The sequence below is a fragment of the Scleropages formosus genome, chromosome 20, assembly GCF_900964775.1.
Source record: "Scleropages formosus chromosome 20, fSclFor1.1, whole genome shotgun sequence".
NCBI classification, from domain to species: Eukaryota; Metazoa; Chordata; class Actinopteri; order Osteoglossiformes; family Osteoglossidae; genus Scleropages; species Scleropages formosus.
The window spans coordinates 12326170-12467577 of NC_041825.1; the positions used below are offsets into that span (position 1 = coordinate 12326170).

The window sequence follows — 141408 nt, forward strand, 5'->3', positions numbered from 1 at the left end:
AAAGTCAGTATCTTGTAGTGATATTGCAATGTTTTCCATTCATGACTGTGTGACAATTTTGAACAAATTATTGACCTTTTTTTCCCCTTCAGAACAACTCGTACTGCAATAAAGCAATGGCAGTTATTGATTTATTTCAATGAGTTTATATATCCAGTGGGTTGGACCAGGTCCTGCTCTCTGGTGGGTCTGGGGTTCGAGTCCCGCTTGGGGTGCCTTGCGGCGGACTGGCGTCCCGTCCTGGGTGTGTCCCCTCCCCCTCTGGCCTTACGCCCTGTGTTGCCGGGTAGGCTCCGGTTCCCCCGCGACCCCGTATGGGACAAGCAGTTCAGAAAATGTGTGTGTGAGTTTATATATCCTTTTAAAATAGAGGTCTCACAAGAATTTATGTACTGTTACAGTGACTGAAAGCACAGCAGATTTTAAAAAGTGTTCAGTTCACTGTTGTTAAGGCTAGTCTGATTTAAAAAGATCCAAAAAGTTTTCTGAATTACAGAGTTAGACATCAGCGTCCAGACTTTGAAAAAGCTCAGTCTTACTGTCAAGGGTTAGGTCACAGTGAAAAGCTCCTGGGCTGAAGTTTCACAAAAAGCAGGAGGCTGGCATCCAGGCTAACTTAGAGGTTGTCAATGTGTCAATTCTGTTACTTATACAACTTAATGAGTTTATTGCAAAAAAAAAAAAACTTACTGGTAAATATGTTAGTCTACAAATACGTTTTAACTGCATGAGTTTAAAGTAGACTTGGCCTAGGCCACAGATGGTGATGGAGTATTTGGGTATACCCTGGGATTTTGTAGCCATATGTGATTTAAATTTGTGTGCAATTATTTTGAAATTTAACTGAAAATCATAACATACTGTAGCATTTTAGAAATTTTAAGATTTGTTTATTTAGTTAGTTTGGAACTGGTAATCTTAAGTTGTTTTAAAAGATTATATGATTACTTTGACTCTATCAACATTTTAGAGGCTCAGATTCTTTTCCAGGATTCCTAATTGTATATCCCCAGATGAAGCTCAACTTTTCCCACCAAGTAGATTGAGCCCCAAAATTGTCAATAAGGTTAAGAATTTGACTTAAGGCCTCAGTGGCCTTTAACCTCAGTGGGTTACAGGCACATCAGCTGAGAGTGGATCTTGCCTGATTTAGGTCAGTGTATGTACAACTGGGTAGAGTGTGGTGTGAGGCAAAGTCTGATTCTGCAAGTGTTAGAGAGGAGGTGTGTGTAATACAATTATAGCAGCAGTATGATGAGAGAAGCAGAGAACTGAGTTAGATGTTACTGCCAAGTTCTTGACTGATGACATATATGAGAAAAGTGGGTTGTTCAATGTGATAGAAAACTCTTGAAAGGCCAGGAGGAAGGCTGGGGATTTCAGTCTTAAATAAACTGAGTTGCAGCTGGTGATTAGTCTTCTTTGCAGAGATATCAGAGAGACAGGCTGCAATTGGAGACAATGTATCTGTATTCATTGGGGAAGAGAGAAGGAGCTCTATGTTGACTGTACAGTGCCAATGGAGTAATGATCAAGCCTAAAGAAGCAGCATAGATGGAGGACTGTAAAGGACCCAACTGTAAGCCCTGAGGAACACCTACTGAGAGAATGAAGGACAGAGAGGAAGCCATGCCAAATCACCTGGTAAGATCTACATTAAAGTTGAAATTTAAGGCATTTCAGAGACAATCTTTTGATTTCTAGCCCTTGTTTATCATGAGAAATATAGGATCTGGTGGTTGACTATGCCAAATACCACAGAAAGGTGGATAAGAATGAGAAGTGAGGAAAGAGAGGCGAGGAAAGAGAGGCAAGTCTAACAGACTGAAAAGCTCCTGACAGTGAAGACAGCAATCACAGTGGACTGGCCAATCTTGAATCAAGACTGATGTCCATTGAGGACAACACTAGGGGAGAGCAATGTACATATCTGATCGGAAAATGTGCGCTCAAAAGAAAAGAAGGGAAGGAGGGAGACTGGTGTGTAATTTTGGGCTGAGTTTTGGATCAGGGAAGGTTTCCTTTGTAGTTGTGAAATGTGGGCAGTTTTGAAGGCAGACAAGAAGCAACCAGGGAGTGAGAAGTTAAAGCTATATTAACTAAAAATAATGACCTGAAAAACGGTCTGAGGAAGAGGAATGCGTTTATGAGGATAGGTGGTTGCTGCATGAGAGAGTAGGAGGGCAGAGATGCTGATTTCAGAGAAGGATTAGAAGGCTAGGATCAAGGTTTTTCCTAGAAATCCTGGTTGGATGGAGGTGATGGATGTAGAGAAGCAAAAGAAAGATGAAAATGTACACAAAGCGTGTGAGAATTAATGGAAACTGACTAATATGTTGTGAAAAATGTTTTCCTGAGAAGGTAACAGTGAAAAGAAGTGAGAAACTCACTTCATAATGTCTGTGATAATCAACGGTTGTAGGTGGAACAAACTGGCTTAGGGTTAGGGGCACGAAAAGAGCAAAGAAGAGTGTTAAGGATGATAGCAAGATTGCTGGCAATGTTTGAGGAGATGAGAAGTTTGTCAGAACAGTTTGTGATGGAGTGTGACAGGGACAATGTGTGCACTAGAGAAAGGGAGGAGGTCTGACAGAAGGGTGAAAGGAGATGAAGCTATTGCTACTGGAAGCATAATTCAAAAAGCACATTTGTGTTTTTGAAACACAGTGAACAGTGGTATTTTTCATCTTAAATCTCCAGATTAAATTTTTGGTGTAACTCATATTGTATGAGTGAAGAATAGTCTCCAAATTCTCAAAAGGCACATAATGAAATAGTTAATTAGCTATCAGTTTACCTTTAACACAAGCCTTTGAACTGTGGAAGGAAACCCAGGTAAACAGTGCAAATTCCACACAGGCAGAGCCAGATTAAAACTGAGGTAGGAACCTACAGCCAAGGGGCTTTGAGGTGCCAGCCCTCCCTGCTGCACCACTGTGCATGTTGCTGTGAATAAATGTTAATGCATTTGATGTATGATGGAGTTGCGTCCCATTCAGGGAGTACCCAGCTTCGTGTCCTATACTCTCTGATGCACCGGGAACCTGCATTGTACAAGTAGTTACTTAAAATTAATAGATGGAAATATCTTATGTCACATACATTTAACATCTGGCTGAGACATCACTGTAATTTTAACATGACATTACTTTCTGCAAAATTTTCAGAAATCTTTTTCTATCCTTCTTGCTTTTCATAAAGTTTTTAAAGAACTTCACATTTTCTGAATTCCAAACATATTTAGCTGTTCTGCAGTAACTAATAGCAATTAATTAGAATTAAACATATTTCAGGAAAAATGGACAAGAGAGCAACTGTATACTGAACAATTTATTTGGCAAAAATGTTCAAATCAGAGTGGGGGACAGCTGGTAGCATAGTGGGTAGAGCTACTACATTTGAATCCAAAGGTTGCAGGCTTGATCCCAACCTCTGGCTGTAGTACCCTTGAGCAAGGTATTTATTTTAAATTGCCCCAGTAAAATTACCCAGCTGTGTAAATTATGGGTAAATAATTATAAGCTTGTAATAACTGTAACCTTAACATTATAGCTTGCTTTCAAGAAAAACATCAGCTAAACTAATATGTAAATATTTTTTCCTTAAATTTTCCATGCCACAATGAAACCAACAAAGAATCAAGTCAGAACAAAACAGCTGTGGATTCTGGTTCCCTTAAGGTTAATTATTTTTAAAATCCCTTAAAAGGTACACCAGTGCTGAAGTAAGAGAGGCTTTCTTCTGTTTCTGAAAGTTAGGGGATTTATGGCACAAAGAACCATTTTCAGTCCTCTTCCGGTTCAAAAAGCAACCTGTGAGAGTCCTAAGAAGAGGAAAAAAAATGGAAAACAGAAAAATGCATTTCTAAACAATATTAAATGTCATAAATAAGACAATGGAAAAGCTGCTCATATTGCTTCAACGTACATCTCCATAAAGACCATATAGTCTTTTGTTTAAAGACATCTGTCTCAAAAAATAATTCATAATATACTGACACATATCTAGACATAAATTTCCTTAAACAAAAGCACGTTGCTTTTACTCCACAAAGAAACATTTTAGAAAATAGATCAGTGCCAAAACATAAAATTTAAAAATTTCTTTAAAAATTCTTAATTTAAATGTCTGTAACAGGAGGAACCAATGTATTTTATAATCGTTGGCTAATTCTTTTAGTCATTTTCCTATGTAAGTCAGGATGATGATGACAATACATAATACCACACAGTATTATTTAAAGTCATACATAGTCACATTCCTTACATGACTTACCCAGTTTAAGTTTATCTTTGAAGGCCCAGCAAATGCTGTAGTGTTGCAGAAGCTGCTGGAGAAGTTCCTTTTCATCCAGAAATTCCAGGCGCTCTATCCTGATGAGGCAGAGAGACAAACATTGTACACCTTTTACCCCTGAAAAGTGTCAAATAAAACAGCAAAAAAACATTGTCTCGCTGGGATATCCATAGGCCCTGGTGCATATTCTTTTTGACTGATGCGAGAGACTGTATGGCACACCGGTGCCGCACTGGCGACTAAAGATGACCGTTTGTGCCGTACCTGGCCATATCGTCCTGCGGAAGCACGCTGTACACAGCCGCCATGTCCAGAGCATTAGCACTCTCCCAGCCCGTCTTCAAGAAGCGCTCTTTCTACAACACACGTGTGCACACACATACACGGTGTGATTACAAACAGCAGTTTGCCACAACGTGTCACTGAAGATGAACCATGAAAAAAAGCTGGTAACACTATGCTAACACTGCTTTGCATTTCACTTTACATTTAATTGATAAACTGAAAATCCCAGTTGCCACCCAGGCAAACAATAAAATCATATATGCTTATTGAAGATGACATTCTTGAAAATAACAATAATATGCTCTGAAACTTTAAGAGGCTGGTCCAGCACTGTGAAGGTTCATATACCTGTGATTCCAATGAGCAGCACACTTCAACCCCTGCCAGGTTGCACTGGCGTCTCTGCAGGTTCTCGATCATTACTTGCCCGAACCGGTCCGTCATGTTCACCTACGGCACACATACAAACACCGCTGAGCCTGCGGAGAACATCTTTATTTAAGGACCCTTGATTTAATGTCACTCACAAAATGAGAAGTCGCAATGTGTTCTTGACCTGCAGCTTTTATGCGTTACCTGCTCGTAGTTAACGAACATGGCCGTGTGAAAGGTTTCCGCCGCCCAGTGCACCAGTCTGGACGACTGTTCGGGAGTCATGTACACCAGCACACATTCAGACAGCAATAACGTAGGCAGCCTGGAGGAGAAGAAAACAGGTAAATCCACACATACAGCACACTAGGCACACTGAGCACTGCAGACAAGTGTCAGTGCTGCATCATTGATTGTATGTATGCAAGCCATGATCATGCATGGACTGAGCATCTTCTGGAAAAGGTAATGCTATTGCCTTATATTTAGTGTTGCTATCGAATTACACATGAACTTGATTGTACATTATTTGATCATTTTGCAGTAAATTGAAAAGTTTCCATATAACAAGCAAAAAAATAAATACCAGTAAAATGAAAACACAAAAAAATATTTACATTCTACAAGTATTTTGTTATGCACATAAGTACATGTGTTTTGTTTAAAGTACAAAAAAGTTCACAGCAACCTTGAAAACCTGGTTTATGATGATTATTTCAGGGGTTAAAATGATATGCTTCAATATTAGGAAACAGGAAAAACAACAAACCAGAATGTAACACCTTATTAGGTAATCTTAGCCTGGCTATGGCTGCTTCGCCATTAACCAAACATTGAATGTTCATTTATTTCAGGAGTTCAGCAGTATTTCAGCTTCAATGAGTCCACAAAGTCACAGTCTTGCATGAATAACCTCTAACAGAGAAAATAAAAGTTTTACTATTAATATTCAAAGACTAGACTTTCCATGTTTGGATGAATGATATTATGACAACACAGAATATGATTAAAAGATTTTAGAGAGTTCTATACTCTGGGTTCAACTGGAACTTCTTAAGCTTCTCATCCAGGCTTGGGAGTTCCCGAAGATCTGCCCCAATGATACAGTATCTGTCTGAGTCCAAGCTATGGCCATCTGTAAAAACACACACATTCAATTGAGGAAACAGACAGTCCCTCTCACACACACTTACCCAACAGTAATTCTCAGTATTACAGCAATGCACAAGGAAATCAGCAATATAATAAAAGACATTGATAGTTTAACTATACCCTTTGTTTAACTTACATAGTGAAACTGATCAAGGTATTTTCTTACCAATTAAAAGTGAATCTGAGGAGTGTGTTTCAATAATGGGTTTAGACAAGGGAGGTTTTGTCCTGTCAAATAAAAGGAAGGAAATTAAATAATGCACAGCAGTTCATTCCATTGCATTTAAGCATTTGTTACACTACACATGGGGACAGCTTGTAGCGTAGTGGTTAGAGCTGCTGCTTTTGGACCCAAAGGTCACAGGTCTGAATCTCAACTCCAGCTGTAATACTCTTGAGCAAGGTACTTACAAAAATCACTCCAGTGTAAACATGGGTAAATAACTGTGGGTAAACTGCAAGTCACTTTGGAGAAACACATCAGCTAAATGAATAAACATAAGCACACAGCACAGAAGTGTTCTCCAAAGTGTACCTTAAGCCTCCATCATATTAGTATGATACATAATTATGCCAGACCAGCAAAAAAAAACTATGTGAACTACTCTTGGTTTCAAAATTGAGGATGTATTTTATCAAGAGTTAGTCATAAATGCCTTACTTGATGTTGTGTATCTTCCTTGCTACGACCATGGGAAAGTCAACTTCAAAGTACTTTTTGGGCAACAGATTTTCATCCTATTAATTAAGACACATTAGACTGTAAACATCCACAATACATACTTTATTAAATTGAGTTTACTGAAATGCTCCACACTTTGAGATTAAATGGATTCACTTGAAGGGTTATGGATTGCTTGTTGAGAACCAAGAGATTAACTAAACACTGAACTAAAACATAAAACATTCAATGGCTCCTTCTTTACCTTCAACCTCCAGAAAGTTGTGTCCAGTCCTGCTCCAAAATTGATCACCTGACAGTCACAGGCAGTCTTCCTGAGGAAAGCATCCAGGAGGTGATTCATTCCTTGCACACGAGCATAGTAACCTGAAGGGGTCAATGATGGCGCACAATGGACATTTCAGTGAAATTTAAGCAACACTTCTTCCACATACACTCAATCCCCACATTACAAACCAACAGTTACAAATTTTTTAAGAGAGACATTTTGTATCATTACGTTTAAGCAGCATTTTCTTCACCATTTTCTAAAATTTTTATTATGGGGTAAAATTGACCAGCATTTCCATGCAGTAAAAAAGAAAAAACACAGAAGGAGTAGGAAACCAAATTAATTCAACTCACTTCCATAATGTTTAGTCTGTAACTGGTGGTCCTCAGTATTGGTAATAAATAACATGAAGACGACCAATGAAAGCGCACAGGATGAATCAGTCAACATTCGGCACTAAAATAGCAGTGCATGGACAGAAGATTTCTATTTTCAGTTTTAATGCAGCTCAAAGTTTAATTTCAAAATCCAAATATTAAAAATTCTTTCAAACTATTTTTACAGTTATAATATTGTATTACTAAGCTGTTATGGAGTGTGTAGGTAAAGAAAGTTAAAGATGGCCAAAAGCCAACAAATACTGTACGTGCTACACGATGAACTGGTCAGCAATCAGAATTTAGGAAATTGAGACAGTTTATTTTTGTTTTCGGTAATTTTAAATTAAAGCTTCATTTTAGTACCGTTTAAAGTTAAAGATGATAAAAAATAAGGTGTTCAGGGTGTACCCTAATAAGTTCTGGACCACCACAACACTGCACTGGACAAGAGGTTGATGAAAACTGAATTAAAACAAATCTCTGGAGGACTGTTATTTAAGATTTTGTTTTAAATAAACAACATATGGATGAGTGACCCATTATAAGTAGTGTATCTAGCAGTGTAGGTTACCTTGGTGAATAAGGAGTGTGGGCTCATAACACTACATAGAGCTCATTGGAAGTCACTTTGGAGAAGAGCATTTGCTAAATAAATATAAATCAAGATGCAAATAAAGCTGTAATGTGACTTGTCTGTATATTGTCTATTGTAACAGCTTATAGTGATTGTGATATAAGTAGCATTCGACTTAGAAACAAAATGAGTCATAAACAGACCTCCAATCCTTGGTGTTACAAGTTATAAGTATGTGTTTTGAGAAAAAAAAAAGGAAAAAAAAAAAAAAGTACAGGCAGTCCCCGAGTTACGAACATCCAACTTGCATAAAACCCGTATTTACGAACCACCCCCTCAGTGACCGGAAGACGACTGGTCATCCTTGTGTAACAATCAAATGAAAGCTTCATAGTTAAGCCTATTATATAAAAGTTCGTTACTGTATATACAGTTGTTCATGATAATAAACGGGTGCTACTTTGCAAAACGCATGAAAACATTGCGAGTCCACAGTGGTTTGTCGGCTCACGAGTGGGGCGCGTGAGCCTGAGGTAGGACAGACTTCCTTCTTTTCCCATTAACAATGTCTCATGTTACTGTACTTGGCTTTCATTTTTCTTGTTTTTATCCTCCTAACCATGGCACCAAAGCGTACATATGATGCAAGAGATGCATCCAAAAAAGGGAAACTATCACAACTGAAACTAAAGTGAAAATAATAAAGCGAAAGGTGAAACGCCAGCAAACAGTGGAAAGCAAACATTATATTTCTTCAACGTTTTGCACGCGTGCACACACACACGCACTCTGTCTCTGAGAGCACTACCCAGCTACAGAAGACACTTCTTCCCAGTTGCGGAATCTCACTCCAGACAATCCACCCGTAGTTAATAATATTATAACATTACAGCGTATTATTATTATTATTATTACTATATTGTTACATTAAAGATATTTTAGTGTACCCAAAGTGTTTCTCTAATGTTTTTTATGCATAGAAAGGTACACAGTATACAATATACTAAGACAAACAGCTGACAAACTGACGCTAAATACCCATAATACCTAACTGTTCCGACTTACGTCAAAACCCGACAAAGACAGACTGAGGACACGAACTCGTTCGTAACCTGGGGACCGCCTGTACAGAATCTCTTTGCTCAGGAGTCATCACCTTCTTCTCAACATGGCCACAAGGGGGCAACAAAGTCCATTAAATACATAAAGACCTACCTTGTAAGCGATCAAAACACTCAGCATTAAAAAGACATTTCACAAATTCTGACTTAATGTTTTTCCTTAATTAACTCGAATGGAAACAACTTACTGAAAATTTATAAATGCAAATAAAAATGAGTATCATAGAACTGTTATAGAGAAATGCCACCGCTACCAAACTGAGTTCTAAAAGGAATAGGTTAAAATGGTAACAGAAGACAGAACAGAGAGGCGGCTGATTATTCTGCTGTCTGTTTACCATATATTTACCTTTCCGGTAATATGTGGAAACACAGGCCTTTAGTCTGACCTTAGAGGTGTGAAAGATAATCAAATGGATCCACATTTCATTGCACTGTTTTGACTGCTTTTGTTTTTCATTAAACAACTAATTCAGAACAAACGGGTGTGATGCCACAAACCAATATTTAATTTGTAACTGCAGTTTTACTCTTAAAGTGTATGAATAATTAAAAAGAATTTGAAGTAAGCTTTTAGATTAATGGTAACAACTAAATAATGTATTTTTACAACACTGAAAAAAATTGTGTCTACAGTTAATACAGCAAAATGGTATTTTACATTTTCTATTAAAAATTAGAAAAACAGGACAGAAATTGTCTATATACCACAACATGATTTTAACAGAATATACTTCAGGCTACTTTGTACAGTGACCAGTTAAAAAAATATTTTAGCTTAGTATCTTTTCTTAAAGAAAAGTACAAAGATACAAAATTTAATGCGTTTATTATGTGGATACTTATCTCCATCACAGTTGAGCATTCAAAGCAGGTTTGAAAATTACACTACATAAGATACATCTAACAGAACAGCAAGAACAAAACTCGATCTGGAAGACAAACAACTGGGATTGCACTGAAGTGTTTCTCCAAAAGCATGATCATAAGCACAATTTTAGCCGCGTAAGGATAAAATATCTCATATCGAATGTCACACCAAATTAAAAAGTGCAAAGTTCCAACTTCTTTTTCAAGCTTATAGAGGCAGTCATGTCACTACTAAAAGATTCAAATAGTGTGAATACAACTGGAATCACACACACATATCATGGAAGACTGCAATATATAATAAAATATGCAATGTGTTCTGGAGAGCTAACCCAGCGGAAACTCACCTCTGTTGATTTCCGGAGCCTTTCTTTCACCAACCTGCCTGACAAAATACTGGATATATGGGTCTTTCCAGTAGCCTTTACTGGTTGCAAACCTGTAGTGAAACACATGAATGCATGCTTGATAACATATACTTAATTTAATAATAGGCCTGTACGTTATATATAGTTTAATGTAGTTTTATCTTTGCAATGACGTCCCACGGTGGTATGTAATACATCTTGATCTACAGATGTTAAAATGACTTGTCCTCAAGCGTGACCTACAAGTTGCCCACTGTCATAAAGCGCGATTTTCACTCCATCATGTGCGCTGCTGCTCAGTGACGTCACAAAGCGGCCGGACTGTTCAGATGTGCGCACATGAAGCGGTACAAGTGCTGCTTGTTGTGGCTGGAGCAGGTGAATGGACACAGGTACACGTCACAACAGCACACAAAGCACACAGCTACCTCTTGCACATGGATGCATCGTCGCAGGTCGCCCTCACTGCTTCGTCGGCAGTGTCTGAGTCTGTAAAAGCCTGGCGAGTGGCCATCGTCCCTTACATAAAATGAATGATTTTTTTGTTGTTAAACACGACTCAGTTCTGAATCACAGCTAAGCCAGCAACTCGGGTTCCTATGAGATAAATTAGCAATTCCTAAACGACACTATATACTCGACAAACAAAGCTTTTACACTCATTCGAAACATACTACGTGCTGTCAACTAATATTGCCAAACAATAATTTCTTGTTCTTTAGGTTCTCCGAATAATGCAAAATTCACGCTTGCAACAGATATGAGGGCAAGCTCCACCTTCTTATATCTACTTCCGGTGTGTTTTACAAACGAAATACCCCATTGGCTTTCCACGGTGTTACATTCATTACGTTTTTCGCAATGCGTAGTGCGCATGCGCATCTGGTGCATTGGCCTTTTTTTTAGAACAGGACCGGCAGGTTTACCAATCGAAATCACCGCGAGTCCGTCTGAGCCAATCACAAATACGCTTGTTTGAGTTGTCGTTCTTTTTGGAACTTGAGTTCACAGGACTGGATAGTGGTTGAAAGGAAGTTTGTTTGCGCGAGTATTTGATAAAATCAGCCAAATAAGAATATGTGTTAATGGACTGTTGTGTGGTACAAATTCTTAAGTCAGTATTTTGCAGTCCTGGTGAGCTACCATGTATACGAACTGGTTTGTTTTACCCGTTGAGTGAATTATATTATTAATCGCTGATTCTGAGCGCGCTGGTTTTGTCTACTACTAGTACGTCTACGATGACTGACACAGGCGATGTTAACTACTAGTTAAATGATTTTTTTTTTTTAATTAAGCAAAACTTGATAGAACTAACCGAAAAGTACGTCATTAAATAGAATAAGTATACATAATATAAAAATAGTAGTATGATGATGTAGTATAGTATAATTTAAATTAGTGAAAAGATTTACTAGTCTATTGTCTCAAAATTTTTGAGAAACAATAGGCTATCAGCACGGCAGTATTTCCACTCCTGGTTGGTTAAGCGGATGTCCGTGACTCAGCTTAGTGAGGTGGGAGTCCAGCCAGCAGGCCAGTGTCCACACACTGTCCACCTTTCCAACACTGGAGGGAGAGGAGAAGAGCAGTGCTTTGTGTTTCGCTTCACTGAAAAAGCAAGCAATGATGTGCTGATTTGACAGAAAAAATATTATGTAAACATGAAAATGACAATGAAAGTTCAAGTGCTTTCGTCAGTGCCAAGCCACACACACTGACAGGTCACGTTACCTGACGGAACTGTTATGTTTGCAGCTGGCAAATTTGAAATGTGATAGACTCACTCAATGTACTTCTCTCTATGTGTAATTAATTTACAGCCTATGGTTGTACCTTTATTATATCTGCATCTGTCTACAGCTTCACAGCTCATGGGCACACAGTGTACATTTATTCATTTAGCTGACACTTTTCTCCAAAGCAACTTATGTTAAGGTATTTTGCAATTACTTACCCAGGTGTACAGATATGTAATTTTACTAGAACAATTAGGGTAAGTATCTTACCCTAAGTAAGGTACATACTAACCCTACTACTAACTAACCAACGTACTTACTAACCCTACAACTAACTACCCTACTACTAAGCAAGCAGGGTAAGTAGATTCAAATCTGTGGATTCAACAGCTCTAACCACTATGCTACCAGCTATCCTCCTGTAAGTTCTTTGATTGATTCAGGTGATTTTTTTTTTTGACCCATATGTATCACTGCTTCTGACCGCAGCAGTGGTGAGCTGCTGAACCGCTTCTGTTCTCAAAAAACCTATGTAATCTACATAACTCCTATATAGCCTGCAGTTTACTGTATTATCTTTAAAAGGTGTGTCATGTAAGCTAAATTATCTTTTGCAGGGAAACAAGTAATAGTTTCTGTCCATCTTATGTTTAAAATAGTGTGTAGTTAGAAACCACATAATATTTGCAGTCCCACATGGAAAGAATGAACATGAGTTAATTTGTATATATCTATAGTTATTCCTGCAGTTGTATGTTATATTTCATCAAGGAAAAAAAATTATTAGATAAGTTATAAACTATCTGGAAAGCATCCATACCTGAGTGTTTTGACAGTCTTGTCTTACAATGTATACTGTAATAACATTATATAGTGTTGCATGAAACTATGAACTTGCAGTGCAGTTTTATTTATGTATAATTTTTTTTTGTTGCTTATATATTAGGAGTATTTCAGGCTATCCTTATTCTGGTACTAACTATGGTTTTTTAATTATCTTGATTAATACACTATTTTTAGGTATGACTTTATAATGACAGATAAGCAATTAGAGCTCCATGTAACAAGGGCCCCTGAAGGCTCTCAAATAACAGTATGGTGTTTTACACAAGCCTTCATGGAGAAAAATCAACTGAGCAAGTGCTTTACCTTTATAGATGAGAGGACTTCCCAGACTGTTGTACAAATTTGATATTCAGGTCACTTAGTAGGCAGTTTTTCCACCTCACCTGACTGAAATTATCCTGCTGACCAACTTAATGTACCTCAGGGGTTTCTTTACTTTTGCATATATATGTTAATTGTTATTTACCTATTTTTGTCATACTGCAACACGTCTTCTAAACAACTCTGAGGTTGTAGCTATAAACCGTTCCTTTCAGAAAACTGGTATTAAGTTTTGAGTAATAAGGTGACATTCAAAGACCCACAATATACTTGTATAGTTTGCACTGTAGCTTTTTAAAATAATAGTCATATTCATTCACTGCCATAGTTTAAACAAACAAAGACAGAAAAAATATAGATAGATAGATAGATAGAACAAACAGTTTATTCGATTTCTACAGATCTAAAAGGAGAGATGTCCCACTTCGACACAGCTACAGCATATTTTTAAAACCCGTGTTGGACGTACGTTCTGGTTTTTTTGGGTAACCGGTTACAAACACTTGGCCACTTTGCGTTCACGAAATTCGAACGCCTCTTTGTGATAGTGAGAATTATGATGGTTATTATATAAATGTGGCGTAAGTGTGGATGAGTTGCTTAGTCCATATCCATGCTAGAGGTCGGAGCGCAGTGGCGCGGAGAACTCGCCTCGCGGGAGGGAAGTGCAGAGCGCGCGACTTCCTGCTATTTAACCGCCGCTACTGCTGCTGCCCTGAGCGCTATGTTGACTGGAGAACATCTGTAGCGCCCGCCACGGTGCTCGCACGCTAGTCGGCCGGCGAAACAAAACGCTCACAAAACAGCAATATCAGGAGCCAGCAGCGAACGCCTTGTGGCTTGTGTACGCTGTTTATCGTCGCTAGTATAAACGACGAGGGTGCGTTTTCTTGAACTTAGTTGGCCGAGGTGCTGGTGGTGGCGGGTGGGGTGGTTAGCTACTAGCCGTAGCTCACCTGAGTGCGCACGGACGCCGCCGGGACGGATTTCGCGGCGGTGATGAGCACTCTGTGCCGCCCACGAGGCAGTCAGCGCTCCGTCGTTTGAGAAGTGAAGAGAGGACCCGGGGACGGACGGAGCACCATGAAGAAGCAGTTCAACCGCATGAAACAGCTCGCCAACCAGACCGTTGGCAGGCAAGTAGTAACAAAGTTAAAGTAGTCGTAGTGCGTCGGCTCTCTGCGCGAGTGGGTGCAGCAACAGTTGATTGGAAATACTGTTATCGTGAGGAAAAAACAAGACGAGATTGGGCTTGAAAGTGACTTTTTTTTTTCCACGAAGTTGAACTTGCGCTCGCTGACGCGTCTAGATTTAGTCTTTATTTTTGTGCAGCCGGTCTGTCCGGGAAAGGAGCCACACTGACTGAGCTTATTGACAAACAATTACAATCGGCTCCCCACCATGTCGATCAGCTTCGACAGCATGATAGCACTGTGGATTTAGTTGGTTTTTGTATCTTTCAAGAAGTGCTGATCTGATGCAAGGAAGGAAACGCCACGTTACTAGGAATCGTTTGGTGCTTCTCTCACTTCTCAATGAATGTTTATAATTACGGGACTTCATTCGGCCCCGAAGTACCTATTGTCTCCTGCTCTCTTTCTGTTAGGGTAACAAGTTCCATTTATATCATATCATGAGACTAGTTAGTTAGCTGTTCATATTTCAGCAGTGGAAGGAATTCAAAATTGTTCTGGCAGGAGCACTACAGTCTTGCTGTGTGACCTTAACCTAAGCTGCCTTCTAGAGCAATGTTGTTGTGGGACTAGTCTGGTCTCCATGGACCTGGCAGGGCTTTGTACACTTAATATTACTCATTGTATTGCTTATAGCATCAGTGTCACACTGACAAGTCATCAAAAATGCCAATAAGTGCCATTTGACATGCTGCCCTGCTTCCTGCTAAGTTGTACAAACTGTTCGGGGGGGGGGGGAGGCATCACATTCCCCCCCCCCCCCCCCCCCCCCCTTCATACTTTGGTATGTGTTGATTCTATTTAAAATACAAACTTCTCTGTAGCAGTGTAAATGAAAAAGATTAATAATGTCACTCGTGTATTAACATGAAGAATGGGTTTACACAGGGTCCTCTGGGTAAAAAGTGCACTCCTGATTGTCTGTGTGCTTCTCTTTTCTTGACAGAAAGATGAGATTTGTGTGTGAAGTCCAAAGCTGCTTTTGTCTGAAGAGTTTTGGTTTTGGGGGGGGGTATTTGTATTTTCTTTCTGCAGATAATTTCAACTATGGTATGGTGGAAACTAATTTGTAGTTGGCTGTATCATGGAAATGGTATTTATACTTTGGATTTGAAATTAAATTGATACTTGTGTAATTAAATCAGTGTAACATGCTGCTTTGTAATAAAGAAATGTGGGAGTTATTAGACTGCTCGTTTCAGTTTTACTTTCCTGTTGCTTTTCTTTGTTCTATGTGGTCTGGGAAAGTCCAGTTCTTAGGTGTAATTTTTGTGGTGAAGGGCATGTTGACATGTATAATAAATGGAAGATACTCTTAAAAGTACAGAATACATAACACCTTGGTGTTAAGGGAGCAAGTTATGTACATTAAAATGGTCAGATGCAGCAAAAAGAGTGCCACCTGCATTTCACTATAACAAGGAAATGCAAGATAAGAATCACATGTGCAACTGTCTTCTAATGTAATGCACATATTGTATTTTCTATGAGATGTACGTTGCTTTGGAGAAAAGCGTCTGCCAAATGAATAAATGGACAGTTCCTCCCCCGAGATGCCCAATTTTTGTATTTTTCTCAAGACTTAAAATTGAGTTGAGTGACGTTTCAGATCCTTACAGAAACAGTGTTGGGCTTGTGATGTTAATCTGACAAAAGTCTTAAGGCTGAACTGAAAAAGAGAACAGGGTGGAAGTGTTCACACCATTGCTGTTGATTGGCTGGGATAGTCCAGAGCTGGGAGGCGGGGATCTCAAGGCCTAGTACTGGATGGTACATGCTGTGTAGGAGCACCTCATTCATCACTGTGTAATGAGAGTGGAAACTTAGGGAGAAATCCCAAGTCACCCCCCCATCCCCCCCCATGGACTGCATAGCAGCTGTACTGATTCCATTATGCTTCTGAATCTGTTATTAATGTTGTTTCTTGAGTCTGTAAAGTATATTTATAGTTGTGATTTTAAACGGGCTGAAATTTTAAGTTGTACTTTCAACCCCCGCACCTCTGACAGCGGGGATTAAAATTAATTTGTCCACAAAATTACACAGTGAAGGAATGAGTGCCATTTATGTGTAGAAATGAAGTAAATGGTTTACCTGATAATACAACTCACTTTATGAAGATGCATTATAAAGAGCTTTTCAGTTGTCCAATAGCACAGCTGCTTGGATGTCATTGGGGTGCTAATGAGAATGTTAACTAAATGTTTAGTACAATTCTGGAGAATGATGACCTTTAGGCTGTTCACACTTTTATTTGTAGTACTTGTTCGTTTCTGATAACCATGTTCATTGGGAGGGAAGGAGGTTGTAAGGTTCTCTCAGGCCTTTTTGATGAAGAGACAGATTACTGTAATTGTCACCTTTGTATGGGAGCAAGTCCCTGGGAGGTGGATGGTGTCACAGTTGTCTATTTGCTTTTCAAATCACTTTGTGACTCCAGGCTTCATACTGATTGTGGCATCATGATCCTGCCTCTGTATGAGGGAAGATGTGAAGATGTTGTTACTGAATTCAGATAATTGTCCTGTTTAAAACTGAAGTCTCTCTTTTTTTTTTTTTTTTTTTTTTTTTTTTTTTTTTTTAAATGGAATATACTAGGTCTTGGAATGCTAAATAATACATTAGTTTGGTACTCCTATGTTGAGACTGCAGAAGACCTAGTGTTTGTAAAGTTTGTGTGTAACATTGCATTTGGTTTTTGCTTCTTGATGCACTGGGATTTCTTGTGTTTTATTGAATGCTTATTTTTAATGCAGAGTTTTTGATTATATTCAATATATTGAGTTTAGGATCTAAATTCTGCAAATATTTCCTACTTGCTGTTCAACTGGAACATCAAGTGTGACTGGTTAGTCAAATTCGCTCAGGCTTTAAACATGTTCCTAATGCAACAGAATCTTAAAAATATGCTAGGAAAAAAAATCTAAGAATGCCACAGGTATTAACATCTCATATTTGCAATTACATATGAAATGTCCTCAACACGAGTCCAGCTATGTAACATGACCATGTTGAATATTCAGATAGTTTTGTATCAGACTGCAAATTAATGGAGGCATCTGCTTAGTTAAAACTGATCAAATTCAAAGGGTAACATGTTGAGATATAGCAATTTTATAAATATGTAATGAATTAATTGCAGACTGCAAAAATATAATGCATGCATGCAAGATGCTGAGTCAAACCTGATCCATAGTGACCGCTTGCATGGTTCTCAAGGCAGCTCAAAGGAGGAACAGAGGTGGTAGCCAAGTCCTTTCTCACAATATATAATAGCATTAAACAGAAAATTAGTTACAAGCATGTATGCCATTAATGCATGTGTGTTCTTCACTTATGTATTCAGACTTTCCTGATGGAATTGGCAATACTGCCATTTAGACTGGTGTCCTGTCCAGGGTGTACCCTGCCACATGGTGTATGACTTTTGTGGTAGGTTCCAGACTGCCAGCACCCTCAATGAAGTGATTATAGATGATCAAGAATGAAAGCAACACTGTACTTAAAACTACCTTCTCAGGCCACGATTACCCAGATGTTGTTCCTCTTGTAGGTATTGAAGTGTCATTGACCATCTTAAAATGGGGAACAGTTAGAAATTGTCCATTTAACTTCCATTTGGTATACACTTTTTACATGTATAATTTTTAGTCTGCTTCTACTGTTTAAGTTAGATGGAAAAACTGTCACTTCCCTATGTGTATAGCACCCTTCTCAATGTGTCTGAGAGCTCTTCAGAGGCTGGCTTAACGGGTACAGTGGGGGTATAAGAAGTAACATACAGCAGTGTTGGAGGAGTGTAGTACATTGTTACCATAGCAGCACAATGCATAAAATGTTAATTCACGTTTTGTTTTCCAATGAGTATTTGATCCGTGTAGCAATATGTTTTATCAGCCTTTATTCTACAATAACTACATTAGTGATTGCATTCCTTTATTGTGCAGTATTGTCATGATGGTTGTTGAGATCCTGTTGTCTGCCTCTCCTTTGAAATATTTAGTGAGCAGCAAAGTGTGATATTAAATGCAGATGTGAGACTGCAGCTACATTTGTGTTGTATAGTTGAGTGATGTCATATCAAAATGTACCAGATTTGATTTTTGAGACAGAAATCATACTTTTGAGATTTATGGGCAACTAGAACAATGAACTTGGTGAGACAGTGACTTATCAATTTCTCTTCTAGTCTGGTTTGCAGTTAATCCCCCCCCTTACATACAAGTCTGTGAGTTTGTATATACAAATGATAGTTTCAGGGCATACAAATTATGATATCGCAGATATAAACACACAGACTTTCCGAAACCGGTTGTCCCAAGCGGTCTCGCGGCGAGCCAGAGCCTAACCTAGCAACACAGGGTGCAAGGCTGGAGGAGGAGAGGATATACCCAGGATGGGCTGCCACCTCAAGCAGGACTCGAACCCCATACCCGCTGTGCCACCATGCCCCCATTGCAGATATATCTAGTTTTTATGTATTGGGAAATCAGTCTCCTGAGTTTAAGTATGCTTCCCCTCTTTAAAGGCAGTGTTATATTTAGAATGTACATGTAGACTTTTAGTTGTCTTTTTTTTCTCCTGCCCCACCATTAATGAAAGAGGAACTTTTGCATTTTGTCTAGCTTCATGGCTCTACAGGGAAATGAAACTAGAATTCTATTTTTTTTTTTCTCCTCCTCCCCCACTACTTATGGAGGTTCAGTGCAAAAAAGAATTAAAAATATTTACTTTTTTTGGTACTCAGTGTGAACATGTATCACAAATAGGGGGAAGGTATCATTAATAGCTGTCTGGTTATGTGCATTTTGTAACCTGTTTGAGAACCTTCTGTACTTGACTGTACTTGTGGGACATAGTCCATTTCCTGAACGCAGTTAACGACATGTAAAGCAGATATGCATCTGTGTAAAACTTGGTTTTGGATGGGTGGGGTTGAGGCACAGGCACAGGGTGCTGTGAGCAGGCCACTGGGTTCCTGCAATTGTCTAATCTGCTCAATACAGCCTCGGGCTGCTCAAAGGAAGCCACTGCTCGTTACACACAAAACAGGAAGGGATCTGGGGGGTGAGAGCTCATTTCTTAGGTTAGATTGGCAGTTTCTTTAAAGGACGACTCATGGTTAGAACTCGGCAAAGCAGCTTTATCAGATGCCTCCGTGGGTTTTCTGCACCACTTCTTGTCAGCATTTCCAGAAGGCTTTGAATTAATGTCTGCAGCTTTTTAAAACATAGATAACCATTTAATTCTGAAGGATCCCTTTTTAGGTTTTGCTTTTAAACGGGCATAGAGATGGCCCCTGCCACCTCTAAGTCAGGCTTTAGTTTTTTTTTTTTTTTTTTAAATAATAAACCATCTTTATTTGCTGTCTTTACAAATAATTGCAAATATGCAAGAATGTGTTTAAATCCATTAAGTTGACATCAGGTAGAAAACATGTTCCTTAGTTGAATGAAGATGTACTTATGAATTATAAATTGCCCTACAGCATGTTGTAATACCTAATCCGAAATCCTGGAGATAATACACCTGCATGTCTTAATGCTGCTCTTACCTTGTCTTTACCCCTGGCCTTGCTGCTAAAAATAGAGGCAGATAACAGATAAGGTACAATAGAGAACAGCTGAGAAAGCCTTTTAAAAATCTGAATGCTGTAAATTCATGTATTCTGAAGAGAATTACCAATTTATAGATTTTTATCCTTGTTTCCATATTAATGCTGTCCCCCCATCTTTTGTGTTATTAGGAGTTTATAATTACTGGTGGATGTATTGTAATAACTAAAAGTGCTTTGAGGAAGTCAATAGTCAGCTTCCCAATGCTTTTTTTTTTTTTTTTTTAAAAAAAAAAAATTCTTTACTGCATCACTCACTTGCTGGCATTGTACAATGCTGCCTTTCGGTTTCATAGTGCTGCAGTGCTGCTAACCACTGGTAGTATTAATGGAACCATGTTGAGTGTGTGGCATATGTTTTAATGTGTTCCATGTATAGACTTCTATAGAACAGTGGGAGGGAGTATCTTCTACCTGTTAATGAGGGTGAGGAGTAATGGGAACTACTGATAACTGTTCATCCACAGCTGTATGAAATACTCTATTTGGCAATCTTTGGCTAATGATACACTTTTAATGATGGCCAGAATTAGTTGTGATCTTTTTATTTATTTATTCAGAGCTGCAGGCTGTTCCTTTTAATCTCTATAGGGGAAACATGATAGATGGGCAGCTACCATAATTTCTTTTATATGCTTGTATTCCTTTAGTATAATCACTTCAGCTGTTTTATGGTCAGTCTGAAATATTGTTTTTTTGCATATGTGTAGTATATTACCCTACTTTTTTTTGGGGAGTTGAATGATCATGGGAGAAGTGGATAATGGTACAGTTACTTAAAAATGGTCAATATTCTGTTTTTGGGTTTATCCAGAGTATTTATCCTTTTCTACATTATTAAATATTTGCTTTAGTAGTAGTTTGAACATGTAGGATTTGCATCTGAAATGTCGTAAGTCATTGGGCTCGCTCCACTGGGGCTTCCTCATGCAGCTTCTGATGTTGAATAGCTGCATTCAGATAGTTGCATTGTGTTTTGGGGTGATAGGTGTCATGGTCACTTAAAACCGTTGTCTCGTAGTTGGAAGCCCTTGGGTTGGAATTCCTCTTTGTGCTCTAGTGACCAAGGCACTTGCTCTGTATTCCTACAATAAGAATGTCCTGTTGTATAAATGGGCCTATAATGGACATTTGAATTTATATAACATTGTCATCTTGGACTTAGGAGTCATAAGTGCAGAATAATGATTCACTTTGCTCAATCTGTGAAAGGCACTAGCACTTAACCCTTTTTTGGCATTCTAATTTCCCACAGAGATGATGAAATGAGAACTCTGATTCTTAAGGAGTCAGAACCACAAGTCATAGCACTGGTTTATCAGTGGTTGCTTTCAGTGAAAAGATTGCCAGCTTTTTGTTCTTCTGTTTCAGCTAAAGGAACAACTAGCATTGTTTTACTGAGCTCACTTCTGTTTCTGCAGAACAGCATAGCTTTGAAGTTGAACGAACACTATTGTTGTTTTCTGATGTGGTGGTTTTTTTTTTTTTTTTGGGTACACCAAAATAGGAGCCATTTATAAATCTACTTGTTTAGCTGACAATTCCTGGATCAGTTTTGTTCCTGGGAAAGCTTCAATTTTCCCTGACCATTCTTGTTGGAACTGGATCCATCCATCTATCCATCCATCCATCTATCTATCATCCATCCATCCACGCACCTGCAGCACCACTGCTCTATCCTTTGTGTAATTTATTGTAAAGTCATTTTATTTACTAAAACATTTTTTGCAGATTTATTAAAGAAAACCTTGGTCACTACAAAAAATGTTTCTGTGCATATTCAAACCAGGAGTAATGTCAGTGCAGTAAATTCTAGATTTCATGCATACAAATTTTTTTTGACTTAAAAGTGAAATAAGTATGTATTAGCACAGGAGCTGTGCCACTATGCTGCCTTGTTCCCATATTGGATTGGTGCTTAGGAGGGGACCCCTTTCCATTCGAGTCTAATAGGGTCAGGCCTGCGTAAAAGGACTTCTTGCCAACCTCACTGTTGGCTCATGCCGATGTCTGTTGTTCTTAGGTGAAGCCTGTTCTAAACAGTAGGCTTATGAAGAAGCTGCTGTACTTGTTTGGCAATGTGCATTGAATGTCTGCCCTGTAAACAAAATATTTGTTTTTAATATTGTTTTTCTGTGTCTCTTAATGAATAGGTTAACAATTCTTATTTTGACAGTCATATTGTCAAATTATTGACATCTAAGGCTTCTTTCAGTCCTTGTAAATTGTTATATGCAAAGCTGTGGAAATAGCTGCTAGTTTCCGGTATTGAGTTTTAGCTGTGATCTACATCCTATCCCAGTAAGCATGTGGTGTCAGTATATATTACACCATCAATAGCATGTTGGTCTATTTAAGCATACTGACACATTTATTCAGTCTTTGATTTGGAGTGACGAGTTCACCTGAAAGGGGGCGTGGTGGCGCAGTGGGTTGGACCAGGTCCTGCTCTCTGGTGGGTCTGAGGTTCGAATCCCACCTGGGGTGCCTTGCGACGGACTGGCGTCCTGTCCTGGGTGTGTCCCCTCCCCCTCCAACCTTACTCCCTGTGTTGCCAGGTTAGGCTCCGGTTCCCCGCGACCCCGTATGGGACAAGCGGTTCAGAAAGTGTGTGTGTGTGTGTGTGTGAGAGAGTTCACCTGAAAAGCATGTCTTTGAAAAGAAGGACAAAAAGGGAACCTGTGGGGAAACAGTCAAACCCAGGGAGTAAAGAGGACATTGCATACAGACCCAGGGCCAGGTTGAAATAATCCACTGAGCCACTAGACCTCTCTGTGACACATAAAGGCTACTTAATTACACTAAATCATAAGAGATGACAGATAATTTAGCAGCTTGTGGAAATTGCATGTCTCTCATAGTCTCCTAAAGCCAAGATAATAAAATTGTGCATGTCTGTCTCTTAAACCCCAGCTGGTGTTGGATGAATGTTAAACTCTGCAGTTCAGCACTGTGAATTGACAGATTATAGTTGTAGTGTTTCTGTTTTGGATCATGCAGCTTTAAAATTAAAATGTCTCACAGGTCAAAGTGTGCAATCTTCCATTCTGTTAGTGACTTCATTAGCTGGATTCAGCTTTTTCTACTTTGTTTATAGGAAACTGTCTGCATCTGATTGTTGCTGTGGTCTTTCCTCCCCCACTCTTGTAATTAGAAGCAGATGTTGGCCACTGTCAAGAGTTTACTGTAGTGCATAGGATCTGGTTTTGCGTGAAGAAGGCCTATGTTTTGTCGGTAAGTTGGCAGGCTGCCTAAGAAATGGAGAGGCAGATCGGGCTGGGGGTTGAAGGGAGATTCTACACTGTAGTATTTAGGGGACCTTGAGTTGTGCTTTCATGTAACAGGAAAAATGAAACATCCAGCCCTCTTCTTCACCATGAATGTGGCTGAATAACTTCGGAAACCAGATTTACATGTTGGTACACGGAACATGTTCAGACGTATGTTGCTGGAACGTAAGATTCTCTCCCCCCCCCCCCCTTTTTTTTTTTATTTTTATTAAATGTTTGCTTATGTCTCCTGGCTTTCAAAGTGTCATGTATACCTCCTAAACTACTCTGGAAATGGCTGTCTGAAAAGCACAACAGTAGTGTCCTTCCTGGGATTTGTACCTTTGGTCTTTAACTGCTATGCTGTTACCCAGTATAAGTGTAGGTTTATTTTGTAGCCAATTGGTAAAGCCTATAGATTTGAATTCTAGTTGTATGCACTTTCTTGTGATTATCTTAATGGTAGTACATGGCAGTTGGACAGTGTGGACACATCAGTTTGTCTGTAACTTGTGGTTTCAGATGGTGATCTGTGAGGGTGTTAAGCAGTGCCTTTGAATCTTACCGCAGTCCACCCCCCTCATGTTGCAGGTGTCATGTCATTACATTACATACAGTTTTAACATGTAATTTCCGATACTTTGGATGTGACAACCTGTCAGGAATTGGAGGGACTAAAAATATTAGCAGTAGTGCTCAGGGGGAGTTGTACACATATTTAGGTGGTATTAGGCATGCTTGAATATGCTCCTCCTTTGTATTGTATATTGCCACACTACAAATAAATGGTGCCAAAGGGACTATACTAGAACTGGATTACTTTTATTTTTAGAAAATTTCATTATATTCTAATGCTTACATTACCTTTAGTTCTGCTCTTCTGCCCATTTATACAGCTGGGCATTTACTTTTGCACTTCAAAATAGAAAAATTTTTCAAAGGGTTAACACTACTAAATTATGTATAGCCTGTTTTGCTTTGAAAGCTTTTTGTTGAAAACCGAGTTTTGGTTGCCACTGGGATATATCTTTATCCGTTATGATTTGCAACCCCTTTGTCAAGTGATGCATTGAAACCTGAGCGCAACTGTTACTTCGGTGAACTGCTGCCATGCAAATGCACAGACAGGACGACTTGCTTATGATGTCTTGCATGGTGACAATGAATCATTTATCCCTAACTTTTGATAATTTTGCATTTGGCTGTAAGGGTTCATACCTTTAAGTTATTTTACAGGGTGGTGTACCTATTTTAAGAAAGTGGTAGGATGGTCTTGTAGTAATCACTCTCTCTCTCACACACACATTTTCAGAACCGCTTGTCCCATACGGGGTCGCGGGGAACCGGAGCCTACCCGGCAACACAGGGCGTAAGGCCAGGGGGGAGGGGACACATCCAGGACGGGACGCCAGTCCGTCGCAAGGCACCCCAAGCGGGATCTATTTTAAGAAAGTTTTTTTTTTTTTTTTTATTTATAAAAACCATTGCCTGTCTTTTTAATCTGTTCTCACATCTTGTAGTCATAAGTACTTATGCATGAAAGTTACATTTTTGTAACGAAGTTGTATTCATCAGAAAGTTATGTACTGAAATGCACTTATCCCTTTATTACAAAGGTGACTGGTTTTCTTAAAACCTTGACTTGGTACACAGATGTAGCAGGGAAGAAAAAGGGGGTTTCACTGAGGTTAGCTATTAGTGAATTTTGTTAACTGAAGAGATAATTGCAGTGTGAAGCTACAAAATTCAAAAGGTATAAAAATGGGAAAACCACTGTTGCCATGGGTGCTTCCAAGCTCAGTGGTCTTGGCTCTTCTTGCCCTCACTGAAGGTTCAAAGGCAAATTAGAAACCTGTTTATGGAATAAGGACAGTATATCCTGGTGATTTGACTAGGCTTATTCTTTCCACTCAGCACAGAAAAGGGTGGAACATGCTGCATTGATTCCCCCCCCCTTAACATCAAAGTCAAAAGATGATCTATAGTGACCAGTGCCATAAGATAATATGAAAAGTACTGGTGTGGATGTTCATTCCCAATATGCAGTCATGCTTGGTAGGTGAAAGGTGTAGCTTATCAGAAATGAGAAGAACTTTGCTTCCTGAAAGGGAGGTTTTTGAGTCTTTGTTCTATGGCAAAAGGCAAAGTACTATTGTACATTTGAATTGTGAACATTTTCATTAAACAGCAAGTCAAAGAAGAGGAACAAATTATACTTGCAAATGCAAACTTTTTGAATCAGTCATGTAATATTGTATGACTTTAAAATGCTTTCACAGATTGAGGGAATACAAAATGTGGACACGTTCTTGTCGAACACCAAAAGCTTGTGTAATGCACGGTCATGAAGAACAACAGGGTGAGAGGAATTTGCGAGGGGTTTTGCCTATTGGAAGGCCCAGGTGCAGTAACTAAAGTGGACACAATGGATGGGATTCGGCACAAAGGAAACTGTGTGGGTGATTGTCAATATGAATACATGACAATCAACTTTTATAGCAGCACTTCACTGAAAGGCTTAAAACTGGTAGCTGAAGAAAGTGCAGGATCATCTACCGTGTGATCACTTTGTTTCCTTTTTTCAATCATCTTCATTCATTTGAACTTCAGGCAATGCTTATCTGCAGTCATCTGTTGGTACATCAGAAAATAGTTCGGATTGCAGTTTGATTTGGTATGCCATCCATCTCTTTCTGAAAAACCATGTACTAAATCCTTAAAAGTTTATCAGCTGAAAGTTTAGGTCAGCAAGCAACCACAGTAATATTTCTAGAATTTTCTTTGTTTTGTACTGTGCATTTTTATTCCCTCTGCTGACCTAAGGTTGTCTTCTTTCTGCATGACTCGTTCCATCATCTGAGACATGACACATGAGTGCTTTCTGCAGTCTTTGTCACCAAGTGTCAAATATCAGGCCTTGTTTAAGCAGGTATCATACTCAACCTTAAGTGTAACCTGCTCATACACTCAGTCATGATGGTTATAGCACTGTGACATGATTTACATATTTAACATGCTAGTGATATCTCGGTGGTGCTTCACACACTTTGCATACATTTTAGTATGTTGCATTTAGCCCCATGTGCTATTTGTTGGTTCCATGCAAGTTTTTTAAAAAAAAAAAAAAATTAAATAAAAATCCTTACATAGGTTGTCTTTTGGTTAAACTTGCAGTCTATTCAAAGTCTTTGTTCTGCACAAATTTTGTTCAGTTTGAACCAAATCTAAATATCCACTCATGGTGCTTCTGCAGTTCTGGCAGGAGCACAGCAATTTCAGATTCTTTTTGAGCTGTAAACTACAGAAGTTTCTGAGGTGGTACTTGCACCATATCATAGGACACACTTAGTGGAAGGCTGTGGCTTCTTTTACATCAGTAGATTGAGGTTGAGATATACCATTGCTTTAATGTAGTAAGGATAAAACATACATAAACACTGAAGAACTGGTCACTGCTTCTTTCGTAAAGACACCCATCGCTCAAATTCCCAGTTTCCTCATAACTTGCCAGTGTAACACATCTTAATGGCTATCTGAAATAAAATGGTTTCCAGTATAACAGTTTTACTGTAGACCCTTTTCAACAGCATCATCTTTAAATTATTTCCATTGGTTATCAGATATATTGTGTTTTATCAATATAGTTGAAGAAAATATTTGAAGTAGAACAAATTCACATTTAATATTGCCAGGCTCGGCTCCCCGCGACGACCCCGTATGGGACAAGCAGTTCAGAAAGTGTGTGTGTGTGTATTGCCACACAAAAAGGTCATGAGTAGTAAATTGCCACTGTTAGTGGCCAGTACTATTAAATACAGAATTTGTATTGTATACTGTAAGAGATTTTTCACTGGGGAAGTTGTATGCAGGAAACTGAGTTGCTTGAAATAGTTCATAAATGAAACTGTCGCAGAGGTCAAAGCTGGAAGAATGTTTGACTATAATTTCTGGAGTAAGATTTTGTTTCTGACGAAGTCCTGTGTGTCTAAATGTGAACAGTTGTGCCGAGTTTATATTTTACCTTTCAGTATACAGAACATTTAAGAATTTTTGTCTTACTTTCTCATATATATTATTTATATAAAAAGAGGGTGCGGTGGTGCAGTGGGTTGGACCACTGTCCTGCTCTCCGGTGGGTCTGGGGTTCGAGTCCCGCTTGGGGTGCCTTGCGACGGACTGGCGTCCCGTCCTGGGTGTGTCCCCTCCCCCTCCGGCCTTACGCCCTGTGTTGCCGGGTAGGCTCTGGTTCCCCGCGACCCCGTATGGGACAAGCGGTTCTGAAAGTGTGTGTGTGTGTGTGTGTGTGTGTGTGTGTGTGTGTGTGTGTGTGTTTATTTATAAATAGAATACATAGGCTATATATATATGCAAAATAAGCATTTAACAAAATTGGCTTTAACTTTTGTAGTGTTAATTAAATTTTTTTCCCCCCTTCTTTCTCAGGGCTGAAAAGACAGAAGTCCTCACTGATGACCTTCTGCAGGTGACAATTCTACCTTTTTCCTAAACTTTCATTGTTGCCTGTGCTTCTTCACAAAATCCAGTGACTTCAAGAGGGTGGTGCCTGACAGGTCTCATGTTAATGAGATTAATATTTGGCTATATCTGGTTACTAATCTGACATTTGAAATGCATGAAATTAAATGCATCATCATTAAAGGCTGTACTTAAAAGGTGTTACAGTAACTTGCAAAGGTGACTTTCTTTCATGGTCACATTTTGTAGGCTTTTAGCATGAATTCTTCTTCCAGCAAATTCAACTGTATACTGTAAGTCACTAGTGTGTAAATGTTGTGATGACTGAGTGCATGAAAAGACAGCTGTATTGAGCTGCATTGCTGATCTCTGCAGTGGGCTTTTGGCCAGTCTGTTGGGGTTAAGGACGGTAGGCAATTTTTCTTTACATTCTGTTACAACAAGGAAAATAGTTCATCCCAACAGTTGTCCCATACCTTAATACTAAAACATGGTCAACTCAGACATTCTTCACCCTTTTTATTTGTCACATACCTGAGCTGTTAAGTGGGGAGTGCAATTGCCTTCACAATCAGAATAATCATACCTTTCTCTATTTAAAAAATAAGCGTTCTTATAGAGGGATTTTGAGGAGGGGGGGAAAAAAAAAAAAAAAAAACATTGGGCCTTGTCAGTTAATCTACTGAAGGCTGGTCCTGTAATAAAAAAAAAAAAAAAATTTTTTTTTTTTTTTTATTATAATGAACAAAGTCCAAAGTTGGTTTTGTTTTTCTCCATACTTGTAGGTAAGTTTCTGTTGGTTGCTTTTACAAATGAAGATTAAAATACAATATCCTGTTGTATTTTACTCTCATTGCTGTTGTGCTTTTGTTTTTGAGATGATTGTCTAACAACATGTAATGTTGGTCACACCACCCACCCCCAGGAAGCGTACAGTCCGTGCTTACTTGCCACATGCAGCACTGTGACAATCAATTAGTCTTTTATGTCAGTTTTTAAATGGGCCATCTGAATTCTTGGCACCAAATACAGTATGTTTATGATGGCTACATACCAGCCCATTCCCCAGGCCATTCAGTATTCATTTGTAACACCACCAAGTGTAGTGTTTTTGTGTAGTTCTGAAGCTAGCACATTTTTATCTCATGAACTCCAATTTGAAGTGGAAACTTGGTTTAGCATTTTGTGTGTGTGTGTGTGTGTGTGTGTGTGTGAATAAATAAATAAATGAACGGGGGGCGCGGTGGCACAGTGGGTTGGACTGGGTCCTGCTCTCCGCTGGGTCCGGGGTTCAAGTCACGCTTGGGGTGCCTTGCGACGGACTGGCATCCCGTCCTAGGAGTGTCCCCTCCCCCTTCAGCTTTACGCCCTGTGTTGCCAGGTTCAGCTCCTGCTCCCCGCAACCGCGTATGGGACAAGCGGTTCTGACAGTGTGTGTGTGTGTGTGTGTGTGTGTGTGTGTGTGTGTGTGTGTGTGTGTATATATATCTCCGAGATCTCTGTCCAGAAGAGCGCGGTCCTAGGAACAGCTAAGATACTGCGCAGAACCCTCAAGCTCCCAGGCCTCTGGTAGAGGACCCGAGCTTGAAGGAGTAAAACTGCCCGCAAAAAAAGGGGGGCGAGTGGGGAAATTTTTTTTTTATTTTTTATTTTATAAATAGTATGTACAGCCACACTATATTGGCTGGCTTTATTGCTCATTAGAAACTGTGCAGTAATAAATGTAAGAGCTAAACGCAACTGATGGGTGCACACAATTTATATTTGAACTGTAGCAGGTGTAGCAAGTTGTATAGTGGTTAGAGGTGTTACCTGGCACTTGAAGGACCAAATTCCACTTCTGTTGTAGTACCCTGGAGCGAGGTATAGAAAATGAACTGATAAAATGATTTACCCATATTTATACAGCAGGGTCATTTTTTATTGTAACCAACTTTGGAGAAAACATTAATTACATCTTACCTTGGTAAAGCTTGTTTTTTAAACTGAGAGTATGTTAACTGGTAAGATTCTGCAGAGCCATTTTCTATCAGGCTCCATGGAAAATGAAGTCTCTTAATATTCCAAGTCTGCATATGCCATATACTGTAGTTTATTGCAGGGGGAGACTTCCTTAAATTTGTTTAATGTAAAAATGTTAACCTTGCATTTTGAAACTCTTTATTAAGATGTGCAGGCAAGAAAATGTTTTCAGTCCAAGGAGGGGATTAATGTTTACAAGCTTTCTGAATCCCAGTACATACCCACAATCCTTGTCCAAGTTAAAAACTGCTTGTCCAAGTTAAGGTCCAGAGTGGTCCCAGAAGCATGGTGCAGAAGTAGGATACACTTTGGATGGAATGCTAGCCAATCACAGGGTGCACATGCGCGCGCATACACACGACAAACAATTCAGAGTAACCATTCACCTGAAAAATGCCTTCAGACTAGGAGAGAAACTTGTAGCACCTAGAGGAAACCCATGCAGGTTTCCAAGCTGAATTTGAATTTATACCTGGGCAGCTTGGGAACTGAGAGGTGGCAATGCTACTTGCTGCACTGCCATATTATCAGAGTAGGTGGAATTTGTTGTAGTTTTCACATTAGATTTGTTAGAGAATGGTTAGTGAGGTGTTTTTTAAAATTGGTTGGCTATTCTTTTTTTCATTGTTCTGGTGAACTAGGCGAATAGGTTTTTTTTCTTTTTCTTTCCTGTTACTTGTCTCCTTGTATCTTTTTGTAGTTTTCATATGTACATTTTCACTAGGCGTGGAATTTTGTCAGTAATCCTTGTACATAAAACAAACCCTCTGACCCTCGTTCCATCAGGGGTTTGTTTGTTTTGGAGGAGTTCCCTCGTCTAAAAGGTTCCAAACATTGTCATATCCTCAGCGACTGGGCTTTTGCCTCAGTGTGTCTGCTTCCCATGCTGGTACATTGTGAAGTACTGTTACTCAGTGCACTTGAGAAGTGACACCTGAGGCTGCAGAGATGATAGACTACATGGCTTCAGATACAGTTTCCTTCCTGCAGAGTTAGGGGGGTCAGGGAGTGAGAACGCAACTGGCCCTCTGTTTAGCGCCTGTGTTCCGCACCCGGTGGAAAGGGGAAGCAGACGGTAAACTCAAACTCCAGCACAGTGAGACTGCTCTCGTTTTGGTCTGGATTCCTCTCAACAGAATATGATCCTGTGCCAGGTGTGGCACGGCATTCCCAGGCCAGTGTGCAATGATTGGAGACCCCAACAGGAAGTACGTTTGGGTCGGGTGGGGTGTGCAAACTGTTATCGCCTCTTCCAGCATGTGGAATTTTTGACTCGCGCAGCTGTGTTTTTTAAAAAAAAATTTTCCATCAGTTCTGTTCTCCCCTATCATGGGCTCTGCTTCGGTGAAATCTGTTTTCACTTTTTCCCCCCACCTCAGATGTTTGTTTTTCTGGTAAATAGTTTTTCCAGGGATTGCAGTCTACCAAAACTGTTATGTCCATCTAACAACTAAAAAGCACAAGTAAATGAGAGTTCTGGTTTAAGTTATTTAATCTTATGACAAACATTTGCTAGTCTAGTAGCATGTTAGCATGGTATTTCATCCCTCCCCAACTTCACTTTGGACAATTTACTCTGATACTGGTTTTAAAGGGGGGGGGGAAAAAAAAAAGGACAAAATTATGCATTCTAAAATGGATGATTACTGATTATTTAAAACAGATCTCTGGAAATAGTCTGTACTTTAGAATCACATGTCTATAGCTGTCTTTCTGCTAGTGTAATGCACGCATTATATTTTCATGAGATGTATGTTGCTTTGGAGAAAAGTGTCTGAATAACTGTGAATATGGTTGTACTTACTATGCCAGGATTTAAACCCTGTTTCAACTTAAATTGGTAAAACCTAGAACTCAAGGCTTGCTTGTTCTGTTTTGCAAATGGTCTTTTTCATTAATGAAAACTTTTCTAAAAATTTTTCGGTAGTATTTTTCTCATCAATGGAATTTGCTCTTGCACTGCCACCAAAAGCAATGTATGCAGCCTTGCTACAGAGGGAGAAGCAGCACTTTCCACAGTAACAAATGATAGCCATAGACCTAATCACAGTGGATTCTAGGTATATCTAAGTTTACTGTCAACTAAACTCTGCTTCTTTTTATAAAATTTGTATGCACTTGTTTACCAGTTTATAGCTCATTGGCTTGTGTGACATTGTTTTGGACTTATGACGGATTTCTTGTGGGATGGTCATTTCGTTGCATGGTGTTCTACACATCTGCTAATTCTATCACTTTGGTCCATTTATGCAGATTGAGCGGCGCTTAGAGACCGTGCGAGTTGTTTCCCACAACACGCACAAGAGGATGGTCGCTTGTCTTCAGGGGCAGGTTGGCACAGATGCAGAAAAAAGACATGTAAGCAGTTTTTCCATCTCCCAGTCCTAGTTTTATTAATGTTGTCAAGCAAAAAAAAAAAAGGTCATATGGGTGATTCCTTACTCTGAAACATGCAGTAGATGGTTACTAATGAGTGAGGGTGTAGAGGGTTTAATTCTCCAGTCTGTGTCTCTGCAAAGCAGGGCTAACTGTGTCATAATGCTTATCACCTGTTTGTGACAACAGAAAAAGCTGCCACTGACAGCACTATCACAGACCATGCAGGATGGAGGCGGTCAGCTTGGGGAGGAGTCTCTGATTGGGTGAGTCAATAGGTTCCATCATCAAGACTGTGCTTTTGTACAAGTGACTGCTAAGGACACGTCATCTGACATGCTTTGGTGTGGGTACCACTCATAATACCATTCATACACAGAGAATGGAATCTATAAGAAAAGCAAAATGGTAACTTTTTTTTTTTTTAAAAAAAACTTGATTCTCTGCACATGTTTCACCTTCATATTTTACTGAAATTCTGGTGGTGGTTTTTGTCCAGTTTTATTAAACCACATAAAGTAAAGGTTCCCCTTGAATAATGAATTCATCGTGAGAACTTGCTTCAATGAGAACATGTAAACTTACAGCTTATACAAATTTTAAGGTATAACTTACATCTATGAGAAGTTCCAGCTCAACATACAATCCTTGTGTACATCAAGCACCACCCAAAGAATGCAGTTTCCCCAGTCGTGTATAGTGTGGGCTTGCCTACATTTTTCTTCCCTCATAGCCGTATACGCACTTGCAAGTAAAAATGACGACTTTTTATCATAGTTTGAAATGATTATAATAACAAAACTCTAAAGCAAAAAAAAAACTTGCAATTTGATTTGGTATGCCATCTGTCTTTAAAAAAAAAAAAAAAAAAATTGAAAAGGCAAAAGAGAGCCTTATCAGTTTAAAACTTGAAATTGAATGCTTAGAATTGTCTTGAAAAGTAGTAATGTTACAACAAAATTTTATTTGCCCCAAACTGATAATTATAATCATAGTGGAGTTAGAAGCCATTACAGTAATTCCAAAAATTCCCTTAAGTATTGTTTTAATAACAACAATCTATATATAGCAAATTGAAAAGCAGATTCTTAAAGTACTACCGATAAATGCACAGTATATAGGTTATAACTTCAAAGCAAAGAAATTTATAGTAAATATTACCATTTAAAAGAGTAGAATCCCTCCATTATTAAGCACTTGTGTAATACAAAGTTATGGTGAACCAGAGACTATTCAAGAAATCAGAGTACACCTATCATATGTGTGAGTGTACTAATTTGCTCCGATACATACTTTGACCAGTACAGAGTCACCAGTTTATCTAAAGCATGTCTTTGACTGTGGGAGGGCTTCTGTGCAAACACGAGGGGAACATTTAAACTCTTCAAAGCTTTGAACCTACAGCCCCAAAAAATAGAATAAGTGATGTCTGAGAAAGGAGCATGTAGATCTTTGTGTACAGTTTTGAACACGTTGGTCTTAAGCCTGGATTTAAGGTGTCCAAAGCCGTCCTGATACTTTAGACTGAATTTTAAATTAGATTGTCTTGGTGTTTAAAACATAAGACAGGAATTTCTCATGTTTGAAAAACTGAGAATATTTTGTGAATCAGAAATGTTTTCTGCCATTTTAAAATTAATACTAATGAAGAATTTTTTATGATTCATCTTAACAGATTTTGAGGGAATTATGAGGGAAGGCTGTAGAAAACAAAATTAAACATTGAGAGGTACAATATGAGTAGAACAATTTTTTTTTGGAACAGTAACGCATTGTGGTTAAGCTTCTGCTGCAATACCCTTGGTTAAGGTACATATCCTGCAGTGCTCCAGTAAAACTACCCAGCTGTAGGTAGTTAAGTGTGTGGGGTTTTCTTTTTATTCTTCAAATCCCAAATTTGAGATAAATTAATAAATATGAATACACTGGTGATGTTAAAAGTAAAACAAAATGGGTCACAGAAGTCATAAGTGACAGGCTGATGTAAAAACAAAAGGTATATGGTGATGCAAATTTGAAACTACCTTAAGATGTCAGTCTTTTAGCTGTATAATCCAAGAGAAATACCCTCCCTTTATAACTAGAACTCATAACAAATGCATTAATGGCTGTCTTCTTGAAGCAGTGACAGTTGGGAGGGGGGGAGGTAACCAGTGCTCACCTCTGTTGGCAGTAAGATGATGGAGGTGTGTGGAGAGGCAGAAAGCAGGCTGGCGATGGAATTGACGCAACATGAGGTTCACATTGAGAAAGAAGTACTGGACCCCCTCAACCAGCTGGCAGAGGTCAGGACAGACCTAGACCTTTAACAATTTCCCCCCCATGTGTTTCCTCACTGTTGGTGTGTACTTCTTTAAATTCTATATACTTACACATACATTTGGCCAGCAGAATGAGCACCACTGAAAACATGAGACTGTTAGTTACAACAGTGATGTCGAATCTCATGTCCCTGTGTTATGTCGCTGTATTTCATGCTAACTGACATTGTGCTTTTATGTTGTACAGTTTGTGCTGATCTGAACTACTGCCCTCTGCCTTCTAGGTGGAAATTCCTAACATACTGAAACATAGAAAACAGCTGGCCAAACTTGTGCTGGACTATGATTCAGCTAAAGCTAGGTAAAGTTTGTCATTTACCCAGGAAAATGTCACAGCAAAGGAGGGTTCTAAATCCGAGTTTTCCCCCCATCTCAGATGTTTGAGGTGTGTTCTTTTGTTCATTTCTGATTCAGGGGCTGTTTTATTTTCTAGATGGTTGCAGGCAACCAAGTCAATAATCTCAGGAACAAACACCCAAGCACTGACGGCCAAGGCTGACTCCCTCAAAGAAGAGGTGGATGAAGCCCTGAATAAAGTGGAGCTTTGCAAGGTACTACTTGTTTTATTTTATAACCTTTCTTCACATGTCAAACTAATAAATGTTTCTATTTAACATGATGCTGGGTCAAGTAGCGTTACTGCCTCACTGCGCTTGAACTTCTGGATATGGGTTTGGCTCAGTCTGTTTAGAATTTGCATGTTCTTCCCTGTCTGCATGGATTATCATCCAGTGGCATGCAGTTAAAGTGATTCGGCAACACTAACTTGCCTATAATGTGTGAATGGGTGAGTGAGTGACTGTGTGTGGATAGCCTGTGATGGACTGATGTCCCATCCAGGGTATACCCCTCTCAGCTTTGCACCCAGTGATTGTGGGATAGGCTCTGGACCATCATGACCCTGATCAGGATGAATAGTTACTAAAACTAACTGGATGGATGATGATGGTTGGCAATTTCAGCTTGGAAGAGATGCATAACACTTAGTATTTTTGTTTTGGTGTTTTTTTTTTTTTTTTTTTTTTTTTTTTTTTTTTTTTTTTTTTTTTTGTGTGTGTATGTATGAAAATCAAGGATCTTATCTCTAGTCTTATATTCGGGGGGGGGAGTTTATCTGCATCATGTTAGAATTCCAGATGCTACATACAAGACATGGTGAGCTTTTCTCACCTTGGTGCCAGAGTACAAATTTATCACCATAAAAATGCAAGCCAAGCCTCTGTGATGCACTGGAGCGCTGTGTGCCTGCAGCTGCTGGTCTGCAGAGAAGCTGCTCTAGTGTGTGTTTACTTTGAATGAGGATCTGAGGAGCTGTGTATTTCTTACAAAGCGCTTTCTGTTCCTGCTGCCAGGCTGCAGCAGGATTTAACTAATTTATGAAAGATCAGTTGTTTTCAAGGAAATGTGGCCAATTGCAGAGCAACGTTATTGTTGAAATTTAGACATAAATGTTTACAACTGTGAATATTGTGATGTAACGTTTTCAGTAGCTTTAAAAATTCACATTAACTGAAATTCATATGAACGAATTCTTTTATGATGCTGCATTTATAAAGTTCTTCTATAGCACCACATGGACTGAGCATAAAGGAAAAATAACATTCAGTTCAAATACTGAAATGCTCTTTCATTTGGGGCTTTTTGTAAATAAAGCAGTGTATTATGTTCTAATCATCATGACATTGCATACATGTACATCTGAAGAAAAGTGGTCATGTTTTTGCCCAGTCATACACGTGTGTTATCTTTCCAGGACCAGCTGGCTGCGGACCTGTACAGTTTCTTCTCCAGAGAAGGAGACCATGCGTGTTGTTATGTTACAGTGAGTAAAATGTCCTCCTTTGTGCAGTGCGTTTTAATTTTCTATGTAACTCTTTAGTTCAAAGCCAGAATTCTTACCTGCAATTTTTTTGTTTAATATTGTAGCCACTCTGTTCAAACATTCAGCTTTACAAGTAAACATGAATGTAGTTTTAGTACTTAGTATTTCTGTCCATTTACTCAGGTTTTTTGAAATTACTGTAGCAGATATTTAGTTGGATCCAGCAATGAAGTCACAAGTTATTGAGCTTTTTAATTATTTCAGTCTTGTTCACTTAAGTTCCTTTACCAAATGATATATATAATTTTTTTTTTTTTTTTTTTTTTTTTTCTTTCTTTCTGTGCATAATCTGGTTTCTCTTCAGTTGTTAGAAGCACAAGCTGATTACCATAGAAAATCCCTGTCAGTCCTGGAGAGCGTCTTGCCCACTATCCGAGCACAACAAGGTATGGTTTGTGGGATGGGCTTGCGTTCCTGAGTCACTAGTGTCTTTCATGGCTTCCCTTCTCATCCTTTTCTCCTGTTTTTCTTCCCATTGGTAGAGAATTGTCATCATTGTGTGATATCAATTTAACATGGCTCTTGTTGCATTACATCTGTCTTTATAAAGAATTTAACATTGCTCCTGCTGCTGCTGCTCATTTTGATTAATTTTTCCATTTAAAGGCAAGCTTATTTTTAAAGTATTTTTATTAGGATAGCATTTTAATCCATTTATACTGCTAGAGAGGTATCAAATCAGTTGCTTAGTAATTTTCTTCCTGAGACCGTATGCAGTTAACCATTTCTTCATAACAATCTTAATTTATCTTTAAACTGAAATAAGAGGAAACTGCTGTCAGTATCTTTGCATCACAAGACAAATTCTGAAATGGTTTTTTTCTGCAGCAAGAAGTTACATAATATGCATTTTATTGTGTTGCAAAGATGATATGGACTAGTCCACCATGTTTGCTAAAATTTCCATAATAAATGGTTACTGTAGCATATGCATGTGTGTCCTGGCAGTCCTTTGTCATTTATTTGGCATGAAAAGATATATTGTACACAGTCGTGAGTAAGGGGTACGCGGTGGGTTTGGCCGGGTCCTGCTCTCTGGTGGGTCTGGGGTTCAAGTCCCGCTTGCGGTGCTTTGTGATGGACTGGCATCCTGTCCTGGGTGTGCCTCTCCAGCCTTAGGCACTGTGTTGCCAGATTAGTCTCTGGCTCACCGCGACCCCGCTCGGGACAAGTGGCGTGTGTGTGTGTGTGTGTGTGTGGTCATGAGTACATAGAATGCCTCACTATATTTTAGATGAATGATTGCATAATTAATATTTAACTGCACACTCTTTTTGAAGACTTGCAATGTTCTGTCTATCGATAAGTTCATTAATAGCTGTGGGAGATTATTGTTGTAGGATTCCAACCTTTGTAAGGGTATGTGGCTTTCTGTTAAGTGTGGTACTGTGCAGAAACTATAGTAAATAAGTTTTCCTGCTGCCTTGTGTTTTTATGAAATCATTGAAATTTATGCACCACCACATTTATCTTAGCAAAATGTCATTCTAGACACCACTGTGCATACAAAATTTCTCATTTTGATCCCCATTCTCATTGTATGTGTTCATGCCTGCCTGCAGACTCATGGACTGAAAAGCCTGCTTTTGGGACAGCCCTGGATGAGCACCTGAAACGCAGCGGCCGAGAGATTGCGCTCCCCATTGAGGCCTGTGTAATGATGCTGCTGGAGACAGGCATGAAGGAGGAGGTAGGACTACCCAGTGGAGGCTTTGCCTTTTGGAGCAGATAGCTCCCATAAAGAGCTATCAGACAGGCTGAAATTTGAGGGAGCATATGTACTATTAACATGAATTTCATTATTGAACAAGTAGAGGGACTTCACTCTTACAAGCAACACAAGGCTTGTACACCTTATGAACTGGGTTGTCCAATTCTTGATTATTGTAAGTTGTAATGCAAATATGAATACAGCCAAAAATTAAGGAAGTTCCTGCTTTATAATACGTGTGTGTGTGTGTGTTTGTTTTACCATCCAAAGTGGAATGTTCTCTGCCTGAAACAATTACCCAAAAAGCCTGGTATGATGTGGCTCTTGCCTGAACCCCCCATCCCCCCTGTATCACTTCCCTTATGGTCAATTATAGGCAAGGTGAGAAATGAACACTACCCATATTGTCCTTCTATTAATACCACTGAAACTAGACATGTCTGTCTGTTTCAGCACCAGCATAGACAATCTGTGGTGCTAATGTTTTTTGGGGTCTTTTTCATCCCGTTGATCTTGTTTTTCCCCCTTTTGGCTTTAACGTGGTTGAAATGATGTGATGTTGCTGTGGGTTTTTGTATGAACATTTGAGTTTCCCCTCCCTGGTGTGTCATTCTCATGAGCCAATGTCCTGTTTGGTCAGGGTCTATTTCGGATTGCTGCAGGGGCTTCCAAACTGAAGAAACTGAAGGCAGCCCTAGACTGTTCAACTTCTCAGCTAGAGGAGTTCTACTCTGACCCGCATGCTGTTGCTGGTACAACTTCTTTATTCTCCAACAATTCTACAAATTGCCTAAAAACAGCAAAGTACAACCTGTATAATATTTGCTAGAGTACCTTTTTATTTAGGCACAGTCCAGTGTGTGTTTTTAAAACTTATGAAAGCAAGATAAGTATTTTTGTGGACTGGCTCTTCATGTTACAGATTTTCAAACTTTGGTTTGCATTTGCTCATATAATTTTATTTTGAGGAGAAAATGTGACTTGTTTGTGTATCCAGCCAGTAAGTGTCAGTGAACTATACTGCTTGAGTTTGGGAGTGTAGATCAATTTCATTCAGTGTGATTCCATAGTGTTTACAGCTTGTCTAGTGTTCCCCAGTGTTGGTGATCAATAAAGATTTAGCTACTGCTTATCTCCATAGGCAAGGAACAGTTTATATGCTTTCAGGATGAAGAAGTTAACGAGCATTAGTTTATACTGCTAATTTATTATTTTTAGCAGATGTTTTGAAGTCCCAACATTTATCTTTCTTTTGCTAATGTTCATTTACTCTAAGTGCACTGATGTAAACTTGTGGCACTATGTAGACAGTATGTTCCCAAGGCTTTGCTAGTATTGCCTTATTACTGTTCTTGATGTTTTGAAAGCTTCACAAATATTACTTGGGTTTTATGTCTGAAAATCCACTCTTCTCAGTGGCATCCAGTGGCGATTTGCCAGCTAATATTAGATGTATTATACAACAGATGCAAAACTCCCCCCCCCCCCCCAATAAAGTATGTCAGTATGGGTGTAATACAGGGAATATTTAATTGTTCCATTTTCTGGTCAGGTGCCCTCAAATCCTACCTGAGGGAGCTGCCTGAGCCTCTGATGACCTTCCAGCTGTATGATGAATGGATAATGGCATCCAAGTAAGATGGTTGTCCCATTCTCCAACAGGACTTTAGCTCCATAAAATTATCCAGATTTTGTCACATTTATTGGTGTTTTAGACATTGACACAGGAAAAACTTGTGTGCAATCTGCTAGCTCCTTTAAGTGTTGGGGAATAAGTGCTGTGGCTAAGTGTGTTTGTCTTTTCGTATGTGCAGCATGTCTGACCCTGACAAAAGGCTGCAGCACTTGTGGATGACATGTGACAAATTACCAAAGAATCATAAAGCCAATTTCAGGTGACCATTCTGACCATTTTTGGTGGATGATGAAATATTTTGCTAAGTAAAGACTTCTTTGACAGATACTTTTTGCATTGTCACTGAAATTGTATGTTTTAGGTATCTGGTAAAGTTCTTGGCTAAGCTGGTTCTGGAGAGTGAGGTCAACAAGATGACTCCCAGCAACATAGCAATTGTCTTGGGCCCTAATCTGCTCTGGGCTAAAACAGAGGGGTAAGTTGTTTATCTTTTTATAAACTAAATTTAATATCATATGCAGCTACTCATGTAATATTTGCTGGTTAAACAGTGTCTGTGCTTTGAGAGCCAGGTGTGTGTGTGTGTGTGTGTGTGTGTGTGTGTATATCTATCTATCTATCTCTCTTCTCTCTTCCCTCCCCCCATTTGTTGGTGAAATGCATTATTTACACAAATTTGTATGTCACCTTGGAGAAAAGTGTCTGTCTGCTAAATGAGTAAATGTATTAAAGATTTTATTTATTCTGTTATGAATTTCCTTGTAAATTGCTGCAATTTTTGAATTTCTGTATTGGTTGGTCAATGATTCTTGGATGGTTAACTGGAAAATTTCATCTATAAGCTTCTAGCTCTAACATGCAGTATATATCTGGTCATTTCTATGGTTATATACTGTTGCTTTTATTTCGGTCTTGGTTTTTGTTTTTCGTTGAGGATTACGTTTGGCAAAAAACTTTGGCCAAATTCTGTAAATGTTTAGCAAAATGCAACCTTAGTATTTGCTAATGGGGGGGCGTGGTGCACAGCAGGTTTGGCCAGGTCCTTCTCTCTGGCAAGTCTGGGGTTCGAGGTCCTGCTTGGGGTGTCTTGCAATGGACTGGCATCCTGTTCTCGGTGTGTCCCCTCCCCCTTCGGCCTTGCTCCCTGTGTTACCGGATTCGGCTCTGGTTTGTCGCGACCCTACTTGGGACAAGCGGTTTCAGACAGTGTGTATATGAGTATTTGCCCCTTTGTTGTGCTGATCCATCAGACTGAGGTTCTCTGAGGAAAGAGACCTTGCACCATGGTCCCCAGAGAAATGATATTTTGTTCCACTGTATGCAAGCTATATAGAGGAATGACAAAAAAAAAAAAAAAACCACTTGAAAGTGATTAGTGTGTGAAGCTAATTTGATCAGTCTTGAGTCACTTCTTTGCTTTTTAAAGCTGTCTTGTGGTCCTTTACCTTTCTTGCTTTACCTTGTGAAATGTTTCACATTTTAAGCTTTATTCACTCTTTCCTGTCTTCAGGCAATGTGACTTTTGGGACATTTACCTTTTTTCCTTTAAGGAGCCTGGCAGAGATGGCTGCTGCGACTTCTGTTCATGTGGTGACCATAATTGAACCAATCATCCAGCATGCAGATTGGTTCTTCCCAGACGGTATGGCCTTTTCCTTTACCGCTAACCATAGTTCTTTGGAAATATTGTAGTTTATTTGAAAGCAACAGGTTGTTCTTGTTTACCAAGACAGTGTGGTGATACCCCATGGGGAAAATCCTGGAGATGTTGAAGATTGCCACGAAAGTTTCTTCTTTTAACTGTGGTGGTAGTGATGGCTAGCAGAACTGTAATGGTCTTGTTATGATTATGCTTCATCTGGTAGATGTGGAGTTCAATGTATCAGGCATGTTTGCTATGCCCACGCCTCCCGCGAACAACACAAACCACGTGACCATGCCTGAATCTGACTCTGGGTCGGGCGCTACAGAGCGGAAGCGGCCAGGCAGCACAGGTGGCCCGGAGGCTGACAATACCCGCAGAGACAGGTATCCATCTCACCACAGGGCTCTCAGCAGACAAGATTCCAGATCCACAGTGGTGTCCGCTTTGTATGTTGTAGCTGAGGAGTCCATTGTAGTTCAGCAAACGGTGCTTCAAGGCCCTCCTAGTAACTGAGAGTGCTTTTTGTCTTTTTTTTTTTTCTTGCATATTTGTACAATTATGAAATATACACTTACAATATACTTATTAACTTGTATTAAAGATAAATTAAGCTTACTAACTTGTTCATATTGGTTGGTACTGTACAAACCTGAAATTGTACCACTGGTTTCTGTTGCTAAAGGGATTTTTCTGAATTTTGCCTTTGTGACAAGTGTTCGCTTTCCACCTTTTTTTTTATTTTTTTTTTATTTTTATGTTTATTTCTCTGTAGTGTCATTCTAACAGACTGCACCTGAATGTTGGCATTATTCATTTAAAGCAGTTTTATCTCATTTCCAATGTCCACATTGCCTATTGAATCTAGCCACAATTTAATTAGGATTTTTTTCTGGCATATTCTTTATCAAACAAGACATGAATGCAGCCTTAAAATTGGGCCAGTCTACTAATTATTAAACCAGTACATCTTAATTCTAGATTTTCTTCTCCCCAAAATGTATGAATGTTTGACAGTTAATCTATAAAATGACCTCACTTATTTCAATATCATAATGTTAAGTATTTTTGTTCCTTAGCAACATGAACAATGCCAACATCAGCAGGATAATTTCCTAACTGTTCCTATCAAAAGCTTTTCTAGCCTTTAATTTTTGAACCATTGAAGGATAAAGCAGTTTGGTTTTGCAACCAAGGGTCTTGTGGTTTAAACTTCATATAGGCTTTTGGAGACTAGGAACTGTTTATTCTTGCTTGCTGTTTTTGTGCTTGCTGTAGAGCTGTATGTTTGAATGCTTTAAAATGGCTTTTATAGTGCCTTTTAATAAAAACATTCAAGTATCATGTTTTTGATCATGATAATCAATGTGAGTTCTTCTGTTCAAAGTATAGAAACAAAAGTCAGTACTAGTGTCACTGTTAATTGTCCTTTAAGTAGTAAGTCAGTGTGCCCAAAAACATTTTCAGATTTCTGATTCCTCATACGTGCTGGTGTGTTGTGGGGAACTCCAGCCCTTGAGAAAGTGTGTATGCAGGTGGTCCTTTCACCCCCCATCTTAATTTCAGTCTGTCATGTGATTTCATCTGTTTTAGCTGTAAATAAACTAGTGACTGAAAAGTTGTTCAGAAAATTTGTAGGCAGTCCAACTGGCAGGGGCTGTAGTTCCCCACCCCTGGCATGGAGTAACATTCTTTTTCTTTCTGTTCTGGGGACCTGGGGTGCCTCATGTTTTCATCCCGGCACTGGTGTGTCTTCGTCTCATTTCTCTTTAGCCCCACTAACAAATTATCGGACCACAACCCACGTAGAGTGAGCAGTCTTAATAGAAAACAGCACGTTTCCCCCGCGTTCCAGCCCCCCTTGCCCCCCATTGAGACTGGGGGGGCTGTGCTGATGCAGCCTGCTGTCGAGCTGCAAGTTCAGCCAGTGGGCTCAGAGCCTGGCCAGACGAGCTTGGCGCAGGGTGTGGCCGCAGTGGTCCCAGCCCAGCAGCCATTAGTCCTGAGCACTGATGACAACGGGTAAGGACTGAAGCAGCGAAACCATGTTTCTTGCAGTAATGCGTTCGCAGCATGATACAAATGATGCCAAATTACTTAGCTTTTCCAAAACTAATTTCCATTTACGCTACTAATGATGCCACCAGTTTTTTTTTTTTTTTATTAAGGTAACATTATTGTCCACTGTTTGTGCAAGAGTTTACAACCAACAAGAGCTACTTGTTGCCAAAGCTTTTTATAAAGGCTTCTTGAAATTGGAAATACTACTTTTGTGATCTGCCAAGATCAACTTGAGTAAACAGGCATGGCAGGGAGAATGAGGAAAGCTCATATATGTGATGAGCAGAACTACAGTTGGAGCACACTATAGCTGTGTGGCTTTTTACAGCTTGGTCAGAACACAACCTTCTTATTTTCCCCCTGCACCCTGCCTGAGATGTGGTGCTGGTTCTAAGCAGTTTGACCCGAACAATTCCAGCATGCTCATCCGTTCTCATGTGGCCCTTCTGCAGTCAGTTGGCCAGACTAAGCCACTAGAGAATTGTCAGCCTCCTTGATCTCTGCTGATTTTTATCATTACAAGTGTTGGCGCCAGCCCTGTAGCATGAACCCTCATTGTCTTGCTGGCATCCTGCTTGCATTTCTGTGCCGTTTCATATTTCGTATGTGGGGACTTAAGACGTTGGAAGCACTGCATGTGCATGCAGAGTCTGTGCTGTTTTTGTTGCCTTAAGGATTCGTTTTGTTTCCGATTGCAGCAATATGATTCTTAATGTATAGTTTTACATTTAATGCAAACATCTCTTGTACAGTACAGATGATTTTAACATTTGAAATAATCCTTTGTCTACAAATTGAAGTACTTTCAACCTCTTCTGCAGGAAATATCTCCATCTCTTCTGTTTCAAATTTCCCTTCTAAACTGAGTCTGCTGACATATTAATGATGCCAAATTAAAACAAAACCACTTCAATGAATGCATGTATTTTTCCACATTGTAATGTCTGTACCCAAACTTAATTGACTTAGTTTTACTTGATTCTATATTCTCACTGAAATGTTTTTATGTTCTGTGTCCCCAGCTCCTCCAAACTGAGCCGTGAACCAGCTTTCACGCACGCACCTCAGAAGAATGGCGCATCAGGCGTGCCATCGGCTGCCCTTGCCTCAGCTGGTGGTCACGGACAGCTGAATGTGGGGACCCCACAGGCTGGCTCCACGGGTCCAAGTCCTCACATGATGCGTAGAGGTTGGAAATGCTGACTTTCACTTCCCAAATCACACACAATTGTTTTTTAGAACAATTTGAATAAAGTGACATGCATCTGTGAGTTTTGAAATGTATAAAAGTTTTAAGCTTGTTCATACCTGAATATCTCTTCCACATTGTGTTTGGTTTCATGTAGGTACAAAGAAGCCTGCACCTGCCCCGCCAAAACCAGCTGGTCCTTCTTCAGCTCCCTCAAGTGTCCAAAACCAGTCATCCTCAGGAACATCCCCAGCTCCCATCACAGCACCCAAACCCCTCTCCAGTCCCTCCCCAGCTGCCCCGAATCCCAGTCCAAGCACACCTCAGCCATCAGCAATGCCTCGCAGGCTTTCCAGCAACCAGCCACCATTTCAGGCCCCAAACCACCCACCCCCCCAGCCCCCAACACAAGCCACACCTCCATCCCAGCCCAAAATCCCTATGCGGACAGCAGCAGAGTATGGCACTGAGCACAGTCCCCCCAGCACTCCCACCCCTCCAGACACGCCTCCGCCTTCCACTCCTTTTAGTGACAGCTTCCACACCCCGACTGCCTCTCCCTTCTACTCTGGCTCTCTCCCCCGTCCACGGCCCGTGCCCAGGCCTAGGAACCGCCCCAGTGTGCCCCCTCCACCGCAGCCTCCCTCACCTGGTCTTGATGCTTCCAATGGCAACAGTGGTGCAGCCTCTAAAAACAACTATGGTAAGATGTCTCGCCTGGCTTTTCTAGAGTTAAGAAAAACATCTTTCACATAAGCATCTGTGAGACCCAGTCCTCTTTCAGACACCTACTAAAAAAAAAAAAAAAAAACTTTTTTTTTTTTTTCTTCTCAAACCAAAGGTGTAGAGTATGAAACTTCTTAAATGTTTACTACATACAAGATGGTCAAATGGTCAGTGTGCTTTGTTTAGATTTATGCTCTAATAACAGTTTGACTAAACATCTTTCTTACTGTGCTGTTATCTGACACATTAACATGGTTTCAGTTTTTGTCACTTTTTACTGCACATAACTTCTAATGTGTTTATTAGAATGTGTGAACTAATAGCTTTTGTGTCATAATACCTTCACAGGTTGAGGATCTTGCTAAGTGGAAGGTTTGTAACAAATTGATATTTGCATTTGCAGCAGCTGCTTTTTCCATGTAGCTCTACTGAACTCTAGTTTAGGCTTTTGTTTCCTGCTGTTACATGCTTTAGTTTAAATGGTCCACTGTTAACCTCTCTGTGGTCTGTTGCAAAAACTCATCCTTCAAGCACAACTTGTTCATAAATGTGCAATGTGTGTTTTGGGTTTTTTTTTTTTTTTTTTTTGGCTCTACTACTTTGGCTCACTTGGTCTTTTTGACATTTTCACATATTGTGTTGCATAGTCACTCATGTTGAATCAGCTTATGGTTGCATGTTTGTTTCACTAGTTATGCTTTTATACCACACTATCTTTAACTTACCTCTTAACTAAAATATAAATGTTTTATTCTTTTAATCTGTAATTCTGTCAGCTGTTTTTAGTTTTGAAGTTAGTATTACTCAGTTTTGCAGTGTCTGTATTGGCGAAGGACACTTTGTGAAATGGCCTTTGGCAGGTGGGCATGCATTATTTAGTGCTGAGAATGGGGGGGAAAAAATGGTAAGGAATACAGTCTTCCCTCTACATCAGTGACACTGAGATCATATTGGTCTAAAAGAAAATAATTTTGCATATGAAAAGTTAAAGTCTACATACTAAATTCACCCCATTTTGAACTCTGGTTTATGTTTGCACATTGCAGCACACAGTTCAGGGCCAGACAAGCACCCTGATCAGCCTGAAATTTGCATGACTGAAATCAAATAACCTAATTAAATTGGGTGTTCCTTTAACTGACCATTTCGTGTGTGTGTGTGTGTGTGTGTGTGTGTGTGTGTGTGTGTGTGTGTGTGTGTGTGTGCGCGCGCGCACGCGCCACTTCTTAAACAGATGGCCATAGTTAATGTTTAAAACATCTGTCTGCTTCACTGCTTGTTGCTTTGTGCTTCAGTACAAATTTGTGTGCATGTGTGTGCTATCTATGCTCTTCAGCACTTGTAGATCTTGTCATGCATGGGGAATCTTCAGTTTTGCAATGGACTTGACAGTGGTGGTTTTCTGCTCTTTACTGTCTTTGGGAATTTCTTTGCAGAGCCTATAGCAATGTGGGCTTTTCTAGTTAAATCATATCTTCATACTATCAGGTCAAATATTCTAAAATGTAAAACCCTGAACTTTTATACTGGATAAGATCTTATTCATTTTCTGTGTAATAAATCTAATTACAATACACTGGCTTTTCAAGTTATGAACACAACACTAGGTCTGTGTGTAAATTCAAAGTATTTTCTACCACTAAGTCAATCTGTAAAAATACAGCCATCTCTTGATTTATTGGCTTGTTAGATTTTGTGTGAACCTCAGATATAATAATTGGAGACTTAAAATTCTTTTTTTTTTTTTAAAAAAAAAAAAAATTGCACTTGGTTCTCAGTAATCTCCACAAGCTTTGCTTCATTCCCAGTTGTTAATCTAATAAACATGTTCATCAGTTTACATTTATTTAGCAGACTCTTTTCTCCAAAGCACCTTCCAGTGAGCTCCGTGTAGTGTTATCGGCCCACACACCTTATGTTCATATTAAACTTTAGTCACAAATTAAAGCTTACTAATACTAAGGTCTCAGTACATTTGTAGTTTAGGTGTATTGAAAGCCTTAGATATAGGTTTCATAATACTGAAATGGTACATTAAAACTTTTTTTTTTTTTTTTTTTTTTTTTTTTTTTTTCCCCCCCCTCCAAAAAAAAAGGGGGGGGGGGACACTTTGTCTCCAGGAATGCCAATTCCTCCTCCACTCTTTGTTTGTGCTTTCATGCCAAATAACTTCTGGGAGTGGAAACACAGGTTGCTTTTGAGAAAATATGTATGTAAAGTAAAAGCAATTAAAGGGCAAATGTATGAGAATTTCTAAGTTAAATGTTGGTAATTTGGAAATGATTAGCAGCTGTTCATTGGAGAGCAATTTTAAAAAGGAATTCATACTTTTTTTGTTAAACTTTCTCAGTTTTTAATATTTGGACAGTATAGCACTATGGCAATAAACTGACCTCTCAATCTGTCAGGGACATCTCACTGAGATATTTGTAGCCATATCCAGCTTCCAGCCGATGAGGGGGAGAAATGGAGAGGCTGGCACATGGTTTAAAGAGTAACCTAGTGTTCTTGCTGTCATTTCTGTGCAGATTCTGCTGTGGCTCTTACAACACTGCACCATGTCCTTATACCTGAGCTTGCTGTGGACCAGCATGCCATGTGCCCCTCTGCCAAAGAGCCTGCTGTTGCCACACCTAAGGACCCTGAGCTGGAATGCGAAAGCACTGCCTTCTGATGGGGACAATGTCCCTGACCATCAAATGCCTCTTTCTCTGTGCCTCCTCTTTGCCATGATAGTATCTGTCTGGCTCTGTCTTATAAACACACACTCAAGATTGAATAACTGTCACCTGCCCCCTCCCAACAACCCAACCACTTTAGATGACCAAAATTCTTAAAAAAAAAAAATGCTCCTTGACCACAAGATTATTAAAATGCAATGCTGATTAAATTTTTAATTGGATGAAAAGTGCTGCTGTTAATCAGACCGAGGAACTTAGTGAAGTATTTTATTTTTTTCTGCTAAGCAGGTGTCTATATGGTAGAACATGGACAAAGTATAGCTTTCAGTTCACAACATATTGTGTGATCAACCATATGTTTGAGGAAAGCATGTGCAACACTGATACATTCCTTTTCATCAGTGTGCTCAAGCACAAAAATTTAAACTGTACACACCTGGTTAAGCGCATTGCAGTAGCAAAATGTTCAAACTCCTGGGGGAGCTTTGTGTGGTTCCACTGAGCCGTTTTCGCTCTGCCTACTTTGTAGGTCTTTAAATAGATGCCACCTGAAAACTTAGCCGTTGAACGGTTGCTTGGGCTTTACTGTGGTCCCTTTTCCCTATTACTGTGGAGTTGGAAGCCCTGTTGCCATTTAGGGACACCTAAAATGGTATAAAAGGAAAACTTCACTATTTTTAAATCTCCTCTAAATGATTTGTACACATGTTTGACTCCTCAAAGCAATCATTTATGTCTTGCTAATTTTGTCATTTTTTGCTGCCTGTTTTTTAAATAATTGAGTGCACTTTTCTGGTTTGCCTTTCTGTGCACACAAAGGACCTTTTAGTAAGGGCTTTGAAACTGTGGATGCTACAATTTAAGCAGTGTTTTTGAAATGGTTTATGTAGTACAAATTTTTAACGCTTGGTATTCCTTTTGAAAAGAATAAAAGTTCCACTGGAAAGAAAAACACTGGAGCACTTTGTACCATTTACAAAGTACATGTGGGGAATGTAAGTACATATCTTGATTACAGATGTATGGGTAATGTACAGAACATTGTGCAGCAGTCACCACTTTGTCTAAAGAAATTCAGTGTTTGGGTACATTTGTCTTCCTTTATCCATTAAGTTGCTAATGTAATTGTGCAGCATCTAGAGCGATTCAGTGATCAGTAGAGATCTGCTGTGTGGCTGAACCCCTCTGACATCACTACCAGAAAGTTCTTTGCCTAATTGTTCTCATGCAAGTAACCAGTGAGTTCTTTATTTTTGGTAATGGAGCAATCAAAGTAACACTTGGTGAGAATGATGACATGGGTGTTTGGCTCCACCCACTGTGTTGGGTAAACCTGTTTGCCTACTCTTCACATGGTCAAAATTATTTTCAGTGAAAGGTTCCATTTGTTCTCAATAGAAATTTGAGACACATGTTCAGTCATTAGCTGCTTTATTAAATATAGAAAGTCATTAGGTGAGCATGTATGCTGTTTTCTTGCATAGCACCTGGCTGTCTGCAAAACTCCATTTCCTGAAAAACACTTCAGAAAATAGATGTATTTGTGCAAAGTAATTAATTGCAAAGTATGCCACATCTACACCAAAGCCAATAGGACAGTATGGCTACCTGATCTATCTTCAGTGCTGGCTACCAGTAAAGTCGACGTTGAATGGGCCACACTATTTCTGAAGATAAACACAATCTTTAATGCAACAACTGACTGTTGAGCCACAATCAAGATGCATACAACAATCTGATAATTACCAGAGTCCATGAGTATGTCGACAGGCTTGGCGTAACCCTTCAAGAAATCTGAAGGGGAGAGCAATGTAGTGCTGCGACACAGGTACATTATGGTCTCCTCCTCCACTAGCATAATGCGCTCTGGCTCCTCTGGTTTTGGGCACGTATCCTTCTGTAAGACATGCAGCATAGCTCCTGTTCTCGAAGTGAATAGAAACTGAAATGGGGCAAAGATGCTTTAAGGTCTTCTACCAAGGTCTTCTACCTATTAAGAATTTTGTGGCACAAGGGCCATTAAATCTCAGATATATAGCTATGGAGTTAAAGGATTACAAGATGGTGTCTGTGTGTTCGGTAACTATCCATGCATTCAGCGCGGTGTGCAACGTGGGGATGTGACAGGGAGACCAAACCGTAAGGAAAAGGGTGCGGATGCAGAATGTATGAAGTTTAGTAAAGGTCACCAATTTACTATGTCAGTGAAGTTTGTTTTCTCAAATAGCTTTAAAAAGCTTTTTAAGGAAGGGCAACACTCTCAGGCCTTTAAAAAAGTGGCGTGCCAGATTACGAACATGATTACAAACAGCAATTACAATGAGAATCATATTGACAACCAGGCCCGTCTCTAGTGGCAGTGAAGTATGTTACCATATTAAACTATGCTCCGGGCTCAGCTGCGAGTACTAACCCTGCTCATCAGTTGAGTGCAGAGTTTGTAGAGTATGGAGAGGCAGTCCGTGACCAAGAGCTCGACTGGCTGTGTCTGAGGTGATGCATCCTGCAGGCTGCTTGGGAGGTTGAATGAGCGATACATCCATGTGTGAAACATTCGGCGTGGAAGACAATAAGAAATCACCAAAATCTTCACATCCTTCAGGAACGAGCTGTAGCAAAGAGAAGTGTGTTTCTGGATTTAAAAAAAAAAAAAAAAAAAACATGACTATAATGTTTTGAGTGGCATAAATAAAACATATACTGGACCAAAGTTCTACATAACTCTATACGGCAACAATTTTTTCCTACGTATCTGGTTTAGTGGTGACTTCAGGAAATTATCCGTATGAGATTCTTAGATACAAAGATATCTGCACTGATTCAGGTAAATCTTACTCTGGGCTGCTTTCCATTTCACTGAGATCTTTAAGGATTTCAACAAGAACATCAAAAGAGCACTGCAACAGAAGAGATTATAAACCTTTGGTAAATATGAAAAACATTTATGTTCTTAGAAGGAAATTTTCCAGTCAGTGGAAAAATGTGTAATTGTTTCTTTCCCAAAATTAAGAATAGTGCAATAAAAATACAATTTTAAGATTCATTTGTTAATTCAGGAAACAATAAACCATCAATGAATGCAACCTCAAATCTGATGGAATCCCAACCAAAATTAAGTCTTTGTGTCAAAAAAAATAGTTACTAAATCGTTATGGAAGTTAAAAATTGCACGTTATGGTAGAGAGTAAAAATGATTACCTCCAACGAATGAATGAAGCAGTTAGGGTACAAGAGCAGTGTACCAGTGACTCCTTCTGTCTGTGGGTTCTTCTGGAATTTGCTGATGAACTGCTCATAGTACTCTGGAGTCACACAACATTATCAAGTAAAAACATTTTGCTCCATCAAGTGGTGTACATTTATTAACCAGTTCAAGTCAAACGTACTTAAGGATGATGCAGAAAACATGCAGTATAATGCATTCTTTTTTTTGTATGTAATACAAGGAAGTTGTCTTATACTGTGTACAGGTAAAGGGCAGCATAGAATATGTACTTTATTAATCCCTGCAAGGTAATGCACGCACACTGCAGCTGAACACAGGATTCATAACAGCAAGGTGCTCAGTTCTATCCAAACAAAATAAATAACAAATAACTGACAAAAAAACAAAAGGGGGACAATCATGATTATGCTCAACAATTAATCGAAGTAAGGTAACACCTCTACGGTCACAAAGCAATTACAAGTGTCTGCTCCTTTCGCCACCAAGCCGATGCATCAGTGAGGAAATTGCATCAGTCCATCGGTGCCATTTTACCGACACCCAAGGGGGACATCCTGTGCACCCAGCACAAGATGAGTTACCCTCAAAAAATCTTAAAATCAGACAAAAGGACAAAATGCTGAACAAGGAATAAAACATCAAACCTACCCAAAACAACCATGAACAAGGGTAAATTCCAAACTGCACTACAATCGTGAACAACGGATGGGTGTCGTCTACCGGAGTGAACCCTGTCTATCATCTTGCCTTAATAAATGATTACAGTAAATTCACCCAGGAATACTTGTAATCAGCTTGTCCTATACACTCCTATGGCCTCGCCTTGATTGTCTCATATTTGATAGAGACAAGTTAATGAATGCAAATCAGTTTCACTGGGTTATTTACCTTAATGCCTGTAATGCAGATGTTGCACAGAGGCAGGTAAACTTGGAGATTGAGCACATGACTAAAACCTGGTAACTAACACCTTATTACTAACACCAGAGTATCTCAGCCTTTTCCAGCTCTCTAAAGCCTCTCCACTCAAGGGAGGGTCGCAGCAGTGACTGAAAGATGGACAAATAGATGGAAACTATTACCTGATGGTAATGAACACAACGGTTATTAACACCTCACTCTGAACTAGCACCTGACTGGAAATGAACACCTGGCTGGTTATAATCGTCTGATTTTGAAGGAACACCTGGGTGGCAATGTCCCCGTATCTGTAACTCTACCTGTGATCGAGGTGGTCCTGTCGTCGGTCGTCCGCCGACCCCGTTTCGTGGCCACATACACCATCCTGTGGATGAAACCTCTCTGACAAAGCAAAGGTCAGACAACAAGCTCTATTAACATATCTAGCAACATCATTACCTGTGCTGACAATACCCGGCATTTCCAAGTATTAACACTGTCCTTGTGACATGATATAATCTGACCCATTTACATCGCAGGCTGTTCTAATGTTGTAATTCGAGATAATCGCGTTGATCGGGGGGAACGAGAGCATCACTGGGTTTCGTATTTACCAATAACTGAAGCAAGCCAACCAGCACCCATGGCCCATGGCGCCCCCCCCGAAAAAGTCGTTAATCTTTCTCATTACACTATTATTATGAATAACGCACTAAAATTATTCAAATTATTTAAAAAGAAGCTGCACTTATAGAAACCTTGGAAGTAGCTGCTTTATACGTGATAAAATACAGGCTGCCATCAGTATTCATTGTAGACTGAACGTAACGCGCCGTTCCAACTAAATGCGTTTTGCCGTTACTTAGCAACCAAGAGCTGCGTCGCACACTAATGACGTTAGAAACACGTGATGGGTGTTTCCCCGGAAGGAAGAATAATGGAAACTGGAAACTGTCAGTATAGCGCATGCAGTAGGTGTAGATGGTTGTGTGCGGTTGGTAGGGGGGGAGGAAGGGGACTCGACGTGAAAGCAACGACCACAGACGTGTTTCTTATAGAATGTTTATTTGCCACAGCTAGTTGTCGTTTCCGTGCACAATACAAATAGGCAGTGTCACAAGCAGCAGTCGGTAGCACTCAACCTATTAAAAACAACAAGGAAAATCTTTTAAGCAGCAACGAATATCTTTTCAAACACAGAATAACTGAGAACACTGATTAGTAAATAACCTACCATTATTAATTAAATATTTCTATTTAAATTTTTTCTGTATGTGCAAATACATGTGAATTGAATGTGAAACTCGTTGGTGCTAACACTTAGTGACCCCGTCTGCTTTGTTCTGAAGTGTCCCATTTTATATTTATTATAACAACTAATAAATAGTTTCCAGAAATGTTTCTGCTGTGGATTATCACCACATAACAATAATCCTTTAAAAAAAAATCTGGTCTATGAGGGCACTGTGATTTACCTGAATATAACCACATGAGAGAAGGTGAAGGAGAGCAGTATTAATGGTGTGTGACGTCACAGGTAGGCTGCTATTTGTGGTTCTTCAGTCAAGTGCAGATCCAGATGCGCAGCCAGCTGCAAACTAGTACAGTACTGTGTCAGATCCCAGTGACTGGAGGTGTTGGCACACTCTGCGGCCTCTGTGCTTCCGCCCTGTTAACTAGTCCCAAGTTCCCAGCAACGTGGCACTCGTCCTTTTGGGACTGACGCGCTTGCTTGTAAAACTAAAGCGCAGAAAGCTCCCAAAATAAGTCAGGAAATAGGCGACTACATGCACAGGAAGGATTACGCTTTTATGTAATTGCTTATTGAGTCCAGTGCAATACTCTGCAGATGAGGAACAGACTTAAATTATCTTTTGAAGGACTCCAAACACAGTACAAAAGCAAGTAGTGAGAGCAGTTACATCACAGTAAGAGCCTTCACATTCTCCAGTCCATGCCTGTTTACGCTTTACTTTCTTATTCCCAATTAAATATATAGAAAAAATAAAATGTGAGTTCTGTCTTTCAAGTACTACCATGACCACTTGAATATATTCCTATTATCCAAGAGTTTGCTGTAAAGGTCAGTTTAATATAATACAGTTATAGATGTTCTCCATGATGTAAGTCATTTTATGAGACTACAATTTTTATGAAATATATATGTAAATATACTGTATATCTGAACTGTACATTACTGGCATAAAATTTTGTAATACGTACAAACAGATGTTTAGCTCTTCTCAGCTCTTATGTCTAGACAAATAAAGTGCTGTTTTCGTCTTAAAGTTAAAGCTTGATCGGTAACCACTGTGAAAGAATGTTTTCAAAATCTCATTTGATGTGATTATTGTTCCGATAATCTCTAGGATTTAATACAAATCCAGATTTTGAGTGGATTTGTTGAAACATAAAAATATAACATTACTTTCATGTTCCGTGATGTGTTCTGCTCTAATAGCTACTGATCAGCTAAACCTCTTTTAGGCAGTAGTGTATATATCTTTTTAACAGTTCTATACAGGGATGATGTACATGTTAAGACCATTATGTGTTTCTTATGTTTCCAGCTTTATATATAATAATATACACCTGCAAATTTACTGTTAAATATGAGTATAAAATCTTACATATAAACAAATGCCACCATTATTGTACATGTGAAGTATGTGAACTTCTGCCGCTGTCATTACTCTTCAAACTTGTAGTTAGCTGACAGTCTTCAGGGGAACTGTGCTGTGCAGTGGTGGTCGGGGAGGGGTTGTGTGTCTTCTTGGCACTGCCTTCAGCATCTTCTCACCAAGCCAGTGGAGATGCCATGCTTGGGCTCCTGGCGTATTCCATGAGTTGGGTCTCATGGAAAGCTCTCTGAAAGACAACGCTGTGCTGAAGAGGACTGTGGCACGCAACATCTTTACAGTTGTTTTAACACAGCTTCACTTCATATATTACTGGATCTGATGGGAGGTATGGGGAACACTGCATTGTATGCCCAATTTGCTCTTACCTCAGGTAGTCTGTGTTATGAAATGACACCAGCTGTCATCACCTTTAGGATGTTTGTCTTTCTTTCTATTTACAGATCCTTGAAAATGTCTGTGTTCTTAAACATCTAAACAAAGTTTTACTAAATTACTGAACAAAGGAATGTAATAGTTAATGTTTTACAGTGACTTCTAAGAAAGCAGATGCCAGCTCACCTCAAACTTTGAAATGAATTCGGCAAAAATGCCAAAGAAGGCTTCAGTGGTGGTGGCCTTGCTGTCTTCTCCAAAGTAAGAAGCAACTTTGGCAAACTCATCCATGGCTCGCTGCTGCAGGGACTCTAGAGACTGCACTGTCGGATGGCGGTTTTCCAGAAAGTTCTGTCACACTGATGTCAAAGCGTTGGACAACAGCATAGAAAGGTATTCCTCATAGTTTCAAATGAAAAACTGACAGATCAGCTATAATGCAAGAGATCAATCAGTCTGTTATGAGTTTCACCCGCCTTTACTTGACTCAGGGTAGCAAAGCTTTAGACCTACATTTCTTTTCCAGCAGGGTGATTCTATATGTGCATTCACTTGAAACTATATAGCACATAAAGCTGGGCTTCAGTAAATATTTTGATATTGTGGGTTATATATGAGATTGTAGGCACTGGTACACAGGCCAACTTTACAAAGGTACTAGAAGCAACTAAAATGAGGTTTTATGTTCAACAAATTGAACAATGATATCAAACTTGTTGGCATGTATTTAACCTTCAGTTTTCCTAAACAGGATATGTGTATGTAGTAATTCTGTGCATTTTGTGATATCATGTACTGTATCATTATATGATACATGATATTATGTAATATCATGATGTATGGATGAGTGACCCATTGTAAGTAGTGTACTGTACTAGCAGTGTAAGTTACCGTGGTGAATAAGGTGTGTGGGCTGATAACACTACATAGAGTTCATTGGAAGTCGCTTTTGAGAAAAGCGTCTGCTAAATAAATAAATGTAAATATCACAGCTTTAAGTGAATAATATTTGTCTTGCATCAGATGTTGACACTCTACCAGTGTTTCTTCTCTAACATTTTTGAATAGTTATTGCTTGAATGGCATGGTACTGGAGCAGGCAGTGCTGGTTCCTCACAGTAGCTGGACTGTGTGATTGAACATGGGTTCAACCTCCATTCAGTCTGTGGGAGTTTGCATGTTCTTGTGTTTGCATGGGTTTCCTTCCACAGTCCAATTAGATGTGCTTGAGGTGAATTGGTGACTCTAAATTGCTCATTGTGTGTATGAGTGTGTGTTTTTCCTGTGGTAGACAGATGTCCTGTCCAGGGTGTACCCTGCCTCATACCCTTTGTTTCAGAGATAGGCTCTGGACCACTGCAACTCTGCATTAGACAGATAAGTTATCAATAGAGAGAGCAAGTAGTTAATGCTTGTAGGACAGTTCTAGAGGATACACTCATCACGATTGCAAAGCGATCTTCATCTGTGGGCGGCATTCTTTGGCAGGCAATCCTGATCTCTTGTATGGTTGACTGAAGGTCATGAAGGTCTGCTGTGATGGATTTCTGATTGACTGCATGGTGAAGAAACAGTACCAGTTTAGCATTTTGCATCTTGTTTTTGAAAAAAACAACTTTGTAGCTTTCCAGTATAAAATGAGAACTTACAGATTTCCATAAGTCAGTTCTACGCAAATTGTATAAATCAAAACAGGGACTTTAGACTCTAACCCAAAACTGCTTAGAGCAATATTCTGATTTTATCTGTTACGTATAAGATTTCAGTGGTGTTTTCTATTATTAAACAGTTCAGTGGGGACTTTTTTCTGGCAAAAATCATATTAAACAATTTACACTTTAATAGACAACACATGTGAAGCATTTGTTTACCTTTGGCAGCCAGTGGTACTGTTGTAAGGTCCTTGGCAAAACCCAGAAGTTCTGGAAAGTGTTGGCTTAATGATTTGGCAAGAATGTGTAGGAAAGTTGACTTCCCATCAACGGTTTTGGTAGTACTGAGCTGTAGCGCAATGAAAGAGACGTACCCGGCAATAATTTGTAAAAATTACATGAACATTACTATACAAATGTGAGATAATTTTGAAAGAAACTAGGAAATATATTGTATATTGTAAGGAGTTATGGTCACACACACTGTACACTTCTGCAGTTAAGAAACTTAAAAATTCTTCCAGTCATTGGAATACACTATTTCAAGCTCATAAAACATTTATGCAAAAGGAAAAAAGATGAATATCTGATGGAAATGAGATATAGTTAAAAGATATTTAGGAAAAGTCAGAAAGGTAGTTACAGTTTATTATTATTTTCAACATAAAATTAGGATTATCCAGATTTTAAAAGTATTGATTTAGTACAAGCCTGTCTAGAATGAAGCGGCAATTGCTCTGATGAACATGAAATCACATTTTTAAATTTGACACCATTTATTTCCATAGTCTGTATCTTAGTCAAGTGAGACAACTCGGAGTGCTCTGGAACATAGCTTCCTACTGAAGCGTTACGAAAATATATAATGATAACCTACTTTGCAGCAGTCTTAATGAGCTGCTGTGTTCCCTAGCACTGTACTAAATGTTACAAAAAAGTCCCAGAGGAAAAACTATTTAATGACAAAATTTGGCCAATTTACTGAGGGTTCTTTTAATATGTGCCCTACAAGACATTTTCTAAGGGACCAAATTCACACGAAAGCTAAAACTTCAAGCTCAAGTTTACATGCGCTGGTGACAGTAACAACACTGAGCCCCGAGATCCTGCAAAGCCATCACCAGTTCCTTTAAATCCAATTCTATGCTTGAATGCAGTTCTTAAAAGAACTGCCTGAGTACAGTTACCTCTGTGAGAAAGTTGATTTTAAATCCAGTGGTTTTGTTAGTCTTTGGTTGACCATTGTTCAGATAATTCCCCATCGCCAGCACAAACTGTAGGAGACAAGTAGAGCAAGATAAACATAGCTGAGATGTTACCGTGAACCACCATTTCCTTGTAGAATTTAATGGTTTTCTGTTTGATTGTAATTACAAATTGAGCCAAAATAACACTTATCCTCTCTATAATTTGAGTAGAATGGCTTTAAAGACATACCAGTTTCCTGGTTGAAAGTGTCCTATAAAGGGGTGAAGCGCAAGAGCCTTCCGCACAGTCTATATAAAGCATACCCCCAGATGTGGAGTTTACAGGGAACATAGTGAAACACTGTTCATTTTGCATTTGCTAGCTACTTTTTCTGTGAAAACAACAGAATACTGCTGCAGCTTGATTGCTCTACAGGATGTGACCACATATGGCTGACTACATTTTATTTAGAATTTAAAATTATTCTTTAAAAAAATGTTATGAACACTTTGCTTCATCGACCAGTTTTCCTGAAACCTTTAAGATCAGTATTAGAAATATCTCACACTGTATAAATTCTCCTTATGCAGAGTACAAAGATTCACCGATACTGTACCATTGAACGATATAATTAATGCTGTCCATACATGTACACAGTATACAAGGGTTATGAGTAAGCAGAACAAGTCAATCAAGCAAAGCATTACACCGATAATGTAACTGTACCACTATGTTTGCCCGAATGTTGTCCCTCTAAGTGAGGACGGACGGGTGATGTACCTCCAGGATCTTTGCCAGCCTTTTGCTGTTCTTCAGCTCGAAGGAAGCCTTGTGGATGTACTCGTAGCTAACTTTCAACTCCTCGGTTTTCTCCTGCAGCGTGGTCTTAAAGTGCAGACTTCTCAAGCGCATCTTATAGTCGGGGACTGACAGCATCTGCAACCAAGCGCATGATATACGAGCTCAAACACAGAGGTACATGTTTGTTTTCCTGTAAACGTGGGGTGACTTCATGTTGTGTGCTGTTTTAATTCAATGAATGAACTCCTTACCTCAGCCTAGCAAAACTGAAAGCACACACACACACACACCGTCTGAACCCGCTTGTCCAATACGGGGTCACGGGGAGCCGGAGCCTAACCCGGCAACACAGGGCAAAAGGGTGGAGAGGGAAGGGGCAAACCCAGGACGGGACGCCAGTCTGTCACAAGGCACCCCAAGCGGGACTCGAACCCCAAACCCACTGGAGAGCAGAACCCGCTCCAACCCACTGCACCACCGTGCCCCCAACTGAAGGCATATTAAAGTTAATAATGAACACTACAAACAGGCAGTTATTTGCTTTAAAAAAGCCAGGGTTATTTCACCTTCTGGAGACATCCACAAACTACAGGTTCTTTCAGGTTGTACTGACTTTGTGACTAGGGGAACACGTGCAAATATACATATGCACGCGCCTGCACAAATATTTTATACATTTTTGTGAAAGAGAAACCGGCAAAACACGGTTCAGCAGAGGTGCACTTCCCCAGTGGGAGGGATGCGGTACCTGGAGGACAAACTGGTCAGGCTCACTCAGCTTGCTGGGATCGTGGCTGTACTGCTCGTACTGCTTCACCTCGTCCTCGTCGGGTGCGTAAAGCAGCAGCTGCTTGATGTGTGACGGCTCTAGCCGGTCCGTGCTCATGGTCATCAGCACCTGGCGCAGCTCTGCTGGCGACAGCTTCAGGTGCGCGATCAGGATGGCTGCGAGGAGCCCCACGCAGATCAGAAATCATCTCACAGGACATCGCAGAGTACGTATAGTACAACTCAGAGCTGTAACTCGAATCTGTGAGATTAAATTCCCAGGTGCTACGTTTGGCTGCAGCAGAAAATGAAAAATGGCTCCCAGTGTCGATCAATCGAGTCACCTAGGGTGTAGAAGTGACCTTCCCACTGACAAAGTGACGGACGTACTCACAGGCATTGTAGGCCTTTTTGTGTGAAAGTATTTCAACCACGTCTTTCTTTTTAAAACTCTCCGGGAGGATGGTGGGCTCTGGAAGAGAGACTGACATATTTAATCCCAGCGTTAGGATCCATGCTCTCCACCCCAGCACTGGTTAAAGTGATATGGTCATGAAGAATGATAACAGTGGGGCGTTAACAAGGAGAGCATGGAGGGTGTGTCTCAGAGGCCTTGAACGGATTAATTCAAGGTTCTCCAAGGAAAGAGTGGCCACCTTCAGCTGAAAGGGCAAACACAAGACAGCACAGATGAGACAAGCAGGGGTAAAATGATCTCTGGATTGGTATAACACATTAATTATTTATCCGCAACAAGAGTAATTAAAATTTCCATTAATTGTCTAAAGTTTGGTATTTTATGCTACTGAGCATTTTCTGAACAGGAATTACGCCTTTGGAATTAAAAACATAAATTCACGCGTTAAATGTGAGAAATAAGTAAACCTGGAGGGACAATCAGTACTATCAGCAAAGCGGGATTATTCACGTGACAATATAGTGGTGAAATCAGCAAAACAAACACGAGAACTAATTACATAAAGGTCAAAACAAGTTGCTTAGATTTAAACCCGCAGTTGGAAGTATTCAAATGTATTATTATTGTACCATGTTGGAATGGAAATATGAAGCTAACCAAATATTCATAAGCATATATTTGTAATAAATGTTACGATAGTGACAAATATGGGAAAAAGATTCAGCGTTTGGTCTGGCTAAGCACTGCTGGAGGAAGGCTGCGTTTTCGCAGGGCAAAGACGTTCTGGCGAGCGTCTTTGTTCATGATCTCCCCTTATGTTCGGATGAGATGCTCGGGGAGCCGTTTTCCGTCCGCACGTGGTGTGATACAATGAAGACGAGCGCATCACATTACTCACTGGGTTTCCTCTGTGTTCCGAAATGCAGCTCTAAATCAAGGTACTTCACCATGTCGCTCAGTTTGTCATAGTCAGAGTCCTCCCCAAGCTGCAACACCATCAGATTAAGAGGCCTCAGTCAGGATGAGGTTGCACCGTTTATTTTTCATTACCAGGCAATAAAACTAGGGATTCCACCTCAGTTTACCAAAAGTAAAAGCAGCCTATGGTGTACCTACCTGTCCCCAGATGGTGCCTTCGGAGTTCTCCACCTGCTCCCATCGGAGTCGCTTCACACTCATGTGGTTGGAATCGGGGTTATAGCTGGGGGACCGTGGCAATGGCGGCGGTACACAAGGAGGAGGGGGTGGCGGGGGTGGGGGTGGTGGCTGAAGCATCTTGGATTGACCGAGGTTGTTTGACACGAGCGTGTCAGGGCGGTGGAGTGGCCGGGGGCTCTCGCGAGGCTGGTTAAACCCTGGGGTGTGGGTCTGGTGGGTGTAGTGTGGCTGGGGCTGTGGGCTCGGCTGGGGGCTGGGTTGGGTGCCCGGCTGCGGGCTGGGCTGCGTTGCGGCCCTGTGAGTTTGCTGGCTCTGCTGGAGCTGGTTGAGGCGGTGGGAGCGCTGACTGAGTCGTGTAGGCTGAGGGGATGCCTCGGGTGACGGGCGGCTTTGCAGACTTGGGTAAGGCTGCTTCACCTGTTGCAGACTGGGGTCGCTTTGGTATCTGGGTTGGGGCGATAGGTAAGGCGGGAGGGAGGGATGCACCTGAAAGCTCTGGAGGTCCTCGCTGCTGGAAACCACTTTGTACGAAGAGTGGCGGGCTGGCAGTTGGATGCGGGGTGGAGGCGGTGGGGGAGGGATGGGGTAGCGCTGGAAGGGCACCTGAGGTCTCGGCGAACGCTCGGGGCTGAGATCCACGAGCAGAGGAGGGTCATTGAACTGAATGGGTGGGGGTGGTGGAGGGCTCTGGGGAGGTGGGGGGATGTGGTCTGAACTGGAGGAGTAGGTCAAGGAGACGGCGTCCTCGCTGCTGCTCTGATGCTCGTTGCTGACACTGCTCAGCTCAAGCGGTAAGAAACTTGCTTCTTGCTCATCTTGGAAGCTCATCTGGAAAACAGGCTCGTATGGTTTTCACACCCATTTAGAAAGTAACCAAAGGACAGCACTCATAAATATGGAATTATCTGAAATATATTGCGTTTCAGCACAAAACTTTTCACAGTATACGCTGCTCTCTCGTGTTTTTTCCTTTATTTGACTTCATGTACAGCTTGAATTTTCTTCTGAGTCACTGAGTCAACTGCGTTTAACAGAAAACGGGTTCGCTGGTGGAAGCGCGGCTGTCAGAAACACATGGGAAAGCATCAGGGGTGTGTTTATATAGTCGGCAAAACACTGACCTCTTCATAGTCGGTTTCCATTGACAGGAAGTCATCCACAGTAGTGACAGGGTGGCCGAGCTGCTCGCTCAGGGCGTCCAGGAACTTGTCTGTGTCCTTGCTGCGAGGTGGTCGCGAGAAGGTGAAGAGCTTTTTGTGGCGGGATGGTGGGCTTGGCGGGTAGTCGGAGGCCTGGGGTGAGGGTAGGGGGCTGTCCAGGCTGACGTAAGGATTAGATTCGGCACTACCCGGAACGGCTTGTTGGTAGTACCTGAACTGTGGGCGGTGCTCGCTCCAAGAAAAAGAGGGGGTAATTTTGCCCAGTCCTGTGGAGCAGATTGTAATATGGCACCGCTCAGCACGACACCATACATAGGTATTCGCTGAAAAAGACTCACTTGCCTCCTTGAATAATCCCAGCAAAACCATACCATTATATACAGCATGTAACATAAAGCATGATGTTGGCACCGCATCAGTCTATAATCAATTATATTGTGGCAAAAACTGCCATCATTATATAATTGGTTTCAGTGAGATGCTCTTGCATGACACCATTGCATTAATAAACTGATCACTTCCGTTTTGAAGCGCCAGTGGGGGAAACACACCCGGTGGAGTGGAAAGCTCAGGGTACCTGCATTAGTGTGCATGGAAGGGGAGAGGGAGTGCGCTTGGCCGTCTGGGTCAGCCAGAGTATCAGAGGCAGGCGAGGCCCCCCTTGGATGCGACGTCATGCTCTGTGCCGCACACACACTCTCGACCCCGGCATACTCTCCTGACATCTATGGGTTGGGGGCATGGTTACTCAGTTATTTGAAAAGAACTTTGTTGGAAAAGCAGAGTCAGTTGTGCATCTGTGCACTCCAAGATGTACCCACGCTTTTTTGATTTGGGGTCTCTGGGAGGGATGTCCCGTCACCGGATTGCCTCTCTCCTGGCCCCAGTCTCATCCCCAACTCCACAGAGTCACTAAAAGCCCCTGAGACACAGAAAAGGGAGTCTCCAAGACAATGTACACATGCCAGGCGACTGATCCTCACATGTGTTAAAGCACAAAACATGCCACGCAGAGTAAAGAAGCAACAGAAATTATGCAGAAGCTCATTCGAGAAAGAAATAGTCTTCCCTCGTATAACTCATTCCTGAAGATTTGCTTGTAAAGAGAATTCTCGTGAACAGAAAATTCACAGACTAGTTTCACCCATTCACCACTTTTTTTCACCGAACAAGCAAAACATGAAGAAAATCAAATGACGTAAAACCAAAATCCAGAATAAACGAACCGCTTAGGCCACCAGTAATTCCTGGCTTGTTCAAAACTGATTATGCAGTTTATGCCAAGTTTGCATATTTCTTTTTTCTGTCTCCTTTCCTCCTTCAGTATAATTATTTATCTTTGTTATTTTACCCTTTTATTTTCTTCTGCTATGCTGTTTTTCCTGTATGGCACAATGGTGCAGCAGGTGCCTCACAGCTAATGGGCTGTGGCCTTAAATCTGGACCATGTACCTGGGGCTGTTAAAATTGATGTTTTCTGTTGTTCTTTTATTGTTTTAATGCAAATATTGCAAAAATTTTTGTAGATTGCTTAAGAGTTGTAACCCTTACATCTTCTTATATTGTGAAGCTACTTTTAAATAGGCTGGACAAAAAAAAGATTATTATTATTTTTATTATTAGAACAAGGCAATTGTCAACCACTGTAATCACTCAATGCTTATAACCGCTCTCTGCTGTGCTGTTTCTAAAGTATCATTTTTGATTAGTGAATAATAAAAGTAATTCATCCACAAAGTAATTTGTAGCAGCACTCATTTAAGAGAATTATATGTGTTGTATCAATTCAGCATGCTCTTTCATTTTTTCCACATTAGGGCTCATTATTATTATAGATGATTATAGAGATCTATGTTAATCTATCCTGAAACAGGAAACTCTGTGGACAGGACACACACACACACACACTCTCTCTCTCTCTCTGAACCGCTTGTCCCATACAGGGTCGCGGGGAACTGGAGCCTACCCAGCAACACAGGGCGTAAGGCTAGAGGGGGAGGGGACACACCCAGGACGGGATGCCAGTCCGTCGCAAGGCACCCCAAGCAGGACTCGAACCCCAGACCCACCGGAGAGCAGGACCGTGGTCCAACCCACTGCGCCACCGCACCCCCGGTGGACAGGACACTAGATTATTATTTGTTATTAAAACACACACACACAATGTCCACAACTGCTTGTCCCAAGGTGGGGGGGGGTCATGGCAAGACGGGGCCTAGCCCAGCAAGGGAGAGTACAAGTCCGAGGGGGGAGGGGACACACCCAGGACAGGATGCCAGTCCGCTGCAAGGCACCCAAAGTAGGACTCGGACCCCAGACCCACCACACAGCGGGCACCAGCCGAACCCGCTGCACCACCACGCCCCCCCCCCACTTGTTATTAACTTGAAGCAAAACTAAGGTCTACTTTAAAATGTCTGAAAATAAATAAAAGTCATCACTACAATATCATATTCTAGGTGTTCTGCTTTATACATGCAAGGGACTGTCGCTTTCCTCCTACACAACAGGTGGCACAACGGAATTAAACAGTGGGATAGAGAAAGGAGAGTGAGTTGGAAAAGTTTTAAAAGGTGATTGGCCTTAAATATCAAAGACATGTCTCATTTGAGAATGAGGACACAAGAAAACTGCCCAGAAAAATCAGAAAAATTCATTACATAGACATATTGTCAGCACCTGGGCACTTTCAGTTTGCAATCAAAAAACTAATAATAAACATGCACCTCTGTTTATTCACCTACAGGGTACTTTCTGTAAAAGTCTCAGATATAAGTATAATAAATTCAAAACACGATGAATAAAATTGGTCTGGAAAAGCTTGTATCAAGTAGTTGTATCATATAATTACTTAAGTAATTTACTTAAGTACTGTGTTTGGCTACTCGATCGACCTCTGGTGACAACAGAAACGTACAGGAGAAGCCACACCCCTCCATGGGCTTGATGGTCAACCGTGTTGACCATTCCTAAGGCTCATGCTGTGAAATAAAATGTTTCTTCTCTGAAGGAATAAGGTTTCTCATAAATGTGTTCATAGCTTGCTATGCAAGTTTTATGGTACAATTCACGTATGCTTGTCAATTGGAATTCTCATAAAAGGAGCTTTCATTATAGGAGGGAAGCTTGTATTTGCCATAAATTAACATGCGTCTAATCCTGCAACCATAGTGTTAACACAGCAGAAAATATTAGTCTTCTTCATGGAACTCAGTATCTAAAATATGTTGAACTTTGTTTTCTAATCTATCCTGAAGAAAAGATTTTTTCAGATTTTTTTAAAGCATCATTAACTATGGGGAAGGAAATAGTGTTTTTTTCTTTCTCCATAATGATTAATGATTTCCACAGAAGCGTAGACTTAACTGGAGGAATGGGGGCACAGCATCTTGGCAAAACACCAACAACTGCGAGAATGCAGAGCTTTGGACATTTGGAATGCTGCGATGCTGAACCGACATCTCCAACTTAGATATAATTCAAATTTATATCAATGCTCTAAAGAAAAAAAAAGACATCATCTGGCTATGACATGAGAAAGAGTAACGAAAAATAATTTCCCTCAACAGTTTCTCCACAGTGATCCGTGAGATTTTATACTGCACTAAACACACCATGGAGGCCCATGCTATCTGCCGGAATAATTAGATGACCCCGCTAACATAACTCTAGCATAATATTGAAGTTTTCACCCACACAGCATAAGCAACAGAAATCTCCTTGGAACTTCCCACATACGATCTTAGCTTCCCTCAACCAACTCGAGACGCTGTCATCTAAATTACATCAAAATGATACTTAAAAAGAAAGGAAAACCTGGAAGAATTTGCTTTTTTTAAAAAAATAATCCATGATATTCCGTGGATGCGGCCGTCAACGAGGCTGATCAGAGCCAGACATCACGCTGACTTGCAAGGCCACATCCCCAAGGTATCACGTGTATATACTTTCAGTTAGTATAAAATAGGAGAACAGGGGAGCGCTCAAGTATTGATGTTATGAGTAACTGTGCTGAAGATGGCTCTGTAGCATGCTGACTGTACAGCGTGCTGGCTCAACAATGCGGACGATAAAAAGGAGAGTGAGTACCCATTCCCAGGTGAGTGCCTATGACGGAATCATCGGTGCTCCTTCCACGCACGCTGGTTTTGTACGTGGTTCCAGTTACTTTCACAGAGCTGCTGCGCCGGTGGGCGTCCGGCCCAATCTCCGCCTCCTCTGCTGCTGTCAAAAACACGCAACGGTGCACCAAGTTAGAGCAGACGAAGTACCATCCGACATGCACAGGACCAGACTTCAGTGCAATATCCTAGCGTAGGGCGCTGGAACACACCTGCCATTTTGTACCCCAGGAAGCGAGAGATCTTCTGCTGACAGTGCTCCTGCTCCTCGTAAGTCAACAGCTGGAAGATGAATTTCCAGATCACTTGCTTGGCTGGGGTGTCCAGCACAGGAAACACATCCACGATGAGTGTGTCCACATTCCTGCACACAGGAGAGCAGAGCAATGTCTCCGCGACTACACTTCTGGGGTTGGCCTTTCCGCCGCTGGGTCTGCGTTGTCGGTGGAGCACACTTGAGAGTGCAGTGGCATCAAACCTGTGCTGAAAGAAGGTTTCCAGGGCCTTGCAGATGGTGTAGCGCTCCTGCAGGGTAAGGAGGTGCTCCAGTTGCTGGCTGAAGGTGCGGCCGTGGACACGGATGCTGGACGGCAGGATCTCTGCCACCCACTGCAGGGAACTCAGCACCGGCGAACGGGATCGGGAGCGGGAACGGGGGGGTGGCTCTTCCTGCTCGGGCTCTGACAGCATGAAGGTAGGAGGTCCATCCTCCACCACCAAGGTGGGCATTGCACCGCTGCCCTGCAGCATGGACACTACCTTCTCATGGGAGCAGTTCCTGGTGAGCAGACACAGGACCAACACACGTGGAAACACACACAGACACCACACAATAAAGCACATGTACTGCTGATATCCTTAATATGGACTATGAGACAATTACCGCATTCCAGCAGCCATGTGGTCAGTTGTGTCAAAGGAAGTCAAGTAGCCTAAGTTGGAACAATTTTCAGGCAATCCAGAACAAAGTTGTATATTACTAAATGCATAGACACACACAAACATATTCGCAAACTAATAATAACCATATTTAAAACGTGAAATCAACTTGAAATCTCGTAATTTCTTAGGCATACTTGACATTGTAATAATTTCATTAAATCTTTGTTGAATGAAAGAAATGGTTCTCATAACTGCCAAACTGAAAACTGTCAAGCATTTATATATTATACACACACACACACACACACACACACACACACACACACACACTTTTTAGTAAGTATAGGCCAAATGTACAATAAATAGTGCCATTTTTCAACTGCACTGAATCACTTCTTTAGAATTCTGACTGACATTTAGCATTTTTCCACTGTATCCAGAATAGAATACCCAAAGCAAAACTATCTTGAAATAACCATATTAAGTAACATTTTCTTCCCTTTGGCTAGTTAAACTTAGAAAACATACCACACTCTGTCTCTCCTTCCTAGGATACAACACCTGAGGCTAACAAGCAATCTTTATGACCACACTGCATTCAACCGTAAAAAAAAAAAAAAAATCCTTTCATATATACACCTCATGTCCAGGCCATTGAGAAAGAGGATGCGGTCTCCGGGTTTAAGGCCAGATTTTTCTGCTGGGCCACCTAAAGAACGAAAAAGAATCGCACAAACTAAGCTTCGTTGTCTATGTTTAAATGGATTTCAGCTTATGAGAACATCTGGAACAGCCACCGTCTGTTACCTATGAGCACATGTGGTAAACACCATGCATACACAACCTATTTCATTCCAGTCTGCATTTTCGCATGGTTCCTTCCTTAGCCGTCAATTTTATCCAAAGTGACTTCTTTATCCAGTTATAAAAATTTTGCTTGAGCAGTTCAGGGTATGTACCTTATTTGAGGGAAGTGCAGAATTTGAAATGGCAGTCTTCAGGTAACAAGTCCTTAACCACTACATTATGTGCTGCTCCATGACAGCTTTTCCCTCTCTACACCTGTATATTATTTCACACTAGCAGCTCCTATCCACTTTCCACTGTCCCTGTCATACCATGTCATACCATACCATACCCTTCCATTTCATCCTAAATGTCACAGCACATATTATATTTTTGTCTATGAGCATAACTTTATATTATTAAATCAAATGCGGTGGATGATGCAGGAACTTGACAACTAATATTAGGGGCCTGTTGAAAAATAATGAAAACCACCATAAAAAAGTGAACAATCTACATTTGTGGCTGATTAATCTATCTGTATAAAACGTAATCCATAACAGAGCCGTTGAAAATATTGTAAATAACATGGTATTAATAATGCCAATCTCAATTTGTGAATAAGGATGTCATATAGAAGTGCAACACATAAGATCAGCATTATCATCTTTCATTATAAGATATCATAGATTCTACTGTAATAAAATGCACTTATCAAAAAAGAAAAAAATTGTCCAGCAAAAAAACAAGATGTGAACAGAGCCAGAGGATATAAACAAAATGAAAATACAATCTACTGAATCATACCTGGAATAACTGAGTCAATCCACACAGGTGCATGTCCACGTAGAGTAAATCCAAAACTTGTACCACCTCTATATATACGTACTGTCCTGTAAATAAAATGAAAGAAGAAAAACTGTAGAAAACTGTGAGAAAAACTGTAGCTTCTTATTGTGATAAAGCTTTTTCTATAAATTCTTAGCTTTACTGTGGTCTTACCATAACTATGGGTTCTTGACAAAGGTACCAGGCACTGCTGTGTGTCACTTTGAGTAACATCAAGGTTAAAATCCTCTATGAAGACTGGATGGTACCCCATTGTTTCTGACTGCTTTTACTGTGTCCCTGTCCATTACTTTAAACTCTTTTCCCTTAGACATGTTGCTATAATTATTCCACTATACCCCTGTGTGACAGCACACTGTAAGGCTACTTCTTCTACCCCTGGGTGACTGTCCATCCTCTTCAACTGGCACTTGTTTGGTTGCTATAGCAATGTGTAAGGACAACACCATATGTGTTTGGAAGGTGAATCCTTTCTTTTCACAGAAGGCGATAAACAAAAAAAATACAACAATTTATCCTTTAAGAAAAATGAAGAGAAACAATTTATCCCTTAAGAGATCACTGTCTTGATCGCCCGTGCAATGAACAGTCTGTAATGATGTGTTTGACCTTATATATATAGAACGTCTATAATTTTCATTGAGAAATGAAACCCCAACCCTAATATAGCATCTTTCTGTAAATGAAGGTGATTTTTTTCAATTTAATATTATAAATGGATAAGTATTATTTCAAAGCAAATGTAAATCTATCTTCAGTTAGCAAGTGACTTTGAAAACTAATTGCTATTTACCGTGTTGGGGCATCCTTACGAAAGCTTGAGTTTTCCCACGGCTGGAAAGCCCTTCAGAAAAAACTTCAAGGCGGCTACTGGGAAGAAGTCAGACTACTCACCTGCGGCCAGATCCTGCAGCAGGGTTCCCGGTGATGAGTGACGTAGTCTTCCTCAGGCCTCTGGTCGGGAAGGCGTCCTCCTCCCCACCGGACCGGGGCACAGAGCTGGCCCGCGTGGACACCTGCAGCCGCTCAGGGGGGTCTTCGCTGCGGCTGCGGTGCAGACGGTTCTGGATGGGGTCGCTCACGCTCTTCCTCCGGTACAGGCGACTAGCCAGGCTCTGGGACACCACCTCATCAAAGCGCTGGCGGTGCTTCTTGGGGATGAAGATCCTGGCAAGCATCACACAAGGAGGTGGACATCAGAGACACGGTACGAAGCGTCTCCTCCGGCTCTCCCGGGTGAGCCCAGATGAGAGTTTCGTCCCGCGTGAAACCCCAGTGCCCACGTGGCCACACTTCCCTTCCAAGAAGAGCTAAGGGAAGAAATAAGAAAGCGTGACCCAAACAAGCAGAATAACTGTGCCCAGTGTAACACAGGAAAAAAAAAAACACTAAGCAAGTGATTGATGGAATGTTTTAAATGTCTCTTAAAAGAAGTGTTGAATACACCAGTAAGCAGTTTTTGTCTATTATCTGTAATCCAGATGAGAAAGAAGGGGGCACGGATGGAGACCGGGCTGTTCCCCGTGCCGTGTCTGAAGCGTGAGGCTTTCTGTCTGAGCAGTGGGTGCGATGGCTCACAGAGAGCAGCGAAGCGCATATGTGGGAGGGAACAGAGTAATACACTGTCACCTCTAGAGATCAGCTACTCTCTCACTCTCTCTCTCTCACACACACACACACTCACCCTTAGTCTCGCTGCAGGAAATTAGCTCCTTACAAAGAGTTTGCTAAATTGAAACAAATCAGTAGGCAGCCATTATTCTTTACAATTAGTGCTTAGTACAGAAAAATGAAAAGACAGGTTATTAAAAATGAATTTTCGAAGAAAACCACCTACTGCTATGTTGGGACCACACTAGAATAAAACTGTTTAAATAAATGCTGCGCACAAGCGAAATTAAGAATTACGAAGATAATTGCTTCTGTGATATGATTCTCCCTTATATACGGTAGCTGTTTCCAGAAAGGACCGGTAGTTCTGCTCTAGACGGGCAACTTTGCGATACCTTAACTACAAGCATGCTCTGACAATTTGTCGATTGCATAATTTCTCTGTTGGCTGGCCCACACATTTATTACAAACCACTTTCGCTTAGTGAAGCATGACTCACTCTGGCCAAGTTAATGATTCAGCCATTTACTCAGAGAAACCAAGAGAGCATCTACAACGATTGAAAGGAGATCACTCAAAATGTGAGCTTCCTCTAGAACTGCATAATATGTTAGCAAAATGTCAAAGCCATCAAATTAGGTTTTGAGACAGTCTTTATTTCAGGACACACAATGCTGTTACGGACGATCTGCGCGACGAGAGGTCATTTCATAATTGCTTGAGCTACTCAGGTACAGAATCAGAGCAGAAATTCAGAAGCATCACACGCCAACACACACACACACACACACCTGTTGGATGAACACCTGCTTGTCTCAACAGGAACACTATGAGACAGGAACAGATTTGCCTCAACAGCTCTTAATGCTTGAATAGGGGTACTTGGCAAAAGATGCCTATTTTTACAGTAGTGCCACGACTTCAGTAAAAGTAAACCAGAGTAAAAACGATGAAACCACGTAGTACTTGATGCATTTTGACAGAAAACAGAATGTCCAGGAATGAACTGTATATAGGTGTGCTTAGAAAAAATGCGCACTACAACAAAACAAATCGGTTACCATGACAACTGTTTCATTTGTTGAAAAACTTTAGCCTTGGACTGTTTTGGTATTTGTCATCACATTTCGAAGCACATAAAAATGCATACAGAGCACAGCTCTCAATTTGTATTGAATATGAATGAATGAATGAAACAAAACATCAGACGTTCCTAGCTAAAAATGTTACTAAAGGCAGTGCCAGCGCAGGACAACTCAAATCACAGCGTTCTTTTAAGACGTGTGGTGCGATGACAAAAAAACAACCATATGAAATAATTGATTTTTGCTGGTTTCCTCACCTAATCCCTACCTCTGGATACATTGTTTACAGAGTCAGACACGGCCAAACCAGAGTTCTTACAAGTTGGGTCCACAGTTACACCAGTACAAGGCACAATATGATCACCCTAAGTGCTGTGGTCTCCATGGAAACTAGGAGAATACCAGTACATTAATTAGTGCGATTTGGGCTCATGTGTCTTACTTTATAACACAAATTTCATCATTTCTGATGCAGGAGCAAGCTGTTTAATTGGAGGAACAGGCCATTTGTATTATTATGGGTTTATTTCTGTATTGATTTGTTACTAACAGTTTTTAAAAATCTGCCCACGTACCAGATCAACTCAGAGTTCCACATAAGAATGAAAATCTGTTCACTACGGCTCCACTGTTACTGGCCATGCAAAAAAACTACAATTAGTTTTGTTATATTTATTTTCCCCATAATTACTGATTCCTTCAGGATGGTTACATTATTTAGTATCGCCTCTATTTGATAAGTTACTTTTTGTTTCTGTCCGCATCTAATAAGTACAATGATTTTTTAAATAACTGGGTTGGCTAAAAATAGAATACAAGGACCCTTTGGGAATATTCAAGATTTTTACAAACTGGAAAAGGGGACGTCTCAATTGCAATGCCAAACTGTGAAACTAACTACTCATAAGGGAATTTATGCAACTAGAGATTTTAAGGAATTTAAGCAGTTGTCAAAGAAACTTAGGCATGTAGGTATGAACAGTGGATTTATTTTAATGACATATTCTATAATAATACACTTCACCTTACTTCTCTGCATCTGTTGGTGCTCTGCACTGTTGTACTGTTTTCTGAAATGCACGTCGCCTTGGAGAAAAGCTTCCATTAAATGAATAAATGCTAAAATAAATACTTTTGTTAAATATAAAAGGATAATATTAAAGAGTTGTCTATGTTCCTGCAGTTATTGTAACCGACGGGGGTTTCTAAATGTTACATGGGTGATGACTTCTTCAAATAAGTACCTTTCCTGTTCTGAATATTCTGAATCCTGTGAATCAGATAAATATAGTTTATGCTATCAGTATTACCTCTAATTAAACTAAAAAAAGTATAATGGAATCAACAAACTAGTTGTGAGTATGTGTTTATCTAGGAATATTTAAATATGTATTTTCATTAATTTCAGAATCAGTATTTCGTACCCTCATCCAGATATGTTATACTAGAAATACTGAGCTAGAAGACAATGGCTTTGTAAAGAGAGAAAAGTAAATTTGCTCAATTTTAAATGTAACACAAATATTACATGCTGCACTGATGTTTAAAAATTCGATACGTTATAATAATAATGCAGTCAGTCAGGATTATACACATGTGGCACTTCATTAAAATTAAACAGCGTTTATATCACGGTTCACAAAGGGTAAATTTTAACATGATCTGACTTCTTCTTTCATGCCCCACATGCATGACCTTGCATTTCTTTTGTAGAACTGGGTTTCTGGTGCATGTCAGCTCTCGTGCTGGTAGGCATAATGGCTACCTGAATAAGAGCTTTAAGGGGGTCACAATTCCCCGAAGAAATTTTTAGCTTCAGTGAAGAGGTTTCCAGCAGCCATAAAGAAGTTATATATTGTGCATATTTTTGCCATAAAATTACTTTGTGTCATTATTTCATTAATTGATAATTGTTACCCACAGGTTGCTTACTGGGTCCGATTAAGCAATACATCGAAAGCGTCTGCCTGGAAATATCTGTCTTAAATCCCATTTTAAAAATCCCGCTAATGACCATTTTTCAGTAGCAGGTATTTAGCGGAATAATCAAAACCCATAACCATTAAAGCCAATATTTCTAAAAAACTGAACCATTTCAGATGCTGTTCTGTGATCAGAAACTTCTGTGACTCACCCACTACAAACTAAATTACCAGTAAAGGAAAAACAGTCAAGAGCAGTACTTACCCAAAGCAATTCATTGTATTCTGTGCGGTGTCATAATCCTGAGGCAGGAAAATTAACCGCATATATTTTTGTGTTAAATGGAATGGACTCGTGTCTACAGCTTGGTTTCTAAATTGAAGGAAATGATGCCAGGTTATAATTATCACGCATCAAAGAGCTGCTGAGTAGTAAATATCACAGCAAAACAAGGTCGGGTTTTCAAAGCTGCCATTATCTTATGGCTGAAGAAAAAGGAAATCCACTAGAAAGCTTGCTTGTGTGTGTGTGTGTGTGTGTGTGTGTGTGTGTGTGTGCTTTTTCATAAGCATCTTATGATAAACCCTTAGAATTGAGAAATCAAGGGATTTCTCAGCAGTACACCTCTGGCAGCAGTAATGGTATGACAGCTGATGTACAGCTGCAAATATTCTGCTTATGAATAGCTACAGATGTACACAGCAGCTATTAAACTTTTACATTTTTATTTAATGGATCTAGTCCAGCTGCTATTCCAGTCACATCTCCAGATACACAATCATTTGCATTATCTTTGATATTTTGCATGACATTAATTATTCCGTCGAGTACAGTGCTGATACCCAGCCATGTACGTGGTTTTGAATTACAAAAATATAGAACTGGAGCGCAGTTAAGGGATGCAGGTTTGCAGGTAAGTGGCTGAAGTATCACTAGGGGCCCTGCTGAAGAACTCCAGTAATCCAGGACTATTTCAGGATAATGTGAATGTCCTGAAGTCTATGAATGGGTAAAATCGTAAGTCACTCTGAATGAAAGAACTGGACTCAGTTTGTACAGCTGAATTATCTAGGAGGAATGTTCAATTACTCTTATTTTTTCTTGTTCTTTAGTTAATGAACATAGTTTCCCATGTATAAGTGCTGTTAAGTAGTATCTATCCAGTCAGTCTTCTGCGACTTTGAAAGAAGAGAGGACGCCGGTTACTCTCCCTAGAAGATGTTCATCTGCGTGGTTAGCTTTAGGCTGTAACATGAATTATCTCAAATGACAGATGCACACTTGTAATGCCGTGATAATCTGAACGACATTGACTGAAACAGTGTAAAATGGGGATGAATATGCTCCTTTTTTTTGGGAAATCACAGGCAGAAATGGGGCCATCCTGAAACCTACCATCCTTGTACTACAAGGCAACAACAGTAAAGACTCAGACATCATGTTAATCTTACACAATGAAAATTGTACAGAAAATTGATGATCTGATGCATATGATGTGATTTTTAATTATAGTGTTAGTATTATTTAGCGTTTTTTACAAAGCAACATATAAAACACACACACACACACACACACACACACACACACACACACACTGGTTGAAGCCACTTGTCCCAGGTGGGGTCACAGCGAGCCGGAGCCTAACCCGGCACCACAGGGTGCAAGTCTGGAGGGGGAGGGGATGCACCCAGGACAGGATGCCAGTCCATCACAGGGCACCCCAAGCGGGACTCGAACCTCAGACCCACCAGAGAGCAAGACCCGGCCAAACCAGCTGCACCACCATGGCCCCCAGCAACATATAACTTCATCCTTTAATACAGCTAAGTATTTTTAGTGGAATAAATGCAGAATCACATTTGCTGGTGGAAGAGCCGAAGCTTTTCAAGGAAATGTCAACCTTTACATTACAAGGTCATATTCTTATGCTCCACACTGCCTTCTGTACCATGCCCTTGTACTGCAAAGCATGCCACAGAATTCTCATTTATGCAATGAAAGCTTCAGCGCTTCAGCATGCATGCATGTGAAAGGACTTTTAGAATTCCCTTTTAGATGCGGTGGTATCAATTTTTTTTTTTAAACACTTCTTTAAAATTTCACACAATCATGTCTGACACTGCTGAGTGAGTCTGGTCAGTCACTGAGTCCAAGTATTCCCACTCACTTAGAACTGGTGCACTGCAGTAATTATTAGGACCGCAGAGAGTAGTCACCCTAATTTCATTCCTTAATGGGAAGGTTCCTGGATTAGCTGTGAATTCCACTTCCATCCCCCACTCCTCACTTTCCTACTGCTCCAGATGGAGCCTACCTACATTAGCCCGACACTCAGCAAGCCTCTTTAATCTCTCCCTTGCAAAACGTTCAGCAGCACAGGTACATTTCCAAGAGGGTTCTTCCAGTTCATTAAATGAACCTATAACAGTAGTAACAGGACATGACCTCTCAGGTAAAGGTAACTCCTTCGTACTCATACAACTCATGCCGAAAAAGACTGTCTATTTAACATATGCCATTCATGGATGAATTTTGAGATTAAGTTCTTTAAAGCAAGTGAACGTATTTTGTGGATAAACACTATAAACAACTACAAATGAAAAAAAAAAAATGTTTTTGTCACAAAATTTTGCATTACGTGGCAACTGCTAAACTGTTAATAAAACAGTGTCCGAAAGAGTTGCACATCTAGTGGTTGCGTACAAAAAGAGAAGAATAAATTTTGGCTAAAAGCATTGAGTTGCCTCAGCCCAAAAAATCTTCCAGACTAACTATTACTCATTTGTAATATAAGAAAGACGAAGAATACAAATATAGTGCACAGCGACTGAATTATTTTAGAAATTATCTTTACATGTCTTGATAGCTGTGAGCACTGATACGTTTGAGGTCGAGCTTGATGACTGGACGTGAAATCAGATATTGGTCACAGAACACAGCTACAAGCGCAATCATTAGAATAAAACACCTTCCGAAATGTCTCGAAACACCTTTATGTCCAGTAGGTCTCAGAGTGGTTTTCAAAAGCATGGTTTCTCTCATTACCTGATGTTGGCAATGAGCTGCTGTTGCTCCTCAGTCGTCAGGATGTCCGGTAGGATGGAGGCCAGATATTCTACCTTCCGCTCGGCAGCGTACTGCTTCAGCACCGCAAACAGCCGGTCCCGCACCTCGGGCTCGTCCCCTAGGACCTGCTCAATCTGCAGCGCACAACAGGAGGTGCTTCATAACCAACAAGCCTCATGTCAAGGCAGCAGGTAGGGTAGTGCTTAGAGCCGTCACTTCGCGATCACCTTGCAATCACCTGTCACCTTGCAACCTGTAGGCTCCCGGTTCAAGTCCCCCTCCCGTTGCGGTACCCTTGATCAAGGTACTTTCCCTGAACTGATACATTAAATATCACCCAGCTGCATAAATGGATAATTCTGTAGCACATTTCATTCAGTGGCTGTTTCACAAAGAACCAGGCTAAAACATTGATGCCAGGAGCACAGCCAAGACAGAAATCAGCCTCCAGTCTACAAGTGTAAGTATCCCAGAGAGCATGTCAGATAAGACTCCCCAGTGCTGGTTTCTGTGGGCAAGTGTATATGCAGGGTTCCATCTCTTGAAACACTCAAGAAATCAGTTCCATAACTGAAATCATTAATTCAATCATTCTCTCTCAGCCCTGCGACTGTTAGCAGTATGAAGAGAGCTGAAAACCTGTTACATGGGGTAACCTGCCAGACGCAGGGATGCCCAGAGCAAACCTTCCCACGTCAGGAGGAGCTGCGATGACCCACTTCCTCTAAACTCAGAAGTCTCCGCTGACAGCAGCAGGGAAGGCTGAGGCTCACCTTCCTGTTGAACTCGAGGGCCTTGTGTTTCCGGTCCATCCGCATGCCAGCGTCGCCACCCTGATGGGACTCTCTGATGCTCCCGCCTGCGCGACTCTGTCGATTGCCCACGCAGAGCACGCCGAGACGCAGCGTGCGACCCTGTGAAGCCTTGATCATGGCTGCCGCTGTCTCATGCTGCCGCACGGGGATCCCATTCACCTCCATGACGTAGTCTCCTGCCCGCAGACCACCGCGCCCAGCAGGAGAGTTGGGCGAGCAGTCCTCCACTAGCAAAGGACAGTCTCCCACGATGGTGAAACCAAAGCGACCATCAGGGCCAGGCGTAATATCTATCTGTAAGGTTTAAATAATTAAAAATTAATCATTTTCCACTGAGACACTAAAGTACAACTATGATGTACTAATATCTCACTGTCTCTCCTGTTGCATTTCAATATATATCCCACTACCGGGTTGTACGGCAGCTAAGAAAATACAGCTGCAAGGAAAAACTTTCAGACTCAACTGCCAAAGACAATTTCCCCTACATCTTCTAGCAGCTGTTGAATCGTTTATCTTGCTGGCTCTCGTAGGGTTGAAGCACAACGGTCCTGACCTGCTGTATGCGGGACACCACTCCAATGCTGGGAGGGACGTTCTTCTGGGCCTGTGCCAGGGCTATGACTGCCTGCGTGCCCAATGTGGACACGTCCTGCCCTTCGATCTCCAGGACCTGGTCTCCCGGCTGCAGCCCAGCAAGGTGCGCACTGCTGCCCTCCTCCACCGACAGGATGTAGCTAGGCCCATTGCCCCCGAGATGAAACCCAAACTCTTCTGGCCAACCCTGGTTGGTGGCTGGCATCGTCAGGACTTTACAGACATGAGGACAAAAGCAGGGAACTAAGTGTTTCAAATATAAACACCCCTCAGGTACAATACAAGAATGCAGAAGGCTGTGAATGGATAAAACGTTTTAGACGTACTTGGGTATTTAAGAATTTTTAGCACAGGTTTTTTTTGCAAAGTGCTGTAAAAGTGATGACAAAAGGTAAAAAGAGATGCTATTACTGAGCATCTGTTTTGAATACCAGGTGAAGGAAAACACCCTTCTGTGTTGTGTATTGAAATTACAAAAATACACAGACACACACAAACAGGGAAGCGCAAATACATTCACAAAGACACAGACGGACAAAGGTAACTGACTAATGAAGGATAGTAGATAAGTAAATTAGCAGCACATTTAAACTGTGTTCAGTGCTTCAGCTGAGTAGGGCAGCTAACCACACTCAGACGTCGCACAAGTCTCCTTACGGCACCGCAACTTCAGGAGCTAAACGGGTTCCGCTTAGATATTCACCCGGAGCGCTCACGGCCCGACTGGAGCAAAAACCTACGTATGGATGAGTGACCCATTGTAAGTAGCGTATCTAGCAGTGTAAGTCTTTGGGTGCTCTGGTTTCCTCCCACAGTCCGAAGACATGCTGTTCGGGTTCCCCTATAGTGTGTGAGTGACAGAGAGAGTGTGTTTCACTCATATGTGCATGAGTGACCCATTGTAAGTAGTGTATCTAGCAGTGTAAATCACCACGGTGAATAAGGTGTGTGGGCTGATAACACTACATAGTGTCCATTGTAAGTTGCTTTGGATAAGAGTGTCTGCTAAATAAATCTAAATGTATATGTAAAACCTTGTGAACATGACCCTTTACAGCTGAATTAATGTTGCCCCACTTTAAAGGTGTTGAAAGTATCACTCCAGCGTGAGGGCTGCCCTTTGCTAATGCAATAAGTAACATCTTACCTCGAACCCTGTCCTTCACCGTGAAGGAGAAGCAGTTGAGCACCTGTTCAGCCACACTGCCAATAACCCAGTTTTCACCACTGACATTGTTTTATCACACAAACTTATGTCATGAAGACACAGTAAATCGTGAGGACAGGCAAGAGTGTTCAGGTCTTCAGTCCCTCCATATACCCATCACCATCCTCCCTAACATATAGTACGTAATGTAATTGTTAAGGTTTCCTTTATGAAAGGGAGGGGACCTCCAGCATCACACAGAGCTGGGACAATAAAATGCATTACGACATAAACCATAACACCGGATCCAGTAAATGTTATAAAGGACAGGTAACGACATATATACAGGAGGAAACATACTTACTTATAAAACATTCACCACTTCCTTGAGCAGTTTTTTGTTTCTGAAACCTAATACTGTAAAACTTTGTAACTACTGAGAAGCGCAGAGGCAGCACAGATTAAGCTTTACGCCAACATTGCTCTCAAATGGTACACACACCACATGCTTTCATAACTGTATTAGTGTTAACCCACACGATATATCGCTATTTTTACATGAGAAAATTTTTCTGTCAAAGTAGAGAGCAAGCAGTGACCATGTGGATTGACTGGAATAACCTGAAGGCATTGTCTTTGATTGTTTAAATAATGAAGGTAATACATTTAAAAAGGATTCCTATCAATATACTGTATAATTCAAGCTATGTCTGGAAAAACATTATATTTATTTACCAATGAGAAACCAGGAAGTGTTCTATTTTACATTGAGAGTTTTTTTTTTGTTTTTTTTTTTAAATCCAGGGAGGGTTATAACCTGGAAGATCAAGACAAATATTTATTTTTCTAGCAGAACTGAAACAGAATATGCACCAAATGGACTTACAAAAGTCTTTATATGGATAGCGAGACCCAGACTTGCTCTGCCGGAGAGAATTTCTGCCTTTGCGATTTTGCAAAAACTTCTTCATTTTGGCGTATTTTTCTGAGACGTCAGACTAAGGCCTGAGAAGTAAGAAGCAGATGAACCAGATGCTCTTCTCTATATCATGATACACAGGACGCCCTCAAGCCCTGGCCCAAGAACACAGCCGTGAAAGGGTAAAAAAAAAAAAAAAAAACAGCAGCACTCCAGCGCGAGGAAACAAAAAATAATGCTAAAAAGAGGATGGTCGAGGACACAAAATGCCGAACGCTCCATCGGTTCTGCATCTCTGATGACTCCGACCAAACCTGTCGTCTTCAGAATTCTAATCATCCAAGTAGGACACAGTAACAAGGTTCGCTCTCTTAATCATTTTCCTGAGAAATGGAACCATCAAGACCCATTTTTCTATAAATACTCCCCCTGTCCCTGCACCTTCCTCTCTCTCTTCCTCTCTCTCACTTTCTCTCTTATAGCCCGGTACCTCTCAGAGGAATGGAAGCTGGCCCAGAAACGGAAGGCCGAACCTGGGGACGGCTGGGAACCACAATGCACAGATGCCGCAATTGTGGAGGGGCAAGGCTGTTTTAAGCCTCTGCTCTGGATTAGGTGGATTAAAGGATGCATGTGGAGATCCTCTTCACAGGCTGGAAGACACATGCCCTCTTATGTCAACGAAGTGGACGTCCCTAAAATTCCCCGTCATAAATACATCTGAAATTTGAGTAAGAAAATAAAGGATCTAAAGCAAATGACAAATGAACAACTATTAGATTTTCAATCAAACTGAGGCTAAACACTGCAGCAGAAACAATAATAGCGTCTCTGACCTGAATAATTTTAATTATTATTGAGAAATTAGAGCTAACATAGAGAAAGGGGAAAAAAATTATGCTCATTTGTTGCAAGCACTAAAGCACAGACCTTCAGCAAGTGAACAAAACTCCGTATGCTTGAAAATGAACTTAACGCTCGCACGTCTACTACTTCAGCCAAGACCTTTGTTACACTGAACATAGTACTTTTCTGTTTTCTGCTTTTGTCAAAAGGTCTGCTAAGGAAATAAGGAGTATTTGTACAGTATTATGGGGCTTTTATTATTATAGTTTATATAGAATAGATTTTTAATATTGCTGTCACTCAGACTCTCATCTTACATCTCACACTCACCACTTAGCTTCTCATTAATCAAAATTATTAATAAAAAGTATAATTTGATCATTTCTGACTGACATAGAAAAATACCATTAGTATAAACGCTAGCTTGTTCAAAACCGCACACAGCCTGAGAGGGGATCAAACCCATATTCTTTTGAAGCACCCAGGCGCTGCGAGGTGGCAGTGCTACTCACTGTGACACCGTGCCACCCCATTCTGTGACATGTCCCGGGAGTCTTTGTGTCACAAGGTCATGTCATTTACCGTTATCTGTTTAACAGCAATGAGCTGAGTGCTTTCAAAAAGTTTCTTGTGAAAATACATCATCATCATCATCACCTGAAACCACTTGTCCCATGCAGGGTCACAGGGAGCCAGAGCCTGGCCCAGCAACACAGGGCATAAGGCTGGAGGGGGAGGGGACACATCCAGGACGGGACGCTAGTCCATTGCAAGGCACCCCAAGCGGGACTCAAACCCCAGACCCACCGGAGAGCAGGACCCATTCCAACCCACTGCACCACTGCACCCCGCCTTCCAAAGTTTAAATTTGTGCAACATGAGTTAATATTCATGAGTGAAACAAGAGCTCCAGACCACTGCCACACGTGTATTAGAGCAAGCAGTTATCGATAATGGATGGCAGGAGGGACAGGCAACCTTTTCCATTTTTTGGTTTAATAAACAGAGACAACTGCAAACTAAAATTATATCTGTGTATCAAAATATTTTGCATAGTAAAACTGTACAAGAACAATTAATAATTAATAGTAAATAATAACAATTAATTAAATACTCTGTACAGTAAGTAATTAGACGTGTGATTCACCGAAGAAGAGCCACAACAACTTTGGCAGGGTGGGCTGAATAATTTAGCAGAACTGCTTGTATCTTCAAACAGACACTGTTCCTCACTCAGACTCTCATCTTACATCTCACCACGATGACCACTTAGCCTGTCATGTATTGCAAACTTTGTTCTATATTAAGCTCTCCTTTAGAAGTGTGTAGTTGTATATATACACATCATTATTCTGAAAATGATACATATTAGCATAAAAATAAATATTTGTCAAGAAGCTTTTCTTTGCAAAAAGGCTTTAACGGTGTTAAAATAATTTTGCTGACTGATGAAGGTTATTGGATATAAACCAAATTAATAACAAGCAAGATAAAAATAATAAAATAAATTAAATATAAAGGGGTGCGAAAGCAATGCAACATACCAAATAAAGCATTTCAGAATTCGGAACATATTAATAACTGAAATGAAAAAATAAGACTTGTGCAGAGCATTTATTAACCATGTCACATACAAGAAGCCAAGCAGATCTACGCACAGAGGAAAACAGCAGCGCTCTCTCAACATGAAAAACACCAGCTGTCGGTGTATCCTATTAGCTCAGAAAAGTCCATTAGACACAGAGTTAGTCGAAGTGTACTCTGGAAGAACACCCAAACCTCACAAATGTTTTTGAATAGTTAACTTACTTAACAATCACTCAACCACTTTTTTCACATATTATTCCTTCAGCACATTTTTCCTTTAAACAGATGCCACAGCTTACAGACATCGTGACACCGGAAAAGTCAAAACAGGTAAGAAAGTACAACACACTTTCATCAAAATCACGCTTAATTGCCCTCAACCTTAGACTCCTATACCACAAAGTAAAAACTCAAACTTAAACGTATCGCGAAAGGCATAAATGTACTGTTTTCCCCCTCTTCTACAAGGATCAAGAGGAAGCGTTTACCGTTCAGGTGGAAGACTAACGTGAACCAGGGACGCGCAGGAGCTCGTCTTCAGCCACACGACAGGCCGACTGCCCCCAGCTCCCATCACCGAGGTTCGCCACACTAACTGGCAGGCCCTGTAACATGAGCTCCAAGAGAAAGCCCAGTAACCTGAGCCCTGGGCAGGTTTCACATGATGCCCCGTGCTGCAGTGCAACAAAGGGAGCGGAGCTTGATGGGAAAACTGAAAGAGGCATGAACGACCCCATGCAGACCCCTTAAGCATGCAAGAAAAACAAGATATCAGAGTAACTTCTAATTACACTGCTAATCGTTAAAATACACACAGACACACACACACACACACACACACACACACACACACACACACACAGAGGATAAAGCCGCTTGTCCCAAGCAGGGTTGCGGCGAGCTGGAGCCTAACCCGGCAACGCAGGGCGCAGGGCAGGAGGGGGAGGGGACTCACCCTGGATGGGACGCCAGTCCATCACAAGGCACCCCAAGCAGGACTCCAACCCCAGACAAGCCAGAGAGCAGGACCTGGCCAAACCTGCTGCACCACCGTGCCCCCCGTTGCTAAAATATATTTAGTAAAACTATATAGGTCAAGAGGGGTGCGGTGGCACAGTGGGTTGGACCACAGTCCTGCTCTCCGGTGGGTCTGGGGTTCGAGTCCCGCTTGGGGTGCCTTGCGACGGACTGGCGTCCCGTCCTGGGTGTGTCCCCTCCCCCTCCAGCCTTATGCCCTGAGTTGCTGGGTTAGGCTCCGGTTCCCCGTGACCCCGTATGGGACGAGCGGTTCTGAAAATGTGTGTGTGTGTGTGTGTATATAGGTCAAGCAGAAACACTAATGAGCAAAATTTGAGGCATTTGACTGAAGACAAAACAAAAAATAAAATAAGGGACAAAATTCTTACATTTAAGTGACATTTACCCCTGTATACAGCTCAGCAATTTTTTCTTTTTTTTTTTAAACTCAAGACAAGTGGCTTCAGCCAATCTGTGTGTGTGTGTGTGTGTATGGGGCAACTTTACCCTTCTCAAGGGTACTACAGCTGGAGACTGGACCTGTGCCCTCTGGATTCAAAGACAGCAGCACTAACCACTACACTACCAGCTCTCCCCATTCTTACTACTGTTGTTACTGCCATTATTATTAAATTACTAATAAACTCACAGTTCTTAGGCAGGAAGTTTGAGGAGCATTATCCTTATAAAATAAAGCACAGCTAACCTTAATGAAAAGAAGTACACACACACACACACACATTTTCAGAACCACTTGTCCCATACGGGGTCACAGGGAACCAGAGCCTACCCGGTAACACAGGGCGTAAGGCCAGAGGGGGAGGGGACACACCCAGGACGGGACACCAGTCCATCGCAAGGTACCCCAAGCGGGACTCCAACCCCAGACCCACCAGAGAGCAAGACTGCGGTCCAACCCACTGCGCCACCGCACCCCCGAAAAGAAGTAGAAAAAGGAAAATTGATATTGTTTTATAATGAATAGAGTAACACATTTATTATCTACTATCCTTATAAAAGAAAGGGCAGCCTTAATGAAAAGAATTATAACAGATTTTTTGATTCATGAGATCACTTTACAGGAAACAGTGCAGAGCACAGAGCTGTTGGATAGAATCTGATGGTTCTTGCTGCAGTACGTAGTAGACAGAGGTGTTTACCCCGAATTAATACAGCAAGAGTACGATGTTATGGGGGCGTGGTGGTGCAGTGGCGGAGCAGGTGTGGCCAGGGCTTGTTCTCCAGTGGGTCTGGGGTTCAAGTCCTGCCTGGGGTGCCTTGCAACAGACTGGCATCCTATCCTGGGTGTGTCCCCCTTCCCTCCAGCCTTATGCCGTGTGTTGCTGGATTACACTCCAGCTCCCTGTGACCTGGTATGGGACAAGCAGTTTCAGATGGTGTGTGCGCGCGCGTGTGCACCATGTTATATAACTGGGCAAATCATTGTACAGTTGGTTGTCAAAAATTGTTAGTTGCCTTGGATAAAGATAACAATTAAATGATGGCCAATGATGTTCTAAACCATGTCTTTAACTGGTTATTCTCGCCCTCTTAGACAGCTGTTAATGTCCACAATGACTTCGGCACGTGCTTCTGGTCCACGCACGGTCCCCAGCCATCACGCCACCTGCTGGGAGCAGCCACTAATGCTGCGCGTGGTGTGTGCGATCAGACCCACGCATCTGTTGCGCGCTGCAGGGAACCCGAGCGGGAACGTGAGTGCGGTACTTCGTGTTTGAGCGTGTCGAACAGTGGAATCAATTACGGCAGAGCCGTGTTGCTTGAGGACACCGGAAGTACTCGAGCAGTCAAACCCGCGGGTAACCCGTCGGTTGTCGCAACTCTCTAAAAGTTAACGGCATTTTTTAATACATTTTTTTCTCAAAGAAAGAACTGCAGAGTGGCCGCGTAGCTGCCGAAGACTTAAGACCCAGTGAGTCCGTGTCTCTCTGGGACCCATAGGCGGACTCTCCTCCACACCTGCCGGAAGCAGGAAACTGCGGAACGGGGAAGACGAGTTCGAGCGGAAACGCATTCCAGCGGACACAGGTTCCGAACGGTCTCTTAGGTTTCTGGAACGTGCTGCGATTGCGATCTCGCACAGAGCACGTCTGTCGTATTCTGCCAGCAAACCGCTCGTGCCTTGTCCTTTAGTTTCGGTAACGTTCCGCGAGTTTTACTAAGGTGTGACGTCTGCTCTGCGTTATTATTGGACGGCACGATCATGCTTAAGACGTGAAGAGGCGCCGTCAACGCCCGGACACAGGTGAAGCGAAGGCGCGGTGACTGACTGGGAGACGCGCGCGGGCACATGATGATGGACTTCCTGTCGCTGTTCGCCCTCTACGTGCTCTGCGTGCTCACCTGCATGGCTCTGGTGTGCCGGTGGTCCCACGGCGCGCAGACCCCGCTGGAGAAGAGTGTTACCTTCGTCTCCCAGGTGAGGTAAACGGTGAAATGGGTCCGGAGCCGTGTGTTTACTTGGGCACCAGTCAGTGTGACTAGTAGTTGGTCGGAGTGTGAGCGCGGGCACAACATGCCATGGCCATAGGCATAGATAGAACCTCCTGGGATATACAGTACACAATTTTATAAGTACCTTAACATTGTAAGTCGCTTTGGAGAAGTGTCGGCTTTTTTAAATGTAAGTGTAACACGGGCACAAAAACAAAACGAAGACACAGCAGTAAGCATTCATTCAGGATCATTAACTGCTTCTCCAGTGCAGGGTGCTGGTGGTCCGGAGCCTATCCCAGCGGGTGTGTGGGAGCACCAGTCCCTGGAAGGGTGGTTTCTCTCTCTCTCACACACACACATGCACTCACAAGGGCAATTTAGAGGCACCACTTGACAGTAGCATGATGGCACACTAACATTTTTAACTCTCGCACTTCGAAATGCTGACGGGTGTCTGGGGGTAACAGGAGGCACCAGAAGGGGTTCATGTAGCTCAGTTCAGAAACTTCCCTGTCGGCTCACGGTTGCACCCCCCTCCGTTTCAGACATTCTTGCGCCGTTTCCAGTCTGCTTCTCTTTCTATGTCGGACTCTTTCTTCAGCATCGCTGCTGTTTTTTTTTTTCGTTGGCCTTATTTTCGCAGAGATTCTCATCTTGTGCTCCCCGATGGCTTCAGAGGCTCTTCTACAAGTTTCTACACCGCCTGTTTCATCAAAGGTAAGACGGCTGGTGAAATCTCAGGGCTACAGTTTGTTTGGTGATATCGACGATATAAAGTTACGTTTAATTTTTCAAAACAAACACGGACAACCCACCTCTCCCAGAAAGGAGGGGACTTCTGTAAATGTTCCTTCACCTCAGACATCAGCACGTGTACTGTGTGAGGAGAAAACACTATAATCCTACAGACTGTACCTGGTAAATTTTCCTTGACTCAGGAGCAAATGGAGTGTTTTCCATGTGCCTTTCTCCAGGACCAGACTGTTCCTGTACCTGCACCTGCTGTTGGAGTGTGCAGTATATGCAGAGTTTGCATATGAGGTGTTTGGCTACTGCAGGGAGATGGACACTCAGCTGTCCAGCCTTATTGTGCCTTATGTGCTACTTGCTGTTCAGTCCTGCTTCTTCTATCTGTGCTGCTACAGAGACCCTGGTAAGCAAGTCACCTTACTAACTTATTTTGGTAGTGTGAGGCTAATTATAACACAAAAAGCTTTTTCCACAGTCTTGCTTTTTTATTGTGCAGGTACAGTTACAAAAGACAACCATGCCTCACAGGTTCGGGTGTATCTGTATGACAGGAGGCTCTTCCAGCCGGGGGTCAGCTGTTCAACGTGTCTGCTGGTGAAACCTGCAAGGTCTAAGCACTGCCGTAAGTCCATGTCTCTGCGAGACGAGCGATCGCATACTCTGTCTCCTCTGCTGCTTACTGTACCACATAAGAGTGGTTCCTTTACCTTAATGGGGACACTTGGTACGTAGTGGTTACAGTTTCTGCCCTTGGATCCAAAGTTTGCAGGTTTGATCCCCACCTCCAGCTGTAGTACCCTTGAGCAAGGTACTTACCCTAAATTGCTCCAATAAAATTACCCCACTGTATAAATAGGTAAATAACTGTAACCTTAACATTGTAAGTCGCTTTGAAAAAGGCCATCACCTAAATGAATAGATGTAAATGTAATGTTAGGAAGTGGAGGTATGTGGCTTACGAGGTTAAGTAAGTTCAAAATAAGTAGCACATGTACAGTTAATCATAACTAACATGCAGTTCAAACAAGTGCAAAGACCCTTTGGTTGCAATTGGACATTGGATAAATGGGTTGTTTTTATTAACAGGCGTATGCAACAGATGCGTTCAACGATTCGACCATCACTGTGTCTGGGTTAACAACTGCATTGGAGCCCAGAACTACAGATACTTCCTTTTGTATCTGCTGCTTACCTGTGCTATGGCAGGAGACATCGCAGTACTCACAGCAGACATGCTGTTTCACGTTGTGCTGCAAGCAGACCTCCTGCACGCTCGCTACATCGACCACAATGGGGAGCAGCAGCCAGCTGGGCCACGCTTCATTATTCAGGTGCATGCACACTGGTAGCAACACTCCTTCGTGTTCGGCAACATTATCTGCTTGGGTTTTCAGGTTTATCAATTGTTTGAAATTCACTGGCTTATGATACTGGAGTTTTCTCTGGATTTTTTTTTTTTTTTTTTTTAAACCCACCTGCGATGTTAAATAATGCAGTTGAAGTAGCCTATTTTAATGATTCAGAACACAAAAAACCTTTTGACAAACTTGCCAGTTATTTTCCAATAAATGACCAGTTTGTCTTAACTCACCCAGAACAGTTTTCTGCCAGAACAGCAAAATTTAACATCTAATTTATGCATGTTTGAATATTTTTAAATAAATGCAACCATTACAGCAGAATGACGCCTCTCCTTTCAAATGTTCAAGATGACTAACAGTTTCACATTATTTAAATTGTATCACTAATGAATAATGTAAATTAGACAAAGGGGTAACAAATTTGAATTGTTTCCCTTTGCACTATGCTGATCTTATTCTTATTCTTTGCAGCACCTCTTCTTGACGTTTCCCAGGATTGTCTTCATGCTCGGCTTCCTTGTTTTCGTCTTCGTGCTGCTGGCTGGATATGCCTTGTTCCACTTGTACTTAGCTGTGGTTAACCAGACATCCAATGAATGGTACAAGGGCAGAGCTTGGGGCTGTGAGCACTGTTATGGCATAGCTGGGCACCAGTGCTCCCTATCATCTGTTACAGCCAGCAGCTTCTATAATAGAGGCATCCTCAGGAACCTGTGGGAGATCTTTCACCCATTCACTGCCAGTGTGAAGAAAAATAAATAGCCTGGCCTTTACCTCAGGGACAGTAACTTTGACAAGTGTGCACCACACTGTTGTGGATGTATTATATGCAATGCCAGTGTCCACAGGTGCTATGATCTGAATCTAACAAATTAATTTTTGTTCCTTTCATGTATGATGCAGGGTTGTTTGACACTGTTTGTATATTGTATTAATTTGTTGGAATTCCAATATTTTTATCATCAGAATCATTTTAAATTACATCACCACAACGAAGAGGTGGTGTGGGGGTGCAGCGGGTTTGGCAACAGACTGCCGTCCCATCCTGGGTGTGTCCCCTTCAGCCTTGCGCTGTATGTTGCTGGGTAAGGCTCCTGTCCGCCGCAACCCTGCTCGGGACAAGCGGTTGTTGACAATGGATAGATGTAAAGAAGGGTTTTAATCCCTTCTCTTGCTCTAGTACTCCTTAGGAAAATACTTACCCCTGAACTGATCCAATAAAAATTACCCAGGTGTGTAAATGGGTAAAGATAAGTTGCATTGGAGAAAAATACTTTGGATGAAAAACCAGATAAACTTTAATTTTTGCAACTTGTATACAAGAATAAATGGCCTCTTTAGAACTGTACAATCTCAGGAGGCACTCTATTTATGTGATCGCTAAGGGTCGACATGGACTCAACGGCACTTAACAGAACTGTACAAGTTGACCTGAGAGCTGAAATTCACTGTTCATTGTAACCTTTACTTCCTTGCATTAGGGCTATAAAGTTTACAAGTGCTAAGTACATTGTCTTTTTTTTTTAAAAAAAAAAATTCAGTCACAAAGTCTTACTGTCAACACTTTCCAACTTAAGAATCCTTGAATTTGCTTAGACCTTACGAATCGCAGCAGTCGCCTTTTTTGCAGCTGCACAGCAAGTTACAAACTGGTCCCACTGAATGATAAACTGAGATGTGTTGGCAGTACCGCTATATATTCTGAAATGCGTACACGTATAATCGTATACTCAAAAAGTTGTTCTAATAATGTTTGTGGATATTTTTTAAGGTTACTGTTAAGTTTTAAACTCTCACATTTTTTTCTACTATGAAGGCAGAACAAGTAATACTGTCTCTTGAGGGTTCTTGGGGATTTATATATATTTACTAAAGGTCACTTAATTGTGGTCAGCTATCCAAGACAAAGCTTTTCATTTCACTCCTGTACAATAGTCTGTATCTCCACCTCCTCTGGTGAAGTAATAACAAATTCCTCTGACTGCTCCATCACTTCAATGTCTTGGGATGCCACCATGGTTACGGTATTGTCCTCTACCTCCATGGTTCCCTCGGCAGTCATGATAGCACCGTCGCTGATGGCTGAAGCCAGCGTCATAGCCACCTGCTCTGTCAAGCTCTCTGGCGTAGCAATAGTGATGGTGTCGCCACAGTCCGAAGCAAGAGCTGCGCTATCAGCCATGGACACGTTCTGCACAATGACCTGGTGCCCCGAGTTTGATTGGTTCACTAGCTGCTGCACAACCTTCATGATGTCGGTATCCACCTGAGCATACAAAATGAAACAAAAGTCACCATATTACCTTCCTGAGACTCAGCTGAGAAGGGTTTCCGGACATATTTATAGGAAGTTGTCCAAGCTCCTCCCCCAAATGTGGTAACATAAAATTACAGAATGTTCTCTGTAAGGTGCATTGTATCATGTACAGTTTTTTTTTTTTGAGATGCCCTTAAATAATGATAAACAGATGTGTGTGTCCTCTAGAGAGGACCAAATGAAGGGCTTGGTTTTACAAGTTTATAGGAGTGAACACCCACAAGGACTTTGGCAGTTGTTTGACATGTTCTTTCAAGTGAGTCTCATGCAGTTCAGTTCACTAACCTCAGCTCTGTTGTGGGCTACTGCATCTCCCACTCCTGTCACTTCAGCTGGAGCCTTCAAAAGAAAGCAAGGGAAAAAAAAAATTACATTCCAGTACTTGACTCAGAGTGGATGCTCCAAAGCGCTTAACTTATACTCACCGACCACTTATTAGGTAGACCTGTTTAACTGCTCGTTAACGCAAATATCTAATCAGCCAATCACATGGCAACATCTCAATGCATTAAGGCATGTAGACATGGTCAAGACAATCTCCTGAAGTTCAAACTGAGCATCAGAATGGGGAAGAAAGGTGATTTAAGTGACTTTGAACGTGGCATGGTTGTTGATGCCAGACGGGCTGGTCTGAGTATTTCAGAAACTGTTGATCTACTGGGATTTTCATGCACAACCATGTCTAGGGTTTATAGAGAATGGTCAGAAAAACAGAAAATATCCAGTGAGCAGCAGTTCTGTGGGCGAAAATGCCTTGTTGATGCTAGAGGTCAGAGGAGAATGGCCAGACTGGTTCGAGCTGATAGAAAGGCAACAGTAACTCAAATAACCACTCGTTACAACCGAGGTATGCAGAAGAGCATCTCTGAACGCACAACACGTCAAACCTTGAAGCAGATGGGCTTACAGCAGCAGAAGACCACACCTGTCAGCTAAGAACAGGAAACTGAGGCTACAGTTCGCACCGGCTCACCAAAATTGGACAATAGGAAATTGGAAAAACGTTGCCTGGTCTGATGAGTTTCGATTTCTGCTGTGACATTCAGATAGTAGGGTCAGAATTTGGCGTAAGCAGCATAAAAGCATGGATCCATCCTGCCTTGTATCAATGGTTCAGGCTGGTGGTGGTGGTGTAATGGTACGGGGGATATTTGGGCCCCTTAGTACTCACTGAGCATTGTTTAAATGCCACAGCCTACCTGAGTATTGTTTCTGACCATGTCCATCCCTTTATGACCACAGTGTACCCATCTTCTGATGGCTACTTCCAGCAGGATAACGCACCATGTCACAAAGCTCAAATCATCTCAAACTGGTTGCTTGAACATGACAATGAGTTCACTATACTCAAATGGCCTCCACAGTCACCAGATCTCAATCCAACAGAGCACCTCTGGGATGTGGTGGAATGGGAGATTCGCATCATTGATGTGCAGCCGACAAATCTGTAGCAACTGCGTGATGCTATCATGTCAATATGGACCAAAATCTCTGAGGAATATTTCCAGCACCTTGTTGAATTTATGCCATGAAGAATTCAGGCAGTTCTGAAGGCAAAAGGGGGTCCAACCTGGTACTAGCAAAGTGAACCTAATAAAGTGGCCAGTGAGTGTATTTGTCCTAAGAATCTATTTTTCTGCCACAAAGTGGAGAATAATAACAACACAGAGTATTTGAACTTAAAGGTTCAAAAGGACAATAAAATGGCAGGCACATATGTCAGAGTAGCTCTGCAGTTAATTCCAAAGTTAATTCATGCAGAAAAAACATGCTAAATGCTGAGAGTTACCTTCTAACCGTAACTTTGAGAATCATATACAGTACATCGTATCATAGGAAGAAACATGTAAGAAAAGGGTTCAGTCCTGTAGCTGATCCAAAACTTTAAAAGCAAGTTTTATACATGCCATAAGAACATATAATAAAGAAAGGTACTATGTTTTGGATTGTTCGCGGCAATGTTAGCGTGACCATCGTATCATCCACGTCTCACCTGTATGATGTACTCTTGTGTATCTGCCACTACTGAAGAGAACTCCACCAGTACAGCATGTGGGTCTTCAGTAATGATGGTTGCAGCCACATCGCTGTCAGATGGGTGCTCCTCCACAACCATCATCTGCTCTGACTCTTTCATTCCCCCACTGCAACCACCTGTCACCCATGCACAGAAACTGGAATTATATATAAAACTGCGTACGCATTTCAGCTAATCCCGAGGGAAACCATTTAGTAAAGTCTAGAAATGCGAGACGTGTGTAAAACGGTCTCATGAGCAAAGGTGAATGGAGACGGTGCAAATAACTTCATATCACAAACGGTGCTGCTGTGCTGTAACTCGTACAGCAAAAATCTCGAGGCCCATCGATACCAAAATGGCACGATTGCTCACCTTTGGCCCGAAGATGTCGGCTTAGAGTGCCGTGCTCTGCAAATCCCCGGCCGCATTTGTAGCACGTGAAGGGCTTCTCGCCGGTATGGTGGCGTATGTGGCGCACTAAAGAGCCCTTTTCCCTGAATCCCCGCGAGCAGTACTGACACACATATGGCTTCTCCTGTGCGTGAGTGCGCTGGTGTACCTGAAGAGCATTCTAGGAATATGAGAAAGGGGACAAGAAAAAGCAATCAAATCACCTATGGGAGCTGTGTGAGATAAGGACTGTCGGCATACAACGCAATGCAACAAAATTTCTCAAAGCTCTTAGTTATGTCAAGTTATGCGTTGATTATGATTAGTTAAAGTTTGCCGATTACAAAAATACCACTAGTTGTTCTAGGGTGTCACTTCTAATTTGGTCCTTTACAGCCACTGGAAGGTTCTAGAAGACACCAGAACATTCCAGAAATTCTACAAAGCATCAGATCCTACAAGGTACTGGAACATTCAGTGTTTGGAACCCGGTGCCAAAATTCACCAAAATTTGCTAATTTCAAGAATGTGGAATATTTTTCTTAAAAAAAAAAAGGACATAAAGCACAAGCTAACACCAAGAGTGTGTCTAATCTACCAAAAGTGAACGGAAAATGGGGAAAAAAATTCAACATAACATTTCTGTTAATGTGTAATAGATACACCTGAGTCTCTGCCTATTTTTTTCTTCTAAATTGTTTTTTTTTTTTTTTACACACTGCTTTAGTTCTTTACACAAGAACCTCAGGACTACACAAACACACACTCACACACCGGCTGAAACCGCTTGTCCTGAGTGGGGTCGTGGTGAACCGGAGCCTAACCCAGCAACATAGGGTGCAAGGCTGGAGGGGGAGGGGACACACCCAGGACAGGACGCCAGTCCATCGCAAGGCAGCCCAAGCAGGACTCGAACCCCAGACCCACCAGAGAGCAGGACCCAGCCAAACCCGCTGCGCCACAGCACCCCCTTGCTCAGGACTACAGTATAAAGCTGAAAGCAATGAAAAGGGTTAAGTATGATGTACTTTGGTCTTATAGCCCTTGTCACAGGAGTTGCAATGGTAGGGCCGCTCATCGGAGTGTGCTCTCATGTGTTCGCGGACGTGCCCGATGGTCTTGTAGAGCTTGCCGCACTCTCCGCATTTGAACCGCCGCTCGCTGAGATGAACCTCCATGTGCTTCTTCAGCAGGTAGCCCGTGAGGAACTCCTTGTCACACACACTGCACTTGAAGGGCTTGAACTCTGCAGGAACACACACTCGCATTACATACGCCGGTGACAGAGCTCTATGGACACCTGGTCTCGTGATGTGACACGCGTGTTAAAAGCTGTAATGTTCGCTGCAAAAGCCACAGGGATAACGGAGCCGCTGAAGTTCAACAGCTATATGTTGGGTTTCATTCAAGCACAACTTGTGTTTTGATCACTGCTCAATTTCAAAAATCTGAAGAATCAAAGAAATTTTTAGAAAAACGGACCAGTGAAGAAAATGCAATTACAAATAAATAAAGCTGGAAATGCTTATTTCCTTGAAAAATGTTACTTCGGATATCTGCAATACAAGGTACAAGTTTACTTATTTGTTATTTCATCATTATCCTGGATCCTCGACTTATGACCTGCAAAATTTGGACGGCAAGTCTGTTTCCAGCTCATCCTGTTTGTAGCTCCAAAGTCGCTTTTACCCCTAAGATCACTTCCTGGGAAAGACACCCTTATGCTGTATATACTGACAGAATAGAACTTACCAAGGTGGCCCTTTACATGTGTTCGTAGGTAGCTTAAAGTCCTGAAGACCCGATTACAGTGAAAACACCTGTGCCCCTTTGCGGAAGCAGAGTCACTCTGGTTCTCCACGGGTTCCTAAAATTCAGTTTTTAAAACACAAGACCGGATAAACATTTCGCTTTTAACCCGTGTGAGCAAACCATGTAGAACTGGGGTATCTGAAAATAAACAAACATTCAACTCAGGTCAATCAGCGACAATGACCGTAACAATTCAGTAATTATTGCTATAATTACTGGGTTTTGACTGGAAAAACACCTTTTTAATAACTGAATTTTGGCTGAAACAAATCCTGATTAAGAAAGCTTTTATAATTTTGAATGGATGTGCACGCAAGGCTGTGAATGACCTCCATGGTCTGTGACTGTCCCACTCACCGGCGCCTCATCGCAGTCCAGCTCTACACACTCCTCCGTGACTTGGATCTCTGTGATCCTGCTCTCAGGGTCTTGGTGTTGGAACAGGGGTTTGGGAGACTTGCTGCCAACCTGCTGCTCCCCCTGATCTGCACCCAGCATAATGCCAGAGTTCATTATAGCCTGGCTGATCAAGCTGTCTCCTGCAGGTTCCTGCACCGCCTCAGCCTGTTCCTGGAGAGGGCGGGGAAAAAAGAAAAAAAAGTTCAACATTTTGCTGTACAGTCATGCACTTTCCTGTCCAAGCTACACTCTATATTTAATATCAACAAAATATTCAGTCTCGGTATCACAGTAACTACTTTATGGGTTCTGCTGAAACCCTCAAAAAATACAGCAGAATATGCATATGGAATAACATGTAACCAACAGTGGGTAGTTGTCCTTCGCAGTGTATTCTACAGGAGGCGAAACACGTTGGGCACCGTGACCCAAAATCGCAGATTTCCTGGATCTGTCTAAGGATATCAGCTTTTACCTGCACATGGACCTCGTGAATGGTCTCCTCAGTGTTTTCCACCTCATCCACAACAGGGAGCTGCTCATCCTTCAGCAGGAGCGGATAAGAGGACTCCTCCTTGAGCCCTGAAGGAAACATCAAAAGGGCATCACACCAAGGGCACCCTTTACACCTACAAATACAGTACAAATGCATCACAGGCAGCACGGCAGGTAACAACACCATTTCTTTCGTGTACCGTTAGGCAAAACTATTAGGTACTTATTTCATTTAAACTGATCCAATTTTACCAGCTGCTGTAGGTAAGAATCGGAGCAAAAATATATACAGGAATAACATATTGCCACTTAATATTCACGTTTACTCAAACAAATCTTGTCAAGCATCCCTTTGTTTTTACCACAGAAAAGGTTGTTACCATCCATTCATAGTACTGCACTACACATAAAGTACCAGTGAAAAATTTGTATACGCTAACGAGATCCGAGCCCCCCCCCACAGTTCATTCATTCATTCATTCATTCATTCATTCATTCATTCATTCAACAGGAAATGAGCCAACATGTTTTTCCAAATCTTCTGCAGCAGTTCCCATGGATGTAAGACACATTTGTGCTGATTAGCTTTCACTCTTCTGTCCAGTTCGGCCTATGAAAGTATTGCCCAGGTGCTTTTTGCTGGTACTGTACCTAACTGTACTAACTGTACAACAAGTTCTCCCAAAACAGAAAATCCACTAGAACAAATATTAATACCTTGCAGTTTGGAAGCTCCACAAATGGCATCAATCACGACATACCTTTCTGCACACCATCCTTGTTCACCAGTATTTCTCTACATTGGCTGAAACGTGTCTTCTCCGTGCAAGGAGTGATAGATTTTAGATGTCTTGTCAAAGCACCGGACTCCCTGAAGGAAATCCCACACAGATTACACCTGTATGGACGCTCATCTGTAGGGGAACACAAGGAGACAGATGTTGAAACACAAGAAAGAAGAGTACGTTATACAAGAGCACATCATTCAATAAACCCAAGCGAGAGCACTGCACTCCCCTGCCTGTGGCTGCTCAGTTCTCGCACTCACGAGAAGTCAATAATCAAAAATCCGCAGGTTCTCGATTTTAGGTCCAATGTGGTGGAATGAGCGCTCTCTGTCCCTCAGAACTGCTGAATCCCTCACAGTATTCAACAAGGGTCTCAAAACACATCTCTTTCCGACCCAATTCCCTCCTGATCTCCTAACAACACCATGATCCACCTGTCATGACCATAACCTGATTCATTACTGGAGATTGTCACAGGACCTGCAGCCTGATACCTACAAGACTGATCAATCCCTACACCCCAACAACAGTGCTATACTACGCCACCTCTGACTGACTGGTGGTCCCACTCACAAGGGCTCTAAAATCGAAAGTCAGCAGGTTCTTGGTTTCGGCTCCAAGCTGTGGAATGAGCTCCCTTAAAAAGGTCTCCAAATGTATCTCTTTTTTGGTCCCATGTCTCTCCTGGTCTCCTAATTACTTTAGAAATTTGCATCACAACAACTGTCAGGATCACCTTTGTATTTCCTATCAATTCTCGAGTAACGTGTGCCCGCAAAGGCGGCGGTATCAAACAAATTAACCGTGCTTTGACAACTATGTGTCTCTGTTGAAAGCCCCGTCTGTTGTAAAATGCACTTTGTTTACTCCGAGTTGTACGTTCCTTTGCATAGAAGAGCCTGACACATGAATAAACGTTGTTGCGTAAAGAGACACTTTGAGGAGAAATCAGGATCTTCAGTCCTGGATTTGCACCGTCTTACTTACTGGTGTGCCGGCGGTTGTGGCGAATGAGCGAGCCCTTGGTTCTGAAAGAGTTGCTGCACAATTTACACTGGAAGTTCTTCTCTTCGCTGTGGGTGTTCAAGTGCGTCCTTAGTATGTTGGCCTTAAAAATACATATGATCAAATTTTATGAGCTATACTAAGCAAATACTGTAACAAACATACTGGCAATAAGAACGTTACTTCACTTAGTGGACAAAACAAACAAAAGAGCAACGAAACATCCGCAGTGAGACAGCGCAACATGCAAAACTGTGCTTGGACATTTTAAACGTTTATGTGCGGGCATACCGTCTTAAAGGTCTTATCGCAGATCTGGCAGATGTAGCGCCCTTGTTCATTGACTTTGAAAGCAATTTTCGCACTTTCTGAACCGCTGAGGCACTGGTCAGTAAGGTTTGGAGAACGGGGCAAGGTCCTCGCTGAACTGCTCTTCCTCCTGCGCCTCTCAGGATAGACTGCAATCTCCTTCTGTTGGTCTGAAATGATCGCCGCAGGTAGGAGGAAGAACCATAAGCGTCAGACAAGGACTCCATAACCGGACATCCGAGCGCCGTGTTCTCCGCGGACAGAAAGAACAGATGTATTTTAAAACTGCTGGAGGACAGCGTTCACACCTGTGCTGATAACCAACCTGTTTTCTGCAGACATTCTGCTTTCTCTGAGGAAAATTTGGTCTCCTCAATTCCATCCACAGAAACAGAGTTCACCTCAGACAGCTCAACCTGCCACGAAAAACAATCAAAAATTACACACACACACCGGCTGAAACCGCTTGTCCCGAGAGGGGTCACGTGAACCGGAGCCTAACCCAGCAACACAGGGCACAAGGCTGGAGGGGGAGGGGACGCAGCCAGGACGGGACGCCAGTCCATTGCAAGGCGCCCCAAGCGGGACTCGAACCCCAGACCCGCCAGAGAGAGGGGCTCAGCCAAACCAGCTGCGCCACCGCACCCCCCTCTCAATCAAAAATTAATGATATACAACAATATGTGTTAACCAAACACGTTAGAAAGTTTTAGAACTGGAGAACCTTGCATCAATCGTTTCAAATACAAAAGCATGGAAACATTCTAGAATGCATTAAAAATACCAGGGAGAATAAATGGAAACACCAGAATTAAATGATTCCACAGGTATGCTTCTAATCAAACGCAAGTGCTCAATAAGAGGGGTTAAGGAAAATGCTCAGCACTGACACATACATTATGAAAATAGCTGCAATACGGTACAAGACCACCATTCCTGACCGTAACCTCAGACATGGGTGTCGATCACTGTATGAAAAAGTTTCACCTCTGTGAAACTAGACCTAAATGGAATGTGATGATCTCTCTATCCAGGTAAACCAGAGGGTTGTCCAGACAGGGAAGCCACAACTCTGCTATGAAGTGACCAGGTCACCGACCAACTGGCTTACTAAGGGTTCTCTTGAGTAGCTTCCCACAGGGGAACATGGTTAAAGTTAGGCTCACCTCTGAAATGGATGCATGGTTACAGTTAGGCTTAGAGGTAACATTGGGCTCAACTTTTGACTATAGCCCCCTAGGGTTAGAGTTAGGGTTAGGGTTAGGGCAAAGCTCACCTCTCAAGTGTTCTCCCTGGGGTTAAGGTTAGGGTTAAAGTTAGGGTTAGAGTTAGGGTAAAGGTCACCTTGAGTGTCCTCCCTGAGGTTAGAGTAAAGCTCACCTCTTGAGTATCCTGCCTAGGGTTAAGGTTAGGGTTAAAGTTAAGGTCACCTCTTGAGTATCCTCCCTGGGGTTAGGGTTAGGGTTAAAGTTAGGGTAAAGCCTTTAGTAAAGGTCACCTCTTGAGTGTCCTCCCTGGAGAGTGGCAGGGTCAGCAGCTCCTGGGCCCGCTGACAGCTGTTCTGCAGCTTGTGCTGGATGAAGGCCTCCAGGGAGGTGAACTCCGCCTGGCATCGTCCACATCTGTGCACATCGTCATCATCTGCAGAACACACGGGTTCGAGGCTCCAGCATGAACGCGTGGCCCAGCACAGCACAGCGGACAGTCGTTTCCATCACTTTCGCCGGGCAAAAATCTTCGGCAAACTGCCCGCTTTCATCATCACCGCGCTCGCACTAAACAACGCGGCACCGCACGTCACGTTCCCGCCATGTGCGTGTCTGTCTCGTGACACTCGTGTAAACACACTAGTACTTGTTTATTATAAACAGACACCTAAGAGGCAGCACGGAGCTGCTATCACTGTCTGAGCAGCCGAACATGCACAGTGTGTTTAATGCGCATCACTTGGTGAACATACTGTACATTTCCACCTGGATAATTACAGGCGTGGGGCCGGTTCGTGTGTTCGCACCATTTGCTGCGCGGCATCATCATCATCATCATCATCATCATCGTGCGGCTCTTTAACTCCGAACACGAGCATGACATGATTAGACACACACACTCGCGCACAGGGAGGGAGTCTGACAGGCAGCGAGTGTAATACTGCGGAACAGCCAGGCCCCACGCTCGCGTCGCGCGCTCTCCGCGCCGTGCACGCTCACCCTCGTCCCCCAGCATGGTGTGGATGGCGATGATGCTACCCGCGGGCACCGCCGGCTCGCTCGCCGCCTCTGCCGTATTCGCGCTCTCCGCGCTCATGTCTGCACTCCGTCTCTGTCGCAACTCCGCGACCAGGGAAACATGGCGGATTTACGACCCTGTCGTCATAACAACAAAAGGGCAAGGGGAGGGGAGACTGCCTAGGGGGCGCTGTGCGCGAGCGGATCTGCGCGCTGACGAAGATAGCGTGTGTTTCTCGTCTTTTCATCGATTAGGTATTAAATTAGGCTTAGGAAAGGAAAGGAGAGTTATATACAGGTTGCGGAGGTGCTCCAAGGTTGCCCATTTCCTTCAGGAAGTCGAATGGTGTCCGTGTTCTGGCGGACAAACGCGGGCTGGGGACGCGGTCGCTATTTCTTTGGAATACAACATGAATGATTGGATTCCTCACACACGCGCTTTCTGTGCTCGGTGTGTTTTATGGGTTAATACTTGGGATTTTGTGAGTGTCAATTTTGAGTATGAGTTGTTTTAGTTCATTTTTTTTTTGTGTAGGATGATCGCTGTTGGAAACGATGCAGCAGGCGCGCCTGGAATGATTTGAAGTTTTAATTTAACCGTTCTCTCACATCACATTTTCTTTTGTAAGTTAGGACGACACCAGAGGGACAAAAGTTGATAAATCGGCGGTGCTGGTCTTCCTAGCAGAGCCGTCCGCGCGCACACGAGCAGCGCGCATCACGTCCTCTCCCCTTCCACGACTGAGTGTTGTTGTTCACCAATACACAAGACAAATCCCTTATGTAGCTGACACTTTTGTCCTTAGAGTAAATGCAACAATTTATCCATCTATACAACTGGGTAATTTTGCTACACCATTCAGGTAAGTACAGTAAGCAAGAACACGACAGAAAGGGGATTCGTCGACCGTCTTGCACCACTACATTACCCGCTGCCCCAAATTCCTGAAATGCATCATCATTTATTTAAAATTTTAAAAGCCCAAATGATGTGTTAAACCTTAAATGCGATGCTCTGTTCTAAATGTCTTATTTTAAATGTTTTTTTTTTTCACTTGTTAATAAAGCAAAAAATTACGCATCGGTAAGAAACACTTGGTAGTTTCCTTGTATGACGTGGTGTCCGCTGTGTCACGTGAAATGTAACCAGCGCAGTTAGTTCGCATTGGACAGTTACCGCGTGGCCGGTGAATCACGTGCGCGAGCCGGCTTCCAGTTACGTCAGTGCAGAAGCGTGACTGAAGTCTCGCGCTGTCTCTAGGTGCCGGGAGCGCGAGAGAGAGGAAAGTGGCCACGCGGAGGAGCTGAAGTGCGGAAACGCGGCGGGCGCGAGAGCGTGGAAGGTCACCGGGGGCACGTGGCGCAACGGCTCACCTGCGTCCGCGGTAACGGTCCAGCCTTTTCCCCCCGCTTATCCCGAGCAGACCTCGCTTGTGTTGTTGCTCTCCGCTCCACGCTGTGTGTATGGGTGCCACTTGCCTTGGCGACAGTGAGTGACGGAGCCCTCGCGAGCTGCACGCGCACGATGGCGGTGTCCAAGTGCCGCAGGCTGAGCGGCGGCGCGCTCCGCGAGCTGCTCGACTCCGTGGAAAGCGTCCTCTTCGACTGCGACGGGGTGATATGGCGCGGCGACCAGGCCATCCCCGGCGCCGCGGATGTGGTGAACCGGCTCAAGAAGCATGGCAAGCGGGTGTTCTTCCTCACCAACAACAGCACCAAGACGAGGGGCATGTACGCGGACAAGCTGCGGCGCCTGGGCTTCGACGCGGCCGAGGACGACGTGTTCGGCACGGCCTTCTGCTCCGCCGCCTTCCTCAAGTCCGAGGCGAAGCTGGAGGGCAAGGTGTACCTGATCGGCAGCGCGGCCATGCAGCAGGAGCTGCGCAGCGTGGGCATCGAGCAGGTGGGCGTGGGGCCCGACCCGGTGTCCGGCGCGCAGGCGGACTGGGCCGGCGTGCCGCTCGACCCCGAGGTCAGGGCTGTGCTCGTGGGCTTCGACGAGCACTTCAGCTACATGAAGCTGAACAAGGCGCTGCAGTACCTGAGGAACCCCGACTGCCTGTTCGTGGGCACCAACACCGACACTCGGCTGCCGTTGGAGGACGGCAAGGCCATCCCAGGTGGGCGTCGGGTCGCAGCACAGCACCCTTCTCCTCCGGTCAAAGATCGCGAGTCCTGCCGGCGTTTCGTTGTTCTCTAACCCCCGAGCGTTCTCCCTTGTGCCCCCCAGGGACCGGCTGCCTACTGAAGGCGGTTGAAACCGCAGCCCAGCGCCAGGCTGTCGTCGTGGGGAAGCCCAGCAAGTTCATGTTCGAGTGCGTGGCCGGACGGTACGGTCTGGACCCGGCTAAAACGCTCATGGTGGGCGACCGGCTGGACACGGACATTCTGCTGGGCTCCAACTGCGGCCTGAAGACCCTGCTCACCCTGACGGGGGTGTCCACGGTGGCGGACGCGGAGGCCCATCAGCGGAGCGGCTGCGACGTGCGCCTCGGCATGGTGCCCGACTACTTCGTGGAGAGCGTCGCCGAGCTCCTGCCGGCGCTGCAGGGGTAGATTCTTCAAAGCGCGTTTGACCTTCCCTCTTCACCCCTGCTGCTCAGTCCTCACGTTTCACCGCCGTAAAAACAAACGTGCACCGAAAGCAAAAAGAAAAAACAAAAATTGTACCGTGCGCTCCTCCTGAGACCCAGCTAATTCGTGCCGTTCTGCTCTAGAGGACATATTAAGTGTCCTCAATCCCAACTGCACACCCTACAGTCCTCATGTACCTTATAGATGACCATTTATGTTTTTACGCCTACGTGTTTTGGAGTGGGGTTTGGAGAGCTGCTTAGAAATACATCCAAAAATGTGTCTCAGGAGGATATATATGTATTATATAATATATTTAGTTATGCCATGATGTATATCTCTCGGAATATATATTAGGCATGCATCTCCACTGAACTTCTTGTATGAACACATTTACAGTTTCTCAGCAATATTTAAGTGTTTTACACAAAGTGACAAGGTTAACAAGGAGTAATGTAAGTAGAAGAGGGTGGAGGGAGGCTGATCAAAGTCTGCCTTTCTTTCCTCGTGGAACCCGATGTTCCGACTCGCAGGGACACGTCGACTTTGTTGCGTAAATTCTTCCGAACATCTCCAAGTCGGCCGTGCAGGTGTCGAGAAACGGTGCTGCGGAAAAAAAAAATGTCGACGTCAAAGTGCTTCTGATACACAGAGAGTACCTCATTGTATGGTGAAAGAGCTTTGAAAGCTTACAGGGCTGAAACTTGGGTAGGTGTGTGTGTTTTTGAAATGATTCAGGTATTATACATTTTCAGTGTTGACTAATTCTGTTGCACTCAACAAAAAGGTGAATTTATTTTAATAGTTTTGATCTATTTATTTTGCCTCCGATTTATTGACTTCTGGATGAAATGTAACTTCTTTCCGTTGTCTATTGAGAACTTGTATTGATCTTAGTTACAAATAGATTTTTATGCAAGCTATAAATAAAGAGGAGACTGAAGTGTAACTGTTAAAATCTGCAACTTTCCACACAGTTCTGGACATTTCAGGCTGGTAGTTTCCACACGTTATTCAGAAAGTATAGGTGGTCCCAGATTTACGGTGGTTTGACTTACTGTTTCTTTCGACTTTACGCTGGCGATAGACATTCAGTAGAAATGGTATTTTGAATTTTGACTCCCTGCCCAGCAGCGATCCGCATCTCCTAGTCTGTCATGCGGTGGTGTATGTTAGATGTACTAAGTGCATTTTCGACTTACGATGGGTTTCGCAGAACGTAACCCCATCGTAAATCGGGGACCACCTGTACATTCAACAACCATGTAAACACCCCTTAGCCTATCATTTGAATTTGACTTTGAAATCCAGCTTTAAAAAAAAAACTTAATTTTATGACTGCACAGTTAGAAAGGGATGGGGTAATAATGTGCGGAATAGAATTGTGTAGAATCCGACAAAATATGCGAAGTGGAATTTTGGAAAGTTGTTTTTGAAAGTGCTGTCCTACCCTCTCTTCACAAAGAAACTGAAGGGTTTAAATGCTTTGCCTGTTTTTGTCAATACCCACGGGGCCACTGGGTAAAACTTGGGAATGCCAGGTACGAGAGCCTCAAACTCCAGACGAGAAATGTTGCACGTCAGCACTACATCCAGCCTCTCTCACTACTGACGGTAACACGTTCTGCGAACAAAGCCCTGCGCATTTGTGACAGTCATTGTAACATTTGAATTTTGGAGGTCAAAGCTGGGCAGTTTACTTTATTTTTAATATAGTGGTTTTTAAGATATACCCCGCCCCCCCCGAGAATACATGATCTCAAACACAGCGTTTTGCACACATTTTGTTTACTTTTAAGTGATTAACTAATAGGGATCAGTTTTTGCAAAATGTGGACTGGTAACTGGTTGGATGTTCTTGCCCAACGTCTAAGCCAAATGGTTCAGACCAGTTCGCAAAAATAATTTTGAAATGAAGAGTTGAAACACTTACGATATTGCTTAATTTCAGACCTCTTCTGTACCAACATCCTGTTTCTGTGTCCTGTTTAAGCTTGTTTATACCATTGCAAAAATACTACTGTCCTTAAGAGTTGTGTAACATCCTTTCATACTTTTTAATATTGGAAATCATAAAAATAGTTTTTCTAAAAATAGGTACATGCTGTATGACATACTGTAGGAATTGTACTGTGCTTTAGACCGCTGATATCAGTATGACTATAATCAGTTTCACAAAGCTCTACTTAATTCTGATTTCTTCAAGGCAAAGCTGAACACTTAAAATGTACCCTTTGAACTTAATACTGAAAATCAATGCCAGTGCCTGGAAAAGTGACAGGGTAATGTTCATAGGTACGTATGCATTATGCTTATTTACATCAAACTGCATTTCCTGAAAACAGTAACTTTCCTGAACTCTTTGAGTCATTTATTAAAATGCAAGGAAATTCTACGAGTTAATACCTATCTTTTGTTTACTATCTAGTCTTTTACCTTTCGTTGAATGTTTGTCGTGAAATCAATAACCTCATATTAAATATTTTATGATCTGAAAGGCATAACACAATCAGAAATGGTATCGCACTCATTGATCTTTGTTGTAATTCCAGCGTGGTGCTGATATTTAAGTACTTGCCGGTGTAAATGGCAGACGGTCAACCGAGAATCTCAGCAAATGCAATAAAAACAGAAAAACACTGGCAGTTGCCAATTTTGTATTTGTGTTTATTTCTTGGGACAGTATGCAAATAAATGAAATGGAGGCAAAATTGTATGCACTACCAACAGAACTTTATAAAGGATTTTGACAGCACGGTACATAAAAGCACACATTTTTAATATTCAATTGTTTAAATTTATTGTTATACAACAAACTTCTCACGGAGTGCTGAACAAAGGAATAAGATGAATAATCCATGCAGTTATTAAAACTATAAGTATTCCTACTGGCCATGGAGGGAAGGAACAAAAAATTCCCAAGTGAAAGTCAAGGGAGAAAAAAAACCTCTAGGGGTCCAAGTGCCAGTGATTGTCTGCCCCTCCTGGGCATTTCAGGTCAAAAAAGACTCAAGTCAGTTTACAACTAATAATAATATTATCAGCCACACTGTGATGAGGAGCAGGTTCAATGCAGCGATAAAAAGGATGCTTGGCTGAAATGAAGCATCAGTGACCTTACAGGCCTTCATGTGCACCTCATGTTCTCAGTTCTGATTTGGGGAACCTGGCTGACGGCGGTTCGCCAGACCATCTGCGCTGCTTAAAGTGACCTTGGGTCTGTCAGCATGTGGAAGGAAGAGCGCTCAGCGGCGTCCCCCTCCGCCGGTGCGCTGACAGGTTGTGCCTGCAGCAGTGGGTGTCTCCCGCCCTTTTGTCCATTGTCCGCAGCGTGCCGCCCGGCCAGTGGTCCGGCCCGTCACGTGTCGCCGTGCGAGCAGGGGGCCAGGAGGCGACGAGGAGCTGACCAGGTGCTCCGCCGCCTGCACAGTCGTGCGCAGTCTGTCATGCTCTCAGCTGAACGCAGGAAGCCGCGCGAAGGGCAGAGAGAAGCTGCGTAAAAGGGCGCAGGATGCTGAGGTGCTGGAACGGTTCGGCCGGCGGCCTGCAGGACTCTCGGTGCTCGGTGAGACGCTGTTTTTACCCCTCACTTGACCCAACGCGCAGTGAAACGGCTGAATCTTTGCGCACCTAGGTGGAAGTTACACGTGATCTGCACAACGTGGCACGGGACACCCGTCTCATTGTTAATATGAAACGGTATCACAACTACTTTTTAACATAGAGACAGCAGGTAGCATGGTAAGGGTCTGGGGTGGAATCGCACCTTGTGCTGCAGCACCCTCGATCAAAGCACATTATAAAGGACAGCTGGCAGTGTAGTGGTTACAGCTGCTGCCTTTAGACCCAAAGGTCACAGGTTTGAGTCTCACCTCCAGCTGTAGTACCCCAGAGCAAAGTACTTAACCCTAAATTGCTCCACTAAAAATTACCCAGATCTATAAATGGGTAACCGGTTGTAATCTTTACATTGGAAGTTGCTTTGAAGAAAAATGTCAGCTAAATGTAAATGTTGCATAAATGGGTAAATAACTGCATGTGGCTTTGTATACAAAACCTAAAGTTGCTGTGGAGGAAAGTGTCAGTTGAAGAAACACAAGTTAAAATGCTTGTTTCTGTCATTGGAAGGAAATGTGTGATAGAGATGGTTGCAGTTTCTGCACAGAAGATGTGGAAAGTTTGGCATGAGACAAACATGAATGCTGTCACACCTTCTCCCCTGTCCAGGATGGGGGCTCAGCGTCGTCCCCCCATTGTTCTCACCGGGCATTCTGGGGTGGTCTCGCTGCAGTCCTGCTTGTGGCTGTCCTAGTGCTCAGTGTCACCGGGCAGATAAGGTTTAGAGCTGCTCACCAGCAGGTAGAACGCTTGCCGGTCCCATTCCATCCCTTGGGAGTTTCTTTAAGACTGAGAACATGTCTTGTTGCCGTTGTTTTTGTAGATGGTTTGTGTGCGTGTGCGTGTGTGAGCTCCTTCCACAGTTTGATTTACAGGTGATCAGGATAACGGCCCCTGATAGGGCTGGAAATGTGATCGATCAGTCAGCGACGGTGGACCAGCGTAATGACGTGGTGACTTACAGCGTGACCTCTCACACCAACCACACCTCCACCGTGCTGTTCGACATTAAACACGTGAGAAGTCAATCGCCTGTTTCAGACGTTCCCGCCATCGTGCCATGACAGAGCTGTTAAGGGTTCCAATGCAAAGACATAAGGAGTTCCATTAAAGTGTGCATGTAGATATTAATTATATCATGTAGAATATCAATATTACATTAATTATACTTTTTTATATATGCTCATTTTACGCACCAAGGGAGTGATATGTTACAAACCTGATGGACAGAACACCTGCTTTCTGCGCAAAATGGAGCAGGACGACTATGACAACATGCACAGCCTTCTCAACGAGTCACAGCGGAAGGTAACAACACATGTACTTCTGTGTTCACCTTAAATTAATTCAAAACGACTTCAAAATAAATTAATAATTTACATGAAAGTAAATGAAAAGAGAATCGCTTTGGTCATTGTCCTCTTTGGTGAAGTATGAATTTCAGAAGTGGGAGAGGTGTTTGATTTGACAGGGACTGACACTGTTAGAGGTGTGTGGGTTGACAGAAGGCTGCCGACTACGTCCTTCCCAGGAATTAAAGCTATGATCACAGTGATCACAGGACACCCCTCCAGTGCGGCTACCGTCCGTGTGAGCACTATAGGACAGAGGCTGCACGGTTCTCAGGGCAAGCACAGGGCGGGAAGGTGCTCCACTGACACCGCGCCACTCAAGTCAGCATGTGTTGACGACTGGAGGAGGAGCGCAGAGGAGCAGGCCAGGATGGAGGGGATGGGGGTGGGGGGCTCTGCCCAGCTGGGCCTGAATTCCTCAGCCTATCTGATCCTGCTGCCCTCTGGCTCCAGGATCGCGTTACAGGATGGGATCAGAGCGGTTACCACCCGCACAATGAGCGCTCTGTTGGCTGCTTACGCTTTGCTGAAAAAAACAGAGTGCAGATGCCAGCCTGTTTGTTCAGTGTGCCAGAGGCACAGCCTCTTGGTTTGTTGCCTGCACAGAATGGCTTTGTTTGCTTTCCGTTACTTAATGGTTCCAAGAGCTGGCCAGGTGCGCTGCTCTGACAGCACTAACTGAAAGTACGTATTTAAATAAGGTTTTCAGTATTACTTCCTCGATCACGTCAGCAACGGAGTCTGCCGTTCAGACCTCATGTGCCCCGGTGTTTTCTGCATTTTATGTTTTAAATAGCAGCTATAAGGAAACACAATTTCCTTTTATATGACCCTTGCGTGGGCAGCATTTTTTTTCTTCCATATACGGTCTTCCTTACATAACTGGAAATGATGCTGTGAAGGGCCTTTATGTTAAATATTGAGAGCTGATACGCACACAACACTAACTGATATATAAAAACATTGCAGTATCACAGTTCTGACACCCGTGACTCACAGAACATACTGGACACAACTACAATGCACCCGCCATCTGGATCTTTGACTCTAAATGGAATCAATTTAGCTTTTTGTTAGCGCTTTCATTTTTTTTCCAATTTATTATTTAGACCAACAAGGAACAAAAAAGAGGAAAGATAGAGTTTCCAGGCCTACCATGCATGGACACCACTCAAAGGGGGTCCTTATCTGACCTCTCAGTGGGTTAAATGGTTTAATTACACAAAATTCCACCATGTCCTTTGAATTAGGCATTTGCTGAATGAAAGTGATTTTGTCACAGACTCCAGGATGTTCAAATAACACAAGAGTCCAGACTGATGGCATGAATAGTTAGTTATTTGATATGCCTAATGGTAAATTTGTACCTAGCTGAATTCAATGGCCCCTCCAGTGTGTACGACCTTTCTTTTCCAGGTCAGTCACTTTCGGTTGGTGGGGAATGAGACCCTGAGACACACCGAGCTGCTAGAGGTCCTGGGTGGTCATCATGTAGACGCCTCCACTCTCCGCGAACCCCTGCAGTCCCTCTGCCTTCACAGCTCCATCTACTGGGTTCGCAAAGCTGACGGTGAGCCTCTTTACGAAGAAGCATGGGCACGTCCCAAGAAGAGCATCTGCTAGTGGGCAAGTCCCCTAACAGATGACTCAGGCGGAACTGCCATAAGCAACTCTGTTCAATATCTACTGCACAAAACATAATCAAAATGTGTCACATCGCAGAAATTAATGAAAACATGTGGCACTTCAGTGTAAAAGCACAGCACGATGACAGGCTGTGACAAAACAGGACTCCTGTGGCTCCAGCTCCTTGGCTGCTCTTTACAGATCAACATGCAATACAGAAACCTGAACTGCAGACCAACATGACCTTTGCAGGACTGCTGAAAATAGCTGGAACAATTTCTTACTTAAAGCAGGTTGAATGCCTTAATGCACAGGTCTGCACTGCTTTAAAAAATAAAAGGAAAGGAAAAAGAGTCCTGGGTGACAAAATCCCCACCTTCTCACCCCCTTCCTCTGACTCTCTTTCCAGGTCCAGCAAAACAAAGATTAATTTACTTCTGCATAGATATCTGCTTCCCCAGCAATGTGTGTGTGTCTGTGTGCTTCTACTACCTGCCTGAGTGAGAAGCAACTCGGAGCCTGCAGCCTGTTTCCTCCCAAGAGCAAACATCGCATTACAGCTGAGCCATTCTCCTGAAAGGAGGCGAGACCTTCTCTTCACCTTTTATACTGTTTTGCAGTCAAATTTGAATGAGAAGACTCTTTAAGGTCTCCGTTTCTTGTAGCCTGCAGATAACTTAAGGAATTTGTCATCTGCAGCTCTGACTATCCAATAAAGTGCCACTAGGAAATGTGCTGCACTCTGATGACATTATCATTAACTGCTCATCCAATGTAGGATCGCGGCGGTTGAGAGCCTGTCCTAGAGGTATAGGGCATAAGACAGCATCCACCCTGGATAGAGCAAGTCAGTCACACAATGATACAGTCACACAATAAGGGCAATTTGGAGTCTCCGGTGCACTTGAATCATACTTTCAAGCAGCGCTGCATCTCTGGACCGTGGGAGGAATGCAGAGAACTTGGAGGAAACCCAGATGAATGTGGTGAGAACATGCAAACTGCACACAGGCCGAGGGACATTTAAATTCACGTCTAAACGCAGAGGAGCTGTAAGGCACCAGTGCTACCTGCTAGGCTGCTGTACCATCCTATTGAGATTTCACTTTCATAGCAGATAAAAAAGCCTCGTAGAAGAGATTCTTTAACCTGAAAGATTTAAGATGAGATACTACAACAGAGGGCTAAAATATATGAGGGGGACAATACAAAACACCTTGCATTACAGAAAGTAATAGCATTAGCAAGCATTAGCAGCTAGCACTGACACATTACATCTCAATTTCTTTTTTTATTTGTGGCCACATAATACAAACATACCTCTGCATCTGGTCCAAGCCACACAGCTACTAATACCATCTAGGATGTTGCAGAATTCTGGCCATAAATTGGAGGCAGATAATGCAGCTTCCCTTGGTCTTGAATCCTACCACGGAGAGTTTGAATGTATAGGTGCGATTCCAAAGGGGAAGAGAAATGCTGATGCTGAAGTTACTGAATGGTAATAAATAACTGTCCGTTAGCCAAGCACACTGTCATTGAACGCCAGGCAAACAACTGCCTTCTGATGTCCGCTGTACTCCCGCTTGATCTCACCCGTCTCCACACACCACAGCCGGGCAAGGTTGTCTGAAGAGGCTGAAAATCATTGAGAAAGTACAGCAGTTGCTCACCCACGTCAAAAGGACAGTACAGTATACACTGATCAAGCAGCTCTTGGGTACTGCCATTTTTGTCTTTACCATGACTGTTGTGGTTCAAATTAATTTTAATCCATTAACACACTGCTTCCAGGTTCAAGAAGTTACACAGGTACACGTTTTACAAAAGCTACTCATGAAAAACCTTGCTCAAGTGAACAGCAGAGAAATTAAGGAATTTAAACTGAACAGGAAAGACCTGACAGCTGCATGTTCCATAGCTCATTCATTCACTATAATTTACCGCTTGTGCAATGCAGGGTCACAGTGGTGCAAAGTCCATCCCAGAGGCATAATGCTTGGACAGGGACACAGCCCAGCATTCATGGGAACAGTTCCTCAAAAAGAAATGAATGAAGCAGCTAGCAGCATAGTGGTTAGAACTGCTGCCTTTGCACCCAAAGGTTGGTGGTTAAAATTCCACCTCCAGCTGTAGCACCCTTATGCAAGGTATTTACCCTTAAATTGCTCTAGTAAAAATTACCCAGCTATACAAATGGATAGATAGTAAGTAACTTAATGCTGTAAGTTGCTTTGGAAAAAAGCATCTGTTAAACAACTTAAAACAGCAGCTCTGACCTGTGACAATGTACTGGGAGTCCCCAGAAAAGGCACAATCCCACATCCAGCCACGAGAGGTCTCCCCAGGGTTGTTGCTCTTGATGCTCAACTCAGTCATCAGGGAGAAATTGGATGTTCTCCAGATCTTGCAGGTCTGGTCTGCTGAGCAGGTGGCCAGCAATCTGTAACATAATGGAATATCAACAAAACATCACAAGTAGCTTACCTGTCGCCCTACATCATTCATTCACACTAACATAAAAAGTGAAGAAAGAACACAAGCTATGGAAAATTTCTGTAAAATGAATAACTGTGGATACCGCTTTATTCAATTTAAACTATATAATTTCAGCAAGAATACATACTTCATACACATCAGCGCTCTGAGTAAACAGAGATGTTTTTGTATTTTATTAAAAATCAGAGATGCTCCCCCTACAAAAGGCATCATTTGTGAATGCAGGATAACACTCACGTGGAATCGGGACTAAATTTGCAGCGGAGCGAGTAGCGTTTGTGAGCCGGGATCTTGGTTTTGGGGATGAGCTGCGTTACTTCATCACCCATTCCTCCTGCCAGGTTCCACACATAACAGTTTCCCTGAGAAAAGAGCAAGACATTAGTATTGGATCACACCAAAACACATCCTGAGCAGCACCCAGGATGGAATTTGCAAATATACTGATTATTATTTGCGGTGTAGTCCAACTGAAAATTTATTTTAAAAAACACACAAAAAAAAGATTATACATATTTAGTAAAAGAACACAAGTGTTTGAAAGAGAAGGCCAGGTGATGGTACTGGATACCACTAACCGAGCTGTTGACTGCAGCCATATAGCTAGCGTCTGGGTCAATGTGGACTGAGTTCACAGACACCTCTGGTTCGGGAATGAGCTGCTCATTGTGGTCTGTCTTCAGGTCCCAGACGTGAATCACTCCGCTCTGGTCACCAACTATTAATTCTGCCTACACATTGACACATGAAAAAAAGATTGACACCAAGATAACTATCAGAATAATAGAAAAGCTCTTTTCAAAATCTATCATTACATATTATTTACAAATAGGCTTTCCCAGTTTAACATGAGATATGCTATTTGAAGGTATTAGCTATCTGAAGGTACAGAACAGACTCTGAAATACTGCTTCAGTGTTATTAATGCAGCAGTGGCACGGCGGTGCAGTGGGTTTGGCAGGGTCCCGCTCTCTGGTGGGTCTGGGGTTCGAGTCCTGCTTGGGGTGCCTTGCCACGGACTGGCGTCCCGTCCAGGGTGTGTCCCCTCCCCCTCCAGCCTTGCGCCCTGTGTTGCTGGCTTCGGCTCCGGTTCACTGTGACCCCGCTCGGGACAAGCGGCTTCAGATAGCGCGTGTGTGTGTGTGTTATTAATGCATTGTACTGGTTTCAGTGTTTCTAAAGCTTATAAAATTAGTTTTTGATGCCAATATGTTTGTTACATATTATATCTGATAATGCATTTTTTCTTATAAAGAAAAAAATCCCAGTGAATCCTAAAGTAAAGCATCAGTCTATCCACATACCTGATTAGGATGCAAGCAAACACAGTTTATCGGTGCATTGACCTGGAAGATTCTTTGGCACTGCAAATTCCTCGACCTAAAGAAGGAGGGGAAAAAAAAAAACATTTATAAACCATATTACTGTTTGTTCGCTTCAGTTATTATTTTTACCCAAAAGATGTTTACACTGCTGGATATGCAATGAAGCAATTCCAGTAAACACACACACACACACACACACACACACACACACACACACACACACACACACACACACACACACACACATTTTCAGAACCGCTTGTCCCATACGGGGTCACGGGGAACCGGAGCCTACCCGGTAACACAGGGCGTAAGGCCGGAGGGGAAGGGGACACACCCAGGACGGGACGCCAGTCCGTCGCAAGGCACCCCAAGCGGGACTCGAACCCCAGACCCACCGGAGAGCAGGACTGCGGTCCAACCCACTGCGCCACCGAATTCCAGTAAACAGTCTATTTCAAAAGTATATCAGTAGTTTACATGCCTGAGCCCTTTAAACACTATGTTCCTGGTCATCCTGACATAGGAAGACAAGACAAGACATAAGGAAGAACAAAGCACGTGCTAATATACGTTTAGGAATACCTCAGGTCCCAAATGCGTGCCATGCAATCCTCCCCACCAGTGTACATCCATCGGCCATCCTCGTGGAAGCCTACAGAGGTTATGTTCTTGCTGACGCCATCATAATTGATAACTGGGTTGGGGTTGTTGGAATTCAGGTCGTACATACGAATGTGCTGGTAACCTGAAGAACAGAAGAAAGGCTCATCACAATCCAGGGTGGCACCTTTTAAGAAAATGGATCAAAAGCTGTTCTACAAAGCAAAATTGAGTTTAAAATCACACTGAAACCCAGGCTATTAATGTAAATGCATTGATTTTTTTTGAAAGAGTAACACTCTCTATGACAAATCCCCCAGCGACTGTATAGAAATTAACTGAAAGGAGCCTCGGATCTCACCTGCAGCTGCAATCATACTTCGGTCTGGAGTCACTTCCAAAGAGTTCACCTGCTAAACATTTTGGTCAAGGAAACAACGCTCATGAAAACAAAATCTACCCTTGAAGCAACAGTACAATTTACCTCATCTCTAATGAAACCACGTCCACTGTCATCACTGGAAGGGTGCTATTAGTGCTGTCTTAAAGCAAAGATATGAAGTGGCTGGAAAAAAACACACAATGTATTCCTAAGTGTTAATGGTGAAGCTGACCACATGAAAATCAAAACATGAACATTATTAGGGCAATAAGTACACTGCAGTGTCTCTAAACATGGGGTCCCAGCACATGAGGCTAATTTATCTGTGCTGTTGAAGGGACTTACTGAAAGACACGGTCATAAATAACAAGGTTGTTACCAGCATTACAACATATGAGTGGAGATCATCTCGTATACATTTCCACAAGGCTCAATAACTGGTTTGTTCAAATGCTGATCTTCTCATACACTCCTCAATAACCTTTCATCCCACAGGGTGAAAGCAGCACATTTTACATTAAGCTGAAGTGTTTCATTAACAACAACATTAAGCTGCTTACAGTGATTTCCCCATTTATACAACTGGGTAATTTTTACTGGCACCATTTAGGGTAAGTACCTTGCTCAACAGTAATACAGCAAGAGGCAGGAATCAAAGCTGCAACCTTTGGGTCCAAAGGCAGTAGCTCTAACCACTACCCTAGCAGCTGTCCCAGTGTAAGCTGCTTACAGTGATTTATCCATTTGTGCGGCTGTTTTTAATGAGCAATTCAGGGTAGGTACCTTGCTCAACACTACCACAGCAAAATAGGGATTCAAACCTGTTATGTCTGAGTTCAGAGGTGGCAGCTCTTACCACTATGCCACCTGTTGCCTCTTAAAATGAGATACCTTTTCTTTTTATTTATTTATTTATTTATTTATTAACAAATGGCTACTTTTTACTGGAATAATTGAGAGTAAGCCCCTCACTCGTGGACACTGCAACCGGAGGGGGACCTGGGATCTTCTACGACTACGGTAAGGCAGCACCTCGAACCACTCATGTGTTCGTTCACACGTCACGTGTGGCAACACCTGGAAACGCGCGCACGCGCGCGCGCCCTCGCGGACAGCGGATACCGAGTCCTGGTGCTGCACGGTGCGCGTGCAGATGCCGCTGTGCGCCTGCCAGAAGCGCACCGTGTGGTCGTAGCCCGCCGTGGCCAGTATCACAGGGTCGCTGCCCACGGTGCCCTGCGTGACGTTCATCCTCTCCTCCTCAGCTCGGTCCTCACGCGCCTATACTGTATAACTGTACACAGGGAAACGGGTTCGAAACCGTGAGTGCAGAGGAGAGAGAGCGCGCGGTTCCAGTCTGAGTTGTGAGTCGGCGTGTGTCACCGCGGGGGACATCATCGCTGCCCCCAGCAGGCATTTCGGAAACAGGTCAATGACACCGCAACTGATATCAAACACCGTCGGCGTCGCGGGAAGTCGAAGAGAGGCGCCTGGCAAGTCAGTGTGGTCTCTCTTACCTTCAGTCCTACAGTGAAAACATCCGCCGAAGTCAACCACGGCACGTCCCCCGAATATGACAAACATCGGTTAGCTCGAAATTCACATATACTGTCTTTAAATGACACTTCAGTTCATGCAACAGCGTTTACCACGTCTTACCTCAGTGTTTCTGTGGGTGTTCACTAATAATAATTCCGCACTGCAAACCGCTGGTGTAAATAAGTAGTTCCACCAAGTAATATTTCCCCGAGTGTCTAAATTTTATATATTTTATACTTATTTATACTAGTATTTTTAATAAACGTGAAACGTTATGCTCTTAAATGTATTTGTTCAAGTATACGTTTGTTTGGTTCATTAATCTCTTGGTATTTTTATATTATAGTTAATCGGAAAGACGACTTCCCGTTACCCACTTGGGCACAAAACCTTTGACCAAGGAAAAGCATTATATTAATCTATATGCTATATAAATATGCTCTTCACTATAGATTTGAAGAGTAAGTATTTGTTATTAGAGTTATCAAAAGGAGCAACCAAAGTAAAACGATAAAAACTGCGGAATTATAAAAGCCAAGGATGATGGCGACAGGAAGCACAGGGGGAGCGAATTCTTGTATAAAAATTTGCAACATGCTTGCGTTATTTCTTCGCTGAAACTGTCACATAATTACATTTACTTCTAAAGTAAAACAACTGTTGTTCTGCGTTCACAGCAGCCCGTCCACAATTGAGCGACGTACAACTTTGCGACAGTGTCGCGTTTCTTCCCCTTCAAAGTGCTTTACGGTAGTCAGCTGAGCGATGGCTTCGCACTTCAGTGGTGTTCTTCAGTTAACCGATTTGGACGATTTTATCACCCCTTCCCAGGTACGATATTTAAAACTGAACATTGTAGATGTACACACAAGGTAGTGCAAAATTTATTTTTTACGACCCTATCAGATTAAACCATGATAAAGTGTCGACTTCTTGAATTTTCCACTGGTGGTGAGGATCATCATGGGTACAGAGAGTAACTCTGACTGAGACTGTTTTATCCATTTAGCTGATCTGACCAAAGAAGCAACTTCCACTGTTAGAGTGCTTACAATTGTTGCTCATTTACACAGCTGGGTACTTTTCCGCAATTCATTCAGTAAGTGGCTTGTCAAGACAAGGTACTACTAACTAGGTGGGATTCGAACCTGCGACCGTTGTTTGGGTCCAACTCAACCAGCAGCTGTAACCACTACGCTACCAGCTGCCAGTACCTTGATCATGGTACTACAGCAGGAGGAGTGGGGTTTCGAACAAGCAACTTTCAGCCAGCTCGTGATGCCTACAAGCAGGACCCCACCTTCTGTCCTAGTATTTTGATTCTTTTATTACTCAAAATTACATTGCAGACAAAGCGACGAGGAGCCGGAGAGAAATCCACCAGATTGGTGTACACAGAGGGTTGCTGGAATGCACTTTGTTCGGTCACTAAAAGCTGAACGCTGTTCCACTGGAGATGATGCGGAGTCTCCCCACTTATCTGTCTGCCCTCTTCCACCAGGAATGTGTGAAACCGGTGAAGGTGGAGAAGAAACAAGGCAAGTCTGTGGCCAAAATCCAGATAGAAGATGATGGAAGTTACTTTCAGGTTAAGCAGGTACAAAGGAAATATTTGTTCTGCATTCATCTCTCTAATAAATTCTTATGAAGCCAGTCAGGATCAAAAGTTATTTATCTGTCTTGCTGCTGCTGTTTAATTTATATGCATAACTTGGGCTGCTAAAGCCCCCAGGGACTTTGGCACATATGGTGACCCAGCACTGCACAGATTAAATGCATTTTTTGGATGGAACATATTCTGGCTTTTGCATCTGTCCCTAATTTACTAAATGGCCCACTTTTGAAACCAGCAGTCAATGTTTACATGGAAAGATAAGTTAAATGGAAGTTCTTGTCTAATTAAGAAGTAATCATAATTAATTTGAGTTCTGGGACGTGTCGAAAACTTACAGGCCCTGCTACTCTCATTGCATGATTTCCAAAGTTCCTTTTGGAATCTTCTGACAGTGTGTTTCTACCCTCTTTCTGGTGGCACAGTGTTTGACACAGGTTTTAGTTTCAGCAATGTATTTATCACCTCTCATGGAAAAAGAAGCAGGCATTTTCTTTAAAATATGCATATGTGCCAATTTCAGATAGTCCATAATGATTTAGTGCTCATTAGACCTTAAGCAGTTTTAGAAAATAGAAGGTGAATTTATGGTAATAAATGAATGATTGAATTAATAGTTCTGTATCAGTTGTACAGAAAGGCTGTGCTTCTGGACCAGAGGAAGAGAAAACACTATCTTATGAAATTGCTTTGTGAGAACAAATGGACTTCAGAACTGTGGAGAATATCTTGGAAGTATATTTTAGGATCAAGTGCAAAGTATACATCAAGCATCAAAGTCTGCATAATGACAGGACGGCAAGCTGCAGAAGCTGGAGAAAGCCAAGATCACACTGAACGACTGTCTAGCCTGCAGCGGCTGTATCACTTCAGCTGAGAGTGTGCTGATCACCCAGCAGAGTCAAGATGAGTTGTACAGGGTTCTCCGCCAGAACAAGGTAACTGGCGACAACTCGCCACACTCAAGTGACAAATTATGTATTATTCTTGTCTCATCTTACTGCAGTCACAATAGCAGCGCTCACACACAGTGACAATATGACATAATGCTGTCTATAGTCTTAGGGGTTACGGGTTCAGCTCACAATAGCTGTGTTTTTGCGGTGAATTCAGTAGAAATGGGACTGAGCGGGTAAATCTTGAATAGTAAACATGTATCTCTTGTGTTTGCTTCACTTGTCATGCACAAGAGTCCAGAGATGCTGGTAGAGGATCGAAGTGATACTTTTGACAATGGATGGGAGAATATGTGTCATGGATTTGGCTTGTGAGCTACGAGCTGTTCGTTAAAATGAACATGTTCCTTTTGGTTCAGGAAAACAACAGCAAACAGGTTGTGGTGGTGTCAGTGTCCCCACAGTCCAGGGCCTCTCTGGCTGCACGGTTTAACCTGAGCAGTACTGATGCGGGCAGGAGGCTCACGGCTTTCTTTAAGAACTTGGGTAAGTGATCTGCGTTGGAGGATACAGGGTGATGGCAATTGCCGTCAGAGCTACAGTATGTGGGGAATATACAGGTTGGCTGACAGTGGGAGTGACTATATTGGCCATGTTTCAGGTGTGCATCATGTGTTTGACACTGGATTCAGCCGAACATTCAGCCTTTTAGAGAGCCAGCGGGAGTTTGTGGAGCGCTTTCGACGGAGTGAGCAGGACAAGAAATCTCTACCAATGCTGGCCTCAGCCTGTCCAGGTATTTCTTTTTTGTGTTTTTTTTTTTTTTTTTTTTTTTTTTAATATTTCTACCTGTAAAGCTGTGGCTACTACAAAATCTGCAACGCAAATGGAAAGAACCCTTCCTTCTGCTAGTAAGCTTAAGCTAAAGGGTTTTTTCTTGTCTGTTGGAAATAGGCTGGATCTGCTATGCAGAGAAGACTCATGGTGACTTCGTCCTTCCTTACATCAGCACCACTCGGTCCCCCCAGCAGGTCATGGGTTCTCTAGTGAAGACCTACTTTGCGGAACAGCAGGTACTCTCCATAACCACGAACGGAAAAAACTCAAGTGGTTCGGTAACAAGATTTTGAGGAGCAGTGGGTGGGTAGGGGTTAAAACCATCCTCTTCCAAGCAAAGGACATAAATTTAAATTGTACTCCCACAGTACCTTAGAACAATGTGTTTTCACTGAATTACTCCAGCAAAAAGGATCCAGCTATATGGATAAAAGGGTAAAATATTGTACATTGTTTAGTAAGTAAGTCAGTCAGTCATCTTGAACAAAGGTATCACCTGTATAATGAGTTAATAAATAATGATGTACTTCATACGATATCTTTAGGTGTGAACAAACTGGAAAGGGCAATTCTTACGTATCATGTAATGTATGTTTGATAAGGTTTTACCCAATACAGTTATTTCCCACATGCCTGATTACACTGTGATTGCAGCTGTTCATATTCTGAAACTTTCAAAAGCTTTATTGGAATGTAATTATACAACTCAATGAACATTGGATCTGAATGAGTCTTTCTGCTTATTAACATACGTTATTGATCAGTGTTCATTTTCAGTGGAGTCGTAGAAGGAGAAATGAAATCTATAGAATTCAGAATGTTAAGTATCAATATTTCAACTGGTTTCTAGTTGTAACAGAAGAATTCTAAAGGTGTTTTTTTGTTTGTAATTTTGTCTTGAAAGTTTGTTCAGTAGGGTTAGGTAAGTACGGCTAAATTAAAGTAGGCTCCTCTTGACCACCTGTGTGACTCTCCTGGCAACGGGTGGTATGGATGTGGCTTACCCTTGCCTATTTCCACATCTTTGAACTATGAGAGGAAACACACACAATGACGGGAGAACATGCACACATACTGAGTCGAGATCAAACCCGCACCCCAGGTGCTCGAGACCACACTGCGAAAGCTTGTATGCTGGTCTATAGAAGCTGTACCGCGTTTTTCTTTGCCCCGTAATTCTGTTGCAGGCTGCCTCCGGAGAAATGCCTGTTGATAGTGTTCATACAGAGTCACGTGGGTGTGCTGTAGTGAACTCCCTCATTGAACAGGAGTCACACTTCAGTGGAGTGACCTTAACGCCACACAGTTTAGATGTTCACAGTCAAATCCTCTGCGCTGCTCGCTCTTGTTTCCTCAGGGCCTGACTCCACAGCAGATCTACCATGTTGCCGTGATGCCGTGCTACGACAAGAAGCTGGAGGCCTCCAGGCCTGATTTCTACATCACGCAGTCAGACACACGAGAGGTGGACTGTGTTATTACATCAGGTGTGAGCGAACTAGAAAGAACACAATCAGCATGTACAGGGTATCGCTGCCACCATCACTGGGAACCCCTGGTTTACAACAATCAGAATAATTAGTCAGAAAATACTTGCGTCCAAATAAACTATTTGTGCCCATCTAAAAGGGCTACCCATGTCTAAATTGTAGAGTGATTAAGTATTACTAATTTCAGTTTCTGTGACACACAGGGGAGGTTTTGAAGATGCTTGACCAAGAGGGTTTGTCTCTGAGAGATGTGGATCCTGCACCTTTAGACACATTGTGAGCTTCTCTTCGGTGATTTATTTTTTACAACTCAGTTTTTTTTTCCACTGTTATAGAACTATAAACTGTCAAAGATTATTTTCTTCAGTGCTTGAATCACAAGCAAGCTTTGTAGACTGTGTCACAGCAGTATGTACAGTCTGCGGTATGTGGAAAGGAATACGGTGTGGAAGTGGATCACCGGATGCTGCATGGAGTTGTCTGTGTGACCGTAGGTTTAGCAGTGTGTGCGGGAATGAGCTCATGAGGCACGAGGGGAGTGGTTCCGGAGGCTACCTACACCACATCTATACCTATGCTGCCAAACAGCTCTTTGGAATTGACGCAAAGGACATCTCATATAAGACTCTCAAGTAAGTCATGTCGGGGTCTCTGGAAGCCTCTCTCTTCGCCTGCTGACCGAATTCTTGCTGGAAAGGGAGACGCTTCATGTCTTTGGGTAACCTTGTCTCCCACAGGAATAAGGACTTCCAGGAAGTAACTCTCGAGAAGGATGGGGCCGTTCTACTACGCTTTGCTGCTACTTACGGCTTCCGCAACATCCAGAACCTGGTCCAAAAGCTGAAGAGAGGAAAGTCACCTTACCACTTTGTGGAGGTGATGGCCTGCCCTTCAGGTATGACATTTTCACACTATCAACGGCTTGAATATGGTCGGAGGCCCAGTGACTACGAAGCAGGGAACTTCGGGTGATCACACCTGAAGGGTTTCTTTGCAAAACTGACTGTGTTTTCTGCATCATCTGGTCCAATGTGTTGTGAAATTACTTCTGTAATGGGCACTTGTATTGGAGGACAGATGAAAATCTGCATGCTTAAGGAATATGATCAAAGACATCATTTCATAATTTACAACTGCCAGAAGCATTTGGGGAAGAAAACCTTTTCTGTATAAAAGATTTTAGAAAAAATAGTGAATGTCGACTACAGTAATGAAGGAGCTCGACCCACAATAAACCGTTTGACCCTTAGTGACCAAACCTTGCTGGTCATTTGCTTCACATTCATCTAAATAAACTGCGAATGTAAAAGCAGCATTTGTACTGCTGTTTAGCATTTGTGTTTGTCTGCAGGGTGTTTGAATGGGGGCGGACAGATACGGCCCTTGCCTGACCAGTCCAACAAGGATCTGCTTCAGAAAGTGGAAGAGCTTTACAGAGCAGAGCGCCCCCTGGAGCCAGAGGATGATGAGCACGTGACAGGGCTGTACGACACATGGCTACGCAGCGTGGGGGAGGATCGAGCTCGGGAGCTGCTGCACACCCGGTACCATGCCGTGGAGAAGGCCGATAGTGGCCTCACCATCAAGTGGTAATGTGTGGTGAAGTGCAGTGCGGTGCACTGCCCTCAAATGCTGATGTCGCACAATTTAGCTGTACCTCTTCATGGCCTTACAGTTCACTGGTGTCTGAGTAATCTGTTCCTGTCAGTTGGCTCGCACAAACATTTATGGCAGTTATGTGATGGTAATGAATACGATACCACTGAAGTTCAGAAAAATTAAAAGCTTTGTTAGTAATTAAAGAAAAGTAATATGTGTAGTGAATCACTGATTTAACAATATGGGGTATGTCTATTAGTCCATGATGTATTGAGGTTGTGTGGTTGTATTCAATTATTTGTACTATATTCAGTTATATTTATAAAGTTCTATTTAAGCCTAATTACTCTAATGGATATGTCTTATGTTACACACAGTAAATCATTGTTTATGTAATGTCTGACGGTCTTGTTAAAAATATTTTGTATAAAAAGTTGGCCTTGATAAAAAATGTTCTGCACTAAAATTGATAATGCTTGTATTGTTCCAAGGCATGCAACCTTTTTAAATTTACAATTACAACTTTATTATACTGTTGGAGTTAGATGGGGGGGGAATAATAAGATCCTAAATTCAGGATGTACAATGTTCACTATTTGGATTTTTTTCAAACTGTCTTGTTGCTTTAGAAATGGAGGTTTCAAAATGCTGATTGTCAGAGCACTTTTATAGCTGAGGCATATTGGTTATTGGTTTTCCACTCAAAATCACTGACTGGTGTAGCTCCCTTTATTATTGTCATTCGGGTGCTTCCAAGTCACTGCATTTCATGTTGCGTTTCCATAGTCCCCCCCCCACCACCTGTATATTTCACCTTTGCACTCTGGTCAAAAATATCTCCTTAAGGTTCTGTGGTTTTATGTTTTTTGCCTTATCTGATCATCTAGTCCTTACTGTGTCATAACTGTAGCTAAACAAAACATTGTGACATAACAAATTGTATGCAGTTATTAAGCAAAAAGCCAACATTCAGAAGTTTTGGTGACAATCTAAGTGAACCCTATGATTGTATAACATGCAGATCCTCTTTTTTTTTTTTTTTTTTTATAAATAACTTGGACTAATTTTTACTGTGTAGGTCTCTTTTTATGTTGCCTGTGAGGAATTCTGCTCCCTCACACGTGTAGTTCCACAATTTGGTTCCAACATAAATTGGCAGAGCATTTGTTTGTTGTGGAGTGTTTTCTTTTTTTAAAAATCTCTTTGGAAAAATGCTAGAGAATTGGCTGCCTGCTGTAAAAGAGAACAGATTCTTGTCACCACAAAGGAGTATATTTACACTGGCTTTATTTTTATGAAAAGCTAGAACTATATTTTCTTAAAAATACATTGAACACGTTCATTGCCTGCATTGGTTGCAGGTTTCTGGTTGATCTTGGTGGATAAATGCTAATCTGTCGTCATACCTTTTTTTTTTTTTATTCTCAAAAATATACATATGTCATACAAAGACAATAATCAGTGCAAATAAACATCCTAAAGTGTACACATCTCGGAAATGATTCTCATACTTTCCTACTTTGTTTCCAGGCGAAGTTTCCTGATATATTATAGTGAAACTGAAGGAATAACTGACATTTTTTTTTTTCTTTTTTTAAACAATGATTTGGTGGATGCAGAATTTTATAATAGCCCAATTATATCAATCACTCTTATTACACCTAATATTATTGTTGTCCTATAGTCACAGTAACATCTGTTTCTTGGTGGCATGTTGTAATAAATGTTACAGCTGAATACAACCTCCAGTAAAGTCTTTGCACCAATATGGATGTCACTGCTGGTCTCTTGCAAAGTCATAAATAGTGATGTATCTATCAATTTGGCCTTTGCCTCAGTGTTTATGCAACAATAAATCTGTTCTGTTAACCTTTGGGTAGATGTTAAGGTATCATCAAATGAGGTGGAGAACGTCACCATCAAAGTAGAAAAATAGAGAGCAACTATTTAGGATTAAACAAGGCAGAAAATCCAGGATTAGATTTTAGAAAATGCTCCTATTAATGGCGTTTGGACAGAACTGAGAACAAAATTTTGAAATTTCAAGTTTTTTCTTTTTTTTTGGTTTCTGGATATATGTATTTTGGCAAAATCTGAACTTTGTAAACTGTACAACTCCCCTTTATGTGCCTCAAAACATTTGTCTTAAACTTTTTCCATAGGATAAAAGTAGGAAGTTTAATCATATCTGGCAGCTAAAACATGTCTTGACAGCAGCAAAGCAGCACAGAGCTCATTTGATTTCCTATGTTTGCCAGGCTGATTCCCATGACAAGATGCCAAAAGGGCTGCTTTATACTGAGCTAGTTAGTGAGGAAAAAATTTTATCATTTAGGGAAAAAGATGAAACCAAAGAATTGTCAGAATGTTGCCAAAGGAAACATTGTAGCTGTGTAAACTGTGGAGGAAAGCAATACTGAGTGGGTCTCCCATTGGGGATTGGAGAAGAGTGACAGTCTGAGGCTGGTACTGGACAGCTTTCTTGGCACAGAGGAACCGCACTCAACCACAAAAGGCACCATAAAACATGAAGTAAAGTACAGCACGCCAGAAGGCTTTAGTCTGAACTCATCTTGGTATGTGCTAATCTGGATCTGGTTTTTGTTTTTAAGTCTGAGTATCACAGTGAATTCATTTCACCACATGTTTAGTAAAAAGCCATAGAACACAAAATAAATTTTGTGTTTCTATGTACTAATCATTATATCCTATTTTATAGTTTTTTCAGTTTCAATATTTGATTATGACTGTCATGAGGAATTTGCTTGACCAAGGGGCTTATTCAGGGAATTCAGTGTGCCCTTTGTTTTTAATTCTCTCATTATTGCTGCCACATTGAATTTGCTTCATAGACTCACTTTGTAGACTGAGTGCCAAAAACAGAAAATCTGTCAACAAGGATCGATCCCAAAACTTTGTGGTAATCAGTTAAATGTACGGTTTTAGGAGGATAGTCCTTTCAACACAGAGGTTTTTAATGATGATGCAATAGGTAAAATTAAAGTCACAGATTTATTCAAGATCATTAAGGAACTTTCACTGTAAACAATGAGCCTGTCAACAGAATTTTAAATGTGTCATATTTTGTTTGTAAACCGTACTTCTCAAAGCAGTAATTATTTTTTGGAGTTTTACAGAATTAGTCCCCTTTTTAAACTGTTGTGTAACATTTTTTCAACTGACAATAAAGCTCAACATGTTAAAGTAGGAATTCAGTGAGTTCAATAAATGTAAAACAGAAGTTAACGGTGACTCTTGTCTGTTGTGAATCTTGTTTCTTATTCACAAGGCAACACTTGATAAGGCTTGTCTTACTTCCAAGGGTTCAGCTAATGTACAGGACAGGATATTTCCTCTAATGCCATTTCTGCTTTTTGGAGATGACATGACCTACAATCAATGAAATAATTCAGTGTCATAAACAGCAAACCTTCCAGCACTCTCCAAACATGATGCATCTATGATGTTCACATATTGGAAAATTTGAATAATATGATATTTATGAGGGGGTGCAGTGGCGCAGTGGGTTGGACCACAGTCCTGCTCTGCAGTGGGTCTGGGGTTCGAGTCCCGCTTGGGGTGCCTTGCGACGGACTTGCCTCCCGTCCTGGGTGTGTCCCCTCCCCCTCCGGCCTTACGCCCTGTGTTACCGGGTTGGCTCCCGTGACCCCATATGGGACAAGCGGTTCTGAAAATGTGTGTGTGTGATATTTATGAAATGTATAAAAATAAAACTAATGGCAAACATACAATTTAACTGACAAGAAGTAAGGAAAACATTTTCAATGTGGTGACCTCAGTTTACCTTCTTATCTTCAACAGTAAAACACATAAAATGTCAAACCTTTAGGCAGATTTTGCATCTTTCTAAAAGGAATTTCCATTTCAAAGCTGTTTTCTCTGGCTCTGTTAACTGTAGAAACTCTTCAGCCTGCCATGTAAGAAATACATTTCCCCTAAATGAATCACAAAGGTGCGTAAAGTACTACTGCTCGAATTAACAACATAATGATACAGTATGCACACATATATGGAATATATAGCCATACATTTAACAGTCAATATTTGTAATTATGCAAAATTAAATACTGAATAAATTATTTAATGGTGTATCATCACAAAGCAATTTCTGCATAATGTTTAGTGGAATGTTAAGACCGACTAAAACATCTAATTCTTAGTGGCAGTAAACCACATACTAAAAATTAAAAACTGCCAGGTATTGTATGTTTTCAAGTTGCATTCATAAAGGTGAATTACAGACAGCAGTCAAGACCTTTCTGGCAAGATTTTCTAACACTGAACACACAGAATAATATGGGTAAGCATAAAAATCATGTGTTTTGACAAGGCCATGGCTGCTACTGAGACAGAAAACAAACCCAAAACTGCTGGATTTTCTTTTACTCACTGTGCAGCCAAGAGTCTTTTCAGCAGCTGTGCCTGACAAAGAGCAGGACTTCAACGTGCCTGTGTGGTCAGTGATGTCCACCAATAAATCAAATCCTGTGGTAATCTCCAGATTTGGATTCCCAGGACATGCTGGATTACTGCACCTTTGCATTTCATCAGTTACCTGAAACCAGCATTTTGCACTGAAATAAAGATTTAATGTCAGCTGAAATAGTTATAATACTGGGAATTACACTTGAAGATTTCAACATTATGTACATTTAAAAATGATTAATACAATATATCTATTAGTGAAAGCTGAGATATGTTACACTCACAATTTGTTTCACAAAAAACACTGCAAACAAACCAATTTTATTACATCAAAATAATACTGATACAATGCAATCAGCATTGGCTATCATTTGTATCAGTTGTGTGTGATATTGGTATAATAAATAGTGGCAAAATGGACATAAAAGCTCGTAAGAGTGCAGGTAAAGTGTTAAAACATTGTCATAACTCACCGGAAGAAAAATACAAAATTGTGTGAGCTCTAAACAACACAATATATTTGAGATATTATATAGGCATATCTGATTTGCGACCAGTCTGGAACGTCAGATGAAACAGAAGGATTTACAGAATCTAAAGGAGTAACATCTGCTTTTTCAATAATGTAGCAGCCAAGGAAATACTACAATAATGTATGCATTCCTCTACTTATATATTTACAGACATATTTACCATCTGCTTCGTATCACTTTTGAAACAGAGGCATCAAGATTCAATATAGTGATGAAGGCATATGTCACTCCATAGATGCAGTCTTGCTTGTCATTTCCCTGGATGCTGAGCTTCAGTTGAGTCACAGTAAATACATCACTAATGGAATCCACTGAAAAAGTTAAGCCATAATGAAGCTATGTACCACAGCAGTACTGCATAAAGATACTATATACTGAACCATTAATTCCATATGTTAACTTACAGGACACATGATCTCCAAACTGCTCTTGATCATCCAGTGCTCCAGTTTCTGAAAATTCTTTGGCATAACGGAACAATAGCTCTGCCTCTTTTGAGTCTTAAGTATTGAAGAGAAGTGTGACATAATTTAATTAAAAATAGCTAATTAGGGAACTTTATTTTAGTAATCTTTTGCTTCATATGTACACTAGAAGAATGTCTGACAATAAAGTGACATCTGCACACTTCTAAAACAATTCACTGTACAACAGAAACCATTACAATTGTTTTGTTTTCTCTTTGATTTTCTCTCATTTACCCTGTTGATGACTCGCCCACATGAAATGGATCTCTGCCCACCAGGAGGAAACAGATTGCTTCATAGTGTAGTTGCCTATAACAACTCCACCTGAGAACTGTAGCCACTCTGTAGCAGCCAGCTGAGATACTTTGACCAGTTAGTCCCACCCAGACTGCCCACCACAGCTGGGAAATGAAACCGCTTAAGTTGAAACATCTACAGAGTGCCGTGTGTACTCTGGAAAACTGCTAAGTGAACCACTTGGGATGTCTTGCCATTATTGTATTTAGTGATTTTCAGGTATTAAGACTTTTTATTCTGCATGGAACACCATGCACAGCAGTATAGGCACTGAATAACAAATGGTTTAGTTTCTAAATTTTATAGTGCACCTTTACTAGCATTGCACATACAGGTATCACTAATCATTTTAAACTTTCCTTCAAATGTTCTTACCAGGGTTGACTGTAATAATAGTTTTTGAGGTAACAGTTGCAACCATACTCTTGCGGAAGCTATCAAATGTAACACGTGTGTCTGCGATGAAGAGCACTAGAAGAGAAGTGATAGGATTTAGAAAGGTAACTTTTAATTTTTTTTATTTTAAAAATGATGATTACTAACTGACCTGTCTCTCGTGGTATCCATGACTGAACAAATTTAACGGTTTCCATGTCCCAGCTAAAGTAAAAATAAAGTTTTCGTAAGAATGCTGTAAAATTTGAATAGTCTTATACAGGAAATACAAGGTTTAGACTTACCAGATCAAACAAAATGACATGACAGTTTCATCAAAGAGCTTCACTTCACATCTTTGTCCTTTGCGTCCATCGGAAGTTGTGAAATATTTTGTTTCTCCAACCTACGGTTAAAAAAATGCTTTATATGGTATATATATATATATATATATATATATAAAATTCCTACACAGGAGAGGTTACACTTAGAGCATGATGCTCTTACCGACTGAAGAACAGCAAGAATATTAAGGACATTTCCATCCAAGCTCTGTCCATTTGCCACAATGTCTCCCAGTGAGAAGAAATCCCTGTTGTCTTTCACAGGCAAGTGGAATATAGAAATGAGCCTAGGATCAGCCTCTCTATCAGGAAATACCTTGACAGCGGAGTGATTTTCAGTCAGCAACAATCTGTAAAGGCTGAAGTTAAGACCAGGTGGATAGTTTTAAAGACAATGAAATACTTAAATGCCAAAACCTATAATGCACTATGTTTCCATTAGTCAGAACTCTGTAATAAAGTATTCTAATTCTTTAAAGTCCTTTGTTTATATTTTCTGATGTACTCTATTTTACCTTGAAGTTGCAGGGCAGAATCTTTCTTTTTCTGGATCCTTGGTGACGATTAAGGGATTTTCTATCATAACTTGACCACAAAAATATTTTTATTAAATATATGTTTTTACAGAGAAGGACTGCAAACTCACTAAAATTATAGCTCTAAAAACACAGAACAATAGAAAAATACTGTATACATTTCACACGAGAGTAATAAAATTCACAGTTTATTTTTATTAACTTTTATACCAACATCCTTCCTCCTCCAAGCAATAATTAGTAAAGTTTGAAATCCTTGTCTCACCACAATCGCCTATTCTGAAGAGACTGGACATCGTATGGATATAATCTCCGGTTCCCCAGAAGGAAGCATTGATGAAATAGTCTGGTGAGTCCTTAACAGTGAAGCTGAAAGTGTATCTCTCAGAACCAATATCTTGAATTTGAAACAAACACAGAAAGACTAAAGAAGGTAACAGAAAACATAACTGAGCAGCCACATTTTAGAAGTGTCTGAGAAGGAGTCAGAAGAGGGCAGTAGTTAATTCAGCAAACTGGGATCTAATAGACAGTAAGCACATACAGAAGAGTTCAATATGTCAAAAAATAATAACTTAATGATGAAGGAATTCTCAACTTTTTCTGTCAGGAAAGCTCTTCATATCTGTTTTCCCAATAACCACACCTACCACAGCCTAAAAACAGATAACATAAAGTTATAATTCAATTTAGGAGCAATCACACGAAGATTAGAAATAATACATGTGCCCATTTGACGTAACAAATTTCTTTATATTAGTTCTTGGAATGCAAACAGAGAATGGAGCCATTTTGTATTACAAATTACCTTCACAAAACTGAAAACCAAATAGTATGATGAATTTCTAAATGGTCGACACGTGCTGTGTTTACGAATGTAGGCCTACAGAGAATAATGGATTGGACAATTTTTCATGATGACAAGAAGGAGCCGCAGGAGCAATCAGACACTCAGGATATTGACTGCCCCGCTGCCGTTTCATCCTTCATAACTATTATCTGATCATTTCACAAAGTCAGCCTCCTTGACAGAGCTCATTTTTATGAGTGATTAATCCTTGATACCCTAGTAGTCTCGTGCACACAACAATTTTGTGATTTATCTAAAAGTTGTCTATTGTCCAGAATCGATCCTTTAACCCCCATTTACTCAGAAAGTCTCCCGTGAAAGCATTTCAGAGCACGACTCCTTGCACCAAATGACACAGTATATAGTAAAACCAAAGTTGTCTAAATGAGTGTGAAACACACCACCTGAGCAAGTTCAAATGCCAGTGTTGCATTATCATTTAGGCAACATTAAATTTACTCCAATGGAAGTATCCAAAGACAACACAAAGACAACTTCACTTATCTATTCCACTGTAAATCAGCCTCTCAGAACCGTAACCTCAAAATCTAACTCCTGATGATAGAAACTATGGCTTCTACCCGGCACCAGCCATCCTCTGGCTTTCTGTGCTATTTTGAAGACTAATTTGTTTTTTTTCAAAACTGTCTTTAAGTCTTCTGTCCTCCATGATCTTTCCCACAGTATATCTCACTGTAGTGTGTTCTGAAACCCCACTTCTCCGTAATATCAGCTTAAACGTGCTATTCATGCTCTCTTTAAATCACTCTTTTCTTTAATGACTTTAATGTCTTTTTCCTGCGTTGATTTTTGCTGGTTTTGTGTCGTTGCAACACAATTATTTCCTCCTCATCATTTTCATTTTGTTACCTTTTGAACAATTTTGTACAAACCCATTGGAAGTCACCTTGAACAACGGCATTGACTAACGAAACAACACAGCAACAAACAATAATAATAATAATAATAATAATAATAATAATAATAATAATAATAATAATCCTGGGCCCTGACAGCCGTGTCCCGCCAACTCACCACATTAGCGCTGTTGGGCTGCAGATCGCACACGGCCACCACAGCTCTAGCGCTTACACGAGATGTCATTTTGTTCCCGAAATATCTCCGTTCACCTCCAAACTGGCGCGACCGCCTGCGGCGTCGGGAAATACGGCATTCATATATTAAATATTCTTTTTCAGACAACTTTACTTTGTTTCAACAACGCTGAACTCCTCCTAGCGCGGCTTTTCGCCTTCAGGCAAATCGTGAAAAACGTGTCAGTTTCAGTACGACTGAAAAAAAAAAAAACAGTTTTTAAAATATTGAACTCGCCTAGAGACGTGTCCTAATAAATGATGGTATATAATAAGTGTCGTGTTCAAGAACATTTTCTGCTAAATTTACCACAAAATAAGCAGCGACGGGGAGACAAATTTCACGTCAGACTCCAACCAACCTCCGGCTGAGCGCGGGACCGGCTCGCGCTGCCCGATGTGTACGAGGCTCCACGGCGGTACCTACCCTGATACTGTCCCGCAATTTTACTGTACTCTACTGTACAATAAGCACACAGCAAAAACGTGTCTAGAATTTTTTTACAACTATCAGAATCATTAAATTAATTAGAGGACATTAACACTCGGGAACCTTCACATGCAGAAGTGGTAACAAAGTTAAATTAATATGTTTGCTGGTGTCACGAGGGTAGTATTTTATGCAATGACTTGCAATAATATTATTTAATATGAAGGATTATATGTTTTTTTTTTTTTTAATTAAAAAGTAAATAGTTCTTTCCCTGGGGGTGCGGTGGCGCAGTGGGTTGGACCACAGTCCTGCTGTCCGGTGGGTCTGGGGTTCGAGTCCCGCTTGGGGTGCCTTGCGACGGACTGGCGTCCCGTCCTGGGTGTGTCCCCTCCCCCTCTGGCCTTACGCCCTGTGTTGCCGGGTGGGCTCCGGTTCCCCCGTGACCCCGTATGGGACAAGCGGCTCTGAAAATGTGTGTGTGTGTGTGTGTGTAGTTCTTTCCTGCTGACTGTAAACTAAATTAAATTTAAAACTAGCTAAACTGAGAAGGCCCTTGTACCAGTCAGTTCCTCTACAGTATTCAGGGTGCAATATTAGCACAGGCGGGTTATCGATAAAAAATGAATGAATGCATTACTGTGTAGATAATTTGCTCCAGATTACTGTTCATATTTACTCTAGGCATGACTATTTTGCAATAGTTTTAATGATTAATTTGATGCCTTTCTGTGTTAATGGCACACTGTTAAAGAGTAATCTTTATATATCCAACATCTGGGGAGACCTCAAAGTAAAATAACAGCATTTATGTATTCACTAAGTTTCTTTTATCACAACAAAAGTCATCTGACTTAATTCTAAATATAATGGAACTGTAGAATTGTCCATAAGAGCACTTGACATATTTTGACTATAATCAGGATGCTAGACAGCTGGAAACAAGAGTGGTTGGAGCTGCTGCCTCTAGACCTGAAGGTCATAGGTTCAATTCCCACTCTCAGTGGTAGTACCCTTGAGCAAGAAATTTACTTATTCTTGTTAATTTTGTTTGAGTGAACTTACCCAGCTGTACAAATGGGTAAATAACTATAACCTTAACATTAAGTTGCTTTGCAGAAAAGCATCAGCTAAATGAATACATGTAAATGTAATCATTCTAGCTTATGCAGTTACATTTTTACTTAAAATCTGTTTGAGTCTGAATCCTTCAAATTCTGTTTCTTTTTAAATAATTTTTTTAAATTACCCAAGAATGTTAATTTCTGTTTCTCAGTAGTTATTGGAGTGGTACTCTGGATATGGAATGTAAGCTATATACCCTACTGCATTTCATTAAAATATGTAACTGCCCTGGCCTTTAAAAGCAATTCCTCACAGCTGATCAAACAAAGTCTGAATGGACAATAAAGCTTATGAAGCACCTGCATTTCAGAATAATGCAGCAGGGTTTGGCCTGCATCTCCTGGCCGCCTGCACTGATCAGCCTTGCCTTCTCCACAAGGGAAGAGCAACGCATTCCCTGTTGCTTTGTCTCTGTCATAATACCCGATTATCCGTGATGAGCTATCATATGTTGTATTCAGTAGGCTCTATTTGTTTAATATAGCATAACGGGTGTACCAGCCTTCTACAAACACTGTCAGGTGCACTGGTGAATTACACTGGGGTCAAACCTCAAACTGCTGTGGAAACTGACAAACATAACACCAGACTTTCTGTCACGGGGTGAAGCCGATTTCTGTTTAAGCTTTCATGTTTTGCGAGACTGAATTAGTATCACCTCATGTAATAAATACCCTTTCACATAATTCCAAAATTCTAACATTTAAAATAATTAAGGGTAACCGCAGAAGTGTTTAATTTTAGGTTCAGTGGATGTCTTTTTACTGGTGTGTGCATGTGCTTCTCTGCTGTTTTATTTGAGGAATTTCTTTGTAGTTATAGGCTGAAGGACAACAGTATATAGCTCTGGGGGTTTTTACTGAACTCCAACATAAAGCAGTTTGACATACTAATTTGTCTCCTGGGAGCCATTCATAGATCTATTTCCCCAGTCCCCTGTCTTGTTTTTTGCCTTTCTTGGCACACATGTCTTTCTTGGCAGGGACTTCTTCAATCAAGGCTGGCACCCCAATGAGCAAATCACCACCTGATTGATCATACAGATTGATTCAACAAAGCAGTTTTAAAAGATTACTAGTACTAATTAATAACTCTTGGCTTCCAGTGCAATTTCATAGTGTTTTTACTGTAACCAAACACATTTGGAATTAAATCCAGTCTCCAGCATACAGTTTGTATAACAGTAATTCTATATTCTCACCATTAAATAGCATTTACAATAAGCTATTAACATTTCTTTTTTCAAATTCATCACTATTGGTCTTTTCACTTTCTGAACAATGTTAGTACTGATTTGGATATTAGTTTTGTAACAATGGTCATAAACCTCAATAAAACAGGTGGGTTACATAGTGGTTAGAGTTGCTGCCTTTGGCTCCAAAGGTCACAGGTTGCTCCCCACCTTCACCTATAGTACCCTTGACCAAGGTATGTACCCTAAACTGCTGTAGTAAAGTTACCAAGCTGTATAAATTGGTAGAGAATTGTGAGTTTGCAACTGTAATAATAGTCATACATTGCTTGTGTTCATACTTGACAAATATTAAAAAAATGTATTTATATGACATACATTGCTACGTTGTCTTGTCATAACCAAGACATTGTAATATCAAGTCAACAGGTAGTGTAGTATTTAGAGCCACCGCTTTTGCACTGGAAGGCCCCGGGTTTGAATCCTTCATCCTCCCGTCGTACCCTTCAGCAATATACTTTTTCTGAATTGCTCCAGTAAAAACAATCCGTATTTATGAAAGGGTAAGTTATTACAAGCAACTAAACATTCTAATTTGATTTGGAGAAAAGTGTTAGAAGTAAACTAATCTTATCCACAATACCAAGCTATTCTCTGTTTGTACCGTGTCACTGCTATGATGATTTAATTCATCAGACCTAATGTAAGATGTACGGTTTTGCATCTTCATCTTGGAGGTCTCCATCTTCTTTCCATTATGGATTTTTATCCTGTGTGATGGCTTAACATCTCGATAAGGTCATGCATCTCTCTCCATTCTATTTGCAGCAAAGCCTAAAATAAAAAATAGCATTTCTTAGAGACACACATACTAAAATTAGTCCTCCTTGTACGTGTACAACATGTAATACTCTCCAGGATGTCTGTGATCTGTGAATTTCAGGGACTGAATATACTGTAATGCTGTGACCCCTTGTGACAGAGCACTGTTCCCAGGGGTCTGAAAGAGGGAGGGGAGACTTTAAATTGCTGACCACTGGACAGTTAATCAACTGTGTTACGAGAGCAATGGCCTGTAATCTCCAGAGATGGTTTTAGATGTATGTGAAGGATCATTGCTTCATATTTCATCAGGAATTTTTGAAATGCATGCTATTCCCAGACGTTCAGAATAAAAACTTCTGTAAGAACTGTGTTTCAGACGTGATTGGATACAGAGGGTTAGGACTGGAATAAAATTACTTTCATTCTTGTTTCACTTAATTTTGTCAATGGTTTACTTGTTTCATGTATTTTAGACATTGTTCTGTACAAATATGGAATTAGTATTGGCTCAGAATCCTTAAACTTTTATAAAAACATGTTAGATCATGCTGAAGAAATATGCCTTCTAGCCACAAATTACACAGAGTAGTTTTAGAAACTTACTAGTGAAAGTAGAATAGTGACAACCATATGCATCTGAAATGTGATTCTGTTGTACAAGTACTGTTCATGGCTTGTGAATGAGACTCCTCTTTTATATAAATCTGTGGCTGACATTCAATTAACTGGTGTGTTTGGTATTATTACTTAAATTAAATACAATTAGCTATCCAAATTTGTTTTTTGCTGGGATTGCTTAGAAGTCGATTACTGGTACTAAGAAACCAGACTATGTATAAATTTACTGAATTTAATATGCAAGCATTTACTTCTAATGTTGAGAACATTTGGTACCTTTGAAAATGTGAATTTCTCATCAGACACTTTGTGATATCCACAAACATGGAGCAGGGCATGAAAATCATATTATGCAAGGCTGTAATTACCAAAAGTAACGATGACAGAATGAATGGCATCTTCGAAAGCAAATCTTTGAACTGTGTAAGCAAACTTGTATGAAGCCAGTTTTTACCCTGGAGACAGGTAAAGATGAAATACAGTTTCAGTCATGTTGTCTACCTGTTGTCAAGATTTTTATGTAAAAAACCTTCTTTACTGATGCAGCAGTGAAGAGAGACATATTGGCATTGCTACTTACCATAGTAAGTTCAGAAATTAGTGGACAGCTGGAGAGTAGGCAGAAGCTCTGAACAGCTGGTAGTGTAGTGGCTAGAGCTGCTGCCTTTAGACTCAAAAGTCACAGGTTTGACCCTCACCACCAGCTGTAGTATCCTTGAGCAAGGTTCTTATCCTAAATTGCTCCTGTAGAAATTACCATACAAACTAATTGCACTTAAGAATCACATGTCTCTCTTTCTGCTAATGTAATGCACACTTTGGAGAAATGTGTCTGCTAAATGAATAAATGTAAACGTACTCAGCTGTGTAAATAGTTGTAAGTTGCTTTGGAGAAAAGCATCAGCTAAATGAGTAAATGTAGCGATGACAAAAAATTCTGAACAAAGCATGTGTTTTTAAACCTGAATTTCATTGCCTGTGCCTTATTTCTGTCTTTGAGGTACTCATCATTCCAGTTCAATTCATACAGTCTGTTTCCAAATGAGCTCTGGGAGTTCAGGATTTTCATGTCAGTGAGCCATGTTCACCTTTAGAAAGGGCTGGACAGCACAGAGAAATGCTACTGTATGTCATTACATCACCAAAGGGCATTCCATGCTCTTCTGTTTTCAATATTTTACCTATATTTGAAGAATATACACATACACACACACACATTTTCAGAACCGCTTGTCCCATAGAGGGTCACAGGGAACCGGAGCCTACCCGGCAACACAGAGCGTAAGGCCGGAGGGGGAGGGGACACACCCAGGACAGGACGCCAGTCTGTCACAAGGTACCCCAAGTGGGACTCGAACCCCAGACCCACCGGACAGCAGGGCTGTGGTCCAACCCACTGCACCACCACACCCCCTATTTGAAGAATTCTTTTCGTGAAATACAGACTAAATTCTTCTATTATTAGTATACCAGGTTTACTTTAGTGGAGATACATATCTGAGTTGAGAGACATGAGTAAAAATGGAAGCAAAAAAAAGCCTTACATAATAAAATGCAACAGAAGTAAGGCTACAAAAAGTATTTAATTCTTTCCTTCTAAATTAGACTCTTTTTTGCTGTTCAGTAAAACATTATAATTTTCCTAAAATGAGAAAAAGTGAAGGTGCAATCAACCAGGTAAAAGATATGGATGACTGGAAGTCAAAGGTAAATTACTTCTCTCTTTTGAAATTCTCATTATCAGGGAAAATGAAACAGATTCATATCTTAGTGAATCTAATTCTATATAGGCCTGCATGTTTTTGTGCACATTTTTTACAAAGCAGATTAAGCAGCAGGTCTCTTGACTTGTACTGAAGATGACAATTTGTTCCAAGTCCACAATCATATACATATGATATACATATCATATGCATAAATGTGCATGCACAATCTTATACACAAATATGTACGCACAATTAAATAGATGGAGAACAAAAGAAATAATGCCTTCATTTAATGGTTTGCGTTACAGGGTTTTAAAAGAAATTTTGTTCTGTAATACTTTTAAAACATGATACATAGAAGGATAATTTCTTCATCTGATATCTTTACAGTGTAAAGTATGGTGCAATATTTAGCGAACTTCAAAGAGATGATTTGTAATCCCTGGACTGTTTGCATTTATCTCTTTCAGAATGTGTTTATTGTAGAGTTAATATCTCAAGTATGCCTTAAGGTACCCATGATCGAATCTTAGAACTCAACGCCCAGTGTTCTTTGTTTGCTCTGTGAGTCTTTGAAGTACTAAACAGAAAAGCACATATGTTCCCTTACAACTGGAGACCTGGAGTTATACATGTTGGCATTCAGTTGTAGTTATGTTCTATGGAACAATGAATCCATTTTACTCAAACAATTGGGATGAAAAGGGAATGTATTATTAATAGACTATTTGTTTCTTGGCTTGTTGGAAATGTGGTTCTCATCATAATGGAATCTGTGACAGTAAAGCAGGTGATGTCATAAATGGACTTTTCAAATAGAAATAATTTCAAATAAAATGAGATTTTTTTTATCTAATGGTCCTTTGATAGTTCCCTGAAAGAAAACTCATAACCGAAAACTTGGGTGAAAAGTTTTGATGTAGGCCAGTGTTTCTATGGAGAAGATTACAGTCTGTTATTTCAAGTCTTGTAAAGGAACACACACAGCAAGTGTTTCAGTTATAGAGCTAAATATGTATTTTATGTATGTATAAACTACATTTCATATATTTTTGGGAAGTAAGCTAAAGTGAAGCAAGCTGAACAGTTTGCCAGGGCTTGTAGGAAGAGATTAGTGTTACTTCTGCTCTGGGGGATGTGCATCCCACTTTTGGTGAAGCTATGATAGACAAAGCTGTGGGGCTCTAAAATCTAGAAATAGAATTCTTCCTGAGTTCTGGCTTCACATCATTGAAAGGGGTAATTAAACGCCTTCAGCAAATACCTGTGGATGGAATTTTTAGCTATGTAATTCTGATAAACCTGTCTGGAAAATAATTACTATATGCAGGAAGATCAGAGACACTAGATACAACATCTCATAAATTACAAATATTGCAAAGCTAAATCTTTAACGCTAAGCCTTGCAAATAGTGATTTGTGGTATTATGCTGCCTTGCTTGTTAGGAAGCAATAGATAGCTATGAAAATCTTGCTGACAGTGAAAAGAATAATGCCAATATTTCACCAGCAGTTGCAGCAGGATTAGTATTAAACTTACGAGACAACAGCATATTGAACTCAGGTGGGGGATTTATTTCTGAAAAACATCTGCACGATTTAGGCTGACTGGGCGTTATAATATGAGATTTCAGCTTGATTCCATTTAAAATTTAATCTATATCAATAATGCACTGACCAGAAGCAATAACTACCAGATGTAACTTTGCTGCAGGAGGTTAAAATTTCAATCTGTCATTGCGAGAAGATATTTGTCAAATGTACTGCATGAGTTCATGTTAATGACATTGTGAAGACTTTAAAATGAATGGTAAACAGCTTCTTCAAAAGGGATTTCCAAATTTAATTTAATGTGTAATGCATATTTCATCTGAGTAATGCGAAAGAAACTATTCCAGCATTTAGAATGAGATCTCAGCCGCCAGGCCAGCACAGCATGTGTTACTTATAGGTAAGCTATTTGCACATTAGGTTTCCAAGTTGCACTTATGCTGATATACTGTATGTTGCATAAGAATACGAACATTAATTCTTGGTATTGTTAGCTTAATAGTATCAATATTTCAGAACTGTGATTAAAATCTCAAGGTGAAGCAAGAGAAAGAGGTAAAATTTTCATGAAACGGTGTTTATAAGAAATAATCTGCAGGTTCAATGCAAAAAAAACCTGTGTGTCATATTGATCTTCACCTATGATCGTCTTCTTAGCAAACAGATAAATACATATTCAGAGTCCATTTACTATATTTATGAATTAAGAACAGTTCAGAGAACCGAGATCTGTTAGAAAGGGTATCACATCTTCCTTCTGCAATTTTGACGCATAACAATATACCCCTCTATTGAGGCCTGTGTAACAGCCTATGTAGCAACCTTACTGCAATGAGGAACAGCAGGAGAGGTTGCAAACTCTAGACTTTTCTTTTATCAGAATGATGATATAAATGATCAAGGTTCCCATGGACATCTTTTTTTAATGAAAGGTCCCAGAGTTTGTTCTTACGTCAATTATGGATTAAAGAAACAACTTTCAGTTAAAAATTTAAAGTATCACTCAGGAAACGTGTGAAATGGAATGATGAAAAAGTATCCCTCATAGGTGGTGTAGCAAGTAGCGCTGCCTCCTTACTGCTTGAGCACACACTGAACAACATTAACAACTGCTTGTCCGAGGTGGGGTTGCAGGGAACCAGAGCCAAACTCAGAAACACAGGGCGCAAGGGGAAAACACCCTGGACAGGACTCCAGACAACCCTAAGGCACTCCAAGCAGACCTTGAACCCCAGACCTACCACACAGCAGGTAGTGGGCAAATTCACTGTGTCACCACATCCCCTAAGCACATGCTTCAATGGTTCAGTGTTAAATTGGAATTGTTAATTTTCTTTGCATCCATTGATTTCTGCGTTAAGTAGAGGCCATGGAAAATTTTGCCAAATGTGTAACAATGTTTAACACACACACACACACACACACTTTCAGAACCACTTGTCCCATACGGGGTCACAGGGAACCGGAGCCTACCCGGTAACACAGGGCGTAAGGCCGGAGGGGACACACCCAGGACAGGACGCCAGTCCGTCACAAGGCACCCCAAGTGGGACTCAAACCCCAGACCCACCAGAGAGCAGGACTGCAGTCCAACCCACTGCGCCACCGCACCCCACACTCAATGTTTAACATTTTAATTCAATTCATTCAATTACATTTTTTGTGTACATCGACCCTCCAAACAAGCTGGATAACAGAAGAAAGTACAGAGAGACAGTAGCACCAGTAATAACAACGATGGTGCATAATTAAAAATGTGTGGAAAAAAGCCAGAAGGTGGCTGAGGAGAGGAATCGATATTCCTATAGTTGAAACAGGATTGAGAGAGAGAGAAAAAACCTCAGTGGGTCCAAGACTACACCTCCTAGACATAAACATGCTAACTTCACACAAAACACAAAGCCACTGAAGAGATAACTAACACTAGAGCAAAAATGTTTTTTTAAAGGGAAAAAAAAACAGATTGAAGAGCAGGGGCTTAGTTTTGCATCTGAGCTGAGCTGAGAAGAGTCCGATTTTCATCCTGATATTCAGGCCTGGAAAACACCAGACTTCCTCTGAAAGCTTACAGATTAAATCACCTCATCTTGGCTCCATGCAGATGTTCCGTCTCCAAGATGAAGATGTACTTAAAAGCAGTCAGATAAAATTAAACAGGACAAAAAGAAGCATAGAGAGACACATACAGACATCATGCTAAAAGGAAGCTTGAAACAAACATTTCATTCCAGTTAAATAATAAAATCATTGTTATATCTAGACATCCTTGAATTGCTGGTCGTAATATCCTTGAATCGGCCCCAACCTGATAATTCCACTGAAAGGACTTGAGTACCGGACATAAATGGTTGAGAAATTCTCGGCAACAGATCTTCTCTCACTCTTGTACTGTCATCTTGCAGTTCTTTGCAGTTCTTGGCACCACAGTGCTGATAATTCAAACATTTTATCAGAACACACTCATCATTTTGTACACAGAAGACGAAGAATGGTCACATCATGGTCACATATGCTGTTGTGAGAGTTTGAGACAAACATTTCTGAAGATACAAATATTTTGTATTTCTCTTCACTTATCCGTTTTTGAGAACTTTCCAACTATTGCGTAATGAAATTGATGTGCATTTCGACATCCAGCTGTTAGTTGGCAATAAAACACAATACAGTTTGCTTCTGAAGTGTTTACAGCTCCTGACTGGTGTCCTTATTATCGAAAACAAGGTGACAAACATTACAATTCTTTATAGGATGAATCAGTCGAAAATCAGATCAGGAGTGGAGACAATATATTTTTATGTTCGGTTTAGTTTGAACTTCAACTCACACAATAAATAAAAGTCTAACATTGTACTTTTACATACTATAACTTTATCTGAGAATCTAACATGGGAGTAAAACCAGGAACATCTGTACTGTATAACCATTCCTCACATCACATCACCCTGTTAAGTGAATTCAGGTTTTCACGGGGTCAAGTTCCCATTATTTCTCACAAAACAAGTATTTTCCTGGACCGAAAATATGTCACGTAAAATAAATTAGAAAAATAATAAAGGATGTTTGTATTGTTTCTCTGAGTTGATGAGTCTGTTCATAGCGTGTTGTAGGCAACTGTTACCTCATTTA

General features: G+C 41.4%; 11 protein-coding genes across 18 annotated transcripts; 5 read left to right on the forward strand and 6 right to left on the reverse strand.

The window, feature by feature from the left end:
• Positions 1-3548: 3548 nt before the first annotated feature.
• lcmt1 (leucine carboxyl methyltransferase 1) lies at positions 3549-11148 on the reverse strand. Its single transcript, XM_018761644.2, has 11 exons — positions 10800-11148; positions 10351-10442; positions 7032-7153; positions 6767-6843; positions 6272-6333; positions 5986-6088; positions 5158-5278; positions 4930-5031; positions 4561-4652; positions 4276-4373; positions 3549-3823 (listed from the first exon to the last, which is right to left on the reverse strand). Exons 1-11 carry the CDS (start codon positions 10883-10885, stop codon positions 3801-3803), a joined length of 978 nt encoding a protein of 325 aa, XP_018617160.1. The 5' UTR covers positions 10886-11148; the 3' UTR covers positions 3549-3800.
• Positions 11149-13827: 2679 nt separating this feature from the next.
• On the forward strand, positions 13828-48242 carry arhgap17a (Rho GTPase activating protein 17a). 3 transcript variants are annotated; one of them, XM_029246837.1, is made up of 21 exons: positions 13828-14413; positions 27797-27836; positions 32105-32209; positions 32417-32493; positions 34401-34512; positions 34773-34849; positions 34982-35099; positions 36302-36370; positions 36735-36816; positions 37993-38120; positions 38782-38893; positions 39694-39775; positions 39956-40036; positions 40139-40252; positions 41328-41419; positions 41643-41805; positions 43193-43441; positions 44503-44669; positions 44827-45372; positions 45744-45767; positions 47924-48242. In XM_029246837.1, the coding sequence occupies exons 1-20, from the start codon at positions 14361-14363 to the stop codon at positions 45746-45748; spliced, it is 2472 nt and encodes an 823-aa protein (XP_029102670.1). In that variant the 5' UTR covers positions 13828-14360; the 3' UTR covers positions 45749-45767; positions 47924-48242. The 3 variants fall into 3 exon arrangements, with proteins under 3 accessions (XP_029102670.1, XP_018617640.2, XP_029102671.1); XM_018762124.2 differs by lacking the exon at positions 45744-45767; XM_029246838.1 differs by lacking the exons at positions 43193-43441; positions 45744-45767 and having other exon boundaries at positions 13833-14413.
• A 1248-nt stretch (positions 48243-49490) lies between these two features.
• Positions 49491-53048, reverse strand: LOC108939949 (testis-expressed protein 47-like). 5 transcript variants are annotated; one of them, XM_018761646.1, is made up of 6 exons: positions 52961-53048; positions 52523-52604; positions 51275-51378; positions 50912-50973; positions 50490-50685; positions 49491-49973 (listed from the first exon to the last, which is right to left on the reverse strand). In XM_018761646.1, exons 1-6 carry the CDS (start codon positions 53012-53014, stop codon positions 49653-49655), a joined length of 819 nt encoding a protein of 272 aa, XP_018617162.1. In that variant the 5' UTR covers positions 53015-53048; the 3' UTR covers positions 49491-49652. The 5 variants fall into 5 exon arrangements, with proteins under 5 accessions (XP_018617162.1, XP_018617167.1, XP_018617164.1 ...); XM_018761651.1 differs by having other exon boundaries at positions 50490-50708; XM_018761648.1 differs by having other exon boundaries at positions 52817-53048.
• Positions 53049-54479: 1431 nt separating this feature from the next.
• Positions 54480-78302, reverse strand: grid2ipb (glutamate receptor, ionotropic, delta 2 (Grid2) interacting protein, b). Its single transcript, XM_029246984.1, has 21 exons — positions 78057-78302; positions 77459-77794; positions 76665-76819; positions 69894-70166; positions 68958-69043; positions 68004-68073; positions 66961-67260; positions 66693-66846; positions 66451-66574; positions 62323-62627; positions 61524-62029; positions 61160-61442; positions 60942-61029; positions 60020-60109; positions 59606-59802; positions 58837-58992; positions 58056-58142; positions 57088-57217; positions 56653-56771; positions 55403-55567; positions 54480-55070 (listed from the first exon to the last, which is right to left on the reverse strand). Exons 1-21 carry the CDS (start codon positions 78300-78302, stop codon positions 54999-55001), a joined length of 3942 nt encoding a protein of 1313 aa, XP_029102817.1. The 3' UTR covers positions 54480-54998.
• A 7341-nt stretch (positions 78303-85643) lies between these two features.
• On the forward strand, positions 85644-89210 carry zdhhc4 (zDHHC palmitoyltransferase 4). Its single transcript, XM_018761610.1, has 6 exons — positions 85644-86053; positions 86714-86787; positions 87045-87223; positions 87317-87442; positions 87907-88151; positions 88653-89210. The coding sequence occupies exons 1-6, from the start codon at positions 85925-85927 to the stop codon at positions 88941-88943; spliced, it is 1044 nt and encodes a 347-aa protein (XP_018617126.1). The 5' UTR covers positions 85644-85924; the 3' UTR covers positions 88944-89210.
• Positions 89211-89267: 57 nt separating this feature from the next.
• On the reverse strand, positions 89268-100063 carry e4f1 (E4F transcription factor 1). The gene is made up of 14 exons (XM_018761586.2): positions 99924-100063; positions 99215-99357; positions 98042-98132; positions 97699-97886; positions 97390-97510; positions 96376-96528; positions 95595-95701; positions 95078-95290; positions 94661-94775; positions 93937-94154; positions 92891-93089; positions 92492-92652; positions 90784-90837; positions 89268-90447 (listed from the first exon to the last, which is right to left on the reverse strand). The coding sequence occupies exons 1-14, from the start codon at positions 100018-100020 to the stop codon at positions 90100-90102; spliced, it is 2208 nt and encodes a 735-aa protein (XP_018617102.1). The 5' UTR covers positions 100021-100063; the 3' UTR covers positions 89268-90099.
• Positions 100064-101180: 1117 nt separating this feature from the next.
• Positions 101181-105154, forward strand: pgp (phosphoglycolate phosphatase). Its single transcript, XM_029246522.1, has 2 exons — positions 101181-102061; positions 102172-105154. The coding sequence occupies exons 1-2, from the start codon at positions 101467-101469 to the stop codon at positions 102495-102497; spliced, it is 921 nt and encodes a 306-aa protein (XP_029102355.1). The 5' UTR covers positions 101181-101466; the 3' UTR covers positions 102498-105154.
• A 320-nt stretch (positions 105155-105474) lies between these two features.
• On the forward strand, positions 105475-110051 carry bricd5 (BRICHOS domain containing 5). Its single transcript, XM_029246979.1, has 6 exons — positions 105475-106141; positions 106705-106874; positions 106997-107149; positions 107334-107441; positions 108902-109055; positions 109521-110051. The coding sequence occupies exons 1-6, from the start codon at positions 106027-106029 to the stop codon at positions 109613-109615; spliced, it is 795 nt and encodes a 264-aa protein (XP_029102812.1). The 5' UTR covers positions 105475-106026; the 3' UTR covers positions 109616-110051.
• A 6-nt stretch (positions 110052-110057) lies between these two features.
• Positions 110058-115757, reverse strand: mlst8 (MTOR associated protein, LST8 homolog (S. cerevisiae)). Of its 2 annotated transcripts, XM_029247029.1 has the most exons (10): positions 115580-115757; positions 115438-115445; positions 115043-115214; positions 113900-113951; positions 113521-113683; positions 112915-112990; positions 112189-112341; positions 111848-111972; positions 111391-111554; positions 110058-110749 (listed from the first exon to the last, which is right to left on the reverse strand). In XM_029247029.1, the coding sequence occupies exons 3-10, from the start codon at positions 115169-115171 to the stop codon at positions 110631-110633; spliced, it is 981 nt and encodes a 326-aa protein (XP_029102862.1). In that variant the 5' UTR covers positions 115172-115214; positions 115438-115445; positions 115580-115757; the 3' UTR covers positions 110058-110630. The 2 variants fall into 2 exon arrangements, with proteins under 2 accessions (XP_029102862.1, XP_018616877.2); XM_018761361.2 differs by lacking the exon at positions 115438-115445.
• A 449-nt stretch (positions 115758-116206) lies between these two features.
• On the forward strand, positions 116207-124438 carry narfl (nuclear prelamin A recognition factor-like). Its single transcript, XM_018761381.2, has 11 exons — positions 116207-116290; positions 116961-117056; positions 117866-118009; positions 118387-118513; positions 118629-118763; positions 118922-119040; positions 120162-120291; positions 120498-120570; positions 120789-120926; positions 121032-121189; positions 121646-124438. The coding sequence occupies exons 1-11, from the start codon at positions 116225-116227 to the stop codon at positions 121885-121887; spliced, it is 1428 nt and encodes a 475-aa protein (XP_018616897.2). The 5' UTR covers positions 116207-116224; the 3' UTR covers positions 121888-124438.
• A 506-nt stretch (positions 124439-124944) lies between these two features.
• On the reverse strand, positions 124945-131065 carry meiob (meiosis specific with OB-fold). Its single transcript, XM_018761382.2, has 13 exons — positions 130777-131065; positions 129490-129547; positions 129157-129288; positions 128871-128940; positions 128519-128714; positions 128317-128417; positions 128184-128236; positions 128012-128107; positions 127277-127372; positions 127033-127183; positions 126305-126488; positions 125738-125824; positions 124945-125283 (listed from the first exon to the last, which is right to left on the reverse strand). The coding sequence occupies exons 1-13, from the start codon at positions 130843-130845 to the stop codon at positions 125176-125178; spliced, it is 1401 nt and encodes a 466-aa protein (XP_018616898.2). The 5' UTR covers positions 130846-131065; the 3' UTR covers positions 124945-125175.
• Positions 131066-141408: the final 10343 nt, after the last annotated feature.

Bases quoted from the DNA above. Each gene is read 5' to 3' on its own strand.
- lcmt1 (XM_018761644.2), bottom strand. From the start codon at position 10,885: ATGGCCACTCGCCAGGCTTTTACAGACTCAGACACTGCCGACGAAGCA. The intron at 6,844-7,031 runs GTAAAGAAGGAG...CTTAATTAATAG, and splicing joins CAACTTTCTGGAGGTTGAAG to GATGAAAATCTGTTGCCCAA. The intron at 6,089-6,271 runs GTAAGAAAATAC...GTGTTTTTACAG, and splicing joins CTCAGATTCACTTTTAATTG to ATGGCCATAGCTTGGACTCA.
- arhgap17a (XM_018762124.2), top strand. From the start codon at position 14,361: ATGAAGAAGCAGTTCAACCGCATGAAACAGCTCGCCAACCAGACCGTT. The intron at 36,371-36,734 runs GTGAGTAAAATG...GTTTCTCTTCAG, and splicing joins ATGCGTGTTGTTATGTTACA to TTGTTAGAAGCACAAGCTGA. The intron at 45,373-47,923 runs GTAAGATGTCTC...ATTTCTGTGCAG, and splicing joins AGCCTCTAAAAACAACTATG to ATTCTGCTGTGGCTCTTACA.
- LOC108939949 (XM_018761646.1), bottom strand. From the start codon at position 53,014: ATGAATACTGATGGCAGCCTGTATTTTATCACGTATAAAGCAGCTACT. The intron at 50,974-51,274 runs GTAATCATTTTT...CTTCTGTTGCAG, and splicing joins GCTTCATTCATTCGTTGGAG to TGCTCTTTTGATGTTCTTGT. The intron at 50,686-50,911 runs GTAAGATTTACC...TCTTTGCTACAG, and splicing joins GAAATGGAAAGCAGCCCAGA to CTCGTTCCTGAAGGATGTGA.
- grid2ipb (XM_029246984.1), bottom strand. From the start codon at position 78,302: ATGCCAGCCACCAACCAGGGTTGGCCAGAAGAGTTTGGGTTTCATCTC. The intron at 58,993-59,605 runs GTACCGCATCCC...GCTTGGTTGCAG, and splicing joins CTGACCAGTTTGTCCTCCAG to ATGCTGTCAGTCCCCGACTA. The intron at 55,071-55,402 runs GTGAGCTGGCAT...GTTGTCTTTCAG, and splicing joins AATTCATTTCAAAGTTTGAG to AGAGCTTTCCATGAGACCCA.
- zdhhc4 (XM_018761610.1), top strand. From the start codon at position 85,925: ATGATGATGGACTTCCTGTCGCTGTTCGCCCTCTACGTGCTCTGCGTG. The intron at 87,224-87,316 runs GTAAGCAAGTCA...TTTATTGTGCAG, and splicing joins GTGCTGCTACAGAGACCCTG to GTACAGTTACAAAAGACAAC. The intron at 88,152-88,652 runs GTGCATGCACAC...TATTCTTTGCAG, and splicing joins GGCCACGCTTCATTATTCAG to CACCTCTTCTTGACGTTTCC.
- e4f1 (XM_018761586.2), bottom strand. From the start codon at position 100,020: ATGAGCGCGGAGAGCGCGAATACGGCAGAGGCGGCGAGCGAGCCGGCG. The intron at 99,358-99,923 runs GTGAGCGTGCAC...TGTGTTCTGCAG, and splicing joins CACCATGCTGGGGGACGAGG to ATGATGACGATGTGCACAGA. The intron at 93,090-93,936 runs GTACATCATACT...TCATATTCCTAG, and splicing joins ACAAGGGCTATAAGACCAAA to AATGCTCTTCAGGTACACCA.
- pgp (XM_029246522.1), top strand. From the start codon at position 101,467: ATGGCGGTGTCCAAGTGCCGCAGGCTGAGCGGCGGCGCGCTCCGCGAG. The intron at 102,062-102,171 runs GTGGGCGTCGGG...TGTGCCCCCCAG, and splicing joins GGACGGCAAGGCCATCCCAG to GGACCGGCTGCCTACTGAAG.
- bricd5 (XM_029246979.1), top strand. From the start codon at position 106,027: ATGCTGAGGTGCTGGAACGGTTCGGCCGGCGGCCTGCAGGACTCTCGG. The intron at 106,875-106,996 runs GTAGAACGCTTG...CTCCTTCCACAG, and splicing joins TTAGAGCTGCTCACCAGCAG to TTTGATTTACAGGTGATCAG. The intron at 109,056-109,520 runs GTGAGCCTCTTT...CTCTCTTTCCAG, and splicing joins CTGGGTTCGCAAAGCTGACG to GTCCAGCAAAACAAAGATTA.
- mlst8 (XM_018761361.2), bottom strand. From the start codon at position 115,171: ATGAACGTCACGCAGGGCACCGTGGGCAGCGACCCTGTGATACTGGCC. The intron at 113,684-113,899 runs GTGAGATCCGAG...TCTGTTCTTCAG, and splicing joins AAGTATGATTGCAGCTGCAG to GTTACCAGCACATTCGTATG. The intron at 112,991-113,520 runs GTATTCCTAAAC...CTCCTTCTTTAG, and splicing joins GCACGCATTTGGGACCTGAG to GTCGAGGAATTTGCAGTGCC.
- narfl (XM_018761381.2), top strand. From the start codon at position 116,225: ATGGCTTCGCACTTCAGTGGTGTTCTTCAGTTAACCGATTTGGACGAT. The intron at 116,291-116,960 runs GTACGATATTTA...CTCTTCCACCAG, and splicing joins ATTTTATCACCCCTTCCCAG to GAATGTGTGAAACCGGTGAA. The intron at 120,292-120,497 runs GTGTGAGCGAAC...TGTGACACACAG, and splicing joins GGACTGTGTTATTACATCAG to GGGAGGTTTTGAAGATGCTT.
- meiob (XM_018761382.2), bottom strand. From the start codon at position 130,845: ATGACATCTCGTGTAAGCGCTAGAGCTGTGGTGGCCGTGTGCGATCTG. The intron at 129,548-130,776 runs GTGAGTTGGCGG...ATCTGTTTTTAG, and splicing joins AGCCCAACAGCGCTAATGTG to GCTGTGGTAGGTGTGGTTAT. The intron at 126,489-127,032 runs GTAAATATGTCT...TCTTTATTTCAG, and splicing joins AAAGTGATACGAAGCAGATG to TGCAAAATGCTGGTTTCAGG.